This window comes from Azolla caroliniana, unplaced genomic scaffold (genome assembly GCF_043228905.1).
Source record: "Azolla caroliniana isolate FFs.n. ecotype wild unplaced genomic scaffold, voAzoCaro1.0.p SCAF_11, whole genome shotgun sequence".
NCBI classification, from domain to species: domain Eukaryota; kingdom Viridiplantae; phylum Streptophyta; class Polypodiopsida; order Salviniales; family Salviniaceae; genus Azolla; species Azolla caroliniana.
In genome coordinates this window covers 20,973,699-21,093,039 of record NW_028230446.1, presented here as the reverse complement: position 1 = coordinate 21,093,039, position 119,341 = coordinate 20,973,699, and the positions used below count along the sequence as shown (strand labels likewise).

Here is a 119,341-nt window from a genome sequence, read left to right as displayed (position 1 = left end):
TGTTAATATTCAAGAAAGAGTCCATGGAAGTCGATCTTGCCATTGAGGCTCTTGAGTTGACATTGTAAATAGGGGCACCTTTTTCCATAAGTGAAGATGCTTTTTCCTTTTCTTGTTCGCAGTATCTAGGGAACACTGCATGTCATACTGGCCACAAACTACTGCCAGCAAGTTCTCCCATATCTCAAACAACACATCTGAAAGATGAATGTCTACCGCATCATAAAGTCGGTTACATCGATATTTCCATAATGCCCATAACATTATTGTTGTCACAATTTTCCAAATTTGGACAGATTGCACCTGCTTTCGAGGTTGTTGGAAGGGACTAACTAATATCAATCTTCTATTATGTATTGTCATTGCCTCATGAACATCATTTGCCTCATACAACATCAAGTAGGAATGTAATACTCCCCACATCGCTGATCCCCATGAGAATAAGCAACCTACATTGATTGTTAGGAATAAAGACATGACTTTCTTCCATACTTGTTGAGCAAAAGAACAAGACCATAACACATGCTTGGTAGTCTCCTCAGGTTCATGGCAAAAGCCACATTGCCACAAATTGGGTGCTACATGCCCTTTCAATGAATGACCAACTGGTAGTGCCATATGCACTAATAGCCATGGAAAGAGAATAAATTTAGTTGGCCCCTTGTATGACCATATCCATTTCCAGTAAGTTCTCAAATGCATAGTGGAGACACGCCAATTGGTCCTCTGAGTTGCTGGTATCGTTACATTCGGAGGGAGCAATAATGATCTTCCAAGTTTTACTGCGTACCGAAAGAAGGGGAGCTTTACGATCTTTTCCCCCAAGGAGTGTGACCAAAGCCACCCCCCCGGATCCCATGTTAATCTTGCAACAGGATATCACACATATGAGCAATTGATGGATAAGGATCAAGGATCCATTTCTTTCCAGTTTTAGCAACCACTCTAACTGGTGCACTTCGCAAGTCTTGTAGATAACTACAATCAAAGGTATAAGATTGCAATCTATTGTTGTCTAGGACCTCAAAATAAGAAACGCACCCATTAGGTGAAATGCCCTTAACAACTATCAATGTATCATTTGTGAAGCATCCAAACCATAGATGTTCCTGCCTAGGTTGGAAGGTTGTAAAAAACGAAGAATAAGAATAGATTCGTTGATAGTATTATGATTCCCTCTCTCACATTGTCACAAATGTGCAGTTGTTCTATTAGATACTTACTATTATTATGTTGAGAATCTAACTCAACTTCCCATAGATAGGTTTCACACTAGCTCGTGGACATTCTATGCTAGTTTTGTAAATAGTAGAAAGGGCGCTTGCCCTAGCTTAGTTGGTATATAAACCAATTTATCGTAACTTAGTCACTATTGGATGTATTTCATTTTGTTAATATCATATACACTTTTGTTTATCTCTCTCTCTCTCTCTCTGCTGTTACACATACACACACATACGTTCACCTTCCGCTGCATTGCAACCAACACGGCCGCACGCAAGCTCTAGCTTTGTCAGGAATTGAATAGCATCCAACAGAGGGACATGTCAATCTCAAGCTATACCTTGAAGATCATGGAGCTATGCGATGCCCTCAGATCGATCAACGTCGTCATTGAAGATGACGAACTGGTGCAGATATGCCTCAAAGGCTTAACACCGCGTTTCGACGCGATTAGATCGGCTATTCTCACAAGGGAGAACCTTCCCTCCTTCTTCGACCTTTAGTCGATTTTGCTGGTCAAAGAGAATCACGCCCGACAGAGGAGCAACGCACCAGATGGTCATATGCTCTACTCCCAATCAGATGATAGAAGGAATTTCGGCCGAGGTCACAAAGGTCGCTTCGGATGAGGTCATAATGATCGGCAAAATCAAGAGCGTAACTCTCACCAATGGAAAACGGATAGAAATGGTCCCAGAGAGTTCGGCAGAAGGAGGAGCCATAACGTCGGACCGAGCAATCGCGAAACCCAGTCGAGTGCGGGTATTGCCGAAAACCCGACCATTACGAAGATGATTGCCGGAAGAAGAAACGTTGTTGTGAAGAAAACCGTCCCTAGGCGGAAACCGAGCTTAGCGTGTGTAAACTGGCCCTTACACGCGAGCACACTTTTCGTTGTATAGTAAGTAGGTAGGTACAAGTCGGCTGAGAGGAAATCCTAGGTAGCATGCATTCAATAGGGAACGAATCGAGGTGTGTCTATGTCCGAAAGGACAAAGAATTAATATGATGTAACGGATGATAACGGCCTCCCTCCTTGGGCTATAAAAGAGAGGGAGAGGAATGGGAAAAGGGATCACGTGTTAGAGAGGACGAAGTGCTGCCGGACTGGGACCGAGCCCTTCTCCTCTGCCACTCTCCATAGCCATTTTTGCGCAGGTTTTCGGGAGGCTGACTCTGCTCCGTGGAACGCCCGTGTGCTTCCGACAGAGTCTCCATCTCGCTCTTCTGTGTGTGTGTGAGTGAACAGGCGTCGGTGTTCGCCTTGCGGACTAAGGAAAGATGAGGCGGACCGCGCGGAGAAGCGGGTCCAGGAGGTAACCGGGTGGAGTAACTCCGGAAGGCTGTCTACGAGAAAGGCACTCCCATCTACATAACGGTAGATACAAGTCCGACCGGGATCGGATGGGTTGTCAACCAAGAAGATGAGGACGGCATTCGGTTCCCAATCCGGTTCGGCGCGAAGGTCCTCAACGAGCAGCAGCGAGGATACGCCCAGGTTAAACGCGAACTCTAGGGTATCGTTTCGGCGGTGAAGGCCAATAAAGACTATCTGATCGGGACAGAGGTGATTATCGAGACGGATTGCCTGCCGATTCTCGGCATGGTTTCCGGATGCGCAACCCCGGACCTGGCAATGCTCAGGTGGATAGTGTACATCAAGTCCCTGGATCCAGAAATACGACACATTTCCGAGAAAGACAATGCCATGGCCGACATGCTTTCGAGGGCGCGATTCGACGACGAGGGCGGCATGCATGGTTTCGGAGGACGAGGAAGTCGGCGTGGACTTCTTCGAGGCGGCTTACGTAACAACCGAGGGGGGGAGCACTCCGGCGCTTAACGATTTCAACGAGAGCAAGTACGACGGGGAGTGGCTGTAGATTAGGGGATTCTTAAGGACGATGACGCCGAACGCGTCATGGACAAAGGACGAGGCCAACCGGATCCGGAAGAAAGCGTACTAGTTCTTTCTCTGGGACAGATACTTGTGGAAGCACCCGAAAAAGAGAAACGGCATCCCGCTCCGAGTAGTGGCGATGGAGGAGGAACAGGAGGAGTTGCTGAAGGCCTACCACGACAGCCCTTGGGCTGGACACCGTGGGACGTGGGCCACGTTCGAGAAACTAAAGGGGAAGTACTGGTGGCCGGGACTGTACCGGGACATGCATCGGTTCGTGACAACTTGTGAGAGCTGTCAGATACACTCCATAGTCCGACATCGAGACGAGCTTCACCCTACATACCCTCCGACCATCCACTTCAAATGGATGGTAGATTTGGTGACGATGCCGATGGGCGTAGGGCAGATGCGATATCTGGTGCTGGCCCGGGAGGACCTGATGAACCAAGTGGAAGGCTGAGCCCTGCAGAACAAAACGACCGCGGCTGTGTGTCGGTTCCTGATCGAGGACGTGATATGCCGGTAAAGGTGTGTCGGGAAGATCGTGGCTGACCACGGGGAGTTGGACGCGGAAGAGGCCGAGGAGCTGTTCGAACGGTTAGGTGTCAAGCTCTCGCTCACCACAGCGTACAATCCGGAGGCGAACGGGAAGGTGGAGCGCGGACACGGACCGATCGTCAAAGCGCTAGTCCGGGCGTGCAGAGGCCAGGTCGGGAACTGGCCGCGACGGTTACCTTATGCCTTGTGGGCGGACCGGACAACGCACAGTTCGATAACCGGGTTCATGCCGTCAGAGCTCATGTTCGGACAGAAGCCGATCATGCCGATGGAACGGACGATCTCCTCTTGGGCGACAGTGGACTGGAGAGTCGAGATGAGCCGGGAAGAACTGCTAGCGGCGCGTATACGGCAGCTCGAGCGGAGGCCAGAGGACGTGGAACGAGCGGCGGAGAGACTTCGGACGGCGAGGATGAGGAACAAAGCCCGGTTCGACCGAACGCACCGGCTCCGACCAAAGAAAATCGAGGAAGGCATGTGGGTGCTAGTCTACGATAGCAGCCTCGACAACCAGCACCGGGCAACACGGAAGTTTGCAAAGCGGTGGTTCGGGCCTTACGTGGTAACGAGTGCCAACGACAACGGGACGTATCACCTGGCGGAACTCGACGGTACGAGGATGGCGATACCGGTAGCAGGGAAGCGGATCAAAGCGTTCAAGAAGCGCCACGACGGCGAACTGGATCTAAGAGGCCTAGACAACGACGACGAACAGTCCGGAACGGAGGACGAACCAATGGACGAGGAACCGGAACCCGGACCGGTTTTCTCCAAACAGAACCCAATTTTGGCGCATACTGGTGGATGCGCGGTTAGGTGGGGGCGGATGTCGTGAAGAAAACCGTCCCTTAACGCAATCGGTGCATAGCGCGCGTGAACCGGCTCTTCACGCGTGCGCGCCCTTTAATGTGTATAGTAGAGAATTAGGTACAAGGGCATATCCTAGGTAGTTAGATTCGGTAGGTAGGGAGTTAATGAGGGAAACGGCTCCCTTCTTGAAGCTATAAAAGAGAGGGAGACGCGGGGAGATAAGGATATACATTATTGAGGGGGACGAAGTGCTGTCGGACCGAAACCGAACGCTTCTCCTCTATTCGTTCTCCATCGGTCTTCTCTGCAGGTTTTCGGGAAGCTCGCGCTGCTTCGAGGAACGCCCGTGTGCTTCCGGCAGCTCCTCCATCCTATCCCCTTTCGTGCGCAGACGAGCATGCATCGGCATCTGTTCGCCGGCCTGTTCAGTTGTAACCGCTCGCGTGCTCTGTTGTTTATTTGTCATTCATTAATATACAAACATTCGTGTCTCTCTGTCTCTGTGTCCATTCGTGTCTTTTGCGTTGACAGGGTCGTGTCCCTGAGTTTCTTTGCTCATACGTAACCAAGCGTCTCTTTCTTTCTCTTTCCCCTTCAATCACCTGCTCTTTGGTTCAAGACCCCGGTGGTCCTGCCTCGTTCCTCCACACACGCGCGTAGTAACGCGACACCGTGTAAGAGCCGGTTCATGCGCTTTCTTCTCCGATTCCGCCTATGGCCGATTTTCTTCACGACATCCACCCCCACCAAACCGCGCATCCACCGGCATGTGCCAGAGACGGGTAGATACCGAAGAAAACCGGCCTCACTCGTTGCTCTCCGATTCTCTGCCGGGTCCGAACTGATCGTCGTTGTCGCTCCCGCTCGCAGGCTCCGGCTCGTCTTCGAACCGCTTTTTGAACGCTTTGATACGCTTCTCGGCCACCGGCACTGCTAACTGTGTCTCGTCGAGTTCCGCAAGGTGGTATGTGCCGTTGTCGTTCGCGCTCGTCACCATGTAGGGCCCGAACCACCTCCTGGCAAACTTTCGCACCGCCTTGTGCTGATTGTCGAGGTTGTTGTCGTATACCAAGACCCAGTCGCCTTCCTCGATCTTCTTTGGTCATAACCGGTGCGTCCGGTTGAACCAGGTCTTGTTCCGCTCCCTTGCCGCTCGGAGCTTTTCCTTCCAGGGCTTCGTCTTCCAGGTGCGTGGTCCGCACCTCCACCGGCTTCTCCGGTTCCAGCTCCGTCGAGACCCTCTTGCGCTTCACCAAGTCTCCGTCAATAGAGTCGTGGAACTCCCTCTTGGCGATTCCCAGCACCTCCCGCAATGATAGCTCCACTTTGTTGTCGAGGATACGTTCCTCCAGGACCTTTCGCAAGTCTGTGGTCCTTTCGATCTCGGTGCTCAGCCGAAACCCCGCCTGCTTCTTTCCGTCCGGCGCGCCTGGGTTGGCGGCACCGGTCGGTTTCGGTCCGAACCGGGTTTCATACCTCAAGGGGCCGATCCCTCCGGCCTTTCCTTCCCATTTGTCCTCCACCAAAACCTCGTAGTTCTGGCAAGCGGCTTCTACGAAGCCCGTTTTCTCTTCGACCGGATCGTCCCAACCGGTGACCTCCTAGACCCGCTGTTCCGCGCGGTCCGCCTCTTCCTTCCTCAGCCGAACTCCGAAGAGGCCTTCTAGCACTAGCGGCCAGAATCCGGAGTCCTTCGCCTTCCGGGTCTCATCACCCCCGACCCGAATTCCCGCTTACACTGAGTAGTTGACGGCTTCGACGTGCCATGCCGCGGCCTCTTCCATCAACCTCTTCATTCCGCCGCGCCCCGTATTCAGTTCTAGGGCTCTCCGGGTCTCGCTCGCGTGCACCCTCCCGTTCCAGAGGTACACCACGTTGGTCCTGAGCGCGTCGGCGAAATACTCGCAATCCTTCCGAATGTGATCGATCGTGTCACACCACATGCACCGCTGCCCAGCCGGCGGCCTGCGGTCGCGAGGTTGTTCACCGTTGTCCCTCCAGGCCTGTGCAATCTGCAAGTCGCGCACCATCTGTGTTAGCTCCTCCAGAGCCGCTCCTCCGGATAGGCCTCTGACCACGTCGTTCGATGACGACCCCGACTCCGGCCAGATTCGGGTCTCTTCCTTCCTCCCAACCGGCACCGAAACCGGCTCCTCGAGCCTCCTCCTCGGGACCGGCCCCGACCCCGACGTGCTTCCGTCGCTCCAATCGCGTCGTTTGTCGAAACGGATGAAGACCCGTTTTACCATGGCCCAGTCCGTTGTGAGCCCTTCGTCCATTTCGCAATAGGGGGCCCACCTTTTCCCTATCAAGCGCATCCACCGACTTGACAAACAGTAGTACTCGACTTGTTTCGAGCACCGTCCGGTCCAGCGTCGACAGCCGCGCGAATCGTTTTTCGAACTCCTGGAGGAGCACCGATGTGTTCCTCCCTTTTCCGGGGCTTTCCACCCACGCCATGAAGTCCGCCTCGACAATCGGAGCGAGTCGTCAAACCCGTACTTCTCGAGGAGCTGCAGCAGCTCGAACTCTTCCCAAGTTTGGCATCCGGCCAACACCTCGAGCACCTCCGCATGGATGCCCGACGTCACCACCCGAGGGAATCCGGACAGCCCCCTGTCCACCGGGATATCCCTCATGATCATTTCGGCTCGGTAAGCCTCCAAATAACTTGTGGCGTCTTTCCCTTCGAAACGGCCTATAGAGCCGACAATCGATTCAATGGCTTTGTCGAGGGTACCCGTTCCCTCACGAGCGCTCACCAGCCGGTCGACGGCCACCGCCATTGCCTCTGCTAGCTCCGATCCCCTCATCTTTCGACTCCTTTGCCGCCCTTTCACGTCGGGTTCACCAATGATGTCGCGTTGTTATGCGCGTACGTGTAGAAAGGGGCGGGACCACGAGGGTCTTAGACCGAGGAGAGAGAGAGAGAGAGAGACAGAGAGAGAGATTCACCGACACGTAGAAGCGAGAAAGAGAGAGATAGAACGTAACACGTAATTATAATGACAAGAGATTACAAACTCCCACAGTTACAACCGACAAGGCGGCGACAGACCCGACACGGGGACCCTACTCACGCACACCGACAACAGTCACACGACTCGAAGAAACAAAAGGGGAAAGGGAGCGAGTCTGCTGGAAGCCCACAGGCTGTCCAAGGAGCAGAGGCAACGACCTCTCGACACCCGTAGAGAGCGACGATTCGAGTAGAAGAGAGAGAGCTCGGCCCTCCGTTCTACAGCAGTGCTTCCTTCCTCCTCGCGCGTGATCCCGGTTTTCTCTTGTCCTCCTCCCTTTATTTCCTGTCCCTCCTAGTATTTTTCACCCATCGATCCATTTATGAATTGGGTACAAAACATCAAGTCACGCGTCCATCCGTGTAAGAGCCGGTTCATGCACTTTCTTCTCCGATTCCGCCTATGGCCGGTTTTGTTCACGACAACGCAATGAGTAATCAAAGCAAATACGTAGCTTCATCGATGTGTCATGAAGACTTGGATACACCATGAAGAGGGTAGGTTATACCATTAGAAGACATTGATACGTCATGAAGAGGGTAGGCTATACCTTTAGAAGACATTGATACGTCATGAAGAGGATAGGTTATAATACCTGTAGAGGTCATCATATGTATTATGCACTATTAAGTTATTTTAATGGAAAGGGGTTCCTCAATTGTCAAGTATTTATTTATTTATTTATTTACAATTGTCAAGTTTTCATATGAGGGTCACTCTACGATGCATTTACAAATATTCTTTTAATAATAAAACGAAGTAACAACTTATTCATTAGTTTATCCATATAAGTAAAAGACAAGGTGATCATTTACAACTACCATGAATCAAGCATGAAAACGAGGTTAGGGACCGGTCCTCAAATTCCTTGCCTCAAGAAGAGAGAGTGAGTGTAGAGAAGAAGAAGAGATGAGATAATCAGGTAGAGATTTCCTCAATTATTATTGCGAGACGAGGTCATTTACAATCATCTCCGGACAGCTGCTTAACATAAATTCACAAACCCTAAATTTATTGGGCCATCTCTTATAACAAGCTGAAGATTCCAAGGGCAGATTTTTGGTAGGTAAAACGGAGCACAAGCTATGGTTAGCGAAGAAGACATAAAGTCGTCAGGCCCGGCAAGAATGGTTGGATCTGCAATTACAGTGGAAGCCAGTGATTATAATAGCTCTGTTCACAAATCTGGCTATAGCCATGGGGTGGTGCCGCATGTGGTCATGTTGGCCTACCCACTGCAAGGCCACATAACTCCGCTCCTAAGAATGGCCACTCTCTTAGCGTCGTCCGGAGTCTTTGTCACGTTCGTGACGACTGAATTCAATGTGTCACGCTTGCAGAGGACAAAGAGGGCTTGCATCATCTCTAATAATGCGAAGGATCATCATGTTAAGAACGTGGGCAAGGATGTGGCCGGGGCCTCGCCCGACTCACTGAAGAAGACATCGGAAAATGACCGGATTTTCCTGGTGGGTATCTCCGATGGCCTCCCGCCGTCTCATAACCGGGATCCCATGGATTTCGATGTCATCATGTCCATCGACACCGCGCTCCCTACTTCCTTTGACCTCCTTCTCGCCACAATTCTCCGCCGCCCTAGTACTCCTCCTCCATCTATTATCATCAATCCAAGCACCGATGATCCTAGTAACCCTAAGGATGGTTCCGGGTTCGATCGAATCGCCTCTAATATTGATTCGGGAGGCAATGCGATCGACTTTCCTCCCTTCGACTACATCACATGCATCATCTCCGACTCGTTCCTTGTGTGGTCCCATGGTTTGGCTCGGAAATACGAGATCCCGCGCTTCGCATTCTGGCCGAATTCCATGGCCACCTTTGCATGTGCCTACAGCTACAGCAAGATCACCGCCCACATTGCTCCTGTGGATCCTTTCTCCGAAGAGGGTAATCAAACCATTACCAATCGTGAACACACTCATTGCACTTCATTTATGTATATCAATAATCAAATACGTAGTAATAAGCGTTTATGGATTGCTATGCAGTCTATACCGGACCAAAGAGAGAGCAGATAAGGATCCGGGATTGCATCCCTGGAATAGCAGAGCTGCGCGGCTCGGATCTGCCCTTCCACACGCCAGACGGTGAGAGGAGCGCTGAGTGGATGAGATTCCACGTGTCCAAACAGATGGAGGTCTTGGATGAAACCCTAGGCGTGGTCTTCAATTCCTTCCCGGACCTAGAGACCCAGGTGTACAGGGCACTCTGCGATGAGATGAAAGCCAATATCTTCCCCATTGGGCCCCTCGTAGTCCAGCCACCACGCAACACTAATCACACTACACCATGTCCACACTCCTCCACCCCAGGTCCTAGTTGCTCTAGCCTCTTGGACGAAGAGATGGATTGCATTGATTGGTTGAGCCTTCATAAACCCTCGTCGGTTTTATACATATCTATGGGTAGCCTATATGAATTTACACCCCGTGAAGCCTTAGAATTAGCAGCCGCCCTCCTGTTGCGCCCGAGCCAACCCTTCCTTTGGGTCTTGCGTGGCACTGCAACCCTCGCTGATGAAATTGTAGCTCAGCTTGTTGGGTCACACGTTGATGGGAAAGTGGTCAAGTGGGCACCCCAAGTTCAAGTGCTTTCGCACCCATCTATCGGTGGCTTCCTTACGCATTGCGGGTGGAACTCGACCCTTGAGACCATCACCTCAGGTGTCCCCATCATTGGTTGGCCCCAGTTGCTTGACCAACGCACCAATTGTTGGAGCCTTGTGCACGTTCTCGAGATGGGGATAGGTCCCCTTCCACCTTCGCCCACGCGTGCTGAGTTCGACGATGCCATATCCTCTCTCATGTGCTTGCCATCTAGCAACACCCTCCGTGAACGAGCTTCTAGCGTTTGTGCAATTTGTCCCTCATCCTTGTTTGGCCTCCAATCATTTCTAGAAACAATATCTAATATCACAACACCAAATCACGACTTGCAAATAAGCCCTATTTGATTGATTTCTTGATTGCAAATTGCAATAATGTCAATGCATGTGTCACTAGTGTTTTGTATTTATGTGCTTGTATCTACAAGGTGTTGAAAAGGCTACATGCATTTTAACCTTGCAAGAGTTGTTGATGCACAAGTATTGGTGTTCAAATGTTACATATGTATTTCACTTGTTGCAATCAACGAGTAACATATTAACACGATTCCATATGTCTAATCGTGATGTTTATGTTGACCAATTGTCATCTAAAATGCATGTGTACTAAATATACTAGTAGTTAACAATTGCAATTGACACCTCATTGGTAAAAAACAAATAGGCGTGATCTTCAATTCCTTCCCGAACCTAGAGAGCCAAGTGTACAGGGCACTCTGCGATGAGATGAAAGCCAATATCTTCCCCATTGGGCCCCTCGTAGTCTTGCCACCACACAACACTAATCACACTACAACATGTCCAAACTCCTCTACTCGAGGTCCTAGTAGCACTAGCCTCTTGGACGAAGAGATGGATTGCATTGATTGGTTGAGCCTTCATAAACCCTTGTTGGTTTTATACATATCTATGGGCAGCCTATATGAATTTATGCCCCGTGAAGCCGTAGAATTAGCAGCCGCCCTCATGCTGCACTCGAGCCAACCCTTCCTTTGGGTCTTGCATGGTATTGCAACCCTCACTAATGAAATTGTAGCTCAACTTGTTGGTTTACACGTTTATGGGAAAGTGGTCAAATGGGTACCCCAAGTTCAAGTGCTTTCACACCCATCTATCGGTGGCTTCCTTATGCATTGCGGTTGGAACTCGACCCTTGAGACCATCACCTTAGGTGTCCCCATCATTGGTTGGCCCCAGTTGCTTGACCAACGCACCAATTGTTGGAGCCTTGTGCACGTTCTCGAGATGGGGATAGGTCCCCTTCCACCTTCGCCCACGCGTGCTGAGTTCATCGATGCCATATCCTCTCTCATGTGTTTGCCATCTAGCAACACCCTCCGTGAACAAGCTTATAGCGTCCATCCATAGATGTATCTGCCTAGGTTGAAAGGTTGTAAAAAACGAAGAATAAGAATAGATTCGTTGATAGTATTATGATTCCCTGTCTCACATTGTCACAAATGTGTGGTTGTTCTATTAGATAGGTACTATTATTAAAACGACGAGACTGTAGTAACAAACAAACAAGTCACCTTTGATCACAAAAGATGAGTCATATTGCATGAGATGCCTTGGGAATAGTGGGATGTGTAGCATATAACATTAGTAGCCTCCAAAGGTGAGTGATATGTTATGCCAAAATGTTGTTCTACCCCCTCCATAGTATATCAATCTTCACGCTCTTAAGGATTGATTCTCCCATGTCATCGTGCTAAGTATTCCATACTAACACTAGATAAAGAAAATAACCCTTCAATGTATATAATTTACATGTGGCATCAAGTATAAGCTTCCAATGGTACCATGTGCACACATTTTCCAAGGATGTGGACACTTGTTTAATGAATCTCATTCAAACATGGGAGAGAGAGTAAAACCAATGGTAACAAACACTTATTTATTCCTATTTAATTCATTGAGCTTCTCTTTGTAGGATTCATAGTTAATTTCCATTGTGTTACATGATCGGCTTTGTAATTTGAGACTTGATTTCTCAATAACGTATTATCTTTATCCCTTTTCCTTTTTTTTTTGTTTTTTTTGTTTTAAAGTCAAGATTCACCATGGTATTAATGAAAAGATCATAGTACGTAAAATTCGTGTTTGTCTAGCATAACATTCGTTTTCCTATGTTAGAAAACGAATGCGAATGTTATTCAAAAAATTATTGTGTTTTTTTTTTGTTTTTTCCCCCATTTTTAAAATGTTTTTTTCCCATTTTTTAGGTTTATTTACCTCATAATAAATAGTTAATCCAAAAGTATGGTATTTATCATTCTTTTAAGGTGTTTTTCTTATGCGAATGATTGAAACATTCGTGAATGTGAATGCACGTATAGTTCATACTATGGAAAAGATGCCCAAAGGCTACAAAGTATCCATACAATCTATTACAACCCTCCAACCCACATAAATCGACATGTCTAGTAATGGAAACCGTCATGCATGGTCTTTCCAAGACAGGGAGCGGAAAAAGTCATCTTGGTGGAGCATATCTCCAGTTTATTCTGTCCCCAAAATAGGTGAAGACCTCTGCCTTTTTCCAAATTTCTCGAAATTGTTGTTGCTTGTGAAACACAACATCATGTTCACCATGTATTGCCTCATATTGACCTCTTAGAGTATGCAGGAGCATCAACCATATCTCCTTGACTAACTCAACCGCATTCGGTTTGACATTCTGAAATACACACTTACATCTTGCCTTCCATAACATCCAAACTACTAAAGAAGATATAGTAGACCAAACCTTGTCTTCTTCCAAACAATGGATTAGTGTAGTATAAGAGGCCTCCAACACATGTCTTCCATTAGAGAGGAGAAGAATTTCAACACAATCCCTTTCATAATTCTGTATTTCTTCAGCCAACCTTCCCCATCTCACAAAACCCCATGTGTATACCTGTTTACCATAAATAGGATACAAAATTCTCAACACTCTTTTCCATACTGCTCTAGCTATAGGACATACCCATAAAACATGGTGCACCGTTTCATTGGCAAAACCACAATTGTCACATTTTAAATCATGGCAATGCCCCTTCATCCATGACTTCACAGGGGTGCCATAATGTACCAACAACCATCTAAACAAGACGACTTTTCTAGGAATTTGCATGGCCCATAGCCATTTCCAATAAGCATTTAACCAAGAGTGTCGTACATTACCCAAGTTCCAAAATTTACATGTTGCCGGTGTAACAACCACACACTTCCTTAGCAATTCTCTACCCATTTTTACCGAGTACTGAAAAAATGGGATTTGCTTGCCTAGCATTCCCTCTTCCTTTCTTTATCTTGGTTATTAATAAGTTGTCATTTCAATAGTTTACTCTCTCCATGTGAATAAAGGCCTTAGCTTCTATATGTTATTCATTTTTAATTCTATTACCAATAGCTAGTAGTTCCAAATTTAGAACATAAATTGTAATACAAACGTTTCGAAATGAATACGTTTGAGAACGGGAAAATATGTGTTCCTTTTGTTTTTATAATCAAATTAGCTCATCCTGGTAGTAAATTGGTGTGGTAATATCGTAAATGTTATTAATTTTAATTCTATTACCAATAGCTAGTACTTCCAAATTTAGAACGTAATAAATGCGTTTCTGCAAGCATACAAACGTTTCGAAATGAATACGTTTGAGAACGGGAAAATACGTATTCCTTTTGTTATTATAATAAAATTTGCTCACCTTGGTAGTAAGTTGTGCTAATATTGTATATGTCTTGGGTTTGAATCCCAATTTTCTCACCTCTCCCTCCCTCTCTCTCTTTGGCTTATGTATTGATAAATTAGAAGAAGTGGCGAATAAGGTTGCAAGAGAAGAAGGATGGAATGGCCCCAATTTGATGTAACATGTTATCTTATTGCTTCTATATGCAGATGATGTGGTACTCTTTTCATATGATGTTGATAGTATGCAACATTTACTTGGGGTATTAGAAGAATTTTGCCATAGTAGTGGACTAGCAGTGAATGTGGAGAAAACAAAAATGATGGTAATGCAAACCATCCAACCTCATCATTACCCTATGCTCACATATAAAGGTGAACATATACAATTTGTTAAAAGCTTTAAATATCTTGGTATTGATGTACCCGCCACAAATAAATGGAGTGTATGCTTTGATTCTAGACTCCAAGCCAGTTGGAAATCATATTACCTTTTGGAGAATCAATGCAACCAAAGTGATACTTGTGGATGGGAAGTAAAATTAATGTTGTTCAATGCCATGGTAACTCAAGTATTGCTTTATGGAGTAGAAGTATGGGGTGGCACCATCTCTCTTAATGCATGGAACGAGATTGAGAAAATTCAAAAGATGTTTTTAAGGAGGCAATTATGAGTTAAATGCACTACCTCTTACCAGGTTATGCTCTTGGAAACGGGTATTCGACCCATGGAACTATTGGCACTCCAAAGAGTATATAAATACATTACAAAAGTCAAGAATATGTGAATCATCGATTACCATATCTTTCTTGGAATGTTGGATGTAAGCTAAAAAGAATCATAAAAGTAAGATTCTCTCATCTGGTTGGGTTGTTGACATAAAGAAATGGTTTAGAAGATGGGGTGTGGATGATCTTTTAGAGCTTTTAAGCAATGTTATGCAATATGTAATGATTGAGGAAAGGTTGGTGGAATCATTAAGGATTACGTGGGAGGATGCTAAGAGGACACAGCTAGAATACTAAATTGCAAATGTCAACCCTGAATGTTGGTCTCAATATAAAGCAAGAATGTCTATTGATCGTATCCAACCTTATCTCATTACTAATATGAGTAGCAATGCTCGTAGAGCCCTTACACTACTTCGCACTCGATCTCACAAGTTAGGTATTGAAGTTGCATCATGGCATCAAAATGTAATGAATTTGAAGACATGTAAAGTATGCAATGAAGGCATGGTAGAGGATGAAAGTCACTTGCTCTTCACATGCTTGACATATAGTGCAATTCGTTCAAGATATGTCGACATACTAAGAGGGAGTGATAACTTAAGATCCATACTTAAGACACCACCTAGAAGGTTGAGCTCATATGTGTATGCTTTATTAACACATAGAGACTTTGTGCTTCAACATATGAATACCCCTTCTTAGGAAGGAGACATATATCAAGAACACATGTATACTCTGGTCCCATAGGTCAAAATTGGCCTCTTTATTGACGATAAAAATTCTAATTCTAATTCTAATTCTCTTTAGTGTCATGTCATAGTCAAATTTTATGTTAGTGTCATGTTTTCTTCATATTCTCGAATATATGTTTTATGAGTTTTTAAACATTTGATTATAATTTATCGTGACATATTTTGATTCAATCTCTATAGTTCATACTCATTTTTTTGTAAAGTTCTAAAGTGAAGAAATTGATACCTTCACTAGTTGCGAGATGAGAACACCGATAATTGCAAGATGAGCTCATCATCAATACAATTATGTCTTTGAATTATTTGATTTTTATGTTTGTGCTTTCTAAATTTGAGCTCATCATCATAATGCAAACACCGAACCATCTCAGTCATGCATATTGGCAACCGCCTCTTAGCATGACGAGCACCTCTTAGTAGTCTTCTTGTTTGTGTTTTAGTCTTGTTTGGGAAGCTAGCAATAAATTCTTGCCAAATTTGAGCGTGACTACTCTTTTCTGACAAATTTGTTGCATTTGACTTATTGAACCTCTGTCTGGCATATTGGTTGTTTGTCGTGCACAAAACCCATTAGCTTATAGGTTGAACTTGTCATTTGTTGCATACAATCCTTAACTTCAACCATGTTCATCGATCTACGTCATTGCTCGGGTTATGTGTGAGGAGGTCATGCAAGCATACTCACAAACTCAGGTTTATTTGAGTATGCTTGAATGACCACCTCGCACATAACATTGAAGGCAGATTCCGCAATGCAATACATGAGTTGGCTGCTAAAACTTTCAAACTTGGGAAGTTGGGGCTCTTAATAACAATAGACTACTAACTTACCTCCATATGTTAGCACCTGGCATGGGAGGCACACCTGAAGAATCGAAACAATGTTGTACTGTTGTTTTGCATTGAAGTAATGCATTAATATGATCAAATCCCATTAATATTTGGGCATGTAAAGAATGTTCAGATTTCAGGGTAAAATGTATAATGGTTACCTTTACATTGGGGTTAATGTTTTGAGTAGATTAAAGAAGACATGAATATATATACACAAACATGATACTTTCAAGGAACACTTTACTATCCCATAAGAGTTCTGTATATTATTATCCTTTGATGAATTACATGGTTATAAACAATTAGGAAAGTAATATGCTACATCCATCCATTCTAAAGCCATGGTTGTAAGATACAGGGATATGGTATTGATGGTGTTTTACACCAATACACAAAGTGGAAGATACAAGAGAGAGAGAGAATTGAGGCAAAAAAATAATGTAGACGAGGTTTGGAAGTTCTTCTAGACTTCGATTTCTATTTTTCAAAGATCTTCACTAATGCGCTGGATAGAGAGAAGATAAAACAATCCGAATCACATCATGCTCCATGGTCCATCCCACTCTGATCCAAGGTTTAAATTAGATTTAGGTTGAAATACCTATAAATTATATATGGATATGGTTTCTCTTTGGTGTTTTTACTATGTTACGTACCATTTTGGTAGGAAATAGTATTTGTGAATGCTAATAGAATATGTCAAACATTATTGTTCTATAATGTAGTATCTGTGAATCTTACCTGAAAGCTGAAGGCGTGTAGGCTGCAAGCAGCAGGAGGTCGTTGTCTTCCACTCTGTACTATGCAGGCTCCCTCAGACCTCTCCCTCTTTCTCTCTCTCTCTCTCGTCTGTATGGAGATTCATGAGTCGTCACTCCGTGTGCAGACAGTAGACTCCTGAGTCGTCACTCTAGTCTCTAACCTAATAGTAATTAAATCCCTAAATGGCTTCACCGGTTTGGCAAGGCTCAAGCCTAAGCTGAGCTGAGCCGCTAAGTCGTTTCAAACCGGTTTAGGCTTAAGCCGAGCTGCTGCCGATAGAATGCAAGTGTTTCTAGCCCATTTTGAAAAATATTAAAATAATTGATATTTTTATATGTTTTAGGAAATACGAGCGCATAAATATTATATCAGAAGTGCCCAAATTTCAACATCTATGCAAGAATGTCAATATTTATGTGATTCTTTGTCAAGGATGACGAAAACATCCAAAAATCTATGTTTTACCATAATCGTTGGCATTTGCATAATGTTTGCATTTCCAAAATTGATGTGGAATCGTGGAAATAACATGGGGCCAATGTGACCTTCACCTAACACGAGCCAATATACTAACCTGGCTCCACATATATGACCTAACCTAGGGTAATGTTTTAACCCGGCTAATGGGACAAGCATCTAACATGTACCAATAGTCTAAACTAGCAAACTAACTCGGCCAAATTTACCAAACTTGATAACTACGTGTAATGATCACATTTCAACGATCACAAATGACCACCTTCCATCAATGTCATTCCTGCAACACATTGGTAGATACCAAAGTAACTTTCATATCTATGGCTACCAAAAGCTGAAAATAGAGAACCACAACTACCATTTTCATATTGTTATCATGTTAGAGTTAGGTTGTTCAACATGTAACCAGATGATAGATATAAGTGACTTAAAAGCAAAATATTTTATATTTGAGTCAAAATTCAAAATAGAAGAAACCCCGTCACATTTAGGAACTTCAATGACATCCGAGGATGACATCAAGTTTGAGGATTACGAGATCGAGGACAACATGGATCCCTTGTTCTGTTCCCCAAGATTTTTTCCTTCAATCAAGGTATATATGAACTAATGGTTAACGATTTATTATGAATATTTAAAGTCACAATTCAATCTTTAAATGATGCCTCTCAAATTGAACACATGGAGGCACATGAAGAGTTGACTCATGCTAAAATTTGAGAGTGCAAATTGTGTAAAAACGTTGCCTAATCTAAAAGTATCATACCATAACCATAACGTAACATAAATGAGAGATATAGTTGCGCACTTGCATGGGCGGACAAACCATTGCCCACTCACACATTCATATAGAGTGAAAGAAGAATTGGGCCATAGACCTTCGTGATCCTGGAATATCTAATGCATACATAAAAGTAGTAATTGATCAATGTCGTTGCCAATTAATACAAAATACTACACCAAATGACATCTTGGGCACAAGTCTAAGAAGATATAACACAACTATATGTCCCACACAAATGGTAAGGGTAGAATCATGTAAGACAAATGATACTAGCTAAGACTCAAATAAAGTATCATACATTCTTGTTGAAAGGGGTCCAAAAAGACAAACATGTGACTTGATATGATCGTCATTGCGTAGGTGAACCTTGAAGATTGATCATAATAAGCACTCACACGTGGCGGAAGGCTTCAAAGCTTTTTTGATGAAAATTTCATGCGAACATAAGACTAAATGAAGGGTTTAGGGTTGAGGATGTCATAGTGGTCATGTCCAAGAACGAGGCTTGATGTGCAACATTTGCCTATCCATCATAATGGAATAAGTTGTTGCATAGATTACTTATTTGATGTTGGGTGTGCTAGGCATGTTGCCAATATGAGCATTCAAAAAGAATAATTTCACAAGTCTAAGGCTAGTCCATTAGAACCTTTTTTTTAGATTGTTTATAACATGACATGTGATGCATAATATGGCTAATAAGCAAAGAATGAGAAGTGCATTGTCAGAAGATGATTGGTCTTCAATGACGCAAGATGCCTACGCACTTAAAGAGCAAGGGAAAGTGGCACATGTCTAGCCATACTTGCTTGGTCCAAATGAATCTCCAACCCTATGACCATTTTCCTTGGAAATGTGTGAGCGATTGTTGCAAAACAACTCTTCGGCAATTGACTCCACATTCAAAACTAATCAATTTGGGCTGCCATTGTATGCAACAGTTGCACCAAACGCAATGGGCATGGAGACCCCACTATGATATATGGTATGTAGTTATGATTAGGGCCCAAAAGATGAGCAAATTGCTTGAAAATTAGATTTGAAATGATGTCAATTGTAAGGTCAAAGGCCATGGTGATTAATAAATCATTGATAAAATATAATGGCATATCTAATGTTATTGCTCAAGATCATCAAATTTGGATTAATGTGAATGGTCAAATATCACAAATTGAGTGCCATATATTTATTGTGTTGGTTTCACACTAAAAAAACATGGGTTGATAACTTGTTGTAGAAAGTAAGCATTGTTTAAAGGAACCACCTCTATCAGTGAATGTGCCAACTCATGTATTGCATAGCGGAATCTGCCTTCAATGTTATGTGTGAGGAGGTCATTCAAGCATACTCAAATAAACCCGAGTTTTTGAGTATGCTTGCATGACCTCCTCACACATAACCCGAGCAATGATGTAGATCGATGAACACGGTTGAAGTTGAGGATTGTATGCAACAAATGACAGGTCCAACCTATAAACTAATGGGTTTTGTGCACAACCAACAACGGTCGATATGCCAGAAAGAGGTTCAATAAGTCAAATGCAACAAATTTGTCGAAAAAGAGTAGTCACGCTCGAAATTTGGCAAGAACTTATTGCTAGCTTCCCAAACAAGACTAAAACACAAACAAGAAGATTACTGAGAGGTGCTCATCATGCTAAGAGGCGGTTGCCAATATGTGAGACCGAGATGGTTCGGTGTTTGCATTATGATGACTTGACATTGGCTTCAAGGGAATCTAATGTTGATTGTTGCAAAAATTGTGGGCGTATTTTGCCATCCATTGAACAAGAGCAATGATCTATGACTTTTTGTTTAGATGTAGTGAGTTTTGAAGTTTTGATGAATGAGTTTTTATATCTAAAACTCTAAGATTTGACCAAACTTTTTGTATCTTCAAGTTTGGGCTATTGGTCTCTCAAAATCCCAAAATCAAACTACACAGGTGATATTTGGAGTTTTTGTTTGTTGGAAATGCCTGATCGTTGAAGTTTTTGGTCTTTGTAAATGCACAATCTTCAAAGTTTTTGCTCTTTGATTATGTGACACATTTTGCAATTTTTAGGGTCGATGGTTGAAATTTGAATATCGTTTCAATATGAAAATTTGGATTATTGGTCTCTCATGATCGTTGAAGTTTTTGGTGAATGAATGTTTGTGATATTTACAGTTTATGGTCTCTTCGAAAAATTGGATCAGGTTATGACGCAAGTAGCTAGGTTAGCTGAGTTAGAGTCAGGTAGACAGGTTACAATCTTCAACTAGGTTATAGGGGTGGGGGCGTGGTTAGAAAAAAGCCAGCCAAGTTAGAGACATTGGGCCAATTTAGACGTGACAGATGCATGGGCAACACCGGGTTAGACGCGACAGAAGGAGAGTTAGACGCGACAGATGCAAGGGGCAGAGCCGAGCTAGAAGTGGGTGTGTGCATTTTGTGGATAATGATATGATGGTGCAGATCTCACATGATTATTGAAACGCTTCCTACACCGTCTGTGTGAGTGTGTGATTCCCTTGCTAGGCCTATTGAATATTTGGTTGCAAATAGACACAAGCCATACATACATACATACATAACATACTGATACATACATACATATATACATACATACATACCACTTATATACACATAAGAAGGAGGTGGCCGAAAGCGATGCAATCTAAAGATCTGACATCTAGCTCAGTTATGCTATGACAGATCTAGCTGCCTTCTCTGTGGAGGCACCTGCCTATCCAACGAAGACAAAGACATGGAGTTCTGTAGAGTATGCCCTAGCTTTGTTAGCCTTCATGCTCTCAAGCTCTGTCATGGTCGTCATACTTAATTATTACCGCTTGGAAGGATCTCTCAAACTATGGATTTCTTGGGAGCAACCCGATTTCTTCAGACCTTCGCCTGACGAATCTTTATGGGTTCGCCGAACTATTGTTGAAAGGGCGGCAGAAAATGGAGCAGGTTATGTGCATTCTTTTGCTTTTCTATGCTTTTTCTTTCTCACATTTCTTAGTGTATTTTCTCGACATTTTTTATGTTTTGCTTTTGGATTTTAATGCATTTTTGTTTAGTTTTTGCATTTTGGTCATGTCTTGTGGTTACATTGATGCGTGCATTAGGGAATTGGAGTTATACAAGTGCTTCATATGAACAACCTGATTTTTGTGTTGATAGGTTATGTTTCTGATTTCGTAGAATCAAGGTTTCTCCAGTGGTATCACATCCTCATAACCAATGTATGCTGAGAGATCTTAACAATCTATTAATTTGTTTCACTTGTGAAATTAGTTTCCGATCATGTAGAATCAATGATTACATGGACTGTCTCACAACCTAATACCATTGTATGATGCACTAAGAGAGCTCTTAGAATGTTGTTTTATTATTCTTGTTTCTTCTGATTTGTCACTAATTATGTTGAATCAATTACCTCTTTGCTTATGTCACCACTTGATACAAATGTATGATGCATGCCAATTGATCTTTTTACTGTTCGATACCGATGTAGGAGGTACAAGAAGTGATCTTGTATTTGTTTCTTCTATCTTACTTGCATGATATCAGTGTATGATGGACAAAAACTGAACTTAGAGCTGTTTGGTTATTTTAATTGTGTATATATGTAGAGTGAATTGTTCCTTCAGTGGTCTCACAGCCTCGTACAAGTGTATAATGCACAAGAAATAATCTTAATATTGCTGGTTTATTCCATTATAGTTGATATGTTGCCGGTTTTGCATAATCTGGTCTTTTTGGTGGCATTGCAGCCTGATACAGGTGTGTTATGCACAAAAGTCACGTTTTTAGACATTTGTTGGTTCATTATATTTCGCAGGCCATGATTAGTATGTAACACAATGAGCTTCAATAGGCAAAGTTCAAAAGTAATGCTAAAACTCAACAATAGTTCGAGTCACATGGCATAAGCATAAATGCACGACCCCCGTTCCAGTATGGCTTGGCTTGTCCCCATCTAAACATGATCAAAGTGGAAAAGATTAGAGTGATTGGAACTGATATTATCATATTGGAATACAAAATAACCTGGATCAACCCCACATCTCTTGGTACAAAAATGGCCCACTATAAGACACTGTCTACACATATTTGAGGATAGATTCATCAGCAGGCCTTTTCATATGTACATACATCTATCCCATGGGCTGTGCATTGTTATAGGGCAGCTGCAAACTTCTTCAAATCAGCTAGAGATTTGAGGTAGGCAGATATGCACAAATACCTCCAGAAGAAAGATGCTTCAAAATTGTGTCATTAGGGAGTGGAATTGAAAGAACATTATGTTTGCCATTGTACTGTTTTAAATGAAATAAGAGGGGATATCATTGCCTCTTCAAGCAAGGGTTTGGTCCACTGTGCAAGATGATGGAATATGAGGGCCAATGATGCATGGGGCTTATCTTGCTAGAAACCAAGAGACAGGGAGAAGTTGTTGAAGCGCTACAACCACACAAACTAATTAACAAAGAACAATCACAACTTTTGTTAGACCCAATACTCCTACTCATGCTACAAATCAATTAGGGCTACACAAATGGACTCTTGACCTGGACATTGCAAAGGGTTTATGATAGATCATGCGATAGAAATTTGTTGTGCATGTCAGCCCTGGCCTCGTGGATCAGGCATTATGTATGCTAAGCGATAGATAAAGTCCATTATCTCCCGCCATTGTGGGTGTTTCTATCATTTCGGAAACCTCTCCATTCTGGATTGACCAATGCTAAAGATCTTTTGAAGACAGAAATTATAATCTATCTGATATGAGAATCTTACATGCATAAATGATGGGATTCCTTAGTGACTTCTTAGTCTATTTCTATTTACTCTTTTTTGCTTATTTACATTTATTTTGGTTTGTGCTTCTCAGAGATGAGACAATATTTTAAGATGTAATCTCTTGTTTGGTAGGCCAGTTTGGCCGCTTGAAAATATGTTAAAATATATTTTCTTTCATTTTTCTTATCATCTTCTAGCAATGATTTAGTGGAAGCTTTGAATGGGATAATACAAAACATGTTGTTTAAGCTTGAAACTATTTATTCGATATTTTGGAATCTACATTGGAATTAGGTAATATGTGCATGCAAGATGGATGGCAGTGCCAAGTGCATAGATTGTTGACTGGTTGTACTCCTTTTTAATTGTATTGCATGGAGAGGATCCTCTACTATGATGTTCCTGAAGCGGAGTTTAATTTATGAGGTGGGGCTTAGCACAGGATGAGTTAAAATTTGCAAAACGCAGTTATTTGCTTTCTCTCTGTATTTGAGCAGTATTGCAACACTGAAGGTATGCACCAAAGAAGGCAAAATCAATTTAAAAGATTACTAAGAAAAAGAATGCTTCTGAAGCACGATTTATTTGAGATAATATAGTGCATGATCAAAAAGTGTTTTGGAAGAAATATGATGTTACATGGAAGCCCTTCTGTGATCTAGAAACTGCAGATACCTCGTTTTAGACTATAGATTAGGGTTTCTGTTAGAATATTAGTTTAAGTGAGAAAACAAGGATATGACAAAAAGAGTGGTGAGGGTCAGCGTAGAATCGAAACATGTAGAAAAGAAATACTTTATCTGTGACTTGGCTTGTCAATGGTTGCTGGCAAAGTTCTTTTGCTAGAGTTAATCAAGTACTGCATGCTGGATTTTGGCATGAGAAAGGCAGAGTTCTTGCATGAGTACTATGCTGGTATAAGGACCTTATGGATGAATTTTGGGGGTCAGATTGGATGTTGAGCACTGGGAAACTAATGCGAAGAAGACTAATCTTAGTGAAGCTTTCAGAGCTTGGTGTCAGATCTTTATTATAGTGGCTCTTCCTTGGAAAGATGTGCTGTGGTCCATTTTTATCTCCTCCAGACATTTTACATTTTCTAATATATAGTTCCAGTGAATATAAGCGAACTCTGGGGTTTGAGTTTATGAGTGGAGTGTCTTTTATTTTCTCTGGGGGTTTGAGTTTAATGTCTACGGAAAGTTCAGAACATGCATTAGAATTAAATTTTTTTATGTTTTTGAATAATGCAGTCTGCTTGGATGGTAGTCTGCCTGCATATCATCTTGATAAAGGAAGAGGACTTGGAGTTAATAACTGGCTGATCCATCTAGAGGTTGGAATTTTCTTGTGAATAATGTAGGAAGACACTTTTTTTGTAGCTTTTTTCAAGCATTATTGGAACTTACTTTCAGGGAGGGGGATGGTGTTCAAGTAAAAAATCTTGCTTACATAGATCTCAAACAAGACTAGGATCTTCACATTTTATGGATGAACAGGTCATTTTTGGTGGCAGCCTAAGCGATTCACCTTTGAAGAACCCTGGTAATGTTTCTTTCTTTGAATGTACCTTTCACAATATTTTTGTGGATGATATCCTTCTACAAAATTGTCTTATCTATGTCTAGCATGCTTGTAGTAAGATGATTATTTTTCAGGGGATGTGAGTTCCAATGATGAACCCAATGGGCAAGAGGCCACTGCAGGGTTATTTTTTATTCAAATCACCTCCCTAAATTCTTTAGCTATTTAAAAGCTTGAATATGTCACATAGTCAGGGAGATTAATGGCGGGACACTCCTTGAAAATGTTAAAAAACTTTAATGGTTCTTCAACAACTTTTGCAGAATTTTACAACTGGAATCGGGTAAAAGTAAGGTATTGTGATGGAGGTTCATTTAGTGGAGACGTCGATGAACATGTTGAGGTCACACTAGAGAATAGTAACCAAGTATATATCTGACAACACACTTCTTTTATCATGATAAACGTTTTGATCAATGCACATAATACTGGGGTGTTTGTAAGCACAGGTGAAGAAGATATACTTTAGAGGGCAAAGGGTCTGGCAGGCTGTGATGGATGACCTCCTGGCCATAGGCATGAACAAGGCTAAGAAGGTATGTTTTAGTTCCCTGAATGCATTCATGTATATATGTGCTGAGCATGCTTAAATTGTTTGCTATATCTCTCTATTTATTGCTCCATAAATAATTCATGATAAAAGATTCTTAAGAAATTATAATAAACATTTTGAAGCTTTCAGTTAGTGATACATTAACTTTCATATCCTTCTATAGGCGTTATTGTCTGGATGCTCTGCTGGTGGGTTAGCAGCCATACTTCACTGCGATAACTTCCGACGCCAGCTTCCAGAGACAGCTATTGTAAAATGTCTAAGTGATGCTGGCATTTTTCTTGATATGTATGCTTCTCTCTGGAATTCAATGATTTTAATTTAACATTAATTTGAAGAGCACATTATTTATCACTCGCTAATTACCTGTTTGTTGATTGTATTTCACTTGCTAATTACCTGTTTGTTGCTTGTATTTCGCTTATTGTAGACAAGATGTGGGCAAAACTTCAACTATCCAGTCTTTTTACAAAGACGTAGTTTCTGTACATGTGAGCTTAACTGAGCTACTGATAAAGAAAAATGATTAAGATATTCACATCAATTCTCTTACCAAAAGTATGAAGTTTTTTAGTTTATCGGGTATCCACACACTTTTTGTTGTAGGGCATTGCTGCTCAGCTTCCTGAAGAATGCAAGAAAAATAGGGACATTGAACAGGTTCGTGCATATATTTAACAGTATGTCTATGGATATGTCTACAGTGTGTCAAGCATATTTATTATGCCCATTGAATGTGGATATACATGTGAATGTGCCTGCATTAGGCTACTCTAATCTGGCAAGATGCTTCTCTCCATTGCATTTGGCAGTGCTTTTTCGCGCAGTATATTTTGAAGACAATCAAGACCCCTCTTTTCATTCTGAATCCGGCTTATGATACATGGCAGGTAATAGTTCTCCTTAAAGAAAACTCTATGGGGTTTCTGTATGTAAAAATGCGTAAATGTAAATTCAGATATCAAAATGTGTATCTGCTCTAGGGTGTTATAAACTTGTAGTTCTCCCGCTGCCTCCCACCTATAGAACATTTTTATTTCATAACCTCCCATTTCAATGGAAGAAATTTATTAATCGAGATACAAAAACAGGCCAGCAAATTATGATAATAGTAATTCAGTCTCAAGATTGTGTGTTAATATTCATAGTCAATTATTGCGAGGATATTAATACTAAACAATGTGCATGTATTTCTCTCTGCAGATTAACAATACCCTTGTCCCTGCATCAGCAGATCCATCAGGGAAGTGGAGTTTTTGCAAAGCAGATCCTGCTGAATGTTCAATTGACCAGATGAAGGTTTTCCAAGGTAGAAGAATCATGCCCTGAGAGTTATGTTTCTGTATGATACACGGGACATCTTCATATAATTTTGTTTGATTCATGGTATTTCAGATAGTTGCAGTTTTTAGAAAAGGTTGACGCAAGAAAATTGAACGTATTTTAGATGATTTCTGTTTTCAGAAAATGCTGTCACTAAAAATGTAACGAAAATTTGAAATTTTCAAGTTTTGAATTTAATTTAGACCCTAGATGGATGCAAATCAGAATAATGAACTCATAAATCAAGTTGAACAGGATTACTTTTTGTTTTTGCCATTTTAATGAAATGAGATTCCCCTAAGTTTTGAAACAAAGACTAGAATATCTCTCTGTTGTACAAAACCATAGGTATAACTTGGTAGACATTAAAAAACATTAGGAGTTTTTGGTGTTTTGAGCTTGATTTATTAGGAATCTCCCCACAACCATTAACTTCATTGCTATGTAGTGTATTTTCTCATACACCGATGTTCTATTTAATTTTGGAAAAATGCAGAATTCAGGGTGAAGTTGCTGGAAGCAATTGAAGCGGTGGAGGGTTCTGAAGATGGTGGCCTTTTTATCAATTCTTGCTTCATTCATTGCCAGTCTGAGTTTGATATGATATGGCATCGGGGAAGAACCCCCACAATAAAACAAAGGGTGAGTTTTATATACAAATCCTAAATTTGAAGACTTGTGTTGTTTCAACTAGTGCATGGTTAATATGAAATTCTTATGGGTAACATTTTTCACTTCTCTTTTTTGAAGACAATTTCTGAGACTGTAGGTGACTGGTTCTATAAGAGAAAACCCACAAAAGATATTGATTGTGCATATCCTTGCAACCCCACCTGCTTCAAAATAGGGATTTGGGGCAATCAACTGAAGTAGCTTTGTCTATATATATATATGTAGTATTATGGAGTTTTCCTTAGTTTGGCTAGTAAAGCGCTATGCTTTCTAGAAATCTGGAAATTGGCATTTTTTATATGCAAACTGCAATTCAACATCGAGGATCTTCAATGACCAAGAATTATAAGATGATATTGACGAAGAAAAGACTGCAAGGGGTTTGCAACTATTGTTGTAAACATCATGGGTGCAATTTTTTGGTGATTTGTTTATGAAATTTTAACAAAATATTCTAAGATATTTGTATTATGGATAACTTGTGATTAGACGAGTTTATATTCCGTGCAGAGATTCTCTTAATACATTCCAAAAGAATCCAAATTGTTAGGAGAAAATCCAAACTATTTAAAGTTCCCTTTCTTATATTTCTTTTATTATGATATGGCCTTACCTACTTTATATCGCATCTCCTGTTCTTACCACAGGGCCTCTGGCCTTTGAATGCAGACGTGGAGTCTTTGCATGGGTTCATAAGTCGGGATTTAATTAATTAAAGTAGTTCAGGGATATTAATTATGGATCAAAAGGAATTTATAGGGATTAATTGCGTGAGGGGAATGATCCTATAATAGACCCTATGCCTAAATATACACTGTGGCAACACATTGGTAGCCCATTGTATCATGATGAATTGTTGATTATGCTCTATATCATTATTTCTTTTATGGAGCTCTTAGATATAAACACACATACAGATTTTATAGTAGTCCCCAATTGTTTACAGATCAAAGAGTATACTTGCCTAAAGATAGCAATGAATAGTCTGTAATATCTATAGGTCTTTTGTAAAAGCTTGAAGTCCCGTAACAAGATCCAATGTCACATCTTGAATAATACATAACATCTGGAAAGCTGAGAATTAACCATGCTAAGGCTCAATGTGTCACAGTAAAAGTCCTGGCTACACTTTTACAGTGGCAAAACCATCTTATCTTTTCCAAATCTACACAAATTTTCAGTATAAGATATTATCCTTTCACAACAAGCTACTAAATTACAAATTGCACAAGGATACATTGAACCTAAACTCAATTCTTAATTAGTTTTGCTATTAAAAATCTCATATCTTTCGCTTCTGCAACTATTTCTTGACACCTCACAGTTTTATGAACGTGTAGGCAACTTTTCCAAGACAATCATTTTTAAGCTTTCTACAACAGAACATCAAAAGTGAAAAATAACAGCATTTACACCTATATTTGGCAACATTTCCTACATCATACATGATTAAATAAGAACATCTCTGTATACAATTAAACTAAACATGGCACCCATCCGGATCCTCCACTCACAGGTGTATACACTACAAATTGCATATGCATAGCAACAGATACTTCAGGAACAGTATATAAGACCAACTTGAAAGCCACCTCGTTTTATGACCTCAATACGATAAAGAAAAGGCATAAATCCAGGTAGCACAATAATCATGCAGACCATGAAGTTTGTCTCATAATGGATTTGTGCATCATGGATTAGTGCTTGCAGAAATACCCATCACACATACATTGATAGCCAAGTTATTATGATAAACCTTGATCAAGTCTTTAAGATTGTGGCATCATTAGCAGTTCCTTCTATCCTACCTATCCAGTTGTCAAGTCAGTCGAGTCAGTCACTAATGACAACAGTTAGTTTTAGTGGATAAGCACCTATAACAAAGACCTTTGTTCTTTATCTATAACAAAGACAAGGAAAAGGAAATAATTCTATGTTACATTGGTAGCCCCCTTCAAAGAGCCTCAATTTCATAATCACCTAAAAACTTTTCTTTAAAATGTGCAGGTACCTTCTACTAAAGCAAATTCCTGCCCCCAATGCTCATATAGTCAGCACTGAGCAGAGTGTAGCAGATGAAGTCACCTCAATTAACCATCATGCTCGACTTCACCACTGATCTAGCCATCATCTCCATCATCACCATCATGATGATCATCATCTGCATCAGATGCAACACCACCATCACCCACCAACGGCTCTCCGTCAGAGCCTTCTCCTCGGTCCCCTGCTGTATCATCCTCATCATCATCGACATGTTGATCTCTACTGTCTTGCCTGCTCCTTCGCTCTCTCTCCCTATACATCGCATGCGTATGAGAAAATGGAGGGATTTCTTCCTCGTCTGTTAAGCAAAAAAGAATACATTAGCAAGAGTCTTCATTTCAAGCCGTTACTCTTAAGCAATAATTTATTTCCACAATGGACATCATAATCTGGTTCTCACATTGAAATTCACATCAGTCTCTTTGCAGTTAGTAGGTTTACATGAATAGAAGACATGTTTCAAGATTGACACACAATTGATGAAACTATGGCGTATATATAGCAATTTCTATTAGAACATGAAATGTAAAATATTTCGCATGCAATCTACTAACCACTTTCACCATCATCTGACGACTCTCCAACTTCAGCCAATGCTTTTCTCAGCATCTCTTCATGTTCCTGGAAGTCCATTCCATAAGAATGTAGGAATTTAGGAGTAAGCAAAAAAAATCTAAATGAGGACAAATTCATCCATGACTTGAAAACCCATATCACCAATGTTTGCATATCTTTGACCATGTATATTTTCTTGTGAAAGTAAAACATAAACATTTGCAGGAATAGAAGTCGATAAAATCCTAAAAATATGGCAATGATATAGTTGCGGCACATGCAAATTATGCAACAAAAACATAAAAATAGTAAGGAGGATTGTAGAACACCAGCTTGTCCCATTGTGAGCATGATCACTGAATAAGAACCGACAAAACTATATTTCTGAGAAACAATGCCACTCAGAACTATCCACATTGCATTTGCCGCCATTGCATTTTTAATTACATTGTTAAATCCACTTTCCTTCCTGAGAACTAAATTTGAAGTGATTTCCAAAGACGAACCTTTGCTGCCCTCTTGATGCTTTCAATTTTAGCTAGATCATCCTCCTCTGCAATTTTATCAACCTGGAACATAAGAAATAGTGTCAAAATAAAAATGGAACCATGTTCAAAGGTCTACCAAAAAAACCAGCCTACAAAAAAAAATCATGTCCAAAGGTCTATAAAGAGAGACAGATATAAATAATGTCTCATAAGTTGGACAAGAAATTATATCTCAATGTGTTGTCTCACTGTAGAAAACAAGCCAAAATGAAATTACTCATCATGCTCTTATAATAGCGGTACTATAAAGATGTACTACCTGTTTGACAAGGGCATCAAGTGAAGGCAATTGAATGTGTCTCAATCCTTTCACACCATTTTCAGGTGTTGATGCTTTCCAACTTCTAGAAGGGACAACTGGAGCAGACCTCTCAAATGAGTTTGCTAGACCTTTACTTGTGGGACGACCACGCCCTGCTGAAGGAATAAGGCCACTTCTTCCACCTCCCTTCTTTGGTCCTCTACCTGATACTGCTCCCCGTCCACTCATACTGTATTTAGCTGATGCTGAATGTGGGCCTTTGCCAACGACATCAACAAGAGGTCCATCCACAATTTGCATATCGTTGGATGATAGCTTATATAAGAACAACCCATTTAAACAGACTAAGTCAATTCATTATAAGGGAAAAACTGAAATGCTGCAATAATTCATTTATAAAACATATTCCTATGCGAGAATTCATGGATGACAAATACAGGGATCCAATTATCAGCATTGTATACCTCCTTCAAGTCCACCCATTCCCAGGTCTCATTCTCTGTGTTCATCTCATAAACAAGGGCATGCAGGTCCTACAAGAAAAAGGATTCCATATCCATAAGATTTTGACTTATAAGTACTACAATTGCAAAATAAACTTCAAGGCGTTTCCATTTATGCATTTCTTATGCCAATGAAATTTTCTTCATTACAATAGATCATGGGTATTATAATGTGAAATATTTCATTCTGCACATATATCTTCAAAGATAGACAATTCTTCAGGATGAATACCACTTTGAAACAAGTGATACCAATATACACAAAATTAGGAAACGCAACAACAAATAAATAAATAAATAAATAACAATTAACATTACGAAGATTGTGTAGCAATTCATAGCGATTATTTGAGTAGACTGAATGGTCATGAAGTGAAATTTATTAGTGAAGAGATAGATGTTCTATAAGTATATAGTACAACCAGTACCACAGATATTCTCACAAATTATTTGAATAAAGAGTTGCCTAAACGCAAATATTATTTAAGACAAAATCCAACAAAAAAAACAACTCATTTTGAGGAACAAGGGAATGAACAAAGAAATTATCTACAGGCATTAGCCATTCTTGGTCCTTTCAAGGTCAATGTTAAAGATCCCGCTAGTAATTAGCTCCAACACATAAAATCATGCTATATAATGACATTCATAAATTGTAAGTCACAGTTTGAGCTTGAAGTAAAAAGACTCACCTTCTCTGGATCATAGTCAGTTATAACTGCTTCATAGAATGTATTGTCAGCTGGCCACCTTGTCTTTACCCTTTTACCAATCCAAGGATTAATTCGAGAGACCAAACCTTCCCCTGGGGATGGTCCTGATTTTGTACCTGGAATTGGCCCACTGGCCTGCAGACGTCCCTAAATAGAAAACACATTATGAGTGAAATTTGACGAAAGAAACCTACTTTTTGATGTCCTCAAAATCTTCGTATCATACCCCTTTTCCCTTCTTTCCTCTTGCTCCTCCTGGAGGAGGTCCTCTCTTTCCTGGACCAACAGGAGCAAGTGTTGGAGATGGAAGTGAAGATTTCACTGGAGGAGGTGGCAAAGTTGATTGTGAAACATGAGTAGTTTTCTGCTTTTTACGAGATGCCATAATTGAAGGCGGTGTTGGTTCCACATTTGATGCATACATGCCACCTATGTGTTCCTCCTCCTGCAACCGTCTTTCCCTTTTCAGAATAATCACATCATCAGCCAAAATGAGCTAAAAGTCACTATGGAAATATGTAAAGGGAAATACTCTGACATACCCTGAATTTTGTTTATTTCCACAAATGTCCCTGAGTTTTTGCTATTTCCCCCAAAAGAGCAAATATATGATCAATTCATCCCATGTTTTCTGAATTATATGTTCTATATGAGAAGTTAATTCATTCCTTTTACTTTCTTTCTGGGGATGACCACAGGACAGGGATTCAAGAAATATCAAAAACTCAGGAGGATTTTGGAAAATAAACAAAAAGTCAGGGTATATCAGAGTTTCTTTATAAAGAACTGCATTATAGCACTGACCTGAACTGCTGGTGAGGTGCACTGCTGGAATCTATTCCCATCAAAAATTCCAAATGCTGCTCATCAGATATCCTTAACTCTTGCCGTAATGTAACCATAAGCTGCTCCTTTCTCTGGAAAAATTGAATGAAACTATTATGTGCTATTTGAGCATTATATAGTCAATATTCCATCTCCTTTTACTCAATTATAAGTGTTACTTGAGAGCAATGGTGAAATAAATAAAAGATCCCCAGGGGATCTGGAAGTTTCTTCTCTTTCTTTTGTTACATTTCTGAAATACAATGATAATATGGGGTTTCACAAAGGGGAAGAATTGAGTCTTACCCAGGTAATGACCTCTGATTGTGCAGTGAAGGCCCGTAGAACAGCACAATATGCATCCTTTTCTAGCTTACGTAAATGTTGATCTGGAGCTGAGCGTCCATAATGCCCACCACCACCACTCATAGACCTTCCATTCCCACTAACTCTGCCTCCCCTAGAGCCCCGTCCAGGTTGAGATGGTGGAAGATCATCATCTGTCCCTACAAATTTCAAAGAAAATAAGTCCATAAAGGATATTCTGTCTCCCACACAGACAGAGAGAGAAAGCTATATTAACATCTTTTAAGAGGCCAAAACAGCCAATAAGACTAAAGAAGAGGTTACATCTTACAACGTATTCTCGTACTTCAAGGACAAACCAAAAAAATACAACATATGGTACTAAAGAATCTATATATCTAAGAGCCTACGATTCTAAATTTAGATAGATAGAAATTCATGTCTTTGGAAAATCTCCAACATGGACTGCTTCAAGATGGAGAGATCTCCAAAGCATGGGAAGCACCTTCGGTTCCAATTGATAATTACATATTGCCATGGTCAAATGGCCATGGCCTATGTTCATCACACATTGCTGTTGCCTGATCTATTGTAACCAATTTGAAGTGTCTTGGTCAGAAATCCCCTTGTGCAATCCTTGATTGACTTATCGCATTAGGAGTGGTGTGGTTGTACCCTCTTGAAGACATATTGTGGTTGTACTGTTTTCAGTTTTATAGATTTATGTGCACATCTGTTTATCACAATTTCCGAGAGATTGAAGTCTTTTAAGAGGCCAAACTAGCATATGAGATGAAACGAGAGATTAAATCTTAAAATCTTCTCATCTTTGAGAATAAGCCAAAATAAATATAACTAGATCAGTAGAACTACCTAGATGGACTGCAATTTCTTTCTTTGAAAGATCTCCAAATGAAATTATAGAACATATTTTGTTTGCCTTCCAAAAAGATCACAATGACACTCTACTCTCTACCAAGGTTCCAATAACATAAACAGATCTTTTAAATCCATCTATCTTGTACATCAGAGTAATTTTCAATTGTGCTGGCTACTACAAAACATACAAAAGCTATCCTACCGTCATAAATTTTCAGCAGGGTAGAGTAGAGAAACCCATAATGGACCAGAGCCAAGTCATAACCACTTTTAATCTCCCCACATCTCCCACAGTTTCCATTGCTATTGATATGAAGTTCTTATAGTTTAGAGAAGAGATCGTAGATTAATGTCATTAAGAGCCTATAATTGGTGTCACCCTGAATGCAATTTCCAACAACTTTGATCATTAAAAGTTTTTGTAGCTCGTTTTGCTCCATTGGCAATGTCTCAATTTATTCGTAATATTGATACAGTTAATGAATTCTATTCTAATTGGCAATGTCTCAATTGGCAATATCTTAATACTGCCTGAAAATTAGAGACAATATCCAGATTCTGTCTCTTTGGAAATTTGAGTCAAGATCTGTCTCTAAGACACATCCCAAACACAATTAAGTGTGTACAAACTCACAATTAAGATGCTGGTACTTGCCCCTGACTAGATATGTTACTCGCATTTTTAGTGCTCATTTAGATCCACATGTTTGCTAGCATTATCATGTAGCAATACTGCTGAAATCATGCTTTACACTAGAGAACCCCTAATTTGACATATGTGTACTATATCCATAGATCCAGCACCGAAATCTAATATTGCAGAAATTTTGTATACAGCTTTATGCACTTTTAATGAAGAAAACATAGCAATACTACAGGCATAAATCTAGGAAACTTTTTTTCCATGTGATAACAGATATATGTTCTCTCCATTTCGAGAAAACTGACCACAGGAACCCTATAGTTGCATCACAATTCAATGGAAGGACACAGAAATACCACTGAAATCAGTATTTATGAGCTACAAATTATTGTCCATGTAATTACCAGAACCAAACCCTAATTTTGCAGTATTGTCAGATCCAGGAAATGATTTATGAAACGAAACCCTAAATTTCAGACCTTTAGTAAAGGAATATATGCTGAAAAGTTTGTAGAGGAAGGAATTTTGTCAACAACAAACTAATTTGCAGGCATGTATCCTCTCTGTATGCAATAACTTACCAGCACGAAACCCTGATTTTGCAGGATTTTCAGATCCAGGCAATGGTTTATGAAACGAAACCCTAAATTTCGAACCTTTAGTAAACTAATAGATGCTTAAAGGTTTCCACCGAAAGGAATTTTGTCAACAGCAAAACAAATAGAGAAACAGAATTTGCTGCCAACTCTTCGTTTTTCAAAGAGTTTCCAGATGAAACATTGGCATCTTCGATTTTCTGAAAATTTTCTGCGAAATCCTTTCATCTTAGTTTTCTGTGAATTTCCAGCTAAAAATTTTCAATCTTCGCTTTTCTGTGAATTTCCACCTAAATCTTCTTCGTTATTCTCGTTTTTCTGAGATTCGTCTCCTAAATCTTGGGAAACTTCTGAGTTTTCTTCTAAGATTTTTAAAAGGGTTCTCATGAGCAGAGAAAGAAAGGCGTATCTGAAGATGTGAGGGGGCTTACCGTTTGAATCAGAGCAACAATACTCAGAAAAGGGGTATATGAAGATGTGAGGGGCTTACCGCTTGAATCAGAGCGACCATACTCCATGGTTGTCTGCGAGAGAGAAGATCAAGCAAGGGGAGAAGCCATGGCTTAAAATAAACGTCTATGAGTCCGTCAGTCTTCTTGGTGTTGGTATTCGCCTACTGCTACGGCTGCTGTCTGCTTTCTGCTACTTCGCTAAAACAGGTCTTTCTGCGTCTTTCTTCTGCTGCGGAAAGAGCGGGCTCCGTCTGTTTTGTCCTTGGCTGCTGCAGACGCACAGAGAGAAAGAGAAAGAGAAAGAGACAGAGAGAGAGTGAAGCGAGTGTGTGTGTGTGTGTGTGTGTGTGTGTTATTGTAAAGAAGTAAAACCTGTGGAACAAAGCGGATGGATGGATGTGGTATAGGAGTAATGTGTACTAGTAGTAGACTGTAGTAGTAGTAATAGTAGAAGCCCAGAAATAGGTAAAGCCAGAGCCAAGCTTCATCTTCCCGCCGCCTCCTTTCTTCTCCGGTGCCACTCGTCCGGAAACCCTAACCCTAACTTGCATCAGGGGCCAATCAAACCATCTAGTTTTATGACCCTAACCCTAACCCTAACCCTAACCCTAACTCTTGTCAGGCACCAATCGAACCATCTAGTTTTAAACCTTTGCTGCTTTGGAAGTTTGCCTTGACAATACTCGAAACCCTTCACAAAATTTATCGACCTAATAAATTTGTCTGGTGCATCAAGATGGATGTATGAAACATTGTGAGAGAGAAAATGTAGGTGGAGGAGTATACACACATCTCCCCTTCCAATAATAATGGTTTTGATCCCCCTTAGACTTGATCCCTAGTAATAAATGCAACTTGGCAAACATTTCGGACCCGACTTGCTACCAATAAAGGTGACTTGATCAACATATCTTTGTGACATCTAGATAAAGACATTTGAGAAATGTTTGGACCCAACTATGAGCAAGCAAGGAATCCAATTCATATGGACATTCTTGTATGTTCCAAAAAAAACCCAAATAATTCTATTTGGTAAAACAAAACTTACAGACACAATAGGATTTGAGCATGAGCATATCAATGTAGACCCACTCTATCTATTACCATTGACTCCATTGTGTCTTAAAATACATTTCAATGCATAAACTTGAACACACCAAATCTTCATCATATTCGTATAATGCATTTTGACATGGCCAAGGGATACCCATTGGTCCAATGTGATACATCGGAAGAAATTTGTGTACATTCTCATATGTTGGTTCCTTAATGAGGCTCACAAAATAAAAGACTCGTAGTTTACTATAGTATTGGTCAAAAATTTCAATTGAAATTCCCAGAAGAAAGAGTAGGGAAAGACATGACATGTAAACTTCATCGAGCACAACAAACATAGAATATAATGAGATGGGAATTGTGATTACAAAGAGCATGAGTATGAATTCACAACTACTATGACCAAATCCATTTGTGTTACGTATAGACTTATTTTCCTAAGATTCTCTATAGTTTCCAATATATCTCCATCAATCTTAGTTCAAGGTTGTCTTTACTACATTCACACATTGACCATATTTACACAATTCATATCAAGATAGGTGGGAGTTTTTCTTAGTAAACTGAGAGCTGCCAATTTCCTTTTTTAAATGATTATATTTACACCTCTCTCTGCTAAATCCATGCCATGATGATTTGATTTTTTCTAAATGCATTCCATGCATTACATAATACATTTCATCAATTCATCCCTCTTTCTCGCCTTCTTGCTAACAATCCTTGTTTTGTTATCTAATATTATTAGTTCTGGTTGTACATCAACCACAAAAACAGAATGTTCTCCAACCCCAACCCTTCATGAACCATCTCTATTCCTTCATGGTTTCTTTGGAGGTTCTTGCTTCACAGCAAGGTCTATTTAGCTCAAGATGACGATTATCTTACCCTTCTAATCCCCAAGACAAATATTTGAAATTATAAACTACAAAATGACCATATTTTTTTGTATTCTTAGACATAAAAAACAAGTTGCATGACTTATTGCTGAGCCTGGTATGATAAATGTTAGTAAGATTTTGGCTTCATACCTTATTTTATAATATGTGCAGAATTTGTGCATAACATCTCTATAGATTAACAAGATCCATGTTTGTCAACACAAAGGAACATCATTAGCAACACTTAGCTCACTTAAACTTACAGAAATTAAGATCCATACTATCAATATATTCAAATAACTATCACTATTTATCAAATTGCCACCTTTACAATTCATTAGATCATTATTCCACTTGCTGACAACAATGGAATAACATGAGTTGAAACACCTCCATTCTTTCTTCAATTCTTAAGAGTCTAAAACACATGAATATTTTACATTATAAACCTTTGATACATGACATGGAATGTTCTCATTCTCCTATGTTGAACATCAGACAATCATTTCTTGGAATCTATAGACATACACTTACACGCTCTAAGCCAAAAACATATGCATGCTTCACTAGTTCCATACAAAGTTGTGATTCTCACCAATCTAGGAACATTGCCATCTTGAGCTTCATGGCCACCAAGCAAGCATTGCCATTACTTGAAATAACAAACAAGAGATGAAAAACCAGGTACACTACTGACAAAAAGTTGGTTGCCATTTCAAGTTACTACATATAGGATGAGAACAAAACTAAAGAGCAATTTGTTTGGTACCCTTCTAGTACAACTATGTTCCAAATTCGGAGGATTAACAAGTGTGTGTGTATATATATATAGTGCTAGCCACCCTTGGGTGCCCTTCTTGAGTTTATAAAAAGTATCTTCCATAGATACCATGGACGTTAATAAGACATCTGTTTACCTATCTATCCTCTTCACTTAACCAGGTTAACAAATTCCGAGAACTAACTGGTATATACAGTGCTAGAGTGCCCTCTCTTGAGTTTATATAAAATAACTTATTCACAATTTCGAGCCCTTGCTATCTTCTACAGAATTCTCCACCATTTGAAAGAAAAAGGAAGGCCCAAATTTCAACTATCATTTAGAATCAATGGGGGAGAAAAACACTATGATAAGAAAATCACTATGCCCACTCTGATATTATACACTTCACAGAAGCCTGCACACAATATATATAATTAGATACAATCACGCTGCACAAAGCGTGTGCTTGTAAGCTTGTTATAAGGGAGTAACGTTCCATTCAGCTACATCTTTCCATATAACCGCATCATGTCCTCGCCACACTGCCAATAAATCAAAGGTAGAAGGCAATATCATGAATTGGTGCAAAATTATGAAAGGAAGAAAAGGAGATTTGTCTCTAAAATTAAAATGCTTGGTTCACTTCGTACATTCTGTGTTGAAGATTTTAGGGTTGTTGCACCCAAAAAGAGTCCAAAAAGCTGTTGTATGCTTTTGCTTCCAAATTTTCCAAAGTTGCCAACATCTGATTCACTGCATTTAATGGATAGCTTATAAGTCAAAAATCACCAAATAAATGTGTCCCATAATTAATTTGTGCTCGTATTAACTAATAGGTGCTCAAACCAATAGGTCATTTGATTTATGTAGCTATCCAGAATCTATGAGTGGACACATTGGGTGGGATAATTTCGACTGCACGTTCAGAATCGTATCTGTACCTACTGCTATTTTACTGTTCTATTCCCAATGATTACATCTCATTCACCCGCACCCACCGGAATCATTTCATCAACAGAAATGAGACCACAAGGATTTGAATTGGTCTTTCATCACCCAATTGAGATTGTCAGAAGAGAGTAATTGATAGATTTATCAATTAATCCTGGAAGAGAACTCTCACTTTGTAAGCAGTACTGTTTATCCCAATTTATAAAATATTCCTCAATTGTGAGAGATATGTTGGAAGTGGACGTATGCTTCCCCTCTTCTACCTATTCCCACAACAAATGGATTCAGAAGTAATGGACTGTGGACGTATGCATCCCCTCTTTTACTGTGTCCAGGTTAGGGATGTATTTAGAAGCAGCTAGTCCCATACAGATCATATGCACATCTGACATCACAAATTACATAGAGTCATAAACAGATATTCCGGCGAAAAACTGTTCCACTGAGAGAATTCAAGCACAAAATAATAGTTTTGCCTTCATCCACCAGATTCAGATCAACACCTTGATACCAACATAGGCTCAGCTCAGGATCTATTGGTTTGGGCAAATACCTTATGAGTTCTCGAACAGGGGAATAATTATTTTTGAGGAAGAAACTATACATTTTTGGATGCTCAACAAAGGCAATACTGTTATTCCAATGGTTATGATTCCAACACATCTAGTATGTAGTTACCAGAGAACTCCTTGTAGTTTTAAGAACATGTAAATGTTTTTGGCACTTCCACAAATCATAGTCTTGGTGGAAAAACAGGCTTACTGGAATATGGAGCTCTGGTTTTCCATTAAGCAAAGGATATTCCTATGCAGATCCATAATGGGTGTGTTTCCCAATTGGTTGGAACTTTGAAAGAGAAATTTATCAGATTGTGCATGATTTAATGGAGAAATTTATACAATCTTACACTTGTTATGGACCTGCTCACTAACCAAAGCATTTATACAAAGACTAAATACATCTCTTATAAAAAGATTTCCTACACAAAGGTTTGGGAAAAGCTTTTGGCTATTTGGACAGATTCTGCATGGACCCATGGCCTATCAGTTAATGCCATTAGGGGGTAAAAGCCCCAAAAGTCTGTCCTTTGACCTTTCCTTGCAGTAACTCTTCTCCAGAGCTGTCTAGAGGTATTATACTTTGATCCTTTGGGCCACTTGGACATTTTGATCTTGTTCACACCACCAAAGTGGCCAAAGTGCTAACTTCAGTAAACTGATGTCACAAAACCCCAAAATCCTAGATTTGGGGTTAATGGCTTAGCAACTCCTTCCAATTGACATCCAAGCCTTCAGATTTACTAGCACGTACAAGTTTTTATAGAGTTGAACAGTAATATTCAAGATTGAACCTGAACTTTAGTCCCAAATCAGGTGGGAAATTGCATTTATTGCAACAGGTTTTTGGTGCCACATGGGGCATGTATTTCCATGCACACTACAAAATTTGGTATTTCCATCCTATTGCATTTTTGATACATTACCACTTTGGTATGTAACAAAAACTTAAAATTTTACAGAAAATTATAGTTTTTTAGAATTTTCCCAAACTAATTTCAAAGCTCCAGGCAGACAATTATGCCAAAAGTTTCAGAAATTCTTAAGTTCTAAAATCTATTTCTAGAATTTGATTTTCAGGCTTGACCAATGCTAAGAGTCTCTTCAAGATAAAGAGATTCAATGGCAAGGGTGACAGGAGAGAAAAAAGAAAGAAAGTTATGTTAGATCTTTTAAGAGGCCAAATAAGACAGAACAATGATAACATCCTAAAGTGCCTTTTTGACTTTGGGAACAACAAATCAAAGTAAATAAAACTATACATGCTAGATGATGTGGACAATCCATGCTATATCAGGATTGGTGCATGATAAGAATAGCAAACTCAAGTTGGGAGAAGTGGAAAAATGCCTAAGCCACTGTACAAGGGCGCGAGGGCTAGGCTAATTTTTGGTACAGGTAGGAGCAGTCCATAGTCACCAAGGATTATTTTGATCAGTGACTCGTATCCAACAAATTTAAGAGCTCCCTCTTACGCAAAGGTACTTAGGTCATCAAAACAGCTGGCTTAAAATGAGAACAGTTCCAGTCACATGACACTAGTTTGATGTATCTCCTCATGTTTTCCATATTAGCCTTCCAAAAGTAAATTTGGGTATGTCTGAACCAAGTGACACACGAATTGAGCAGACATTCACTTTAACCAATTGAACTAACTCTCCGTGACCCAATCACATGACGAAAACAGATCTGCCACTTGTCCCTATTTCCTATTTCCTCAAATGGTCAAGTTTGGGCACTTTGGACCATCTCGATAGCCTACAACTGTACGATCCTTGGTCAAAACCAAATGTGTGAAGTTAGCTTCTTGAAGCAATCCCTTAGACGATCTCTATTGTATAGTCCACGACTTCAGAACATCCCACTTAAAACAAACTTACACTAATACTTTTGAGTGCTTCTAAGCCCTTTAGTGTATGATTGACACTTGTTCATTTCTCTTCATTGTTCCTGAGCTCTCACCTCATATTGAGGTTTTCCACTTGTACAAGTGTCTGTGTATCCGTATGTGCATGTTCATGTGTATGTGGATTCAACGCCAAGGTTCTATTGTAACATGGACGTATCACAGGTTCAGAAAAGATATTCAGGTATATACAAAAAATCCTATAAAAAAATCCATGAAGTTATAGTTAAATCTATTATTTGTCCTTGATGAAACTCTCCAACACTTCATTTACAGGTGGGAAAAATCATATTGACATGGCTATACCACATATTTCTCAGCCACCTTTGCTATTGCTAAATACTTACTCGGTTTTCTGGTTTTATTAGTATCCGCCGCAAAATATCTTCAGTAGGCAATTCCTGAAACACGAATTATTAGAACATCCATTATTACGGATAATAAATACACACCCACAAAGTCAGGACACCAAAAGGTATCACTTTTACAAGCTGATATAACAAAAGGGGGAAATAAGGGGCAGGGATATGACAAAATAAAAGAAAGATCAAGCCAAACGGCCAATGCAACACGAAGTACATCCATGATGAATGGTGATAATATATCTCAACCAAGAACAACATGCATAGCATCCTACCTAATTCTCAAAAACAGGTCAATATGCCTACTAGACGCAAAGTGCGATATCTATGACAATGATATATATCTCGACCAAGACAAACATCTATAAAACCACAATCCTGAACTTACATGGTTGAGATTTGTTAAATATAGCGCAGATAATATAGAATACATACAATAAATTAGCGCAGAGAAACAACAGAGTGGATAGATTATGTTATATTCGCAAAGCACCAAGGATAAATGATACTGAGGGAACTCTAGTTCACGTGCTTATACGAGTGTAGATGAAGATATGTCACAGTATTAGTCCTAGCAGCTAACCCATCTACTTCATTAGCTCTAACATTCTCTATCGACTACACTTAATGGGGTAGCTGGCAAGAAACTTTTGTATTCTCCATCTCTTTCATTCATATCCCTGTCATTCACTCTTTAGAGTGCAAGTCCTATCAAACAGAGATCTCAAGCATAGGTCGATCCAGAATGGAGAGATCTCTTAAGTGAGGAAGCACCTACGATGGTGGGCCATAATGCCCTTTATGTATCAATGACAAGGTGGTGAGGTCATAAGATTGAGGCCCATGTGCACGACAAATTGCTATTGCCCAATCTATTGTAACACCTTGGCAATGTCCTGGTTGGGAGTCCACTTGCGTAGCCCTTGATTGACTTGTAGCATTAGGAGAGATGGGTCTAAAGAAAATTGTGATTGTTCTCTGTTGATGAGCTCGTGTGGTTGTATTGCTGTCCTTCAACAACTTCTCCCTATGTTCTTGAGTTCTAGCAAGAACAACCCCAAGAACCATTGGTCCTCATATTCCATTATTGTTAGGATTTTGTCCCTCCTAATGGGAGCAGCGGCAGTCGAATTGGAGGAGTTGACAAGCCGAATTCGAAATCAATCAGATCGACCAGCGAGTCAACTTGGTAGTTGACTGTATTGGATGGATGATCCAAGGTCGAAGAGAAGGCCGACTAGTCGGGCCGACCTGATGGTCAAAGACAGTTGCCAATTGGACCGACTAGATAGTCGACATAGGAATCGACTAGACTGTCGACCAGTGGGTTGGACAGTCGAGTCGATCAGTCAGCCAAATGATTATTATTATATAATAATAATAACCTATTCATCCTATAAATATAAGTAGCTAGGGCAAACTTTGGGACGTGATAGAAGAGAGGAAATAGCAGAACTGTGTAGAGTGAGTATAGTATTGCAGCAGAGAGAACAAAGGAGACAATGAAGGTAGTATAGGCATAGCTAGGGGTCAACTTGCCAAACACTACGTGGTGAATACTCTGTTCATTAGAGTATATTGTAATCTGATTTTCCTCTTGTATCTCTGTTATATAGTGAAGATCTGTTGTCCCGTGGTTTTTCCCTGTTTTAGGGTTTCCACATAAAACTCGTGTACTGTGTATTTTGCTGTTTTCTGTTTTTTTCTCTCTATCTTGTGTATCATTAGAGTCTATTTTCTTTGTTGATTTACGGTCCATAGCGCAACAAACTGGTATCAGAGCTTGAGGTGCAAGATGGAAGGGTGTGTGAGGGTTTCCCAGGAATGATAGTCTTGAACTCACACAACTTCACAGACTGGAAGATCAAGATGGAAGATCTTCTGATAGTCAAAGACCTATACGAGCCCATAGACAGGAGTGAAATACCCACAGGAGTGTTGGAGTCTGAGTGGAAACTCCTAAACAGGAAGGTTGTGGCCACCATTAGACAGTGTGTAGATGTGAGTGTCCTACATCATGTTGCTAACGAGACAAATGCCTACGAAATGTGGCACAAACTGTCAGGGTTGTACGAAAGGAAAAATGCCCTCAGGAAAGCCTCTCTTATGAGAAAGATCGTAAGACTCAAGTACAGAGATGGAGAAAGCATAGTAGTACACATCAACACCTTCATGGGGTTAGTAAATCAGCTTGCTGCGGCAAAGTTTCCCCAAGACGACGCTCTAGAGGCCCTACTGCTGCTGTGTACCCTGCCGGGCAGCTGGGAGAACCTGATGGTGTCTCTCAGTACCTCGTGCCAAGAAGAAAATTTGTCTTTACAAGTGATAAAGACAAGTATCCTAAATGAGGAGACAAGAAGGAAGGACAAGGGTGTCCTGTCCCAGTCGGAGGCAAATGTGGCACAACATCTCAGCAGAGGAAGAAGCAAGCAAAGAAGTCCACAAAAGAGAGACAAGTCTCATGTCAGATCCAAGTCCAGAGGAAAGGTTACATGCTTCTACTGTGCAAAACCTGGACACTTGCAGAAGGACTGTCGACACATTAAGAAAGGCAAAGGTGCTTCGAACGATGTCGAACCCAGAAAGATTTCTGAGGTGAAGGGCACTTCAGCCATGGCTACAAGTGAAGAAGAGCTCTTGTTCATTTGCGAGCAAGCGAGTGTAAACCTCACAAATGAAGAGTGCACTTGGCTGATTGACTCCGGTGCATCGTTCCATTTAACTCCCTCGAGAGAATGTTCTTCATTTTACACAGCCGGCGACCATGGCTATGTAAAGATGGGAGATAATGGAGTATGCAAGATAGCCGGCATTGGGAGTGTATGTCTAAAAACATCGATTGGTTGTAGACTGACCCTAAGGGATGTTCAACATGTGCCCGATATCAGTTGAACTTGATATTGATTAGAAGATTGGACGATGAATGCTACAATGGTAGTTTTCAAAACGGCATGTGGAAGTTCTTTAAGGGAAGTCTCATAGTGGCCCGGGCACAGAAACAGGCGACATTGTATGTCATGCATGCCAAGTTGTGCAAGGATGAAGCAAATGTGGCAGCCGACTCAAATGGGGAGCTATGGCATAAGAGACTTGGTCACATGAGTGAGAGAGGCATGCATATTCTGGCCGACAAGAAACTTCTTCCAGAAGTGAAAGGGGTGAATCTTGAAAAATATGTAGATTGCCTGGTCGGAAAGCAAAACAGAGCTGCATTTCACCCAAGACCACCAAAGAGAAGAGAATGTGAACTAGAACTGGTCCACACAGATGTGTGCTATGTGGATGCTCCATCGCATCATGGTGGACAGTACTTTGTGACATTCCTTGACGACTATAGCAGAAAGTTGTGGCCTTTCGTGCTAAAGTCAAAAGACCAAGTGTTGTCGGTCTTTAAGGAATTTCAGGCCAGAGCTGAAAGAGTCTAGAAGAAAGTTGAAGGCTGTCCAAACTGACAATGGTGGCGAGTACAAAGGATAGTTCGAGGAGTATTGCAAGACACAAGGCATAAGGCTCGAATATACAGTGCCTAAAACCCCTGAACTGAATGGTCCTACAAAGAGGATGAATCGAACAATAATGGAAAGAGTGAGGAGCATGTTGTCACATGCAAAGCTTCCAAAGTTGTATTGGGCTGAAGCTATGCTCACCGCAGTCTATCTGATCAACAGGTCTCCCTCAATGCCCCTGAAAGGTGATGTCCCACAACGGGTATGGACAGGTAAAGATGTCTCCTATCAACACTTGAAGCTGTTCGGATGCTTGTCGTATATGCATGCTGCAAAGGATCAAAGCTCGAAGCTCGAAAGCAAGTTGAAACCATGCATATTTGTGGGGTACTCTGAGGATGAATTCGGCTACAGGTTGTGGGATGTACTCAACATGAAAGTGGTGAGGAGTCAAGACATATTATTTATGTAAGACAAGACGATCAAAGACTCCCACTTCTATGGACTTGGGACTAGTCAACTCTACACAATCGACTATTCGAACACAGATAGTCAACACAGCCGATTCCGAATTAGTCGACTCGGAGCAACCGACTGATACATATGAGTCAGAGTCGGCTGACCTACAAAGATCAATTGAGGCATACGAGACGAGTCGGTCAACCTTCAGAAACCAGTCAACATGTATGAACCCGAGCCGAACGAAGAGTCTACAAACACATCCAGCACCATCTCGATACTCCAGTCAATATGTTCTATTGACTGATGAAGATGAGCCAAAATGCTACAAAGAAGCCATGGCAGATGAGCACAAGAAGAAGTGGCAAAGTGCAATGCAAGATGAGATGGACTCCTTGCATGAAAATTACACCTACGACTTGGTGGAGCTGCCGAATGGTAAGAGAGCCTTGAGAAATAAGTGGTTCTTCAAGTTGAAAAATGGGGAAGATGGCAGCTCACCCATATACAAGGCTCGAATCGTGGTAAAGGGGTTTCAGTAGAAGAAGGGAGTCGATTTTGATGAGATTTTTGCACCAGTTGTAACGATGACATCCATCCAAAGAAGACATGGCAGATGAGCACAAGAAGAAGTGGCAAAGTGCAATGCAAGATGAGATGGACTCCTTGCATGAAAATTACACCTACAACTTGGTGGAGCTGCCGAATGGTAAGAGAGCCTTGAGAAATAAGTGGTTCTTCAAGTTGAAAAATGGGGAAGATGGCAGCTCACCCATATACAAGGCTCGAATCGTGGTAAAGGGGTTTCAGTAGAAGAAGGGAGTCGATTTTGATGAGATTTTTGCACCAGTTGTAACGATGACATCCATCCAAAGAAGCCATGGCAGATGAGCACAAGAAGAAGTGGCAAAGTGCAATGCAAGATGAGATGGACTCCTTGCATGAAAATTACACCTACGACTTGGTGGAGCTGCCGAATGGTAAGAGAGCCTTGAGAAATAAGTGGTTCTTCAAGTTGAAAAATGGGGAAGATGGCAGCTCACCCATATACAAGGCTCGAATCGTGGTAAAGGGGTTTCAGTAGAAGAAGGGGGGCGATTTTGATGAGATTTTTGCACCAGTTGTAACGATGACATCCATCCGGACTGTTTTGAGCATAGTTGCCAGTATGAATCCAGAAATAAGGCAATTGGATGTCGAAACAGCATTCTTGCATGGGGAATTAGATGAAGAAATCTAGATGCAGCAGCCTGAAGGTTTTGTGGAGAAATGAAAAGAGAATCTGGTGTGTCGACTAAGGAAGAGCTTGTATGGTCTAAACCAAGCTCCACGGCAATGGTATAAGAAGTTTGAATCCTTCATTTTGGAACATGGATTCCATAAAACACAAGTTGATCATTGTGTGTTTATCAAAAGGTACAATGAAGGCGACTTCTTGATTCTCTTGCTATATGTGGATGACATGTTAGTGGTCGGACAAGACACCAAGAAGATTGCAAGCTTGAAGAAAGCCCCAAGCAAGTCATTTGCCATAAAAGATCTTGGACCGGCAAAGCAAATCTTGGGGATGCACATAGTTCGAGACAGAACTAAGAATGTGCTATGGTTGTCACAAGAGAAGTATGTGACAAAGGTTTTGGAAAGATTTAACATGTCGGAAGCAAAACCGGTAGGGTCTGCATTGCCGACGAATTGCTAGTTGAATGCTAGGCAATGTCCGAAAAGTGAAAAGGACAAGGCTGAGATAAAGAAAGTAAGTTCCATATACCTCGGTCGTTGGTAGTTTGATGTATGCTATGGTCGGAACGGTGAGTCAATACATGAGTAATCCAAGAGGAGAACATTGGGCAATTGTAAAATGGACTCAAGTACTTGAAAGGCACCTCAAAGGTATGTCTTAGGTATGGTTTCGGAAAACCAATGTTCAAAGGCTTTACCAACTCAAACATGTCAGGGGATGTAGACTCTAGTCAATACACATCAGGTTATGTGATGACCTATGCAAGAGGAGCAATGTCATGGTAGTCAAGATTGCAAAAGGCTATGGCTTTGTCGACCACAAAGGCAGAATATATGGCTGCAATAGAGGCTGGAAAGGAGGTGATATGGACGAAGAATTTTCTCAACAAATTAGGAATGAAACAAGAAAAATTCCTATTCCACTGTGATAATTAGAGTGCCATACATCTAGCCAAGAACGTTGCTTACCACTCTCGGACCAAGCATATACAGAGAAGGTATCACTGGATAGGAGAGAAAGTGGATGAGGAAGAGTTTACCCTTGTGAAGATCCATATTGATGACAGAAGATGGGATTGGCCGACTCTCCCTACAAGAGTGAAGAGAGAGTTTGTTAGGATTCTGTCCCTCCTAATGGGAGAAGTCGCAGTTGAATTAGAGGAGTTGACGAGCCAAATTCGGGATGGTCGATCGGATTGACCAGCGAGTCGACTTGGTAGTCCACTGTATTGGATGGATGATCCAAGGTCGAAGACAAAGCCGACCTGATGGTCAAAGACAGAGTTTGCCAATCAAACCAACTAGATAGTCGACATAGGAGTCGACTAGTCAAATCGACTAGATTGTTGACCTGTGGGTTGGACAGTCAAGTCGATCAGTCAACCGAATGATTATTATTATATAATAATAATAACCTATTCATCCTATAAATATGAGTAGCTAGGGCAAACTTTGGGACGTGATAGAAGAGAGGAAATAGCAGAACTGTGTAGAGTGAGTATAGTATTGCTGCAGAGAGAAGGAAGGAGACAACAGAGGTAGTAGTATAGGCATAGTTAGGTGAACTTGCCAAAACCCTAAGTGGTGAATACTCTGTTCATTAGAGTATGTTGTAATCTGATTTTCCTCTTGTATCTCTGTTATATAGTGAAGATCTGTTGTCCCGTGGTTTTTCCCTGTTTTAGGGATTCCACATATAACTCGTGTACTGTGTATTTTGTTGTTTTCAGTTTTTTTTGTCCTATGTATCATCAGAGTCTATTTTCTTTGTTGATTTACGGTCCATAGAGCAACAATTACGTTGATTAGTGCGCCAAAGACTGGGTTAAAGAGGCAACGGTATTTCCCTCTTAATTGATAAAAAACAATACAATGGAAAACATAGTATTCTACAATATTCTACTCCCTAATAACAGAATTGGCAAATCCTTGGCAAAGAATTAACCAAGAGATTAGGATAGAGACAATAGCACAACAGGGAGGTTAAAGCAGTCGCAGAGATTAACACATAGAGTTGATACAAGCACAAAGCAACCACTCCATTTTCGAAAAGGAATCTACAAGATTCCATCAACGCTATTATCCTTCAATGCACATACCCTCCTATTCACACAAGGGAAACACAATCTCGGATCCTAGCAACAACATTGTTTTGCAAAAAGACAATAATGACCTGGCACACCTTTCATCACCAAGGCAAGGTTATAATTACTCAACATTAGGGCAAATTCCTCACTTTGGGGAGATCTTTCTCTGCTAGTTATCTCGTGGTAACAATAAAGTACAAATTTAGTAGTTAACCTTTCCATAGTTTCTCATTTCATTTCTTTTATTCTCATATATGAGACAACCTTTTTCAGTTGTAACCTCTTGGTGAGTCTCATTGGTCATTTTGGTCTTTTAGAGATGCTAGATTCATTTAGAGGTGTTCTTGGGGTTTATTTCTCTAGAAGCATTTCTAGACCAAAAAAACTATAAAGAAAACCTTACTTGTGGTACAGCACAATCAGCATGAAGAGGGTCCCACTCCATGACACAAAAACATTCCCAATGATCTGATTGTTGGACGTAAGGAGGAGCCCTATGCAAAGTTAAATGTGAAATATCACTATTGATATAATCAACAATTTCCTGAGGATCAAGTGTTATTTGATACCTTCTCCACTTGCCACAAATGACCTCACTATGTTTGTGTCCATCGCGATCTTTGAACGCTCTGAAAAATATGTTCCGGCACCTGAGCCAGTTTTCAGGTAATCCTGTTCGTAGCATCTTTGCAGGTATCCAATTTAGAGCCTCTACTTTCTGCAGATATAAAGATCACCATTAAGGTCAGCAAGAAAGTAGAGGATAAAAACACAATCGTTCTTGTACAGGAAACCTACACTCTTAAAAGCATCCAAAATCTTTTCTCTCTCACGATCTTTTGCCTCTTGAGCTATAGGAATCTCTGTTCCGGGACGACCCACTGAACTGTCATGTCACCATCAAAATAGAAGTTGAACATCAATATCAACATTCTTGATCACTTGCTATACAGAAGTCCTCTAGGTTATACAATACCAATATAAAGAGTTCATTAAGTGCGGAAGTCTTAATGCATCGGCCACTATAACAGACTACTTAATACACTACGTCCAATGCTAACAAAATGTTAAGCTACAAAGCAAATGAGGGTGAATCCTAACATTCCAACGACGTGATTAGACATAAGATGAAATACATTTAGAAGATTATGACAATTGAATGTTCACCCATGTATAAAGAATGTACAATGTTGAAAAAAGTGATGTTAAATCAACTCCCTTGTACAACAGCAATCCACTAGTTTAGAATTCCACACAGCTATTCTATTCTTGGGAAACTAATCAATAAAATAATATCCACCCCATTGAAATTACCTAGTTTTCCACAATATGAAGAGTGAAAGTGTTAAACCTAAATAATTATAGTTTGACTTCCATTTTACACCCCCTCCCTCAGCTACAGCTTATTGCAAGCTTAGCAGTGATCTTCTCACTAAACCAGATAGAAAAACATAGTTGTAAACTACTCAATGAATGAAAGCAGAATTACTCTACCCAGGACACATTCACCTTAGATTACTCTACCAAAAAACTAAATGCATGCATCCTGTTGCTCAAGATGCTAAACTGTCACAAATGCATGTATTCAGGTCAGGGATTATATAATAGTTATAGGTTTCCAATTCCCCTAATCCAAGAGATTGGCACACTAAATGCTTAAAGATTATAGATTCATGATGGTGCATGCACTGATGCATATTCATGACCCACTCGAGCATTATATAATGCATTATCCATCAAGTTAACTTCACCTTTATACATAGCTTCTATCTAAATCAACTAAACCTACTCTTGGACTGTAAGGCCTTACCAAGACAATGGATCATCCTCGATCTTCCCTGTCCATATGGGAACATCTGCCTGATGAGCAGGCCCGAGCCTCACTTTCGAACTATAGCGTGTTCCCAGAGATTTTTTGAAACGATCAGCAAGCCCATTTTCTGAAAGTGTGAAGTAGTGCACACTTCCCATCCTTCTCCTTTGTTTTCTACATGAGCTGCAATACCAATCATCCTCCCGATCGAAATACTTATGGCTGACACGTGGAAGACAACAAGAGAAGTGGAAAACCTCTTGGCACTCATCACAAATAATAGTATTACTGCCATCTTCAAATGCTCTGCATATCTTACACCTTTTTGACAGTTGTCCATCTCCAACATTCCCTGGATGTGGCACACAAGCAGGATAATGACGTGACATGTAGAACTCAGGTTTGTTTAGAACCCCATACTTTCTCAATAAAGAGACACATTGGTCATATTCAAAATCCGCTTCCGCTTTACTAATATCATCATTTGTCAATCCCAATGAGCTGGCATGAATTGTGTTTGCTTGGGTGAGATTAATTACAGGTAAAGAATATTGCTCTCTTATAATGTTGGTTTTTGTTCCAGAATTTTTGGGCACTTTCTGACTCCACTGTGTAGAGCTGCTCACAGATTTTTTTAGAATTTTCATTGGTGACCTACTATTAGCCTTAACATAAAGTTTTGTATTTGATCTCAACCTTCTCTGCTTTAAACTATCTACTTCTGATGAAGTATATAGCCTCTTTCTGAATTGTTTCTCATCAGATTTTTGAGATGACTCTGTACTTACATCAGCTGCTGCTTGAGACAGCTTTCTTTTTGCTGCATCACCATTCTCTAGGTCAATCATTTGATCTTTGGCATTTATAGATCCTAATTCTCCTAAAACTAGCCCTTTTGTTTCTTCAACATCATCGTGGCAGCCAATTTCACATACAAGTAATCTTTCACTATCCTCACTACTTTCAAAGGAATATTGTAGGTCGCTAATTGAAGGCCTTTCATGAGTATTTTCTACACAAGGTAGTAGAATCTCATGTTTGGGTTCAAGTTTGCTTATTTCCATGCCTGGTAATGCCAGCCTACCTTATTTGAATCTAGCACAAACACCACTAATAGATCTGCCAAAGGAACACAATATGTACATCAAAGCCCAGAACAGAAACTGATCTAAAGCTCAAATAATCTTTTGATTTTGTCATATAAACTTAAAAATTAAGTAGTTTTCCACCACTATCTTGACTTTTATGGATAACCTAAATGCAGATAGCTTTCCACCACCAAAAATGTATGTGCCTGCAAAAGTATGTATTGAAAAGGTAAAAAATGATAGATCCAATCAACACACAAATTCAAACTTAACCCTCTCTAAGAGAGCCAGTCAAATCCAACAATAAAAACAGCAGTTAATAGAAAGCGTAGCAATCATCAAGAAATTCCAAAAAGAATAAGAAACATTATTAGTTTGCACATGAATTTAATAATGGTATATTGATTTAGAGAATCTTTATTAACCATCCCTTTTGGATTCTTTCAGTGCCATTTGGCACTCCAAAGAAGAATCAAAGGTATACTTGGGTTGACTCCCACTCTTTTTTTTAAGAAAAGATGGGATATTATCTATACCACATTCTTTAGGAACAGTCAGATGGCCTAGTTCTGAGAGAAGTACAAAGCACACATGCACACAAAACAGTTCGCCAATAACCTCGCCTATATCATTGAGAGCTACTGTGAAAAATAAACCATTTTAGGGATGTGTCTCCAAGTAATGATACTAAAATCAAAATCAAAGAGGGCAAGTACCACCCCAAGCTTTGAGGGTGTGTCTTCTTTCCTTCGGGAGGCTAGAAGAACCAGCTGGTGCATCCTGGTGACTCTTCAAATCATGCCAAATAATAGTCAAAACTTCCAATGCCTTCTGGTGCTCATACACAGTATGTTGGAGTACGGGCTCTTCCAAATATGTCATAGAGATACTAGCAGTTTGCAAATAATTGACCTTTTCTCTCTGTCACATCCAATAGCACACAAGCACAATAGCACATCAACTGAGTAGTGGAGATGAAGCTAAGTAGAAATGGATCAACTGTACAAAATATTTCCTAGTCCCCCTTCAAGAGTACACAAGCACAATAGTAGACTAACCAGTTTCTGTTTTAAACCGTACAAGATGAAAATCTTATATGTGGTTTGGCAGGGGGAGGGGGGTCTCTAAAAGAACCTACCCCAATTAATAACTTACCATAGTGGAGATGAAAGTGAACAAAAACGGATCATCGGTTGCAGACAATAGTTTCTAGTCCCCGATTCAAAGAATTTTGTATCTGAGAATTCCAGGAATGCACATATGCAAGAAAAGGCATATCCCAACCAATCCCCTTCATTCTACACTCTAAGGTTCCACATTTACTTATTTATGATGAGTGTTCCCAGCAAACAATCCATTTCCAATTATATATTGTAGTGCCTATGGCGAAAAGATCAATTTGGAAAGTTCCAAGTATGTTTTGATTGTTTAGGCAAGTGCAAAAATTTCAAGAGATGGAAGAACCCATTATATATTGTTGAATGGGAGAAAAATAGCTCTCATAGATGCCATGAAACCCTTCTAAGAAATTGCATCTAGAGTTAGGCTGCATAAATCCAAAATTTCCAGACTTTTTGGTTCTAGGCCAATTGCACACTAAAATGGTGTGAAAACTTTTAAGTGTGCTTTTAAAAGGCCTAACCTTATTTTTTAAATTGTAATTACCATAATTTGAGCATGCCTGCACACATGCTTACTTGCTAGCATATTCAACCCTAACTCAAGCAGTCAGCAGATATATACAGTCAGATCAGGAAATTTACATGCATCACACAATCTCATGAAATGCACAAATCTACAATTCTTTGAATATATAATCCCATCTCTTCATATATGGTTTAAAATATTCAACATTCCACTGGCATAGATCCATTGAATGCTACGATTCAAATGCATTTGGCTCTCATCAATTCATCAAATGTAGCAATTAGCATTCGGCTCTTGTAGATCATCAAATGCTACTAGCTAATATTTTGATAATCATCAGGCTTCTCAAATACATTCATACACGCAGACGTACGCCAATCTTAGGGTGTCATTTGTTTCTTTGTTATCTTGTCTCCACTTTCATTTCCTCGTCTTTAACATCAAGCTATTGGGCTGCGCCTAGGTTCCTCTCTCATCCATTCACCCTCTTGTTCAATCTCCTACTCATTTGTTCCTCCACTTATCCTCCCGCCCACTCATCCTCTTTAATACTCTTGAGGCCATTTGCACCTCCATGCCCGCTATCGTCTAATCTTCCAACATCCATGTCAGTTTGATCTCCATGAGATCAACTGGTGGGGGTGGAAATTCCGTTACTTGTATAGATACATACACACATACTCACCCACATACATACTTACAAAACAAACATATGCACATACAAATACACACACATCAATATACACATAAATGCATATGCACGCACACGAGCAATCATGCACATATACATATATATACATTCATACATACATGCACACATGCACACATGATGCGTTCATCTACTTTTTTATCGTAATTCATTGTATTGCATCGGACAGATCGAGATGAGGTGACAAATCAAAACAACAGGATCCAAGATACAAACCTAGTGATCTTACTGAATAACATTCAAAGAACGTGCGCGCATGATGTATGCACCCATAATTTTACATACATGCCACAAGATACATACGTCTATTTGTTGCCAGGACGTACGGATACAAGGTAGGAACTTAGAGGTTTCCTATACTTAATAAACTAAAAACATTCAAATAATACAAACATACACACAAATCACACACACAAACAAATAACATAAATATACACACATACATGCCTACAAATACATCAGTATATTGTTCATGAGAGGTAAAGAGAGCATAATGAATAATATACTAACGATTTGAAGCACCATGGAGAGAGAGAGAAAGAGAGTGAGTCACCTGGGCAATGGATGGATCATTGTTGGTGATGGTGGGAAAGAAAGTTATTGCAATAGCGCCATCATGTCGTTTTCTTTTCTTTTTTGGTTAACAGAACAAACAATGCAATACAGCCCAAAAGGCGGATGTGTGAGATCAGTGAGATGGGCTTTTTGTGAAAAGGAGGAACTTCTCTTTAATAAAAATCCTAGGTCATTAAGGCACACACCTACACTACACTAGGGGCTACGACCCAAGAAGAAGACTAGAAAAAAGGAAAGAACAGCTCTAGAACCTGATTAAGAGACAGAGAGTAATGGTCATTGGTAAATATGGCCCCGGTATGGGTTTTGGGGGGTGCTTACTTTTTGTGTCCTTTGATGCCTCGCAACCACCATGATGATGTGTCTGGTCCGGTCCGGTCCGGTCTCTCTTTTTGTAGTCATAAAGAAGGACAAAAACTCGAGTTTTTCCCTAATTACGTCTTTAGCTATTGTTTCACACTTGCAAGGCATTCGTTGTAGCTCCACTTTTAAGGGCCCAAAAATGGTATGTTGCTTGTTTGACTACGAAATGTCTTGATCCTTAACATTGTCATTGAATGGATGAGTTCTCTTTATGGCCCCCCCTTCTTTTTCCACCTCCATTCATCTAGGTCTTGTGTCACATTTCCACTGCATCATCACAATGACATATGGATTCATACTACATCAACATAACAACAGTAGCCACTTTGAATCCTACTTAACCGGCTCATATAACTTATGGCATTTACACAAAAAAGTTATTATCCTAAGACTTGACCCCCCTCCCCCCCCCAAGGCAGCTTTTCAACGTTTCAAGTTCAAAATCGTGTTGTACCAAGCATGAGAGAGATATCACTAGTGAGCGTTGAGGAGTAGATTGTAACACCTGCTTATGTTGACTGTTGAGCAAGAAGCAATAGCAGTGAATCATCAAGGATTAATTAATTGCCTTAATCAATTTAGGGTTAGGCTAGGTTGGGGTTTGTGTTTGAAATCTTCAAAACTAATTAAGACTTAACCAATTTGCCTTGGACAATGTAGTTAAGCCCAATTTTAATTGTTGTCGATTCCTAATGAAATTTGCCATATTCCTCATATCACTATCCTCAAAGTAATGTTTTCATCATTGAAACAAATTCAACATTATCATAACTCAATCACGATAACACACTATGTTGAAAATATTGTATATCACATTAGACAAAGGAAAAAGCAAAATGACTCCCTCTTTTTTATGTTTGTAGGCCTATGCCCTAGTTTGTGTTTTGACTTGAGAATTTTTAGAGAAGAACAAACATATTTTTTTGTTTTGATTAGCTATTTATGTAGAGGCGATCAAATATGTAGAACGACAAAGGCACATGTATGGAAGACGTGTGCTTTTGCAAGTAAATGCTTGAAAATGCTAGCACATATAGTACATTGATGTAGTTTGATGCCCACCTAATTGAATTTTTTCCACCCCACGTTTTTTTAATAATGAATGTAACAATGTCTCTTAATATTTAATGGTAGCCCAATAGTGACATAGTTTTCTACACTTAAATCTATATTGTATCCATAATCACACACACCATTGTGAGTGATGTTTTTCCTTGTTTGTGCAATAACACTTTTATGTGTAAACATTGGTATGTTGGCATTAGATCTACCATCGAGGCTTTCCTTTTTCCATTTCAATTTAGACAATGGCTAAAGGATAACTAAATAACCCTTGAGGGTCCCCCGCACTCCCCCTTTATTGGCCCTTGAAAATTCTAGGCGACAAGACCACACAACAACTTCTTCTCAGATTACACGAGGGTAGAAGGTGACATCTATCCTATGTACACGATGAGAAGTGATGACCATGACCATTGGGAGATATCCTAAGGACCTATAGTAGGCAGGAGATAAAATGTATTAATTGCCCCCCACGTGATAGTGAGTGTTTGACAAAGAATTGCTACGTGTGAAATGTCAATCAAGCAAGTTGTGAGGTTTCAAGTTTGCAATAGGTTAACAAACCAACAATGCATTCCCAACAATATACCCCTAACTAGGTGGCATGGTTTGAGCAAGAGGCTACATGTTGAGGTTCGCAACCAATGACCGTCATTACTTGGTACCCAATTGCCCCAACAAGAAATGAAAGGCAAGTGTACACTTGTTACTTGTTGTACCATTTGAAGCACGGGAACAAATAGTCACGTGGGCCCGAGACATTACTTAAAACCTAAAAAACATGAGCAATTTGCGCAAACTAGATTTATGATGGATAGGAAACAAAAGCCTCACAAAAATTAAAAACCTATGGGCTCTAAACATACAATGTACATATCCAATTCCCAGTTTAGTGATGATGAATTATCTCGAAAAGAATATGAAACTCGACCAAAAAAAGTCCTACGAACCCAAATAGTGGCTTATCCCAATGTCTGTGCTAAGATATGCTAAATAACAATAAACCCATGCTTGCCTCATCGATAAGTGACAACATATGCAAATACAACATGCACAAATTCAACCGAAACAAGAGCCAATGATCTCCCCTTATCTAACACCTCATTGCACAAGGGAGAGGCTGAAATGGACTGCCAATTGTGGTGATTAAACACTTGGAAACACAAGTTTATGCAACTTTCAACCTAATGTATCCCAATCTATGGTCATAGCATCTTAACATTAATTACATCAAGTACCAATGTCACCACCCTCTTTCACAAGCATTGATGATGCCCAAGTCCTCTTGCCCTAGTAAGATGCAACAATAAACTATTCTCAGGCCTTGGTGTTGTCATTATTACCCTAGTGTGTTGCGTCACGTACGTGCAGGGGGGGGGGGAGGGGGGAACCACTCACACTCAGGCTCACGCCGAGGTTTGAGTAGAAATATTCATGTGGGAACCTTGTCGGAGGAATCACGTATCATGGGACAAGAGTGGTTCGACTCAAGCATATGTCTGATAGATAGTCATAGCACATAGTAGTTCTCAATTGGTGTACCCATCCGGGGGTGAAACTCTCAAAATAAGAATACTACTACTACTACTACTACATAGTAGTCACTCTAGGAGTGCAACAAAAATACATACCACATATGGGCAGTGTCTAAACTAAATGGGCATGTGTGTGTGTGAAAGAGAAGAAAAGCGAAGAGAAGAGAAGAGAAGAGAAGAGAAGGAAAGAGAAGAGATAGAGATAGAGAGATAGATTGAAAGATCTACAGGCTAGGGTTTCTCTTCATCAAGAACACACACTCGCAGACAGACACAGAAGAAAACACCAGACACAGAGAGAAAGAAGAAGCAGAAACCCTAACGACCATACGATCGAGATCGAGAGCAGAGCGAGCTTTCTCTGTCGATACACAACCGACGGGGGCGGGGGCGGCCATGGTGGCGACGAAGCTCAGGGTACCTGAGATCGCCGACAATCCAGACGGATGGGGCCCTCCGGAGGCCCCTGCGGCACTGCAGAACCAGATCCAGAACGTGCCTTACGCCCCTTTTTCCAAGGGCGATCGCCTTGGGAGAGTCGCGGACTGGACTCGTGGAGGCTTCTCTGCGAGACCCGGTGGGGGCCGCGGAGGCGGAGGGGGAGGGGGAGGTGGAGGAGAGTACAGCGTGTTTGATTTTGCGTACGACGAAGCGGATGAGGAGTCGTTCCGCCTTGTGGACGGGAAGCCGCCGCCCCGGCCAAAGTTCGGCCCCCGGTGGCGCTACCAACAGCAGAGGCAGCTCCCCCAGCGGAAAGACGAGGAGGTGGAAGCCCGGAAACGCGATGCCGAGAAGGAGAAGCTCCGTCGTGATCGTTTCTACCAGCAAAACCGTAATGTGCAGCAGCGCCGCGAGGCTGCTGCTTTCCGCAGCTCCGTAGACATCCAGCCTGAGTGGACCATGCTGGACCAGATCCCCTTCACCACATTCTCCAAGCTCTCCTTCAATGTAGGTGAGCCCCAAGACATCCTCATGTGCGGTGGCCTTGAATATTATGACAAGACTTATGATCGTGTTACCCCCAAGAAAGAGCGCAGGCTTGAACGCTTCAAGAACCGCAACTTCTTCAAGGTCACCACCACCGATGACCCTGTCATCCGTCGTCTGGCTAGTGATGACAAAGCCACTGTCTTTGCCACCGATTCAATCCTGTCTACTCTCATGTGTGCACCACGATCAGTCTATTCTTGGGATATAGTTGTCCAACGGGTAGGAAACAAGCTTTTCTTTGATAAACGAGATGGGTCTCAACTCGATCTCCTCTCAGTTAATGAGACCTCACAAGAACCTCTTCCCGAGGGCAAAGACGATATAAACTCAGCTTACTCGCTTAGTGTAGAAGCAGCCTATATCAACCAAAATTTCTCGCAACAGGTGCTTGTTCGAGATGGAAATAAGGTTGACTTTGAAGAAACTAACCCTTTCGCAACTGAAGGAGAAGAAGTGGCATCTGTTGCATACCGATATCGCAAGTGGAAGCTTGATGAGGATACCTATCTTGTTGCTCGATGTGAGGTTCATAGCCTCCTTGACATGAAAGGGCAGGCCAATTTCCTCACTTTGAATGCTTTGAATGAATTTGATCCGAGACTCACTGGTGTTGATTGGAGACAAAAGCTCGAGACTCAAAGGGGGGCAGTTCTTGCTACTGAGTTGAAGAACAATGCAAATAAATTGGCTAAGTGGACTGCCCAAGCGCTTTTGGCTAGTGCCGATACAATGAAACTGGGGTATGTATCGAGAGTGCACCCGAGAGATCATTTCAACCATGTTATCCTCAGTGTGCAAGGGTATAAACCAAAGGAATTTGCTGCTCAAATAAACTTGAGCACTCTGAACATGTGGGGTATAGTTAAGTCGATTGTGGATGTGTGCTTGAAGCTTGGTGAAGGGAAGTATGTTTTGGTGAAAGATCCATCGAAGCCACAAGTTAGGCTCTATGAGGTTCCATTGGATGCCTTTGAGAATGATTATGTTGAAGAGCCTTTGCCAGAAGAAGAACAAGTTCAACCGACAATGGCTGAAGAGGAGGGTGTTGTTAAACCACCTGAAGAAAAAGAGGATATAGATGTGTAGCTAATGTCTCTGGTTCATTTTTTTGCTGTTTAGTTTTTATTATGAAGAGTTGAGAACTTTTGTCATGAAGGATTTTCAGTTGCATAAGCACATTTTTCGCATGATTATGAAATGTAATAGCTGAGATGTCAAGAGTGAAGATCATCCAGACTTTGAATCATGTTTGATCTCTGTTTTTATTTATTAATATGATGTTTTAATGTTGTTTTCCAGTGCTTTTTAAGGCTTACACAAGTTTTCCATTGCATAAGCACATTTTTCTTCATGATTATGAAGATGTAATAGCTGAGACTGATTTTATGTCATGAAGGATTTTCTGTTGCATAATCACATTTTTCACATGATTATGAAGATGTAATAGCTGAGATGTCAAGAGTGAAGATCATGTTGACTTTGAATCATGTTTGATCTTTGTTTTTATTTATGAATATGATGTTTTAATGTTGCTTTTCAGTGCATTGTATGGCTTAGACAAGTTTCATGTGTTCTTGTATCTCTTTAACTTATCCTTTTTATCCTTATCTATGGAATTATGTCAGCTAGTGTTGAATTTGCCATGCATATATGTGTCTGAATTGTAAAGAGAATTTTCTCACCTAACCCTTGAGTGCTTCATAATGGAGCTTTATCGAAGCTTGGACAATTGAATGTCTATTGTCTGCAGAACCTGCTATTAAAGGTCATAGAAGAGTTCCTGTAGGTCAAAGAGCGGAGCATACCATAGATAGCAAAAATCCAAAGACTATCAAGGTCAGTTAAGTCTTTCTTATTCCATTTCATTCAAAATAAAATCACATTTGGTCGAATTTGATCTGAAAACCTTTAAATATATAGCCTCATATTGGGAAGTCTTTGTCTACGAAGATAACTTTAGGAATGTAGCATTTCACTTCAAACATTATTTGAATACAACCTGTAAAATCTTTTAGGCTGTATTGAACATTTCTCTTGGATATGAAAGAGTTTTTCTTTGCCTTTCTGAAACTCTTGAAAATAACATCGATTTTTAATAAAATCTAAGCAAGTCCACACAAACATCACACTTAGGGTTGCAAAATAGTTTTCCTCGTATTTAAAGTTGTGAATTTTCTTTTTTTACTTATGACAAAATCTTAATATGAAGTTGATCACAGGGTGGTTCTATATTTAACACTATGCCATTATTATGTCTTTTTGGTTTGTATGAAAGTTGACGTTCATATTTTTACTCACTACATATTTCTTTGCTTGCAGTAACTATGGGTAAGGATGGTTTTGAATGTGAAAACAAATAATGACAATATCTCTCCATATTTGTGAATGGTACACAATGACTGTGCTTCAATTGATGCATACATAATCAGTTCCAACAATAGATTGGGGTTAATTTTGAATTATTAATGGATGTTAGATAATGTTTTCCTGCTTTGTGAAATAGTATGTATGACCTATTTGGTTATCTAAGAAGTGATTGAAGAGTGGAGCATGGCCAATGCTATGCAACAATTTATCTCCCATATGAGTGTACATTTGCTCTAAAAGTATTAAGTCCAACCCTCAATATTCTTAATATACGTGAATATGGATGGGCCCACCAATAGTGGGTTGGTAAGGCACAGAGAGAGAGAGAGAGAGAGAGAGAGAGAGAGAGAGAAACATTTCAATTGTTTGGATAGAGATATACATGTACATAGAGATAGAGAGAGTAATATAACAGTTTGGAGGCCATCAGGTTGATATTGATGTATGAAAGTCAGGATTTAATCTCAAATCCATGTGTTCATACCATTTAGTTTCCAATGTTCTCACTAATTTTGCTATCAACTTTGATCCTTGACCGTTCTACCATAAGTTATGAAATAGTGAGCGATCTTGTCTTAGTTTTAAATTTTTAATTGTGCATTTATCAGCACGATGGATGGAATCTACATTAGTTTTTTAAACTATGGCATAGATGACAATAAACCTACTGCCAGGGTTGATAAAAAATGTTTATGATAAGAGTCTTATATCCCATAATCTTTTCGTTAACCACGATAGAAAACAAGGATGGGCTATGATTGTGTGCATTCAATGTGCCCTTTGTGATGGCTAACTAGGACGGTGGTATAAATATACAAGAACTTAATTAAGATAATAGGGGGGGCCCAATGGAAAGAATTGGATTAATCAAACCTTATAATAAAAACTGTGTGTATTCTCATGGCTAAGTAGGACCATGTTATAAATATTAAATATACAAGAACTATACTACAAAATTTAGTTTAGATAATAGGGGGCCCCAATCATCAATGCAAAGAATTGGATTAATCAAACCCAATAAAAAAATCCATGTATATTCTCATGCTTATCAAGAATGCCAAATGCATTGTTGTACATTATCATGGAAACAGATTTGAATTCATGTGGTTTGGCGATATGAGGTTAATGAGAATTATTTTATGTGTTTGTTGAATCCTATAGGTCTTTCAAAGCTTAATCGCTTATCGAAATTACTTGGTATTAAAACTAAGGTAGCACCGATATCCTTCCTCAAAAGAAGGATTCTTGCGAGAAAAGATGGTTTAATCGTTGAGTCTAGATCGTTGATTGTTGATAAAAAATCCATAGGCTTGTCAATCTCGTTAGAAATCCAAAGTATCACACTGAAGTGTGAAAAACACATGCCCCATTCACTCACGTGGGGTAGAAATAAAAACCTTATGTTGCATTGCCCCATACACAAACTACATAACTTTATAGAATGATGATATTTCTATGTGCATGTCAAGACACATTCATTGATCATGAAACACTATGTTGTTGTCAATGATCCCATTCTTCTTAACTTCATATCCTCCCAAGCTTCGAAAGTATTTGTGCCCAACATAAGCATCTAGCATTGAACACAGGAGTCTAGGACTCAGTAATGTTGAAATGATAAACTGCAAACACATATTGCACATATTTGTGACATGCAATTATTTCTAAATCATGATACCTAAAAGCTAGGAGGAACCTACATTGTTGTAGACTATGGTAATGACGTCCATTATATAAGTACGCATAGACCATTATCCTCTGAAATCATAGCATATGGAGGCCATTTGAGAAAGTTACTCATGTATAGGAAGGAGAAAGGATGTATTTCCCCCACTGTCCATCCTTATTGGGTATGATAAACTTTTCCATTCCATTCAAGTCCTATGTCAAGAGAGATTTCATGTGTCATGTGATGTTTCTAGAGGCCTTGGAAGGCCATCGAGTCTTGCCATTGGTCCCGAGAGAGGCAAGCAAGAGTGCTCGTGAAATCCTAGTGTTGGTCCCAAGAGAACTCTCCGAGAGTAGCCGACACAACTAACACAACTAACTCCGCGATGAGGCCCTTGGTGCTGTAAAACAAAAAAAGGGCTGTTATCCAAAAGTCAAATTAGTCCATTAGCAGAAGAAGAAAAGTTTAAATGCAAACAAAGTCTCATCATCATCTTCGTCTTTATCTTCATCTTCATCTTCTTCCTCTGTTGAGAGCCCCTAACCAAACGCGGGAACCATGGATCCTCGACCTGATTCTGCAGAGATTGATTCCATCTTCGAGAAATTCTCGGTCAATGGCATAATGGGTCCTTCTCATTTTCGCAAATTTTTGATCGGCGTCCAGAATGAAGTCGATATCTCTGAGAGTCAAGCCGCACAGCTCATGGAAAAATCTTTTCCGGTCAGCAGAGATAAGACAGAATTCAATAAGAAGGATTTCTTGGAATATCTTTTCAACACTGAGCTCAATCAAGCTATCAATTCTCGAGTAAGAAGGATGGTTTTAATCTACGGTTATGCTGTTAATTATCTTCAGAAATGATGTCTGAAGTCTGTGTTGTGATGCGTTATTTCTATTGAAATGGTCTCTGTTTTCGGCTATAATAAACTTTGCTTGTGGTTCTGGTTGAAATTACACCTTATTTCTATTCTAACTTGTCATGATTTCTGACGAAATGATTTCGGGTATCTATTGCAACCTAAAACATCATCAGGAGTAATTTCAGAGTTTTTTTCCTTATAATTATATATGTTTTGTAAGGCAAATATATCATACCGAATCACCCACAAACATCTGCTATAAAGCTTTTGTACATTCATATATTTTCCATGATGACCAGATCCACCATGACATGACATCTCCAATGGCACACTATTACATCTTCACAGGACACAATTCCTATCTCACTGGAAATCAACTCAGCAGTGCTTGCAGCGAGAAACCAATAGCTGAAGCTCTTCGCCGAGGTGTGAGAGTTGTGGAGCTCGATCTATGGCCTAATCCTGAAGAAGATGAAATCTTGGTTTACCATGGAAGGTAGCCTCACACACCATGATTCCTTATTTGTATCTGTATCTATATCTACATCAGTGTCATTGCCAATGCCTGAATTGAATGCTCTGGACTATTTGTAATGAGCATGATTTTGGGTCATCGGCAGTGGATCCATATTGGTTCCTTAGGTATTTCCTCTTCCCATGCTAGTGCGAGTGCTATGTCACCTTTGCTTGTGTCCATGTCATGCCCATGGATCACTCTAGATTATTCATAATGAACAGAAATTTGGGCCATCAGCTTCGGATCCATAGCAGCTCGTTCGATTTTCCCTCTGATGATCCTCCCTTTATGCTATTACTCGCATGACATTACTGACCACATTTATGGTCTTTTTTAAATGATTTATTCTTGACATGTTGTAAATCTTCTTTCTGAGTTTTCACCTCACTATGAGTGTCTTTGTGTGCATTTCTCTTTCTCTCTCTCTCTCTATAATATATATATGTGTTCATATGTCGGTATATCCATCCACAAATCTTTATTTGTAGGTGAAGTTTCCTATATTAATGAAGGACATGGCTCTCACATTGTTTTCAATTTTTGCTTAATCACATAGAACCTTGACCTCCCCGGTTGATTTCAAGACATGCCTTGTCGCCATCAAAGAGAATGCTTTTCACAAGACTGATTACCCTGTTATTGTGACATTAGAGGACCATCTTACTCCACAGTTACAAGCGAAGGCTGCAGAGGTACATACATCTTTCTAGAAAATGTCTTAGTGATAAATTCTCATACATTGTAGTTCAATCATGTAAAGTCTCATCTTTTTCTTTTCTTTTCTCCACTAGGTGATTGTCGATACTTTTGGATCTACTCTTTTTTACCCTGAGAATGACGAAGGGATGAAGATTTTCCCATCACCAGAGTCTCTGAGAGGAAGAATCCTCATCTCAACAAAGCCTCCTAAGGAGTTTCTAGAGGCTCCGATTGCCGACCCCTCAAGACCGATCCAAGAAGAAGAAGAAGAAGATGACAACGATGATGACGTGTCAATCATGAAGAAAGAAGAAAGCAAGTCTACTGGGGGCTACAAAATTTCCTCTCTCATGGCTTACAATAAAGTTAAAAATCTCATCCCTAGAAAGGTTAAAGAAATGATGCCATTAACAAAGCTGCCAAAGGATTCTCTCGAGGTTCCATGTGCCCAAATCTCAGAACTGGTTGTTATCGACGCAATAGATGCAAAGAAGGAAATTAAGGAAGAAAACAAGTCTACTGTTGGTACTGAGGAGATTTCCTCACTCAAAGATCATGAGAAGGTTAGATATCATTTTTTATCTTGTAAACTTTGTAACACAAATTGATACCACATTTTGTGTAGGTGAAGAATGTTGTGAGATCGACCTTGGAAGACGAGCCTAACAAACCCCCTGTGATACCAAAAGAGTACAAGAAACTAATTTCAATAAAAGCGGGAAAGCCGAAAGGGAAATCGGTATTAGATGCCTTGAAATCTGAAGAGCTTGTAAAGAGAATTAGTTTAAGTGAACCAGAGCTTACCGAAGTTGCAGGATCAAGTCCTCACGCCGTTGTCAAGTGAGTTGGGATTTGTGATTGCCATATATCATCTCATCTTCATAGCCCTTTCATTTTATCTTTGGAAACCTGATGTTATTGCTATTTCTAATTGCATTGATGTGTCCAACAGGTTTACACACAATAATTTTCTGAGGATCTATCCTTATGGGTTGCGATTCAATTCATCAAATTATAATCCGATTATTGCATGGGCACATGGAGCGCAAATGGTTGCTGCCAATATGCAAGTTAGGCCTGATTTTCTTTTCAAACATTCTTTGAAACTGTAAGCAAATACAATCCTAAAATGGGAAATTGATTTTTCTTTTGTTCTCTTTTGTTTTGGCAATATATATCAGGGTTATGGGAAGCACTTGTGGGTTGCTCAAGGGTTTTTCAAAGCTAATGGTGGATGTGGATACATAAAGAAACCTGGCTTTCTTCTTCCAAGTACTGATGGATTATTTGTTAACATGTATAATCCAGAAAATCCACTGCCAGTGAAGCTAAATTTGAAAGTATATTATGGATCCCCTCTCTCTCTCTCTCACGCTCTTTTTGGTAAAAGCACACAATTATATTAATTGTATGTAAAAACCACTTAGTTACAAGACTTCTTAGTCTCCTCTACCTATCATCTGCCTATGTAGGGAGAGGGACGTCCTGTAATGCCATTAAAAAACCTGAATATGCATTTGAGGAAATGATCCCCACATGCTCTAACATCCAAAAATTCCACATGAGGATACCATTCAGCTTCTTTATATAGGCTTTCACCCCATGTCTATTATCAAACATGAAAGCATTACACATGAGAATACCTGTGTGTGTGTGTTTCAAGAATAGGGAAATTTGGGTGAATATTTGGACGTTATGAGCATACACAAAAATGCATTATTAGGGAGTAGCTATGCATGGTTGGCAAAGGACTTATGTTAGCAAATACACCAACTCCAGGCTTAATTTACTCCCGACAATACTGCATTTGTGTGTAACATTTACATACATAGAAGAAGCTAGTATCCCTAACAAAAAAATTCTTCTGCTTTATTAGGTTGAGATATAAATATGAGTGACTGGTCATTTTTACTTATACCAGGTCAAGATTTGTATGGGTTACGGATGGCGTGAACAATTTGGCGAAAAGAGTTTTGATCGGTTTTCGGCACCTGACTTCTACACAATGGTATGGCTGTATGAATATTCTGTGCCTTAAACTGTTATGATTTTGTGGCAAATATGAGTGTGTGAGTGGTGTAAATTATAGGCAAAGTCTGTTTGCTCCACTATTTTTGTGGATAAAAGTGGAGTTCTGTTGGCCTTGTAGTTGGAGCCCTTGCCTTGTTAGTAAGCCTAACAATCAGCAATGGCTCAGTTTGAGCCAAAACCAAACCAGGAAATTGTGGGTTAACAGTTCAATAGTTTGGCTTAAGGGCTTGGCTTTTATCTTTTGGGGGGAGGGGGGGGATCATTCGGTTTCATATCATACTGGCGTATGAGTTTACGGTTTATCAAGCTGGAAACAGTAGTTTCAATGACTTAGTGATTTATGAAACATTTTTATACCATGGAATTTATACATAAACTGTATGTTGCAAACTTATAACTATCAATGTCAACGATTCAGTTTGAGCCAAAACCGAACCAGGAAAGCACAACTTAATGGCATAACAGTTTCAGTTTGAGAATCTCGTAAACAATTTGGTTTAGGTTTCAAAATATTTTTAACTGTTTGGTTCGAGACTTCCAAACCAAATTAAAACGAATTGTTGCTGATTGCTAATTTTTAACTCATAGATTGAGAGATTAATGCTCCATTCTTACCATTAAAACAAAGAGCAATATTATCCAAAATACCTCTTGTTATTGGGGTTAATATCAACACTACACCAAGAAGAGAAAATAAAACTAAGCATATATATCCCCTCGTTATTTTTTTTTTATCTATTTCCTTCTAACCCAAAAAATGCTTAAAATGACAATGATGACAAATTCTAATGAATAAAAAAAAAACTTAGGTGGGTATTGCGGGTATAGAAGCTGATTCAGTGATGCAGAAAACTCAAACGGTTGATGACAATTGGATGCCAGTGTGGGGAGAAGAATTTGAATTCAATTTAAGAGCACCGGAAATTGGAGTGCTAAGATTGGAGGTTTATAATGAGAACTCTACAAGGGATGATTTTGGAGGGCAAATAAGCTTACCTTTGAGTGAGCTCAGGCATGGCTATAGAGGGGTAACCTTATGTGACATGAAAGGGGATGAATTATCGAAGGTTAAACTATTGCTCCACATCGACCTTAAAGACGCCACATTAGCCCAAAAGTGAGACATTGCAAGAATGTGTTCCTTGTGCCTGCCAATCCACTCGTTTTAGGTAGTCTATGTATGTAACAATAGTGTGTACCCATATCACTTGTATTGTTTTTTCACAAGTCCGGATAGAGGTCTCTATTGTGTATGTAATAATATTGGATCATTCATAAGTGATTTTGCCCTTTCAGCTTGATTGGCTTGAGAGTTTTATATACTACCGAATCTTAATACATACAATACCATCTCTATGTTAAACCACAATGTGAACACATGATGCCATTATGCATCCATTAAAACAATAATTGACCTATTTGATTAAACAATCACTCATGGATTCAATGTCTTATTTCATTTAACATTGTTTGAACAAATATAAATGTAGACATATGAGTAGATGATAAGATTGTCGTGATTGTGCTTTTCAAACTTATAGTATGATGAGGTTTGATGCGTCTTGAGGTGAACTTAGGGTGACCCTATTAATAATATTATGGTTTGAACTATGCATATTCTTTGCTTGCCTTCTTGCTTCTTATTGTTTCTCAACATCTCTTTCAAGGCTCATTTAAGAACTCAAAAGCATGTTACATACCTTAAACCTAAACCTCATTGTCAAGGACTTATGGTGATAGAAAGTGAAAGTTTACTCATTGTGATTGCATGCCTTCTGAGACTAGAGTTGATGAGACCTTGATGACATCAAATCCATGAAGATCTTGTATTTTCCTTTTCAGAAGTTGTCTATAATAAATTATAGATGGTAACAACTTGAACTTCTTATGTTATATGAGTTAAAACTCTTTCTCCACATGTATTCTCATTATTGTATATTTTTACAAAACAATTTATACCATTTGACCTTTAGATGTTTGTACATGATACATTTTCTATTTTGTGTCCATTTACACTAGATCAAACCAAAATTTTATGTTCCTCGAGTTAACCATAATCCATCGTTCTATAAAAGGTCGACCATTCAAACTCTCACATCATTTAACTTGTCTTTCTCAGCTTGATGATTTTCGCCCATTTTTATAATTGTAGTTTTTGACTTGCTCACTTCCCAAAGCCTTCATAAAAAGATACACATAGGACAAGACTTCAACTTCACGGGATTTTTTTTGGGAAGTAAGATTTCTATTTGCCATATGCATCGGAGGCACAAACACAATGACATTACGAGCTTGTTCAAAGAGAACATAAGGATAATTGTATACTCAACTTCCATTTTTACATAGGGAGCATCATTTGTTGGGCATCACGTAAATAAAACCCTTTAAAGGAATCCATCCTTCGCTCATATCATGCTCTTGGTGCTCGCTTCAGCCCAAACAAATCTTTTGATAACCCAAAGATTATGCATTCTTAAATTGTGCACTCCAAAGCCCAATAACTTATCTATGAACATGTCTAATTGTTGCCACATTACAAACAAACACACTCCACATAGAGCACATTACTCTACCGCACCACAAAAACTTGCATGTAGTAGTAGTTGCCTCCTTTCTTCTTATTTGCATGTTAATTTAATGTTAACTGATGGTTAGTGTTATATTTAACAATAAATAAAGTGGCTATGAAAATAATTGAGCACTATTGTAACTAATTGGCAGGGGAAAACAAAAAATTAACCATTACGAATTTGTGCATCATGGGCTCACTAATCATGATTTACAAATGTAAAATCACAACAAAAAGAAAACAGGGGAAAAAGCATAAACAAAATTGAGGTGGTCCTTCCTTACCTTTGTAGTCCTTACATAGTTGTGTGTGTGTGTGGGGGGGGGGGGATATGAAAAGCTCACCACTAGCCTTGAGTAGTGATTCTAATGCCCAACGAGGGTTCGAAATATGTAAATGTTTGTTCATGTCCTTATTGAAAGCTATGTCTTACTCATTTAGGCTTCTTGAGAACCGTCTCGACGTTAGTGTGTGAGAACGTACTATCATCTACCTCCACCTTGTCGATCCTCTCATGAAATTGAACTCAAAATTCTTACGAGATATCTCGCTCAATCGGTTTTTGATCGGAGTGATATTGGTCCAGAATACATAATGAATATCGTTATTCGTTTGGGAGCTGGAACCCACCCACATGAAGCCATCCCCCGACCGACCAATCGACCGACCCACCAGCTCGAATGGATGGACGAGTGAGAGTTGTATGGGAGAGGCCACAAAAGTGTAATCGTGATAGGAATGAGAAAGACAAGTTGAGATTCGAGAGCGTGTGGGTGCTGGAGAAATGAAGAGACAGAACACAAAAGTTAGTGAAGGGAGAGAGGTTTCTCATTAAATTCAATTCTAGGAGCAACAAGAGGGAAGGCTTTGGGCAGAACAAACTCTCTCTCTTTCTCTCTCTCACACACACACACACCTTCTTCTTTTGTTTTGTTTTGTTTTGTTTTGTTATTGGATTTGGAAGGCATAATTCGCAGGCACGATTCGCATGAGAACTTAAATATGTAACACAACTCTTCCTCTGCTCCTTCTTCTTCTTCCTTCTTCTTCTTCTTCTCTCCATGTCTCTCAGATCTCTCTTCCCTCGCACAGACCAAGCTACTGGAACCTCCCTTCACAAGATTTCTGAAAGTCTGCGCTTTCCACTTCTTAAAACAGGTTCGCCACGTTCTCCTCTGAACTTTATGTTGTTCTTTTCACGCCTCTCTCTCTCTCTCTCTCTCTCTCTCTCTCTCTCTCTCTCTCTCTCTGTTTTTTCGCATTCATTCCATGTTTCGGTCTATGTCAGGATCTTCTATGTTGTGTAATCGTTTCCATGGCTTGCATCATCTCTCCAGTGCATACGATGGGAATTCATGAACACTTCTGTTCATGTAAAGAACGCAATGTTTTGCCGTTCATGAATCATGAAAGAAACAAAACTAACAGTCCCCCCCCCTCCCTTTCTTGCACCTTAGAAATGTGAGTTGTGTTTGCTATAGGTAATATCCTGGTGAAGTCCTCAATAATGAGCGTGGAATATCCTGCACCTCCAAGACTGTACATGTCAATTTGCAGTACCTCCAAGAGGAATTTTGCATAGTGAGTATGATGAGGAAAGGATCAATTTTGCTTTCCATTAAGGCGACCCAGTGGGCACTACACCTCAGATATTAGGGACTTTGCAATGAAGAAGAGCCTCACCTAGTTTTCCACCAGTAATGTAAGCTCTATTGTTTCAATTAAATGTATCTCAATCTGTTGGCCCTTTACTTTCTGGGCTTATGAGCTTATAACTGATTTGTCCATGATAATTAAGGTGACTCTGCTCCTCTAAAATAGAACTCTAGATAAAAACGTCATTAAACTTTCTAGTAATTGCTGTAGTTTTTGGTTCATTTAAAGAAAGTTGGGCAATTGTTTATACGCATTGTTAGCTTTTAATTTACAGTGATCTCTGAACTGCAGTGAGACGGGCTTTGGAGGAGCCAGCACTCATCAATTTGCTATAAGTTGAGGCAATGTTTGCAAGGTCTGCATTGTGCAAAGAAACGTTTTTGTGAAAATTCATGATAGAATATGCAGGGCAAGTGGCTTCTACCAAGTTGGCTATTTGGATGGTTTCCATCTTTCCCTAACTCCAAAAAACAATCGAATTATCAATTGCAGAGGAACCAGGGTTCTAAAGGGGCACATACATTTCACATAAATGGGGATCTTGGTGATGCTTGGACAGCCACTCTGCAGTTTCCTATTTTGTTCATGCCATGGTTAGCTTCTAGTAAACCTGAATGTAAAAGAATAAGGGAACTTGAGAAGAGACCAGCGGTTGGAAATAGCAATCAGACCTTTTGTAACCTTGTTGTCATTTCTGAAAGTTTACATGCCCCACTGTATCTAGCGTGCATGCATATTTTATCCTTGGACTTCAGCAGCATTTTCTCCAAACCACGTCATCTATGCTTTCCAGCAGTTGTTGCACTGAGTGGTGCAGTCATACCTCCGTTTGAAAACCTGTAAGTTGTTATACCTTGGAAGATTCTATTAGAAATTTTCAGTGTAATACTGTGTGCATGACGAAAAGAGATCCATTAAAATCACTTAAATGGTGTCTATTTTTCAATTTAGCCTCTTTTTCACATGTTCTTGTTGATGAGCTCCTTCTGGTGTTTCGCCCTTGCAATGCTAGATTACCCGTTTTAGCTTTTCATTCTCATACCTCCTTAGTGAGTTTGTTTTATTGTTAGTTTCTATCATTTTTTAATGCATGAAACTCAACTATGAATTTGTCCTATAACTTTTTGTAAAGCCTGTAAGGTTTTATATCCTTCAAGTGTATATTGGTTGTGCATGCTTTTCTGTGTTATTAGGCTGTTTATTTACTTTTGATCTTTAATGCTAGCCTTAATAGTGACTTTACCAAGCCTCTACGGAGCTCTTATCCAATGTGATAGTAGGAAAGCTCACACCATCTGTTTTTAACCTGGCTGGTCATTGTTTTTTAAAACACTGGAAAACTTATACAATGTATGTTTATATTGTAGGTGTGCTAGAGGTGCTTCCATTTTTCTAGTGAGAACTTGCATGCGTGTGCATTTGTACATATATATGTGTATGTTTTTCAATTCATTAGGTTAGGTATCTATTCCGTAACAGTGACATAGCGAAGCCTGTACAGAGCTGATCAAATATGAAAGAAAACTCACACTGGGTATTTTCATGCTGGTCCTTGATTGTTTTTTAAAACACCGGTAAATTTAATTACTGTATGGTTATAATGTAGGTATCCTAGAGATGCTTAACTTTTTGTTGTGAAAACTCATGTGCATGTGCATTTCTACGTGTATGTGGGCATAAATTCTGTATCTGTGTGCATTATGTTGCATTGGAGACTTTCCCACAAGCAATATAATTTTATTCTTATAATAAACACATGTTTTCGTTATGATTTTGTAACTCAAGGATTGTTTTCGCTAGGCCCAAATTACTACCATCTGATGTTGATGAAGCTGATATTGAATCATCACCTGAAAATAACTATCCTCAGCAGGAGGTGGCTTCATGTGATATTACTGCATCACTGATTCACTTACGAAATCAACTTAAAGATGATGTTGAGCAGATTATTATAGAACCAAAGACTGGTTTCCAGTTTCCAGTATTCCTTTGTCATGGTTCTGGTCAAAACCAACCGTTTTGTTCCAATATGCAGGTAAACTTTTCACACCAGTGAATTTGAAAATGTACCTTACGCTACCTTTTCCCGGATGCCCAGCCATGATTTGAGAGGGAAATTTGCATTATAGTGTTGTCTGTGCCACATGCTTTCTTTGATTGTCTGTGCTATATGAGCTTCTATTGGAGTCTCAGCTTCAATATGAAGGAACAATATATAGGGTTACTAAACGACAAGTATCAATGCAATCTCAAAAGAAAGTACTCTTGATCTAATTTGATAATCAAAAACTTTGATAGATGGTTTACTGCTTCTAGATCTCATTGGTCCTCACCAATTCTTTGATTTTCCTTAACATATACCACCTTCTCTTTGAAATTTGGATCCACAAATGTCGCCATGCTATATTGTCCAAATTGGATTCATTTGTGATTTTTTCTTTGAAAAGTAGCAAATGGAAGGTATCTCTTTGGTATAGATTCTAAATATTTAAGGATTATATGTGGTTCATAATGCTACAGCAATCTGAACTTAAAAGTGATTAATATAGTACTTTTTTTCTAATGATCATCAAAATGATAAAATACCATGGGAATGCTGCTTACAAGGGCTATTATATGTTCAATCTATACCAGGTTTTAGCTGGTGTAGGACTGAAAAACGTGACTGTTATGAAGCTGAAGTCCATCAAGATATATGCTTTTGGTTTTTGTGAGTTTGAGCTGTAGCTGATCACCTTGGCAATTCATATTTTTTTGTAATATGAACGGTTCTTGTTTTAAATTTTGTATGAAAAACAAGTAATGGCTGAATTTCATCTTCTCAATGCTTCTTGGAAGCTCTTACTGAATTGTCTGTGTTATGATGCTACTTTTATCTCTCTAAGCCAAGTTTCATATCCAGATATTAAGCCAGATATGCTCAAAGGCCAGTTCAGTGAAAAGTATGGTGCTATGCCTCCAGAGGACCTGAAACGTAACCCATTATTTTTTGAGGAACTTTTGAGGTGATCGCATTACATGTTGAATGTTTTTGCAATTCAAAAATTTAATCCCTTCTTTCCTTCTTATTAAATACAAACAAAAAAGGAACAGTATGACTTGAAAAACCTAAGATTCTTCAAGAAAGAAAACGAAAGTAGACTATAAATAACATTTCTGGACAGCAATAATAATATCGTTTGACATAGAAAATCTTCGACTGATAATATGTGACAGCATTATATTTCCTGAGTTCCCTGTTAGTGATGTTTTGAAGGTATAAATGTGAATTGAGATTTCTGGTATACCAATAATATATATAACAATGTTCATTTCTTTATCATTTACACATTTCCAAAGCTGATTAAGAATAATTTTTAAATGCTACAGGATTATTAGCCTGATATTGTGGTGAATTTAATAATATTGTGGTAAAACAATCTGTATTGGTGTGTTACTTACAGACATGATTTGGGTATGACTGTACGCTTAATGGTTCACTACAAAGGACTCAAGATGAACACAGTGAAAAGGTACCTAAACTTGTTCAAATTTCTATGCTAAACTTGAAAGGAGTCTAGTTTTTATCTCGAGTGTGTGTGTGTTTGCTTCTGCCCTGCAATTGCATGGAAGTTGGTGTCGCCAAGAATTCAGATATGCATATTGGTGAAAATGAAATCTGAACGTGCAGGAAGTTATTACTATAATAATTCCATGGAAGTTGGTGTGCCAAGAATTCAGATATGCATATTGGTAGAAATGAAATCCGAATATGCAAGAATCTGAGCCCATCGTTGCAATCATAAGAGAAAGAATGAAACATTTCATAACTTTTTTAATTGGCCAAAATGGCGTATGAGACGAACAATAGATTAAATCTTAAAATATTGTCTTATCTTTGAGATCAACAAATCAACACAACTCCAAAACGTTTTGTTTTAAACTCCAATGTTAATATTCTTTTCCACGCAGCTTAGAATGAATGTTTTGTTTTAAACTCCAATCTTATTGTTCTTTTCCAGGCGACTTAGAATGTTTAACGAAAAATGTTCTCTCAACATTTAGGTAGTTATACTGGTTTAGTAATTATTTTATTTTGGTTTAAAGCTCTCAAATATGCGATGAAATTTTAAGATGTAATCTTTCAGTCAGTCTTATAGGCCATTTTCACATCTTAAAATATGTTGATATATCTTTCTTCCTTTCTCCCTCTCCATTCTGGATCGACCTATGCTATTCGAAGACAAAAGTTATAATATATCTAACTCAAGAATCTCACATGTGCTGAAAACCAGATGCTTTGTCTGTTTTTATCTTATTTACTTTTATATTTACTGAGTAATATTTATTTTATTTTGATTTGTTGTTCTGAAATACAAAACACTTCAAATGTGTAATCTCTTCTTTGGTTCTTATAGGCCATTTTGGCCTCTTTTCCAAAAGCGCCAAAATCATTTTGTTGCCCTTCAACAGAACATAAATAATACCGACCTCAAGAGAGGAGCCCCCATGCCACCTACCGAACTGTATAGGATAATCGTGATTGGGCATTATTTGGCTAAACGATGCAGTTCAATCCTAGAGTCAGAATAGAGAGAATTGGCAACCTTGAGCCAGTCAGCAGGAGTAATTCACCATTCAGATTACATATTGGCCCTTATTTGAGAAAGGAAGAACACATAAAAGGTGGATCTATTGTTGCTTCGTGAATTTCCAGAAAATCCCAGATGCTATGCTACATGCTCAACATTGTGTTGATCTCCAATTCAAGAACTCTTCATATCAGTTAGATTAGATTAGATTAAATACTTTTTAGCGTATATAGAGAGATTTTAATATTGACAAATGGATCCTAAGTACACAAGTTTTTTTGATGTGTCTCCTTCCTAAGAAAGGATATTCATACTTTTAAGCACAAAGTCCTGATGTGTGAATAAGGGATGCACATATGAGCTCAGCCTTCTAGGTGTTCTCTTTAGAGTGACACTCAATCATCACCCCCTCTTAATATGTCATCATAGCTCTCACAAAGTGCACTATATGCGGAGCATGTAAAAAGCATTTGATGCTCATCCCTTACTTGCCATTCCTTGCATACCTTATATGCCTTTATATTTTATGGATTTTGATGCCATAATGCACCTTCAATACTGAGCTTTTGTGATTGAGTGTGAAGGAGTGTTAGGGCCCAGTGCTCTACGAGAGTTAACACTCATGTTAGTAATGGGATAAGATTGAATATGATCAATAGGCCTCTTCTTGCCTTATATTGAATCCAACATTCAAGATTGATGTTTGCAATGTAATTTTCTAATTTTGTCCTTTTATCTTCTTCCCACTTCTTCCTTAGTGGTTCCATTACTAAATATTTCATAGCATCACTTGAAAGCTCTAAGAGATATTCCACACCCCATCTTTTGAACCCTTTTCTAATGGCCATTACCCAACCATATGAGAGAATTTTTCTTGTGATTCTTTTGTAGTTTACATCTTTATGATTTGGCATATTCTTGACTTTTTATTGTATTGACATGCTCTTTCTAGAGCCAATATCTCTATAGGTCAAACATCTCTTTCCAAGAGCATACCCTGGCAGGAGGTGGTGGATTTAACTCCCACTTGCCTCCTTAAAAACTTTTGAATCTTCTCAATATTCCATGCATTAAGAGGGATTGTACCTCCCCACACTTCTACTCCATAAAGCAAGTCTTGCATTACCATGGCATTAAATAAGATTAGTTTCACTTCCCATTTTGGTTGCATTGATTTTCCAACATACCACCTTGAAGCTTAGACTCAAAGCATTATTTGTGGAGGGTACATCGATACCAAGATACTTAAAGCTTTGGAGAAATTGTAGATGTTCTCCCTTATATTTAACCGTAGGGCATCTATGAAGTTGGATGGTTTGCACTACCATCATTTTTGTTTTATCAACACTTAAAAGGGTAGTCCATGAAGGATCGTAACTTGATCAAGATTCTTAAAGCTTTGCACAAATTGTACATGTTCTTCCTTATATGTAACCATAAGGTATTGGTGAAGTTGGATGTTTCACACTACCATCATTTTTGTTTTATCCACATTTACAGTTAGTCAGGAAAGGACAGCAATACAACCCTGATAAATCAACAAGAGCCATAACTATTTCCTGTAGCTTTATCATTCCTCATGCTACAAGTCAATGAAGGGCTAAAATAGGCATAGAAAGTTGACATATATACTTTTGTGGCAACTTTGAATTGTGTCCTGCAATCTATGTAGGGAAGGGAACAATATTGTAATGGTGTTTTTTACATACAATTAACATAATTTGTGGTTTACCAAAGAGAGAGAGAGAGAGAGAGAGAGATCTCCTTGCAGTGCTTTCGATGGGTCTCTAAGGAATAGGCTGAAGAAGGTTAGAAACTTTAAGAATTTTTTCTTTCTATGAATGATCAATGTTTTCTGGAATAGTGCAAAATTTGTCCACGCATTAACAGTACCTATAGATAAAAGGTGTAGAAAATGATGAAGGCTTGGATATTTTCAACTCATACTTCTCGAAGGACATGGCAGTGCCCCAGGTATTTTAAAACATCTGAAGCTTTTTTTGGGAAGAGAATTGATGCTCACCAACATTCAAAGAGAGTTCTACCAAAAATTCGTTCAATTATAATACAGGGTACAATCATTGACTTCCAAAGATTGCCAGGAGGTGAATTCAGAACTTCAAGTAAGTTTTCATTGGATTTTCATGGAAAATACAAAGGTCTTTTTTAATTTAAAATTATACTAAGCAAAGTTTATGTTTCGAACAGTTGATGGAAAGTTGATTGGAAGCATTCACAGCCATGACTTTTGTAGTAAGTGTCAAGATCCGAGTTTGTTATATATATCATTTAGGATGCTTTTTATTACCTGTTCATGTATTCTGTTTTAATACAGGAGCATTTTTTGACATCTACATTGGAAACCCTCCTGTCTCTCCAAAGACCAAAGAGGACATTTGCGAAACTTTGAGTCAGATAATGAGATCAAGCTAGAATCCTTTGTGATTTTCGTTAACAAGAGAATTAGAAAGGTTAATTGTGTATCAAATGACCCCATTGCAGTTACTGACCGCATGCTTTTCAAACATACTTTATGGTGTTCCATTGGTTTCCAAAACATCATAGGTTCTTTAACCAAGCAGACAGTGTTTAACGGTATTCCACTGGTTTGAAACATTAGGTTGTGTATCAAGGCAAAACATTGAGATGATGTTGATTGATTCTTCATACCTTTATGGTATTCCATTGAATGTCATAATTCATTGTTTATCTAATAAAGTAGTTTTCCAATTGATTCTTTGTTGATATGAAGGTAAACAATTGAGATAAATCCAGAAGTGATTATCAGTGAGATGGTTTTTCTACAGGGATCTTGCTTCATTTCTTATATTTAGAATCTTTGCTTGGAGTTAATAATTCTTCTATTGTTTAAAGTTAATTGTTATATGTACCAGTCATGGATTTGAAGTGTGAGTTTAAAACCAATGGGAAGCAAGGTTACAACCAAATAACAATAGCGAGATGAGTATGCATAAGCAGTATTTTTGGTGAGTACTATTTATTCATCTACTAGTTCTACCTACATGGGCCCAACCCCTTTCAATGAAATGTACCTATGCCTATGTTAGTAGGAATCACAGGTAAAGTAAAGTGAAGGAATTTACAATATAAATCGTTGAACATCTAGGTAAAGTGTGAGTTTGAATTTGAATGTTATTCTAGGCTGTTGTATCACATCAATTTTCTACTGGGGTCATGCTCTGATGTATGCCTTCATAACCAATTTGAGCCAAATGAATTGCTCAATCAAAGCATATGTGCCCCTTCATGAATTAAGTCCCAAAACAAAGGCCTTCGTACACAAACCCATGAGTTGAGGTTAATAATTTCTTTGAGTAGAGTTGAAATAGTGCGTTAATAATTTCCTTGTGTCTGTTGTCAAATTTCATTGTAGTGTTACCTCAATTTGCTGATGTCTGGTCAACTTTCTACCACAATGATCATAATTATAGCAATGACATCGTTTGATATATGTTTGACAGTGTATAATAGCATCATTACGTCAAGAGGAACATAGAGCCCTTGAAATACTCTACAAATATCAAGAATCCAATTTCCCTTCCAAACGTGGATCAAAACCTAGCTTAAAGTCCTTTTGATCACTATGCTCTTCAAGTCAAACAATTTATACTCCCTTTCCTGACTTTGACTCTATGTGCACCTATTGCTTTACAAGAAGTACAGTTTCAAGGGTTATACTCTAAATCATTGTTGGCAAAATATTTGCATAATCTTTTCATCAACAGAATCTAAGTTTGTGTGCATGCGAAAAACTTCCATTCTAAGTTATGTGGTTGAATGTGGGGAACCAGATGATGATGATGATGAGGCTTCTTTTTTCACCTTTCAGTCACCGTTGGAAGAAGGTTTTTTGCCAACTCTACTGCGCTGAGTGCTCTATAGTATTATATACAAACATTCCTTCATGACAATTTTTTCCTGCTCGGCTTATTTCTTTCCATTGCAGCAACATCTTTCCGAAATGCCTCTTCTAGCACTTCTTTTAGCTCATGATAACGCCGCTTTCTGGTTGTCTGCTCCTCTCCACTTTCCATGGTTGTCTGCTCCTCTCCACTTTCCATAGTTATTTCCATACCAATTTCCAACGAGTCATCCTCCACAAAATTGTTTAGCATTGCTGTTACCCGAGGAAACATCTTCCTACCTATTACAACTGAAAAAAAAACTTCCCAAGTTAAAAATTAATTAAAGCCTCTGTGTGTGTGTGTTGAGTTGATAAAATTGATTGAACCTGAGTTCAATCCTTGCCATGAACTCAGCCCTGTCCCATAGATCATATCGGTCTCCCATGTATCAGTAAAAATATATCTATCTTTAATGTATATGTATACATTGTATGTTACATGTGCACAGAGTATTATATATACATGCATACATTTCTTTTGTAATACATTACATTGCAGATGGGAAACCTAAATGAGAGACAAAACCCCACAGAACGGATAAAACGCTGACTCATCTTTGAGACAAACTAAAATAAAAGTAAAATAGTCGTGACTCACACAAAAGCAAGAAATGCATTAGCAAATCTATACATAAAGCTGATAGGTTTTCAATTCTCTACCCATGTTACAAAGAAAGATAGAAAGTGAGCTGAAAACAAACTATTTTCTATGTAGATTCTTTCATATCTGAGAAGAGACAAAAAGAGCCCAAGCCACCAGATAATCTTGTTCTTTAAGCTTTAACATTCTGAGCTTAGATGAACTAAAATTTCTGCTTTAGAAAGATCTCTAACATAGGCCAATCCAAGATGGAGAGGTCTCTGAAGAGAGGGCAATATCTTCTATTACGGGCATGACCATATAATATCCCGTGGTGAGAATTTACCGTAGTATTCTTACCCTTATCCACGTGTATAGAATACTACGGTAAATTCTCACCACGGGATATTATATGGTCATGCCCATAACATCTTCAATGTCAGGCGATAATAGCTTTAGTTTGTACTTAAAATGTACAACAAACCAGAATAAACATTCCTAATCGAAAAGGTAAATAAAAATAAAAATAACTAAAGAATCACGTTATCTGTAAATGTAAGATTCTCATGTCAGATAGATTGTAATTTGCATTCAAAAGATCTCTAGCATAGTTGATCTAGAATAGAGAGATCTCCAAAGCAAGGAAAGCACCTGTGATGTGAGAGATAATGGCCTTTATCTATCAACAACAAGGGAAGTGAAGCCGTGGTCCATGAGATTGGGGCATGTGTTCATGTCATTGTTATTGCTTGATCTACATTGTAACGCCGTCGCAATGTCTTGGTCGGGAAACATCTTGTGTAGCCATTGATTGACTTGTAACATGAGTGATGGAGTTAAAGAAAGTTGTAATTGAGGTTTGTTGATGAGCTTGTGGGGTTGAATTGTTGTTCAACAACTTCCCCCGGTGTCTTTTGAGTTCTAGCAAGAACAGTCCCAAGCATTGTTGGCCATCATATTCCATAACCTTCCACACTCGGCCAAACCCATGCTTAAAGAGGAAATGATATCTCCCTCTTATTTCAATAAAAACAGTACAGTACCACTCCGAGATGGCACAATTCGCAGATTCTTTCTTCCATAGGTGTGGGATGTATATTTGCCTACCTCAATCTCTAACTAATGTGAAGAACTCCACAACTGCCCTATCACACTATGCAACACATGGGGACACCCCAAGGTATATTGGAACGAGCGTAGTGCATTTATTTGACTCAAACCCCGAACTCGGTAATATCAGCTCAGATCACTCTATTTTTTCCATTCCATGATGGTTTAGATGGGGACACCCCAAGGTATATTGGACCGAGCGTAGTGCATTTATTTGACTCAAACCCCGAACTCGGTAATATCAGCTCAGATCACTCTATTTTTTCCACTTTGCTCATTGTTTAGATGCGAACACCCCAAGGTATATTGGAACGAGCGTAGTGCATTTATTTGACTCAAATCCCGAACTCGGTAATATCAGCTCAGATCACTCTGTTTTTTCCACTTTGGTCATTGTTTAGATGGGGACAACCCAAGGAATATTGGAACGAGCGTAGTGCATTTATTTTACTCAAAATACGGAGATAATCATTGTTCGTATGTTGTGTTTCAACCAACAATGATTATCACCATGTTCCACAAGTTGTTTTGATGACATAAGTTCCAACACTCAGTACCTTCGCTTTGGGAGCTCCCAAAGTCATTGGATACAGATCACTGATCGGAATAATGCACCGGTGACTATTGGGACTGCTCCCATCTCCACTCGAATTATACCATGGGGCACAAATGCTTTGCTCCATATCATGCAAGTAATCACCGAGACTAGAGGTCTCTCCAAATCTTTTGAATTATATGCCTTCTGAAGACTCAGTCTCTAGGCTCCTACTTCATGGAGAATGGTCAGTGTGACGTGCATAAAATAGCCACAAGTTAAGATGTCCACAATATACTCATGCCCTCCCTGTGCATAATCTGTCACTAGCTTCCTGAGTTATCTCTGCACTGAAGAAACTTGAATTGGAAGAATAATGACCACAGGACACTGATTGCAACCTATTACTTGGGAAGGGCAATCCACTAATGGATCTGGTAGAGTTGGCTGCTCAGTTACATCATACAAAGTAGTTGCATACCCCCTCATGTATCCTAGAGGGTGATATGGGGAGACAGAGAGTGTGGCTATTAGTGTTAATCCATCCTTGTACTCTTGAAATATAAGCAACTGGTACATATCTCTCTCCAACTGAGCTAGAAATGCCCGCTTGTGCTAATGAATAAGACACCATTTTAGTTTAAGTACATCTCAGTTTTGCTATCTAGTTTAGGTACATCTCAGTTTGAATTGCATGGTTTTAGTATAATAGACAGCCTCCCTTCCACACATATTGGATTAGTATGATGTTTATACAATATCTTCCCAGGTGTATTTCAAGAGGCCTTGAACTGGGGAAAATGATGGATGTTTATAGACCCCATATTCTCTACACCATGAGTATGTAGTCATACTACAACCTTATCTTGGAACGTCAATTGTGTTATTAGTCACCTATTGTATCCTTTACCAGATGATGGTAATACTTTTGCTCTCATAAATCATTTTTGTCAATGTTGAGATCACATCACATCACTTTCATTTCCTCTCTCGCTCCCTCACTCTAACACCCACCAATTCATTTATAGAGAGTTTGATTCAGCAAGTGAAAATGATTTAGATAGAGAAGCTGGTTTAAATAGATCAAATAAAAAATTACCAGTCCTCCGGAGAGCTTCAACTCTCTTCAGAAGAGACTCGTTCATCACAGGGATATTAGCAGGAGTTTTATTTAGATCCACTTTGCCCTCTTTCAGCATGTCAGCGTGAGAGACCACAGACCCCGTAAACTCTGAGGTAGACTCCAAATGTGAAATTCCTGTGACCAGTTTTACTTCTTGCGGAAAAAGCAACCGTGCAACTGCCACTGCATGCAGGAAGAAATTTTCATAAGCTTCCATAAAAATTAAATTACAGAAAATAACAGGTACCAAGTGCTCATGTTACTAGATAGCAAAGTAAAAGAACATGTATATGGTGTGAGAAGTTTTGACAGCATGTGCCTGAGAGGCCATATGCAGTGGGTATCTAGCTGAGAAGGCTCAACAGATATTTTAGGCCAGGAAATTGTGTCTAAGCAAGAAGGCTTAACAGCATATGCTTGAGACAGTGATCGAGAATGACAAGTATTAAACAAAGCAAGAATTTCATGCATATGAAAGGTAGAAAAACTGATCCAAGATTCAATTAATATTGTTCAAGCCAAAACCACAAGCACTATAACATTAAGAAACATTCCAGATACTGACATTTTGGAAAGTACCGCGACAACTTTAACCTTCCATAAAGGGATATTTTGGATAAGTGACACATCATCTAACAATCCGTAACACCTCCGGTCCGAGCATAAATGCATACAGCACCCCAGGTAAGCTAGTAATTCCTTGATAGGGAAAAAAATTCAAATTGTCACAGAACCTGTAAAGTAAGGTCTAATGGGAAAGAGGGTGACTCCTTGAAAGTCTGATCTGAGGATGCAGACCTACAGATTTTACATAATTCAATGTTCCCATCAAAATATGAAGACACATTCCATCCAATACTTGAAAGTCCTGTAAAGTAAGATCTAATGGGAAAGGTGGTGACTCCTTCAAAGTCTGATCTGAGGATGCAGACCCACACAGTGATTTTACGTAATTCAATTCTATATTCCCATCAAAATATGAAGACACATTCCTTCCAATACTGAAAAGGGTTGGTACAAAAAACAGTCAGTAACTCACAGATTTATGTGCATGCTTCACCCAAAAAGTATCTTCATGTAAAAATAGCCCAGGTTCCAACATCAATTGACAACTTGTTAAAAGAAAAGACTAAGAAGGATCATACATGTTTCCTAATTGTTATTACTCGAGAAGAAGGTCTGGAGTTCAACTCCTCCATACATTCTCATAAAATATGCAAACAAAGAAGCACTAATTTGGACAATGAGCACATTATGGTGCAGTTCCGACATTTTCCGTATGGGATAAATTAGGTGGGAATTCTACAGCCATTTTTGGTTCCTCTCACTACTGTACATAAAGATTATATACTCTGAGCAGAAGCACTATCTTTGTGTGCAAATTAACTTTTCAATATAAAAAATTATCCACATCTCTGAAAAAAATTGCAAGGCACAATGGTTCCATAAGGGCACTTGATGATATGTTGAATGTTTATATGCAGGCCCTGAGGAGTATTGTGCAGACTCTGAAAGAAGTTAGGTTCAAGTTATAGGTATTTTGTGTGGCTCAAATTCCTGAGATATATAATATACAATCTTTCGAAATGTTTGCCATGATTACCAGAAATGTTGTTTGTGGGCTGGGGAACAGCAGACATTTCTGTTATTTCCATTTCATATGCATCTAGATGAAATTTGTTGACAAAATCTTTCTCCAAAAAAAGGGAGAAATGTCATTAGTATAAGAATACTAGTTCCCATTCCATCTCAATTTGGCACAAAATTGAGAGTGAATCCTTTCGAATAAGACAGTAAAAAAAAACTCACAGTGAAGAAATATATTGTTATGAATTTAAAACTTGCAGTGCGAAAGAAAAAGAAAATATGATATAAAAATAGGTTGGAGAATGATGAAAATAAAGCTAAAAATGGCATAAACCCTATACATGGTTGTGGTAAGCCAAAAAGAAGAAGATACTTGCCCCTATTTTCGAGATAAAGCAATCTATTGTACAAATCCTTTTCATTTTCAGCGGGCGGGAATGCTTCATCTTCAAATAAGTTCTTCATCCCGGCTTGATGGAGAATCTCCACTGAAAGGCATTCCTTCTGCAGTTCTGCATCTGCCATGTTTGACTCATCGTTATACCTTCTTGTCAACCTTGAGCATAACTGAAGTGCAGTACGCCCATCTGGTGTTGTTCCAAAAGGATTAGCTCCTTTGGAAAGAAGAGCGACTAAAATGAACGGATCACGGCGCATGGCTGCAACATGTAGCACAGAGAATCCACGATCATTCCTGAGATTTATATCGGCAAGCCCAATCTCTAACACGTCCTTCACTGTACGTGGATCACAATATGCAGTTGCATAATGCAATGCATATGCCTCATCCAAGGTTGCTCTACCTTCTTTCAGGAGAAGCTGTACTAATTCAATGTCATCTGAATCCAATGCTTTCCTAATTCTCTGGCATTCCTTATCTTTTGTAGGATTTATTGCCTCAGGTTGCAGCTTAGACCGAGAGGCGAGAATGTCATCAGCCAGTTCAGCTGGAAGTTGCTTCTGCAAATCAATGATGCCCATGTTCGAGGCTGCAATCATCTGCTTAGTTAAGCTCAACAGGGGAGCTACTTTGTGCTGTCTTGCTGTGAGAAGAACAGAAACAACATCATCTATTTCTGCCTTCCCTACCATATTCTGAAGATAATGCTGCAAAGAATTCAACATAATGGAGTAGGTCAAAACCTTAACCAAACTAATCAAAAGCCATAAATTTGATGCGATAAATGGAATGGAGTGGACATCATCATTATAAATCCATCAGCATAAATCCATTACAGAGTATAAATCGCACATTGAGCTGGCATCCATGTGCTACTGTCTTGTATAAAAGACCACTAAATATCCCTGGCTGAAGTGCATATGAGACAAGATCTTCTTACAACTTCTTGATGGTGAGCCGTGGAAGGAAGCATAACTTGATAAGGCCTTTAATATTATTGGTTTCTACAGCTAAATGTAGATTGTAAAAAGTACGATGGGTTGACGATGATACAAATTTGGGATGATGTGAAACGCATCGATGATATCCATTGATGTGATGAAAAAACCATAAAATATGTATCATACAACAGAAAATATGATAGAGACACTAGTAATTTCTGTCTGTATAGACATGAACAGTGTATTCATTTTGGCTCTGTGCATGCATTCAAGAGGGACTCTTATGTCTCTCTCGTTTGCGTGCGGCTGCATATGTTATACATGCTAGATCCAGAGTTTCCACATTCTCGATAAATGAAACTTAAACCACCTAGTTGCTGATGTAGATATTAGGAAATATTCTTTGCATTTTCTCTATAGCATCTTCACACTACCTCCAAAGTACCTGCTGAGGTATGTTCCCCACATCCCTGACCCATCCAAGTCCATGGAGACTATGGGTAGGAACAAGAATTTTGCATGTAGTGATTTTGCGCTTACAACGATTGTTATAGAGCAAGGTGCTTCCCACAAGAACCTTCTGATAAGGAATTTCGGTAACTGCTAGGAGAAGGATGAGAACACCATCAATCTCAATCTCTAGAACACTTGACTAAACACTCCATTGCGAGGAAGGTAATTGAGGAAGAGCATCAAAATGCTATGAACCTTTTGCATGATAGATCTCTAACTTTCCACTCATCATTAAGGGGTAGATCTCCATTGTTATAAACTTCTACATCATCCTATTGTATATTTATTTGTAATAATATCAAGCTAAAGACAAAACAATCACAAAAAAATGTGTTTCTATGATGTCATATAATATACTTGCATACCTTCCAGTAGTCCTTCAATTCTGGGACGTCAAAAACCGATGAAAGATGAAGCATCTCTATAGCAAACTTAACTTTCGGCCCACATGCTTCATGTAAGCATTGTTCATCGATGCATTTGACTTCCGGAATAGATTGTTTTCCACAATACAAAAATCCGATAATGGCGAAAAAAGCATCAAATCCTACATTGCCAATAATATTCTGATGAGAGAAAGTGTTAAGGATGCAAGCCAAGTCTAATTTTGGCCTTGTCAATTCCACATTCGAATTCGATATAGGTGTGGATGATGCCAATTCGATGAAGCCTTTAGAAGAGAACAAAGACATAAAAAAAGGTGACCGAGCAGCCAAGATGCTCCGATGAAGTGGCAAAGATCGACCCGATACACATACAATTACATCACTGAATATGTCATTGTTAGTGCAAGGATTAATTAAGGTTTCGAGGTTGGAACTGAGTCTCTGGTAGACTATATAATCATTGGGCAAGGAAACGGGGTTCTCAATGGAATTATTGCAACAAATGCTGAATTGAGAGATTGTAGAAGAAATATTGGCTTCATCCATTACAGTATTTGTGACTGTCACCACAACAGCTGTATGTGGAAAATCATCAACTCTCTATAAAATCACCACATTATATGCAGCAAATTATCATCATTCCATTATAATCACCATATCGGCATGTGAAATATCATCAAATCTCTATACAATCACCACTTCTGTATGTGATCAATCACCCAAACCTGTAAATGACTGGTCTTGTACGTAGCAGAAGATCACTGTTACAGTGTGTTTCAAATCACCATATTGTTATGTGAAAAATTTTACCATGTTCTGTAGTTGAGAAATCAATTACAGCTGTAAGTTTACAGTTTCTGTATGTACAAAACCACCATATCTGAATGTGAAAAGCTATGCTATTTATAAGAGAAAACTACTTATATGTAGAATCTTCATATCTGTACATCACTATCACTGTGTGTTTCAAATCACCAATATGTATGCGTAGAGAAATACAGGAAACCTATGTTTGCAAATGATCAGATATATGTCGGCCAAATCATCATATAAGTACGTAAAAAATTCACTAAATCTATATAAATAAACATATCTGTATATGGAGAATCACCATAACTGTATGTGGGTAATGATCAGATATATATTGCCCAAATCATCATGTACGTATATAGAAAATCACAATATGTGTGGCAAAGCACCATAAATTATGCCTCTGTAAAATCATCGTGACTGTATGTAGAGAGCTCAGAGTAGTCATATGAATATCTATAGAAATCGTATATCACTTCTTCCCCCTCTTCTTCTTCTTCTTCAGAGGTAGAGCAAGTTCCAAATACCCTGAGTTTTCTTTATCTCTCGATAAATGCCCCTGAATTTAATTCTACGTATTTCCAAAAAATGCCCCTGAGTCTATTTCTCTGCATTTCCACAAATGCCCCTGGTCTATCCCGTGAGAAGAAGGGTGATGTCCTCACAGGCACATGGGCAGTTTACGGATATGGCCAGCAATGGTAAATAAAAGACAAACCTGCAAGTATTCCAGAATTTCTTGAGTACTCTCTCATCTTCCACTCCCAAATTTCAACATCAGTTATATGGCGAGTTAATTTGTCATTAATTCTGTGTGTGAAAAAAGGTTGAGACTATAAGCGAGTTTGTAGCCTATGGGACCTTACGAGTCATTGTTGCTCAGAAATTATTGATGTAGGGAAATACATGCACCCACTATCAAGTAATAAAGTGAGACATGATGATACATTACATCCATTACCTAAGATTTGTACACTCGAACATGAATGGTCAAATGTCTTGACGCTCCTTCATTATGTGTACATGCCCGCCCTTTATTCCCAAAACAAAACAATTTCCTACTAGAAATGCATACCATGCCTATATACTCAACCCCAAGGGTGATTGACGAGTATCCAAAACATTTAGATTACATCTCAATTTTTGTATATTTGCAATATAGTAGTGAAAGTTATTATTCACTTTTCAAAATCCCTTCTTTACTATATCATGGACTTCTGGGACCAAGCTCTAGCTTTTGGTATATTCAAACACCAATACGACTTCAATGTACATATTTTTTCTTTGGAAATTAATAGAAAACATTTATTATAATGGTTTGATCTCAAGATTCTAAGAATATCCTCCAAGGCTTTACAACAATAGACCGATAGTAAGCAAATTTGTCTTTTTGAAGGAAAAATTTTCCAGGAACCACGATAACATGAGAAGACATCAATAGGAAATATTTATCATGATGGTTTAATCTCAACATTTTAAGGGTATCCTTCGATTCGTTGGACCAATTGACTAATAGTAAGCAAAACTTACTTCGAGAATGAAAACATCTTTAGAATTCTAGACATAATGGGGAAGACAAGATGGGAACGTGGTGTGTGTACATGAAATGACTTACTCATAAGCACCCGTTTTGAGAAAGAGAACAACTCTAGGACACTCGAGACCATGAGAATGCAACATGGGAACACAAAAACATGTTCACAAATATGTAAATTTGGTACACTATTAAGCCATTGTTATGAGAATGACTTGACACCAAAACAAGACACATGTTAACACATACACAAACATAAAGGATGCATACCAATTTGCTTCTACACCACCATTATGAGAGCAAAATACAACATAGTAGCTCATTGACAAATATATTAGCAAGGATAAACAACTCAAGGAATCTTGCCACTCTAGAAGAAGGTAACATGCAAACACATGTTGGTTCACTCATAAAACACCTATATGGTGAAGAAAAACAATTCTAGGGTGGTTCTCCATTGCACTAGAAGAAGGAAACATGATAGCAAACATACTTGTGAAGGGGAAACAATCATAGGACCCGTGACACATGGAGGGAAGGCAAGAAAGTGACAAAGGCTTTAGGAACAACAAGTTCGGTGAGAACAAAAGTCTAGGACACTCCACGTGCACACACACACACACACATACATACAAGCGCTTGTGAGTATTTGCTACAAAATCATAAAGAGTGTTGGTGAAGGAATCGCGGTCACGAGCGGTGCAAGGCGCATTACGAAAGGCATGTGCGATCTACACTATCAAATCATTATCCAAAAAAGCGTGTGCCTTGCTAGTAACCCGGCTCTGACCAGACTTTGTCACAAATAACTCGACTCAAATCATTGGGCCCTTGAAATATTACAAACAAAACCATTTGCTTATCAATATATCCTTTATACGTTCAAACAATCAGGCCCTTAAAAATTTACAAACAAAATGATTTGCCTATCAATATATCACACCTCTAATGCATCAAAATATTTCTACATCCTTTTGAATAGAGTTGTTATTGGAACAAATAAAGCAACAATGCTCCACCTTGTCTATGAACAAGAAGAAATCACCTTTTCAATTGATAGTTCTAGAATCCACTACCATGTGACATTATCTAAGGGCAAAGAGAAAGGCAGTAATCACAAATAAAACGAACTCTACAATCAATTGTTCTATATCTACTACAATGTGTTTATTTTACTCGTATTGAGACCTTATTAAGGCAACAAATAAAGGAAGGATTTAGGGTCTAGATCTCAAATGACGTATTAAAAACTTGTTTGAGAGTCATATTCACAAGGATGCCCACGATGACGCCAAATGCGATAGTGATTGATAAATGTTGGACATCATATAATGCCATAATTAATGTGGTTGCAACAGACTGTCAATCTTGGATTGTTGTAAATGGGCAACGGTCGCAAACACATTATCGACTTTTGTTTTGTCAATTTCTCGCCAAAAAGTCATGGGTGGACAACTTGTTTCCAAAAGTAAGTGCAACTGAGAGAAGCCATCTTTATCAACAAATGTGCCAATTGACGCAATGCATTACTGAATCTTTATTCAATGCGATGTGTGAGGAGTTAAAGGTAGAATATGTAAACAAGCCCAATGTTTGGCAATATACAGAAGGAGGATGGTGTGGTTTGACATGTGTGCGGAGGAAACTCTGGCCCAAGTTTGGTAGAATGTTCAACTATGGACACCTTGACACTACCAATATCGTGGAAAGACATTGGTACTTTATCTATCAAGTATACTGCCTTGAGAGGAAGAATAAACCGATCAATTACTGACCTTGTGCATGTATTAATCAGGGATAGTGAAACTGGCACTTGCATCGGAGGAACGATCATAGAGTGGTACAAGCAACGACAAGAAATTTGTGAGAGTGGTCAGTTTGCACTCCGTGCAAATTGTAGGGATCAAAGGTCTCGACTTAAAGAGACGAAGAGAAAATTGAAAAGGTATGTTGCCGATACGTCCACAATGCAAATTGTGAACGAGGCCTGATATTGGTTTATAATCTTGAGCATGGCGACTCCCACTCTATGGTATAATGTCTCACTCCAATGCTCATATTGTGATTGACAAGACCTTGCGAGTAAATGTAAGCATTTACTCGGTATCCGAATGATTATTGAGAGGCATATGCCACATTTATGTGGCTCATTGCCTTTTATAGATCACGTGACCCAAATGCATATGGACCATAATGCAAAAATAGAAGTGGAGGTAGAGGTAGAACGAGTCGAAGAGACAAACATTTGACGTTTTAATATTTTATGTAAGACTTGTTATTTGAATCTTTAAGTTGATTTGTTATTTGAAGCTTAGAAATATAACTTTGTGTGATTTTTGAGTTTTAAGTTTCAGGTTTTGAGCAATTGGAAGCTTAGGTTTTTTTGAGTAATTTTATGATAATTTTCATGGCAAATATTTGTTGTACACTTACCATTTTTTGGAGTTATTGATGTTTGTTTCTAAGTCGGGCTCCTGCCCTGAGTCGGTCGGGCTCTTGGTGGTAGAGGTTATCAGACAACGAGGCTCCTTGTGACAGAGTTGGGCTCCTAGTGACAAACATTGGCAGCTTTTTATCCACATTGGACGGTGGAGATCGAACGCGCCATCAGCGATGTGACCTGCACCGTCCACGCCCGCGATTCGCTCACTTTGCCCTCTTAAATTTTTGGTAGTAGTTAGTCACGAGCATACATACATACATACATACATACATACATACATGCATGCATGCATACAAACATACATAAACATAGCATAATAAGACATGCATACATGCATACAAACATACATAAACATAGCATAATAAGACATGCATACATGCATATGGAGAGAAAGAAAGCAGAGTAGCATTGTCCACAAACCCACTCAAGGCATCCCCAGAAGACGAAGACGAAGACGAAGAAGAGGAAGACGAGAAGAGATCTCTTCTCTTCTCTTCTCTTCTCTTCTGTCTCTGTCTCTGTCTCTGTCTCTGTCTCTGTCTCTGTGTGTGTGGTTGCGCGCGAGAGGAGAGAAGAGAAGAGAAGGGAGACAAGAACAGAGAAGAGAAGAAAGAAACGAGATACAATATTTACCTGCTTCTTCCACGGCATTCATTATTCATAAATTATGCCCCTTCCTTCCTTCCTTCCTTCCTTCTCCTCCTCCTCTCTCTCTCTCTTTCTTTCTCTGCGATCAAAATTAGGGTTTTCATCTTGAGAATTTTCTGTTCACACTCACCCGTCGATCACCGTCTCTGCTCTGCGTTTCCATGATGGAAACAGCAGCAGCAGCAGCAGCAGTGGTAGCAGAGCTTCCAGAAAGGATTCTACATCTTCCACAGGGAGGGAGTACTGAATCTATAACGGATCATCGTCATCATCATCATCAACACCAACATCAACAACGCAATGAAGAAGGAACAAACAACTTCACAAACTACATGATAGCAGGTTCCATAGCTGGGATGGTAGAACATATGGCCATGTTTCCTGTTGACACGTTAAAAACACGAATGCAAATGGTAGCAGAATCTGGAGGTTCCTCATACACATCAATTAGTAGAACTTTGGCTTGGATAGTGAAAACGGAAGGTCCAATAGGTTTATACAGAGGTATTGGAGCTATGGGCCTGGGAGCGGGACCTTCTCATGCTGTTTATTTTGCTGTTTATGAGATATGTAAAGAGAAATTCGGTGGTAACTCAGAAGGTCATCATCCATTAGCTCATGGTGCTGCAGGTGTTTTCGCCACCATGTCTAGTGATATTGTCCTTACCCCGATGGATGTTGTTAAGCAAAGGTTGCAACTCTCAGGTAATCATTATAGGGGTGTGGTTGATTGCGTAGGGAGGATTTTTAAAGAAGAAGGGTTGAGAGCGTTCTACGCATCATATCGGACAACCCTGATTATGAATGCGCCATTCACAGCAACCCATTTCTCGACTTATGAAGCGGCAAAAAAGGGCTTGAAAAATGTGTGGCCAGAAAACACAGACGAAGAGAACTTAGTAGTTCATCTTACGGCAGGTGGTGCTGCAGGGGCCCTTGCCAGTGCAGTTACTACTCCAATGGATGTTGTGAAGACACGATTACAATGCCAGGTATCTCATCTTCAGTTTACATATTGTATTGTATATACTTTGAACATTCACTATTTTTTCTGAGAAATTTATGATCACTTTACGCATCATATTCTATATGCTTTCAATACATATTAGGTTATGGTCGTTATAGTTTGATGTTTTTCATTTCAATTGTTCATTTATGTTGGTGCAAACAAACTAGGGAAGAACTGTGTATGTTAAAAATAAGGAAGGAAGCTACTCACCCTGATTCCAAGTGGTGTAAAGATTAAGAATGTTTGTGTTTGTAACTTTTAATGGAAAGGAGAGAAAAGTGTTTACATGAAGCAATGAAATGAATCAATAAAAAATGCAAATCAAATCCCTTGGAGTAAAAAAGCTAGAAAGCAATTGAATACTTTCAGAGAAACAAGTTTCACATAGAGGCCCTATTCATATTTAAAATTGAATCCTATAGTGCTAGAGTGTTAATAATATCTTAGTAATCAATAGAAGATATTAAAATAGAAAAAAGTGAGTACATTGGATAGAAGAATCCGATCCTCCTGAGCACCCCCGAGCTATGATCAAGACATAGCCAACCTATCACCGACATCCTATACTGACGGATATTAGGACGTCCCATAGTGACGGATATTAGGATGACTAGTACCTTGGAAGAGGTAACACAATTGAAGACATCAGCCTTCCAATGGAATGTGTCTTATGAGGGTGGTAAGCCTCATGTTTATACTTCTTCTGAGGCCCCTTGAATTAACGTGCTTTTCCAAACAATTCACCATTCATTGGTTGTCAAGATCATGATAGTGTGTGCACCTATCATTCCCTCTATCTAATCACATTAATCCCTTTCTAACATTAGTGAACATACCCTTCACTTATGTTTTGTAAATATTAGTGACCTAATCTCACCTATGTTATGCGTACATAACACAATGAATGCTAAAACAAGTAACATGTAAATCGTTTTCAATGTCACCATATAGGTGTAATAAAATGGGTGCATAAAACCTACAACAAAGCTGATCATAGTGGGATGATGGTTTGCTTTTAAGGTTACAGATATGCTAGCAAGGAGTTTACAATTGTTGGGGGAAATTGCAAATAAAATCCTATCTCTCTGTTCTTTAGTATAGATTTTTATAAGTTGGATAATCATAATTCCATTCTTCACAAGCTCTACTTACACATAATTTTTGCTGGCAAAGGGACTCTATGCTTCAAAATGCCATTTTCCTTTGCTGATCATGTGACTTGTGCATGCCAATTTAAACTTCCAGTTCTTGCAGGATTTATTAGTTGTCTATAGAGAATGAAGTAAATAAATTCTATTCATGGTATAGGTTCATGGAACCGATTTCATTACCTATATCAGATGACTCGAAGCTCCTCAATCATTTAAGATTGACAAGCTCTAAATTATGTTTTTCCATTTCTTTAAGAATTGAGCATGAAGAGCATTAAAATGTTCTTATCTTTTTGCAGAAAGCAATATGCATGTATCAAGAGGTGTATCATGTGATCAGAACATGTGCACAGGATCCACCTCGTGATTAGGCCATTGTAATGCCTCCAATGAATTTCTTTGGGAGAGAATTAATTTGACTGCCAAAGCACATGCACTTGTAAATGTAATTAACGGTTAACCGTATTATAGTCATATCATTGGGTTCAGGTCATGCTGGTTGATTCTAACAAGTTTTTTGAAGCACATCTTAAAATTTTAAAATCTTTAAATATATACCTGATGGCCACAGGACTTTGGGGCCATCATCCATAGAGATTTAGAATTTTCATAATTCTTTTACTCTCTAACAAATACAACCCTCTAGAAGTCTTCACTGAGGATAGTGAGCCTCAGTACAACCTAATGTAGGAAATTCTGTTTTGTTTTTATACAACTAAACTTATTTTGTCGATCATCTAAACACTTTTATTGTTGTATGAAGCACATGACCAGACACAAAAGAAATGAAGCTACTTCTGCTAATGGGAATGGTGTATAAATAAAAAGGAAACATATGCTTTTAAAAAATAGAATTTTACAGTTGTATGTTTGGAAGGGTTGATGTTTGAAGCTATTTCAAAATGTGACTGCAAGACCTGCCCAATATAATTTCTGGGATTTGGATAGAGATTGTGCGTAATCTCAGAGGTTCTTTGGATAATATAAAAGGTAATATGCAACAGGCGAAGCTCAAATGGTTGGAGTTTCATGCCACCTGGGACAGAGGCATATATTTAAGCTGACAGTTAGAATTTAGAAAAGGGGCTCATTACTGAAAGGTACATCTTGTATGTATAGCCTTAGGGCGTTTCTTAATACTAATGTAGTATCGTTTTTTTGGATTTTTTTTAGAAAATGAGCTTCTTAGACAGATGCTAATTTTATGATTTGGCTAGTTTTTATTGAAATGTGGTCTTATTAGGACGATTCAAATTTGTTAGTTTATCTAGTTTTTCATTTACATCTGGTAAAGGAGACGACGGTTGGAAAATTTGATGCTTTAATCTTGTTTTTGTTTTAAGCTACGTATATTCTCTTCTTAATCAGTTTTAGATTATTTATAGAATATCTGACCTTGTGATTGTAGGGAGTTAATGGTGCTGAGCGATTTACGAGTGGTTCAATAGTGAATGCAACAAGGAGAATTGTAGAGAAAGAGGGAATGCGAGCCCTTTTGAGGGGCCTAAAGCCGAGAGTACTATTTCACACTCCGGCTGCTGCTATCTGTTGGTCGACTTATGAAGCCAGCAAAATGTTTTTGCAACGACTTGATAATAAATAGCTGAATGTCGAACCTTAGAATAGACAACGGAAGAAAAAAGATACAACAAGAAAACAAGACAAATCCTTTTGTAATCTTTGTCACTGAAGAGGTTGGGAGAGACGAAAAAGAGCTACGTTGCTTTTGTGCCTTGTTGTCTCTTTTTCATTTTTCTGTTTCTGAAGAGCTTTGATTATTATCGCTAGACCCTCCTGTGGATAATGTAATGCTAAATCAATCAGGAGTTGTATTGACAGGAGCATTGCTCGGGAAAAATGGTTCCATCTCTCGCTTTAAATGGCGATGATATTTTTTCAACTTGATGAGTGGAAATATTTCATTCAAGGGAACAAAATCTCTCAGAGTTAGATAAATTTCTACTAAATTGATCATAAATTTGCAACTGTTTTTATATGTATGGGGAAAGGAAACCTCGGGTAAAGTTTCTCTCAACAATCGGAAGGAGTACAATCGTGGAGTCAAACAGGGTATAACATTGTTTTGTTCATATATTATTACTATTTAACTGTCCGTTTAATCTGACATTTTTATATTGTTGTATTCTATGATGGTTTCAACTTTCGTCCCATAGGTCATTGTGGTCTTTTGGGGGCAGTGATTTATCTTAATCTCTGTTGGAGATCTTTCAAAGGTGAAAGTTTCAATCCATTTAAATTCAGTGTTACATGTTTAACTAATGGGAATATCTAGTGCCGAGGACAGTTTTAATAATCTTGTTTTATGTGCTTTGGTTTTTTTGTTCTCTAAGATGAGAGAACATTTAAAGATGTACTCTGTCATTGTCTCATTTGCCTTTTTTGGCCTCTCAAAGGACATTAATAAGTCTTTTTTCTTTCATTCTTTCCCTTTCTCCGAACTTGAATGAGCTATCGAAATGTGACATTATGATATTAGTCAACCCATGTGGATGTGATGATCAGCTGATTGAAATGCCCAACATATCTATTTAGTGATTTTTTAGATACATGTAAACTATTGGCACTTCAGCAATTGACCGCTGTAACTGGCTATTAGTATCGTTAATTGTCTCTAATATTGTGTTGGAATTTGAATGAGAAGAGGGTTGGTCATTAGCACAGAACATAATGAACTATGGCGATAACAAACCTAACCTTCAACACCATCAAGGTTATAGAATATTTGTAAACCTTGTTGGAAGCCACATAGCCTCTACTAGATGTTACATGAGTTTTTGGTTAGTTACGGGACTCCTATTTGGAATCAGCTGGAGCCTGGAACAAGATGTCCATGAGAAATATGACCAACTCTTCCATAATAATGGGAAAATGTTAGCCTCTCTCCAATTGTGGATGAGCATCCCCAAAGGTTTTGGGATTGAATGGCGGGTGTGGCAAGTACTTGTGCACTATCATCAACACCTTTGGTTCATTGGGTCTCATCCCATTTCTAAGAGCATTGTTGAGTATAGGAGGCTAGTTGCATAGGAGCCAAGGTATTGACATTATATCATTTTTCACACCTGAATCTTGTTTCATCTATTGACGGCTATACTTCCTCACGTAACCTCCAACCCTATATAGTAGTTAATTTGGGGTGATTGTGAAAGAAAGATATATTATTGTCTACTAGAGGCCTATTATGGTTTGAATCTAGCTGATGTGGTTTCACTCTTTGTAATAATGCTTCTACCATCATAGGGGTTGCCACCAGTTGACCATGGGTGATTTTATGTGGTGGATGTTTTGTTACATATCATTTGTGACAACATCACACCTACTTGATTCTCTATTTGTGTCCACGTCAACAGGGGGATGCTTGGAGTCCATATGGTCAGGCCATGTATGAGGGCAATGGTGAGCATAATGTTGAATTAACCACAATTTGGTATGGGCTTTCTAGGAGTGTGCTTGATGGCATTGTCGTTCTAGCATGACTAGAGTTGCATAACCTCTTGTGAGTTGATCTTTGGCCTCCTAGATCATAGAGAAGTGCTCATTCATGCTTGTAAATGTGATCCTAGTTACATATAGAAATCCACTCCAACTTGCCCTCGTGATAGGGAAAAGACAACTTGTCTACAATTCGACTCAATGTGAATGTGTAGTAGATTTGCTTATATAAGGGTTTCGGCATGCAGTTCCTTTAGTTGGCATAATTTGAATTGGGTTGGTGAGGTTCATTTTCTAGAAGAATGCTCCTCTCATGGGGTTGTTGCTAATTGACCGAGAGGAATTTCATGCGGGGATGGATGTTGTGTAACATATCATCCTTGGCAACATCATGACAAGTGGATGCTTCATTTGTACCCACATGTATCTGTGGAGGCATGGAGACCCTATACATGAGGGTAAGGGTGATCATTGTGTCAATCATCATCATCATCTAGTACAAGGTTCCTAGAAGTGTGATTGTTGGCATTGTCATTATAGCATGGCTAGACTTACATGTCCTTTGGTGACTCAGATATGCATTGGAAGCCACCATTGTAGGATCGTAGCCGGCGACAACCGGTTCACACAATTCCGTATGAGGGTGCAAAGAACAAATCGACAGTACACAGACAAAGCAGAAATTAGAGAATAGAGACACAATGTTTTACATGGAAAACCCGAAAGGGAAAAACCACAACGGGTCCACAAACCCCAAGAAACAAATCATTAAGTGTACGGAGAGGAGTACAAGGAGACTCGGAGGCAAGAACCTCGAGCTCATCTTCCTCTAACAAACAACAACAGAGTTACTACTCTCACTCTCAACAGGTGCGGACGCCACGAGCTTTGGCCATCATTTGCTCGAACTTGGCAGTCGGCACCGGATGGTCATATATAATGGTTTAGCTAAGTGGCCGGGCTCAGAAGAGCTCACATGTTTCCCACATGGAGGAGGGGAAAGCACAGTTGACTATCTAATAGGGCGCCCTGAAGCTACCCACATGATTAACTCCTTCCGAGTGGCCCCATGCCCTATTGGCGCAGACCATAGTTTCTTATACTTCGAGCTAAAATGTGATATCTCTAAGGTCACCAAGTCTAGTCAACCATGCCATCACACCACAATACATTTCACACATGAGCTCTCTGACATATACTCTCAACATGTTCAGGCCCATCTCCCCTCCCTTGATCCCTCCCTATCGTTAGAAATCCTTAGTACAAAACTCACACACATCCTTCACTCCGCAGCAACTAGCAGTTTCCCATATACAAAACACTCAAATCAAGGTAGATCAGGATCAATGCCACAAAATAAATGGTATGACGAGGATTGTAGGGAGTTACATAGACAACTTACAGTATCACAACTCAATGGTAGTATTACCTCCATACAAGCTCGCAAAGAAATGCGCAAGATGACACGTCGTAAGAGACGAGCGTGGGAGGCATCCCAATATTGGGAACTCTACCATATGCTCATGAGTAGCGATTGCGCCACGGCATGGAAGAAACTACGGGAGCCAAGACCACAAACACCCATCGAAGATCCCGAAACTTGGCACACATATACAGAGAGACTTTACCAAATCCCAAACCAACCACCCATTCCAATGCCTTCCACACCCCGGCCTACCACGGGGACACTTTTCACGACCTCTAGGGTCGTGAAGGTCATAAAGAAATTACAACATAGGAAGTCCATGGACCACACAAGATTGCGAGCAGAACACATTATATATGCGAGAGAGTGCCTAGCTCCCTTGCTAACTCTAATCTTCAATCGTGCCCTTGCGAAGGGTTTTCCACCACAGTGGACTATGAATACAGTGGCCCCCATACATAAAGGGGGGGGGGACCCCATGAACCCAAATACATATAGGACCATTATGATAGGCCATACCCTTGCTAAGTTATATGGTGCAGTAATGGAAGTAGAGCTTAACGACTATATGGAGACCCTAAACCTTCGTGCACCTGAACAAGCTGGCTTTAGACGAGCCTTCTCCACTATTGATCATATCTTCACACTTAGATGCCAAATTGACCAAACTAAGGCTCACAAGAAGAAATTATATTGTTGTTTTGTGGACTTCCGCAAAGCCTTTGACACAGTCCCTAGAGAGCGGTTGTTTGATAGACTTAAAAGCTTGAGGATACCGGATGATATGGTATGGGCCATCTACGCACTATATGAACAAGTGTTCGGGTGTGTCCGATGCCCAAGTTGCCTATCTAATCGTTTCACTAGCACTATTGGTGTAAAACAAGGTTGCCCCCTATCACCGACGCTTTTTGGGATCTACATTGATGAGATCACAGATTTTATTGCTCGTGAGGGAGGCACCGGAATGGTCCTTGGGGATACGCAGGTTCGTATCTTGCTCTATGCGGATGACATAGTTTTGCTCTCTGAATCCGAACACGACCTACAAAGGCACCTTAATGCCTTAGATGACTTTTGTGTACAACGAGGATTGGTAGTGAATCTAGGGAAAACGAAAGTCCTTATCTTCCACACATCGGCCCAAGTTAGAGCTAAGTGTCACCTAACTATCTCCCATAGCCCATCGAGGTGGTTGGATCATACGTCTATCTCGGAGTCACTTTTAGTGCCCACTCAAGTAAATTTTCGATGACACAGGCAACGAAAGATAGACTCACGAGAGGACATGCATCCCTCTCACTCCTAGAGAGACAATGCCACCAAGCACACTTTCAAGAGCCACGGACTAAAGGGTGGCTCTTTGACTCATTAGTGACCCCCTCCCTCATGTATGCATCAACGGTTTGGGCTCTAGGATTACCATCTTTCATGTGGACGCAATTAGAGAGACCATTGGTGATGATGCTATCACGCCAACTCCGAAGCAAATCGATTGTACCACATGACATTATTAGGGCTGAGTTCACGTTACCCCCAATGTTAGTAGAGGCACTTTTTCAACTTGTAGTCTTCATTCACAGGATACATAGCCAACCACATGATAGAATATCTCATCAAGCCTTTAAGGCCTCTTGATCATTGTATGAGTCCAACTATACTAGCTCATGGTATGGCATGATGGTGAGTTGGCTTCTTGTGAATGGTCTAGACATTAATAACCTACCTCCCCTTAGGTACAACCACACGAGTGATAACACTTTAATCTCTCATGAGGACCGCAATAAAGTAATATGCCAAGAAATATGGCAAATTTACACTCGGTGTAAATGGATCACCCCACTAGAGCCACTCCCATCTAAAATGTTGTACTATAAGAAACACTTCATGCACTTCTCTGAGTTAGGTTTTATCACGCGGCCAAAATATCTAGATGTATTCTTACCACATGCGCTAAGGGTTGCCATTGGAAAACTTAGAATATCATCTCACCAACTTGAGATTGGGAATGGTCGTACTAGTGGAGTCCCTAGGGAGGAAAGGATATGTAGGTTATGTCACACAGAGATAGAGGATGAGTACCACTTTACATGCAAGTGTCCAACCTATGCCGAGATAAGGGCAAAATACCAAGACATACTTGGTTCGTCTCCCACCCTCCCCAAACTATTAGATACTCTAGATATAAAGAAATTAGGCAAATACATTCTAGAGCTAAAACAACACAGAGAGAATAAGTTACAAAATGTTGACAATAATGTTGTTAATGATCACGAACATGTAACAAATGAAGTTTTTCAGGAACAGGAGGAGACAACGAATGCCGACACACTTGCACCACTCGGCCTTTCCATTGATGAGGCAGAAAACCAAAGAAGAACTAGACGTCCTCGGGTGCCGGGTTTCAAAGCAACTCGACGTGATGTGAAAGCAATATTGAAAATAAGGGAACGTGAGCTACACCGCCTAGAAGCCATGGCTAGGGTACTCTCTACATTGGAACCATGGGTCACACCCACATCAAGACCCTTTGACCCCCCACTTCTTTTCGAGAGGCTTGGGTGGAAATAAAATTAGGCTTAGTGTATAGTCACTTTCGAGTATACTACGTATTGTACACTACTAGAACTCTTTTAGTTTAAGTTCTATTTTTTACTTAATTTTATTTTAGTTATGATGACTGGATAAATACTCTTTTGTTGTAAACCAATTGTCTCATGGGCCAAATTTGGCCTTAGAAGACGTTAATATATCTTTCTTTCTTTCTTTCTTTCTCACTCTTACTAGTTACAGAGGCAACTACTCATTGTAACTTGTTTGAACTATAATGATTATCACTTACTAACTACTTGCCCTAAGTGTATATATACTCATATACATAGCAAACTATTTACAAATATAGCCTCAATGGACACATCTAGACTATTTACAAATATAGTCTCCTAAATCGACTTCGACCAATTCGGCTAATAATCAAGTCGATTTTCAATCCATTGTTGATTTTTCGGAAATCAATTTTCGTCCTCGGCCGAGTTTACCTATCAACTCCATTCCATTCGGCTCATGCTCTTCCCATCCAAAGGGACTTGTTTTCCCAACAAACTTCACCTTTCCTCTTGATAGAGTGAAGCCAACTTGTCTACGAGTTGATGTGAATGATCACATCTTTAGTCTTTCCTAGGTTTATAATTTATCCCTTTTCATAGCAAAAACTATCCAAGGCATTGAGATAATGTTGTAGACTTGAATGAGATTCAAACACTAAGATTAATTGCATCACCAGAAAGAATGATGTGGAAATACCCTAATATGTCAATTCCCTTGTAACTTCACCTATGATTTAGTATGTTACCTCATCAATGTCAATTTGGAGAGGGCACGGGAGGATGGACAACATTGTTTCTAACCAATAGTGCTTGTGATTACCTTCCATAGCTCCCAAGAGATGTAACTTGTCCCAATACTTGCTTATATAGTTCATATATTGCCCACATAATGTTAAAGGAGAATTTGAGAGCACCACATTGTTAATAGAGTTGTTTCCTTGGTATATTATCGAAGTCCTTACAATTGCTTCTTTTGCCCATTTGCTTGTCCACCAAGCAACATAAAGTGAGGATGTGGTTTGCAATAGGGAAGGCTCACCTAAATTCCTCTTGATTTGGGGCCCATATCTCATTAACTTTGATGTTAAGTGTTTAGTTCCACTCTAGGCACCACTCCATAAAGTTTGGCAAATGTGTGGCCTTGATAGTCAAATATTTCCAAGGTTCAAAGGGGATCCCCAATTTCTGGATAGGAACAACCATTCCATGGTCCATGTGTTCAGAAGGCTCTATTGAACATGTGTACTAGGATAATTTCGATGGTGCTTATTGCACACATGAGGTTTTTGCCTTGTAGTCTTGTAGACAAACATTCATGTTGAGACATGGCATTCTCAACCTTGCATCATGTGAAGGTGGAGGTAGTGAGGCAGGACTTTGATGGCTATAGTAAGCCAAGCAGCAGTGGAGTCTTTGCCCATGGAAAAGTGGTAAAAATCTCAATATTATGCTTCCTCATAAGCACATTGTTTTCGGCACATAAGGGTTCACACGTGGTTGTGAGCTATTTGTTGTGGAATCTCCGTGGGTTACATTTTTACACAGTTCGGCCTTTTACATTCCTCGTGATACCATGAGACAGAATCTTTCTAACATCTATGAATGGCCAAAAACAACAAATATCAAAACATGGCCAAGAGTAATAGCAATGGGATGTGATATGTTGTGGTGCCAGCCTGCCAGGTTAATGGTGTGCAGCTATTGAATCTAGCTAATGCTTATATACCCACAGGAAGAGAGAAACAGACAAAAATGAACTCATTAACAGCAATAAATTAAGTAAAGATTAACCACAGGTACCAAAGATATAGCATGGACAGTGTTCAGCTGCAGATGACATGCAAAATCACTTGATGAAACAAATTCAATGAGGCAATCAGTACAAGATCATAGACATGTCTATTGCAAAATGAATTAAACTAGCTAAGCTACTAACTAGGGAATTGATCTGCCACAACTATAAAGCGATCTGCCATAACATTTATAAATAAAAAAACTTATGACAGTTGCTCTACTACATCTTCAAGTGTTTTAAAAATTACAAACTTGGCGCTTGTTTGAGTTTCATTTTACTTATACATTCGCATTTTAAAAGGAGATGCAACAACTCAATCAGACACTACTGGCCATGGCCGACAAAGAAAGCTAGCTAGAAAACCTCTCCATTTTATTATCTTTTTTCTCAAAATGGGAAACTTGATGTAGAGATATATATTAGAGCTTCAGTGTTCCCTAACTCATAGACACTGTTCACATTACTGCTGTCAACTTTTCATTGTACAAAAGTTTCCGTACACTATCATACACTCTTATAACATACCACATGATGTTGTGAGATGACACCAAAAGGCTTAATATTCCTTCAAGACTTTTGACATCCCATGAACAATAAGGAAAGATACGATTATGCTTAGTATAGAGAATGGCTCACGGATCCTGATGATGGAGAATTCCATAGAAGTCCAGTCCACTCCAAATCAGGTTCATTCTCGACCAGTACATCCTCAACAAGTACATTGTTATCATTTTTTTGCTTTGGAGCTCTTTCGGTGTTTGTTGGTTGTGGCTTGCAGTTCCATACTGGTTGGTGTATTAATTCAGCTTGCTGAAAAGAAAGATTGGAAGGGAGATCAAGCAAAATGTCATGATCTAGAACTCCATAGCTAGGTGTTTCCATTAATCTATGGTTCCTCATCGGGCTTTTCTTTCCATGATGTAGTGCATTATGTCTTTTCTCCCTTGATTTGTTGGTTTTGGGATTAGAGAGGGCATGGCATTTACTCTCACTTTTCAAAAGAGGGTATTGTTGCCTTTCTTTGCTAGTTGGCTCGATTTGCTGGCCATCTTTGTGATATCTTGTAACATTTGAATGCACTGACCATGAATCAAGAGATGTCTCAGCTTTCTGATCGGTGATTGCATTTTCTGCACCCAAGCAGTGCAACATAGAAAGAAAAAAATCAGAATAAGCAGCTCTAGTGTGGAATTCTATCACTTGGCTATGGCCAATCCATGCTAGATTTTGGTTTTTTACCAGCTGAAATGGAAGAAAAGACACCATCAGCTGGTAAATGATTTAACCCCATGCAAGTCAAGCTCTTCATTTTCTCTTTCAGAAACTCCTTGCCTTGGATGATCTGATCCCCCCAATGCCCAGAAAAAAACACAAGTTAGAACATAATCACCTAGTTTTTCATAAATAGTTTACTTGACAAAATCTTCTGTAAAATAAATTATGTTACTGGTTGGAAGCCTAACATAGTGTGAAACCCCAAAAATTATTATAACAAAATAACTAGTAGGTCATTATATCTGTCTTCAGACTAGAAACAAGCAGGTATACATACATACATACATATATATATATATATATATATATATATATATATGCTGCTCTATCTATACCATTTGAGATGTACAGATCATATTACATCACATCAGAGTTTACCTTGGCATAATCCATGCCATTTTTTCGTTTTGCTCGGTTTGAGAACTGTGAGCATCTTTCAATCCAGCCTGATGTCCGTAAGTCTGGTAGTGTTAGAAGATGCTGATAATGTTGCAAAACTCTAGGGCTTAGACCAGATTCTGAATCGAACATACCCTCGGACAGTAAACTTTGGAAAAGTCTCAAAGAGCTCACAAATTGAGCACAGCTGAACATGCACCTTAAGCTGAAAAATAAAGTTCATTTAGATAAATTTTACCTTTGTCAGATGTCACTGCTGTTCACACTTATCAATTCATATTTATTACATGATTACAATAAAGTTCATTTAGACAAACATAAAAATAACCAGACAATGCGCATATAACTTCGATTCTAAGTTCACAAATAGGAGTATGCTGTTCACACTTATGAATTCATATTCATTACATGATTACAATAAAGTTCATTCAGACGAACATAAAAATAACCAGACGATGCGCATATAACTTCGATTCTAAGTTCACAAATAGGAGTATGGATGCACATCAAATGCAGGCATGATGACAATAACCCCAATTTAAATTCAAAGTAATCTGCGCAATATAAATCAAGAAAAATGTCAACCCTATTCTCATAAAATGTGCAGATCTGCTGATACTTTATCCATCATAGTATATTCAATTTTCTATAAAAAATTGGGGCCCTCAGGAGCAGCTCTTCAATCTTCACCGTCTAAATGCATTCTTTATTGATCTTTGCAATATAGTTGGACGTGATACACCATGACAATATATAAACAAGGCCATCATCGTCCATATTGAAAGTGTTTTCCTTGCTTTAGTGAGCTCTCCATCTTGAACCAGCCAATGATGGCGATCTCTAAAAGTTAACACTATCCTTCATTCAGTTCATGTCAATATCTACATTTTGCTTAGGTTTTTCCAAAAGACTTATACAGAGAATCCAAAGTCAACCCAAGTGCAGTGAAGATACGGAGCCATATCACCTGCAATAAAAATCAATGGCATAGCTCCAATCATCTTCCTTGCATCTGTCTCCACTAAAATAAGCAAAGCTCCCATCACATCCCCCCACAAAACTGTGTAAAAAGTATTGAAACGTTGAGAAGGCTGTGGACAATTCTGATGTTGATCAATATAATGACCACCCGACAGCTTCTAGCTCTAATGTAATATATAGTGCCAGGAAGCTAAGAGAGACAACATGCTTGTTTTTCCAGAGGAACGAGGATTAGATTTGTCTCCTGCCAGAATTTCATGTGCCCCCCTCCTCTCCCCCAAGCCAAAAAAACCCAAAATTGAGGTGCAAACTTTCAATGAATGAAAATTAGCACTCATCTGAACCTTAGTCATACACTGCACATGGAATTTCTAGAGTGCCCAAGTTTCCTAGCACGCTAAGTTCCCGGTGAGATTCATGAATAACTAAAAACAAAATTTCCCATCTTAGTAATAACCTTAATCTAATACAGCAAGAAGTACGCATATCCTTGGAGAAAATACCTATATCTGAAAGCAGGGAGCCAATTGTCATGGCTCATATGAAGCGCAAGGATATGCTCCTCAGAATTCCCAATATAATACGAGGTAAGTGATCGTTGTTAATAGCCCTTTAATAAAGAGGAGTTCTAAAAACGAAATCTCTGAATAGGTGACTTCCAATTTTAAGTAAGCATAATTAAACAAGAAGAGGGAAGAGAGAATTTAAAAACCCATCAATATAGCATTTCCATTCCCTTCCATGTGAGGAAGACACTGCCAACAGGTTGCTTGGAGTAGTGTTTCCTACCTACCTTTTGATGTCTAGAGCAGGGAAGTATGATAGTGTAGATACTTATAGAGCATCCTACATCAGCTTGCAAGAAACCCTAAACCCTAAACATTATTTCTATAGGGGTACAAGATAATTTAGAGGCACATTGGACACGTACTAACTAACAAAGGCAGCAGACATAGGATGAATCCTCTATTGTTACTTCTTATTATTAGCACCAATCATTAGAAGAGATAGGTCATATGTAAGCAGGGTAGCAAGTCAAGAAAGCTCACATTAAGAATCTGATTGCAATGGTGTTTCATACCCATCCTAAGGAGATGAGCACTTGAGAATATTTCAATGTAGAACAGACTATATAATATTAATTTGGCGAGTAATTTATTTACGACACTGCTGAGAAAGAAAAAAAGCTGTATTAATATCTTTTAAGAGGTCAAAATAGCCTATAAGACTGAACAAAAGATTACATCTTAAATTGCTGTCTTGTCAATAAGAACAACAAACCAAAATAAATATAGCATAGTAAGGAATCCAGTTATCTAAGCAATTAAGATTCTGAACTAAGATAAACTGAAACTTCTGCCTTCAAAAAACTTGCAACATCGAATGCTCCAAGCTGGAGAGATTTTTGAAATGAGGCAAGCAACTTTAGTGCCGGATGATAATGGCCTTTTTATGTTGATTATAAGGGTGAAAGAAACCGTGATCCAGATGAATGTTGCCTACATGCATGACACATTGCTATTGTCCAATCTACTCTAACCCCTTCGCATATCCTGGATGAGACCCTACTCATGTAGCCCTTGATAGACTTGTATTGTGAGAGATTGATGGAGCTAAAGAAAGATGTCATGGTTCTTTGTTGATGAGTTGTGGTTGTATTGTTGTCCAACAACCTCTCTCTGTCTCTTTGGTCTGTTAGAACAATCCCAAGCACCGTCTTCCTAGTTACCTTGCACAGTGGGCCAAACCCTTGTTTGAAGGTCAATGGTATCTCCCCCTTATTTCATAAAGAATAGTGCAATGACAAATGTAGTGTTCTTTAGATTCCAACCCCCTGACGGCACAATTGGCATATCTATACTTTCATAGATGTTCATGCATATCAAACTGCAGAGCACGTGAGATAGGTTCAATAACAAATTCATACAGCAATGTATGTAAAAAATGTCTGTTGTAGTGGGCCATCTTCCCACTAAGAGACGGCCTAGGGCTAATCCATGTTATTTAATTTCTCAATTTGAAAGTATCATCTCGGATTACTCTATTCTTTTCCACTTTACTCATGTTAAGGTATGACTTGCATTTCAGCGGAACAACAACAATGATCTCTGTGTTCAGCAAGCTGTTTTGATGACATGTGTCAACCTTGAGAACCTTGGCTTAGGAAGCTCTGTGATATGTCGAATTCTTGTCATTGATCAGAATAATGCTCCCATCTTGCCGGATTATTTCATGGGGCACCAACACTTTGCTCTTTATCATGTGGGCAATCAAATCCAAAACTGTCCAATTATGTGTCCTATGAAGAATTGGCCCAAAAATTTCTACACTATAGAGAAGCTTTAGTGTTATAAGTGTTACCAACAACTACAATTTAGTTCATGGTTCTTGGAACTGTAAAAATGCACATTCTCTTTCAATGGCACTAAAGGCTGCATATCCACAAGAAAGTCAAGCATATGCAGTGTTCCATAGGGAGAACTGAAGCCCCATCAAGGTTATTCCTAGATCTTTAGGATTGTATATATACTAAATTTTCCCCTCCCATGAAGAATTCTGGTTCTGATCTCCCCCATGCTTGAGTGGGGTTAAACATCATCGCTTTAGCTTTATCAAGGTTGATTGACAAATCTTTATGTAAAGAATCTGACTCTCGTAGAGTTCAGTATGTGGATAATGCGTGTGTGAGCAAGAGAAGGAATAAGAGAAAATAACCCGAAATAAGAAAATACACAGTAGGGGGATGACGGCGTATGCACTGAAGAGAAAACTATATTAATCAACTAAAGATCATCTAAACATAATGGGCCAAGGGGGTTTTGTATACAAGTCCTCAAGGAACTGCCACATTAAATGTGGTTGGTAGAATCTAATCAAGATATCCACTCGAGTACGATTCTGTCATAAGAATATCTGGTATTCCTTGACCACATTCACATTAGACAACTACACGGATTACAATAAAGTGTGCTCACACACTTTTCCACACATTGTGCTTTTCTTCATAAGCACATGTTCACACAAGTTGAGCTTGATTCTCAACACTTTATCTATATAAAATGACTTTAGAGCATGTGGATGTCTTTGTAGTCTCTCCAGAGAGTCAGAGATCGACACAAACCTCTAGATGTATTTAGATATCTCATCAATAGAAAGACCAAAGAGACCGGGAGATATTGGGCATCCTTGCTTTACTCCAATTATGCTAACCACAACCTCAGACAACCCAATAGGAACACATTTTCCTGACATATAGTGCATAGATTCCCCATTGCAACATCTTTTCGAACTCCAAGAGCTCCAAGTTGTTGCATGAGCTGAGCACCTAATACAGAGTTGAAAACTTTCTGGAAATTCATAAAGCAACAATAGATTTTCCTTTTATGGGCTCTTCCCTCCTCAACAAGAGCTCGGCGGATAAGCATGTGATCCAAAGTGGTGAACCCCTTCTACAAACCTGCCTGTACAACTAAATGGTAGCCATTTCTCTCTACCCATATGCTCAATTCTCACTCTAGGATATGTTACAGTTTACCTTGAGAAGGCAAAATACATTTGCCACTATAAAGTTACTAGCATTTGAGCCTCTGTACTAGCCAAATGCATTAGGTTTATTCAATGTTGTATTAACTAACTTGATTTTGCTATATTAGTTTTTTCTCCATTCTCATTCTCATTCTCATGAGGTTATCTTTTTAAATTCCTTTTAGGGCCTAGTGATTGGGAACTAAATCCTACTATCCCTAACCCTAGTCTGATAGCTTAATTCTAAACCCTAATCCCGAATCTTCTGACTATCCTCAGCCTTACGATGCTAATACCCTTAAAACTTTAAAACCCTTAAATGTTTCTTAACCGCCTCCTTTTTCTCCTCTCTACTTGCCTTTATTTTTAGGCTCATTGGAGTTCCAAGTTTAAAGAATTCTCTCTTATCTCTTAAGTTTTTAAATAAACTTTGTATCTAAGCACCCTACTTACGCGCAGGGTAGCTTAGAACCCCTTTCTATTGGTGATGGGTTGCACATCTATTGGAGACTAATATAGAGTGGTAAACTCCTTTTTATCAAACTATGTTTTGTATCTCTCATTATTTTATTCCATTAGAATCAACATTGATCATTGAAAGTTAAAACTTTATATTTGACATAAGTTTTCTTACACACTCCAACACCAACATAGTTTTTAAACACCTAAACCAAGCTATATCACAAAAAACAACTTATTTAAACCATACCTATTTGACTGTGTATCTGATGGTGAAACTTGTTTCACTAATTGCTGCTGTTCCTGATCTGTTAGGAGGCCCATAAATGTATCAAAGTTGATGACATCCTGCAACAAGACAACACCATCGGTACAAGAACAACCAAATTTTAAAATTTTAAAAGTTATAAAAAAGACTCTGTGGGTTTACTTTCAGTTCCACATACACCAGCGGTGAATGGCAACTTTGCAAGACATCACGCTTATTGTAAGGGAATTCGTCTCTGCAGGTTCCAATACAAAAGTTTGTGAGAGGACAATGAGACTGTTAGTTGATCTTTTATTTTCCCTTAACAGTGTCTACATGAACACACAGACACATGCTCTCCTTTTTTGTACATCTATTTTTCATAAATCTCTCTCTTTCTCTTCTTTTTGTTTTTAAGAAAAATGTCGATTGCTATAGATAAAATATGACAAAGATCATATAAAAGTCTCAAAGTGGTATCTATACAAAGCCACTGTGGAGAGTATAATGTCACTCTGCAACATCCACCTGATGAGTAAGATGCACAATCATCCCCAAATTCAAAGAGTATGCATAAACTACGAGATGAACAGCAAATGCCTCCTATCAGCAATGTGGACAGCATGTCTAAATTACAGCTGGATAAGAGTATATTTTTGCAATGGAGCAGCATTTGCCACCAAGAATTTGGGTGGCGAGACTTCCAAATGCTCCGTAAGAAGAGGTTGAGAGCAAGGAACACTTCATGTAGATGCCCAGGTTACATGGACATCAGAGACAAGAATGCCACATTCTTTGCAGAGTTCAAACTATTAAATAAATAATGGAGACAGCTGACCCACGTCACTTTGGCCAAGGCTTGCTAGAGCCTCAAAGCATAGGGAATCAACCCTTATATTAGCACATATGATGTAGTGCAATTGTGTGTCACTGTGTTCTTTCAGACCCACGTCACTTTGGCCAAGGCTTGCTAGAGCCTCAAAGCATAGGGAATCAACCCTTATATTAGCGCATATGATGTAGTGCAATTGCATGTCACTGTGTTCATTCATATTCCCATACCCATCAATATTGGATACCATGTCCTCCCAGCACCAATCATCCCAAACATAGTAATTATGCACTTTACGCTTGCAAACCCATCTCCATAATTATTACCAGTTGTAAAGCCACTTCATGCATTAAATTCATTCTTTTGGATATTTAGGAAAACGTGAGCTTTTACTTTCTCAGTATGGATAAATTGAAATTTGTCTCATAGGACAATTTTGCTCCTAATGGATGTAAATGTATCTTTATCTCCATGATACAATCCGGGCAAAGCATGAGTGCCCCATGATATAATCCAGGCAGAGATGAGAGCAGCCTCTAGAATCATCTCGGCATTATTCGGATCAGTGACCTATATCCAACAGCTTTGGGAGCTCCCTAAACGAAGGTACTCAAGGTTGGCACTTATGTCATCAAAAACAATTTTGAACATGGAGACATTCATTGTTGGTATGCTGAAATGCAACAATGGTTCAAGTGACATGGCATAAGCATAAATGCACAACCCTCGTTCCAATATAGCTTGGATTGTCCCCATCTAAACACTACCAAAGTGGAAAAGAATAGAGTGATCCAAATTAGTATTATTAATTTGGAAAACAGGATAACATGGATCAGCCCCAAAATATCACTTGGTAGGAAGATGGCCCACTATAAGACACTTTTTACACACATTGGAGGATGGATTCATCATCAGGCAAGCTTGCATAGACATACACTTATCCTACGCGATGCCCAGTGTGATAGGGCAGTTGCGAACTTCATCACATCAGTTAGAGATTGAGATAGGCAGACATGCATGAATACCTCTAGAAGAAAAAAATTGTCAATTGTGTCATCAAAGAGTGAATCTAAAAGAACACTATGTTTGTCATGTAGCATTTTTTATGAAATAAGAGGGAGATACCATTGCCTCTTTAAGCAAGGCTTTGGCCCACTATGCAAGGTAATGCAATATGAGGACCAATGATGCTTGGAGCTTTTCTTGCTAGAACTCAAGGTCCACATGGAAAAGTTGTTGAAGGACAACAGTCAAGACACACAACCTCATCAACAAAGAACAATCACAACTTTCTTTAGCCCCATCACTCCTACTCATGCTACATGTCAATCAAGGGTTACACAAATGGGCTCCCAACCAGGACATAACAAAGGGGTTACAATAGATTGGGCAATAGCAATATGTCATGCACGTAGGACCCAGCCTCATGGACCATGATCTCACCACCCTTGTTATCGACAAATAAAAGCCATTTATCTCCTGCCATCACAAGTGTCTCCCTCGCTTTACAGAGCTCCCCATTTTGGATCAACCTATGTTAGAGAACTTTTGAAGAAAAAAATGACAATATATCTGACTTGATAATCTTAGATATACCAATAGCAAGATTCATCAGTCTTTTTTATCTTATTTACTATTTTTTACTCAGTAACATTTATTTGATTTGTTGTTCTCAAAGACAAGAACAATTCAGATGTAATCTCTTGTTTGGTCTTATAGGCCATTTTGGCCTCTTAAAAGACATTAATATTAATATATCTTCTTTCTTTTCCCATCTGCTTCTTTGAGAAGAATATTCAGTGCCTTTAAGATGGATGATTGTCTATCCACGTAGACTTCAAGTATACTCATACAAAGGGCGAGCACATTTGCCCCCATCCTTGAACACATGTTTAATAGACCCTTTATAGAGAGCCCTCCCAACAAATGGATCATGCACACAATTATGCCTGTCCATAATTCAAGAGACCCCCTTCAACCAGGGAATTATCAAATAATGACGAGTGGCCACATCACCAAACTCTACAACTTGAAACAAAACTTGAGACTTATGTTGAGGTCAAAGGGATACAAATGTTAAGAGTCTATTACTAATCAATAGACCAAAATAGAGTAAAAAAAGGTAAATAGATTAGATAGAAGAACCCATTCTACCCGACCACCCCTGAGCTATGATCAAGACATAGCCAACCTACCACCGACGTCCCATACCGCCGGATATTAGGATGACTAATGCCTTGGAAGAGATTAACACGGTCGTCATGACGGAAGTCTAGCCCGCACCACCAGTGTCTAAGACAACAGACTTCTGATGTAATGTGCTTATGAGAGTAGCTAAGCCACATATTTATACCTCTTCCTAGGCCCCTTGAATATATGTACCTTTCTAAAAAGACTCTCCATTCATTGGTTTTCAAGATCATGATAGTGAATGCACCTACCGTTCCTTATATCCAATCACATTAGTCCCTTTCAAACATTAGTGAACATACCCTTCACTTATGTAAATATTAGTGACCTACACTCACCTACATTATGTGTACATAACAACAAACCCCAAGACAAACAAACATTCAGCTATTCTATCATTTGGTTTCTATGCTTGGCAGAGAATTCATCCATACAGCAAATCTGTTGAACTTTATTTACAGATAATTAACGCCCTAAAAATAAAGTGAGAGAAAAGCCCCAAGAAAAGAAAGAAGCCCTGCCACCAGAGGAACTTATTCAATAGAAATATAAGTGTTCACGAATGCCTGGAAATTGGGTGTGTCATGACTCGTATCTCTCTGTGAAAATTCAGTCATGTTTTAAATTATGATGTGATACTGTAGAACTTCTCACGTTTAGTTTGCCAGAGGCAGAGGATGATCATATTCTCATTTAATTGGCCTAGATTGACAAGTTCAAGATACAAGAGTCTGTACGTAACAAAATATGGTGAACACTTTCTTGGCACGGTTAGTGAATATGGATTAGTAATATACAATGGCTTGTCTCCACAAGAGGTCTTCACCATCTCTTTTAATGACGAAACACCCCTTCACACAAGGTCAGATGCTTGACATTTTGAAACCCCAAGGGAGGTGCAGACATAATCAATTACCTGATGTGTTATCCATCACTTCCACCTGAGATAAGAGAGTTCACTATGACTGATTGACCTATAACTTACTTTGGAAGCTGGTGGCACATGGGGAGAGTCTTGCAGCCTTCTTTCCACGCAGACTGACCAATAGCGAACTTTCACCTGAGATAAGAGAGTTCACTATGACTGATTGACCTATAACTTACTTTGGAAGCTGGTGGCACATGGGGAGAGTCTTGCAGCCTTCTTTCCACGCAGACTGATCAATAGCGAACTTTCAATTATTATCACAATGGCTGTGATAATTGATTGACAACATTATGGTCAATATCTCTACAGAGAATGATGATCATGGTGCAATTGAGGGCATTACTCTATCATAGCATAAATATTAAATGCACTTCTACAATTTATTCTGTATGCATTTGAAGCATTGGACATTGGTTCAACTTTCTTTCTTTTTAATTTTTCTCTTCCATCTCTAAATATAAAGCATTAAATAATGTCATATAGATAAACCGTATATCCATGAAAACAGAAAATCCTGAGATGATAAAGCAATGATTCGCTAATACAAGAATAATGGTATACTTACAAAAGAGCTTTGTTTGCCATCCAGCTTTTTGTAACATTTGTGCAACTGACACCTGCATTCTTTATAAGCTGGTTCGTTTTCTCCTTTCCTTTACGTTTTAGGCTTTGATCTAATTCTTTGTCCATACTCATTTCCCTAACTAAATTGTCATTTAAATCGACTGATTCTTCCAAGTCGTTACTATCATACATGAGAGAGCTTGCTTGTGAGTCTTGTGTTGGAGGTATGGACAATGATGATCCAATGAAAACCCCTCCTAAACCTATTTCAGTTGATAAAGGTTTACAATCAACCAGCAAATCGTCTTCTGATGAATATCTACATAAAAATGTTTCTGATGTAGGCGAGGAAGAAGAAAATTGTTTGATGTGAAGTCGATGACGATGCATAGAAGTACGCCTTTTTGAAGGCACATGAAAACCCCATGGTGGCCAGAATTCTATATCAAATTAAATAGAAACACAAATAAGATAAACGGACAGGAACTAAAACTTGCATTAAGTAATGTGTTGAGGCTGTGGCAAGATTGCACCTGATGCTCTGCCTGCGGTAGGGGTATGTTGTGCACAACTTTCCGAAAATGATATCCCTGATCCTGTACTTGATCGGGTGCTCACATCATCATCAAGCATTCCATTTGAAAGATACTCTGACTGCTGATAAACACAGTACTCTGAAAACCCACTATAAGGCTCCTTTCTCTTATGAGGACGATCTTCATTAGTCTTCTGTTTGTTTTTCTTGGTAGAGCTATTTTTTGTTCCGAGACCTCCCGAATGCATTGGCATATAATTGGCCAAAGAACCTTTTGTTCGCCACCTTGAGCCACATGCATTGCATAGAACCGGTTTCTCTGCCGGACCATTTCTCCATAGGGGTGTGCCTACACAACTCAAACAGACTCAACCTCTTACTTCAATTTTAAGGATAACATTATTTTGAAATGCAAGCCAACACACTTAGATATTATAAATTCAACCGACCTAATACACCAAATGCAAACATTCTCTAATTGCATAATACATTAGTATATACTATAAAGCTACATGAAGATGTGTATAATGCACAATGTAGCCATAATCCCCAAACATGACTCGGCAATTCAGGGAAGAATCCTAAGACTAATCTTGCTTCCCCTTGCTTCTCTTATTTCTGAAACGTCTTCTCTTTCTATAACCATATCCTATATTTCTTTTGTGTATAATCCTTCAATTTCTGCTATTCCTTCTTTATCTCTCTTTAGAGAACATAAGCTTCCCCACAGATTTGCAATACCAAAGCACATCAGGTGCATAACATAAGAATTCAACGTAAAGACTATATGGGCAAGGAATAAGACCATATGTGGATTGGACCAAATAAGTAGTCAATTGCTATCTCATGCTATTTTGATTTTCTTTCATGCGACTAAGAAACACAAGAACCTTTCAAGAGAACACATACATAAATCTAACATATTGATCAAAGTAGCTGTTACATACTATATGTTCTTTCTTCTACAGAAGAAATATTTGATTTCATGTAACATATAAAGAGATCTAAAACATTGATTTACCAGTAATCAGGTGTAAAATGAATAATTCATTGAAAATAAGACGTTCCTATAGCAAAACAAATGTGACCTGTTCAGGATGTGATAATTTTTATGAGACTTTTATATTCCAGGAAGCCAAATTAAAAATTGGACTGGCCATGCATTATCAGCCAATATGGAAAGCCATCCAGAAACACATATGTTCCTTTTCCCAAGTTTACTCAGTTTAACTCATTTTGAGGATTAATGCCTCTTCCCTAATCCTAAGTGGTTCCTTTTGATACTTTCAGCAAAAATGGTCTCTAAAGGATTTTGGCCTGATCCCAAAAACCTTGGTTCGTTGGAAACAAAGGCTAATAACAATAAGGAAGAGTTCAAACCCTTTAAAGGAATGAGTACTTTTTTTAAAAGAAGTGTTGTGACAATCTCATAGGAGGTAAGGAATGCTCATGAACTTGAGCGTGAGCTTCATCAGTGACAGACTTGTTCATAATCAGACAACTTTTCACAACAAACCACTTGCTATCTCTGATTATAAGTTTGGGAAGGTTTTTCTGGTTATTCAGTTGCATATATCCAGCTCTTAAGCGAATGCGAATTTACTTTGAGTTGGTCAGATGTTGGGCATTGAGGGCATTCTGAATATCTCACAAGCCAAGTGCATTAATTGTTTGCATTCCAATTTCCAAACAAACACTCTTTACATTCTTACTATTTCTCAAAAGACATAAGAGGATCATGTGCATGCCCTCTTCTTTGAATTTTTTTAATATAATGTATCACAAGCACCTGTGTATGGCTATGGATGTCAGTGCGTATATAAGTATGGGTATCGGTGTGTGTATGGGTGAGCAAGTCTATGCATGTGCGCATAAATGCATACACATGTTTCTGGCAATGAATATGTCATTATAAATGCATGCTTACATATGGCAAATGTCTATTTCATTAGAGAATGACTAAGACAATGAGGACTTTCATGACTTACTAGATATTCCACAATGGCAGCAAGGGCCCTGTTTTCCCATTACTCTTCTCTGCATATGGAAAAGCTCCCAAAGAGACTAAGGAAAAAAGGGAGAAACTATGTCAAATTATAACTCTTCTTTTGTAGAATTTCTGTGCAAAAATAAATGAATGAATACAGTTTTTGAATATTTGCACACACATACATATACCTGTGCAAAGAACAAAAATATGTGAATTATTTGACGCTGCAAATCTCTTCTTGATTCTTGAAAAAAACAAATGCAGACAGGGAGGGAGAAGAAGTTGTAGGGTTTTGAGTCAGCAGAATGTGTGGGGTTTTCTGCAAATAAAAGATAAACAAAACAAGAAAAAAAAAGAAGCTTAATGAGAATTAGGTGAAGCTTTGGTGCAGAGTTTTCTTATTCTTCGTCTTCTTCTGTGTCTATGTGAGAATGATGACGAAAAAGAAGAGGAACATTTCATTGGAAGAGCATGAGGAAAGAAGCTTAGGAAAGCTAAAGTTGAAAAAACAAAAACATTATTATTATTATTATTATTAAACTCACTAATTAAACTACAGAATTGGTTTTATTTCAAACCATACTTTTACTAGCAATATATATGTATATTTACATAACTTATCATTATTATTATTATTACTATGATTATTGTTCTTGTTCTTGTTCTTGTCGTAGCCATCCTCGTCGGTATATGTTTACGAATCGATCATTCTCATGTATATGTATATACATACATGTATGTCCATCCTATATAAGCCTATCCTCGTTATCACCAAGGAATACATTAGCCATAACTTACCACTTCCTCCCTGGTTACCCTAGAAAATTGCTAGAACCTTTCACATCTACATCATGTAGGTTTGTCGATGACTTGAAATCGTTAGAAAATCCGTGTTTCCTTATCCATCTGTGAAATTCCTACTCCATTATGTCCTCACATCATGACTTGTTTGAACAATTTAAATGTGAATTATGGTTACCACGACACTAAATAAAAAAAGACATAATAATAGCCATTCACATTAGGTGGAAAGAGAATCAATTTTGTGTTCATGCAAATTTCTACCTGCAATTCCACCATTCTTTGTGGTTTGGAGTGTACATTAGATAAAGTAGGTTTTTGTGTGGAAGAGATATATGTTGGTTTTTTGTTTCGATTCATTGTTTATGGAAAGATGACATATATGACCCGTAAAAAGATAGGGAAGGATGAAAGATGTTACACCTATTTGTAGTGGTGTGTATCAAATGTTGTGGTGGAAGACAACCTTCATTGCACAAAAAAGTTACAAATTTACTTTCTATCAATGGACTATGATTCTAACCTAAGCACGGACACAAAATGCATAAATACATACATGTTCATATGTATACATATCTTGTACGTCCATGTACAATCATATATATCTATGTGCGAATACATAATATATAGACATGCAAGCTTATAAGTCATACATACATATGTGTATGTATATGATAATAAATGAAACAACAATAACTATCAAGGGATATAAGAATAGTATTGGTGTAGATCATCTATTCAATTTTCACGTGTCATATATAATTAATCAAACAAGCCGAGGGTTTTCACCTCATATTAAGG

The 119,341-nt window shown here is 39.1% G+C and overlaps 10 protein-coding genes across 26 annotated transcripts; 6 read left to right on the top strand and 4 right to left on the bottom strand.

The window, feature by feature from the left end:
* The first annotated feature begins 8,389 nt into the window (after positions 1 to 8,389).
* LOC147858477 (7-deoxyloganetin glucosyltransferase-like) lies at positions 8,390 to 10,691 on the top strand. The gene is made up of 2 exons (XM_087327723.1): positions 8,390 to 9,423; positions 9,525 to 10,691. Exons 1-2 carry the CDS (start codon positions 8,601 to 8,603, stop codon positions 10,487 to 10,489), a joined length of 1,788 nt encoding a protein of 595 aa, XP_087183849.1. The 5' UTR covers positions 8,390 to 8,600; the 3' UTR covers positions 10,490 to 10,691.
* Positions 10,692 to 20,777: 10,086 nt separating this feature from the next.
* On the top strand, positions 20,778 to 27,521 carry LOC147858476 (pectin acetylesterase 8-like). The gene is made up of 12 exons (XM_087326822.1): positions 20,778 to 21,114; positions 24,204 to 24,286; positions 24,366 to 24,495; positions 24,798 to 24,901; positions 24,984 to 25,070; positions 25,251 to 25,375; positions 25,518 to 25,578; positions 25,694 to 25,747; positions 25,900 to 25,977; positions 26,291 to 26,396; positions 26,907 to 27,052; positions 27,161 to 27,521. The coding sequence occupies exons 1-12, from the start codon at positions 20,850 to 20,852 to the stop codon at positions 27,281 to 27,283; spliced, it is 1,362 nt and encodes a 453-aa protein (XP_087182948.1). The 5' UTR covers positions 20,778 to 20,849; the 3' UTR covers positions 27,284 to 27,521.
* A 1,132-nt stretch (positions 27,522 to 28,653) lies between these two features.
* LOC147858475 (protein EMSY-LIKE 3-like) lies at positions 28,654 to 35,699 on the bottom strand. Of its 2 annotated transcripts, none has more exons than XM_087327157.1 (10): positions 35,449 to 35,699; positions 32,841 to 33,040; positions 32,514 to 32,626; positions 31,936 to 32,170; positions 31,689 to 31,856; positions 30,958 to 31,026; positions 30,491 to 30,808; positions 30,190 to 30,252; positions 29,683 to 29,749; positions 28,654 to 29,426 (listed from the first exon to the last, which is right to left on the bottom strand). In XM_087327157.1, exons 1-10 carry the CDS (start codon positions 35,474 to 35,476, stop codon positions 29,203 to 29,205), a joined length of 1,485 nt encoding a protein of 494 aa, XP_087183283.1. In that variant the 5' UTR covers positions 35,477 to 35,699; the 3' UTR covers positions 28,654 to 29,202. The 2 variants fall into 2 exon arrangements, with proteins under 2 accessions (XP_087183283.1, XP_087183284.1); XM_087327158.1 differs by having other exon boundaries at positions 31,689 to 31,844.
* A 1,934-nt stretch (positions 35,700 to 37,633) lies between these two features.
* Positions 37,634 to 55,217, bottom strand: LOC147858474 (uncharacterized). Of its 9 annotated transcripts, none has more exons than XM_087327238.1 (8): positions 54,925 to 55,217; positions 50,925 to 52,221; positions 49,913 to 50,000; positions 49,684 to 49,832; positions 49,518 to 49,608; positions 49,210 to 49,291; positions 41,869 to 41,922; positions 38,758 to 38,860 (listed from the first exon to the last, which is right to left on the bottom strand). In XM_087327238.1, the coding sequence occupies exons 2-7, from the start codon at positions 51,989 to 51,991 to the stop codon at positions 41,909 to 41,911; spliced, it is 1,491 nt and encodes a 496-aa protein (XP_087183364.1). In that variant the 5' UTR covers positions 51,992 to 52,221; positions 54,925 to 55,217; the 3' UTR covers positions 38,758 to 38,860; positions 41,869 to 41,908. The 9 variants fall into 9 exon arrangements, 8 of the variants coding, with proteins under 8 accessions (XP_087183367.1, XP_087183371.1, XP_087183364.1 ...); XM_087327239.1 differs by lacking the exon at positions 54,925 to 55,217 and adding an exon at positions 54,024 to 54,257; XM_087327240.1 differs by lacking the exon at positions 49,210 to 49,291.
* Positions 55,218 to 58,244: 3,027 nt separating this feature from the next.
* On the top strand, positions 58,245 to 60,195 carry LOC147858473 (eukaryotic translation initiation factor 3 subunit D-like). Its single transcript, XM_087327149.1, has one exon. The coding sequence runs from the start codon at positions 58,304 to 58,306 to the stop codon at positions 59,981 to 59,983; it is 1,680 nt and encodes a 559-aa protein (XP_087183275.1). The 5' UTR covers positions 58,245 to 58,303; the 3' UTR covers positions 59,984 to 60,195.
* A 3,227-nt stretch (positions 60,196 to 63,422) lies between these two features.
* Positions 63,423 to 68,365, top strand: LOC147858472 (phosphoinositide phospholipase C 2-like). 3 transcript variants are annotated; one of them, XM_087326865.1, is made up of 9 exons: positions 63,423 to 63,743; positions 64,096 to 64,292; positions 64,870 to 65,005; positions 65,105 to 65,575; positions 65,638 to 65,852; positions 65,965 to 66,082; positions 66,194 to 66,352; positions 66,934 to 67,020; positions 67,853 to 68,365. In XM_087326865.1, exons 1-9 carry the CDS (start codon positions 63,492 to 63,494, stop codon positions 68,162 to 68,164), a joined length of 1,947 nt encoding a protein of 648 aa, XP_087182991.1. In that variant the 5' UTR covers positions 63,423 to 63,491; the 3' UTR covers positions 68,165 to 68,365. The 3 variants fall into 3 exon arrangements, with proteins under 3 accessions (XP_087182991.1, XP_087182993.1, XP_087182992.1); XM_087326867.1 differs by lacking the exons at positions 66,934 to 67,020; positions 67,853 to 68,365 and adding an exon at positions 66,651 to 66,743 and having other exon boundaries at positions 66,194 to 66,395; XM_087326866.1 differs by lacking the exon at positions 64,096 to 64,292 and having other exon boundaries at positions 63,476 to 63,743.
* Positions 68,366 to 70,646: 2,281 nt separating this feature from the next.
* On the top strand, positions 70,647 to 78,557 carry LOC147858471 (uncharacterized). 5 transcript variants are annotated; one of them, XM_087328031.1, is made up of 12 exons: positions 70,648 to 70,770; positions 71,094 to 71,314; positions 71,560 to 72,107; positions 73,069 to 73,303; positions 73,903 to 73,978; positions 74,171 to 74,273; positions 74,712 to 74,780; positions 77,611 to 77,647; positions 77,739 to 77,813; positions 77,911 to 77,962; positions 78,048 to 78,092; positions 78,175 to 78,557. In XM_087328031.1, exons 3-12 carry the CDS (start codon positions 71,671 to 71,673, stop codon positions 78,270 to 78,272), a joined length of 1,227 nt encoding a protein of 408 aa, XP_087184157.1. In that variant the 5' UTR covers positions 70,648 to 70,770; positions 71,094 to 71,314; positions 71,560 to 71,670; the 3' UTR covers positions 78,273 to 78,557. The 5 variants fall into 5 exon arrangements, with proteins under 5 accessions (XP_087184158.1, XP_087184157.1, XP_087184159.1 ...); XM_087328033.1 differs by having other exon boundaries at positions 71,543 to 72,107; XM_087328034.1 differs by having other exon boundaries at positions 70,754 to 70,770; positions 71,170 to 71,314.
* A 753-nt stretch (positions 78,558 to 79,310) lies between these two features.
* Positions 79,311 to 87,737, bottom strand: LOC147858470 (BTB/POZ domain and ankyrin repeat-containing protein NPR1-like). Its single transcript, XM_087327022.1, has 4 exons — positions 86,919 to 87,737; positions 85,077 to 85,806; positions 83,089 to 83,295; positions 79,311 to 80,013 (listed from the first exon to the last, which is right to left on the bottom strand). Exons 1-4 carry the CDS (start codon positions 87,483 to 87,485, stop codon positions 79,763 to 79,765), a joined length of 1,755 nt encoding a protein of 584 aa, XP_087183148.1. The 5' UTR covers positions 87,486 to 87,737; the 3' UTR covers positions 79,311 to 79,762.
* Positions 87,738 to 92,352: 4,615 nt separating this feature from the next.
* On the top strand, positions 92,353 to 96,667 carry LOC147858469 (uncharacterized). Of its 2 annotated transcripts, none has more exons than XM_087328037.1 (2): positions 92,353 to 93,366; positions 94,834 to 94,980. In XM_087328037.1, the coding sequence occupies exons 1-2, from the start codon at positions 92,536 to 92,538 to the stop codon at positions 94,903 to 94,905; spliced, it is 903 nt and encodes a 300-aa protein (XP_087184163.1). In that variant the 5' UTR covers positions 92,353 to 92,535; the 3' UTR covers positions 94,906 to 94,980. The 2 variants fall into 2 exon arrangements, with proteins under 2 accessions (XP_087184163.1, XP_087184162.1); XM_087328036.1 differs by lacking the exon at positions 94,834 to 94,980 and adding an exon at positions 95,943 to 96,667 and having other exon boundaries at positions 92,396 to 93,366.
* Positions 96,668 to 103,999: 7,332 nt separating this feature from the next.
* Positions 104,000 to 118,222, bottom strand: LOC147858468 (GATA transcription factor 26-like). The gene is made up of 9 exons (XM_087327254.1): positions 117,928 to 118,222; positions 117,738 to 117,813; positions 115,748 to 116,098; positions 115,216 to 115,654; positions 110,884 to 110,956; positions 110,704 to 110,801; positions 105,468 to 105,693; positions 105,054 to 105,156; positions 104,000 to 104,944 (listed from the first exon to the last, which is right to left on the bottom strand). The coding sequence occupies exons 2-9, from the start codon at positions 117,790 to 117,792 to the stop codon at positions 104,430 to 104,432; spliced, it is 1,860 nt and encodes a 619-aa protein (XP_087183380.1). The 5' UTR covers positions 117,793 to 117,813; positions 117,928 to 118,222; the 3' UTR covers positions 104,000 to 104,429.
* Between the last annotated feature and the right edge of the window lie 1,119 nt (positions 118,223 to 119,341).

Excerpts from the sequence above, each read along its gene's own strand:
- LOC147858477 (XM_087327723.1), top strand. The coding sequence starts at position 8,601 with ATGGTTAGCGAAGAAGACATAAAGTCGTCAGGCCCGGCAAGAATGGTT. Across the intron at positions 9,424-9,524 it reads GGATCCTTTCTCCGAAGAGG|TCTATACCGGACCAAAGAGA; the intron begins GTAATCAAACCA and ends ATTGCTATGCAG.
- LOC147858476 (XM_087326822.1), top strand. The coding sequence starts at position 20,850 with ATGACAGATCTAGCTGCCTTCTCTGTGGAGGCACCTGCCTATCCAACG. Across the intron at positions 24,287-24,365 it reads ACTGGCTGATCCATCTAGAG|GGAGGGGGATGGTGTTCAAG; the intron begins GTTGGAATTTTC and ends ACTTACTTTCAG. Across the intron at positions 27,053-27,160 it reads CCCCCACAATAAAACAAAGG|ACAATTTCTGAGACTGTAGG; the intron begins GTGAGTTTTATA and ends TCTTTTTTGAAG.
- LOC147858475 (XM_087327157.1), bottom strand. The coding sequence starts at position 35,476 with ATGGAGTATGGTCGCTCTGATTCAAGCG. Across the intron at positions 32,171-32,513 it reads GCACCTCACCAGCAGTTCAG|GGAAAGACGGTTGCAGGAGG; the intron begins GTCAGTGCTATA and ends TATTCTGAAAAG. Across the intron at positions 31,857-31,935 it reads GAGGAAAGAAGGGAAAAGGG|GGACGTCTGCAGGCCAGTGG; the intron begins GTATGATACGAA and ends TTTTCTATTTAG.
- LOC147858474 (XM_087327238.1), bottom strand. The coding sequence starts at position 51,991 with ATGGAAATAAGCAAACTTGAACCCAAACATGAGATTCTACTACCTTGT. Across the intron at positions 50,001-50,924 it reads GAGGATGATCCATTGTCTTG|TTCAGTGGGTCGTCCCGGAA; the intron begins GTAAGGCCTTAC and ends GTGACATGACAG. Across the intron at positions 49,609-49,683 it reads ATTTGTGGCAAGTGGAGAAG|GGCTCCTCCTTACGTCCAAC; the intron begins GTATCAAATAAC and ends AACTTTGCATAG.
- LOC147858473 (XM_087327149.1), top strand. The coding sequence starts at position 58,304 with ATGGTGGCGACGAAGCTCAGGGTACCTGAGATCGCCGACAATCCAGAC.
- LOC147858472 (XM_087326865.1), top strand. The coding sequence starts at position 63,492 with ATGGATCCTCGACCTGATTCTGCAGAGATTGATTCCATCTTCGAGAAA. Across the intron at positions 65,853-65,964 it reads AGTCCTCACGCCGTTGTCAA|GTTTACACACAATAATTTTC; the intron begins GTGAGTTGGGAT and ends TGTGTCCAACAG. Across the intron at positions 67,021-67,852 it reads CACCTGACTTCTACACAATG|GTGGGTATTGCGGGTATAGA; the intron begins GTATGGCTGTAT and ends AAAAAAACTTAG.
- LOC147858471 (XM_087328032.1), top strand. The coding sequence starts at position 71,671 with ATGCAGGGCAAGTGGCTTCTACCAAGTTGGCTATTTGGATGGTTTCCA. Across the intron at positions 72,108-73,068 it reads ATACCTCCGTTTGAAAACCT|GCCCAAATTACTACCATCTG; the intron begins GTAAGTTGTTAT and ends TGTTTTCGCTAG. Across the intron at positions 78,093-78,174 it reads TCACAGCCATGACTTTTGTA|GAGCATTTTTTGACATCTAC; the intron begins GTAAGTGTCAAG and ends GTTTTAATACAG.
- LOC147858470 (XM_087327022.1), bottom strand. The coding sequence starts at position 87,485 with ATGGATGAAGCCAATATTTCTTCTACAATCTCTCAATTCAGCATTTGT. Across the intron at positions 83,296-85,076 it reads GCTTTATCTCGAAAATAGGG|TGGCAGTTGCACGGTTGCTT; the intron begins GCAAGTATCTTC and ends TCCTGCATGCAG. Across the intron at positions 80,014-83,088 it reads TGAAGCTCTCCGGAGGACTG|TTGTAATAGGTAGGAAGATG; the intron begins GTAATTTTTTAT and ends TTTTTTTTTCAG.
- LOC147858469 (XM_087328036.1), top strand. The coding sequence starts at position 92,536 with ATGATGGAAACAGCAGCAGCAGCAGCAGCAGTGGTAGCAGAGCTTCCA. Across the intron at positions 93,367-95,942 it reads AGACACGATTACAATGCCAG|GGAGTTAATGGTGCTGAGCG; the intron begins GTATCTCATCTT and ends TTGTGATTGTAG.
- LOC147858468 (XM_087327254.1), bottom strand. The coding sequence starts at position 117,792 with ATGCAGAGAAGAGTAATGGGAAAACAGGGCCCTTGCTGCCATTGTGGA. Across the intron at positions 110,957-115,215 it reads ATGGCAAACAAAGCTCTTTT|AGACGAATTCCCTTACAATA; the intron begins GTAAGTATACCA and ends TGGAACCTGCAG. Across the intron at positions 110,802-110,883 it reads TGGTGTATGTGGAACTGAAA|GATGTCATCAACTTTGATAC; the intron begins GTAAACCCACAG and ends GTCTTGTTGCAG.